A 120,875-nucleotide genomic window follows, 5' to 3' on the forward strand; every position below is an offset into this window, starting at 1 on the left:
TTTTTGTCAATTGTTTCCAATTCAAACTATATCATAATATCTAGAAATAAAAATTCTATCCAGGCTTTGTAGAACACACATTTAATACCAGTGCTCAAGAAATGGTTCCAGGCCAGCCTGGTCTACAGAGAAACCTTGTCTAAGTTTATCTTTGAAAACAACCCTTACAATAGTTTATCAGAGGACATGCATGGCCTTATTTATAAAGATCTGGGACGAAGGGGAAAAGATTCTGTTACTATTTAGTGTCCGGATGTGTCCCCAAATAAAGCCTTCCTCAGACAGGAACAGGCTGACATTTCTCTGAAACATCAGTGACACTGAAAAGTTGAAGTAAAATCCGATGTAGTAATTATATGAGTGCTCGTGTGGTCCTTGAGTTGCAACTCTGGCTACTTATGGTATTGTTCCAAGAACGACAGGTGAGAGATGCTACATTCTGATGTCCACCATTCCAAACAATTATTTCTGTTTTTAAAACTGTCTAGTTTGCAGGGCATGGCAGGGTGTGGTGGCGCACACCTGTAATCCCAGCACTCTGGCAGGCAGATTTCTGTAGGCCAGCCTGGTCTACAGAGTGAGTTCCGGGACAGCCAGGGCTACAGAGAAACCCTGTTTCCAAAAAACAAAAAACAAAACAAAAAAACATGTTCGACATGGTGGTACATGCCTATAATCCCAAAACTCAGAAGTCAGAGGCAAGAGACGGGGACCACAAGCTTATGCACACCTTTAACCCCATTAGGCAGTGTGAGGCCAGTGTGGGCTCCAAGGGAGTCTATCTCAACTCCAACACCAAAAAAATGCATCTGCTGTATAAACACACAGAGAGCATTTGATACATAGGCAATTTCCTCACACAAAAAGCCCATGCAATTACTTTTACCATCTATTTATAAATACTTAAGACTTACACAACAAATAAGTAACAAAGTGCTTGCAACGTGTGGGCATATGGCTCATTGTAACCCTAGAACTGGAGAGGGGGTTGGGTATGTATATTAAATTGGATTGCTAATGATTTCAAGGCCAGCCTGAGCTACATAGAGACTTTGTAAATAAAACCTCACTGGGCTTGGTGACACACACCTTTACCCTTAACACATCCCCAGATAAGGCAAACAATTTCTAAATTCAAGGCCAGCCTGGTTGGTCTACATAGCAAGTTCTAGGGTGACCAGGGTTTCTGAAACCCTGTCTCAGTAACAACAAACCCAAAGACCAAAGCCTATCAGTTTGGGTCTGGTATCAGTTCTAAGAGTAGGCTTCTATGTGTAACAGCAGGGGATTTGTAGCCATCTGCCTGCCTCTGTCTCTAATGCCACTATTCCCAGCTAATAGTTTTGGGTTTTGCTCCTGACCACCCCTTCTCTATGACCTACAGCATAGAACATATCTTTGAAATTAAGACATTTCCTCTTCTGTTTCCATCACAAAAGGTTTTGGAGGCTCTGATAAACTCTTATAGTAGTAAAGTAGAATAATGTTAGGGTATTGTACTTGAGATATATCACAGGGACCAGAGCATTCTAGCCAAGGATTCCTCACAGGGCTGTCTTCAACCCAAGCATGCCATCATTAATAAAGACAAGGCACTAACTTTTATACAACTATGGTCAAGGTTTACACATAGAATTTTTTCAAATGTGTGATGGGATTTAAAAGTCACCATAACAGATTTAGGTAAAAAAGATCCAGAAATAAGTGAAGACCAAATAAATCTGTATGAATGAAACTGTTCAGGAACAGCAGTAACCTTGGAACTAGTTCATGTTTGTTGTGCCTAAAGCTCATTTAGTAGCCCAAGATGACCTTCAGTTTCCCATCTTTCATATTCACTACTCAAATGAAATATAACACACATGCACTTCCACATAAGGTGAGCCAAGGTCCTAAGTCCATGAATCAATTAACATAATTAAGGGAGGAAAAGGCTTCTTTGGTTGTCTTAAACAGTGAGTGATTGGGAACTGGTTTAGTCCAGAGAGGCAAGCTCAGCACTGATTTCCAGACCAGCCAGATCTGCAGAGTGAATAAGGCTACGCCGAGAAACTCCCATCTTGAAAACAAACAGAACACAAAAGTACAAGTGGCGGGCCAGCACGGTGGCCACCCAGCCTCGGAGTCCTGACTCATCTCCATCCTTGACTCCCTCAAGTTGTCTTCTAACTTCCTCAGCACACATGAAGTAATATTAGTTTATAAAATATTCGACCTTAAATAATGATAGGACCACTGACTCTAAAAGAAATAGAAATGAAGTACGCATACACCTTAAATTTAGACACAAGCCAAAACCAAACACACAACAAAATCCCACTTCAAGTATGTCCAAGGTGATACTCACAGAAAGCAGAACGTTTACAGTCCCAGAGGAAACAGCTACAATAGGAAAGGGAAGCTATTTTGTCTCTGGAATGAATCTTCTTTCTTCGAATCCCATTCCTTCTTCCAACACCTAAGGCAGAAATGCAGGTGCAGTGAACAAAGTTTAGGTAGTGTGGGAGTGTTTGCAAAAGTTACAAGTTTTTGTTTGCTTGTCTTTCCAGATAGTTTCCCAGAGCTCACTGTATAGATAGCCCAGTCTGGTGTCTTGAAAGCTGTGTGCCTCTGCCTCCCAAGTGGTGAGATTAAAGGTGTATAGCACCACACCCAGCTTCACATCAGACTTATTTATTTCAAGACAAACAAGTAAGTGCCAAGAGACATTACCACTGAAAAGATTTATAGATTGCTGTGATAAACAGCTGGGATTAAAGATGTGCACCAGAATCAAAAGTTACAATTTAACAGAGCAATCTCTGAAGCAAGTAAGCAAAACCATCTGGAAATAAACTCAATTTACTTCAAGACAACAGCAGTCCCGGAGGATCAAAGGCTGTATTCCACTTGAATGAGACATACTTACTAACACACACACACACACACACACACACACACACACACACACACACACACACACACACACACACAATTGGATCACTTGCTCTCTAGCCAAGATCTATCACTTTGAGCTCCCCACAGGTTTCTGTATACAAGCATACTCTCAAGTCTTAAAAATTACCGGACAACATGCTAGGCCCCTGAGGACAAGGCACCTTGTGCCAGGAGGCGATGGGAAGTGTTGGTGGAGCCATTCATCCTTACTCAGCTTCGCATGAATCTCTTCAGTCTCTTCACCTTTCCTACTTCTCCAGTACTACAGAATTTATGCAAAGCAGAAACTCCAGGTCCCACCCACTCAATCCTAAGAGAGGGCACTGAAAGCAGATAGGCCCAGAGGGGTAAGTGAGCAAAGAGAGGGGTCAGATCAGGTCAAGGAATGAAGGGCAACTCCGAGGGCAGGCTTAAGACCCAAAGTTTAAGATGGAGGAGTGGTAGCAGGCAAGGGGGGCTGCGAGTAGAGGGCGGGAGGAAAAAAAGAAAAAGTGCGAGAACAGAGTTAAGCAAGAAAACGATGAGACGAGAGGGAAAGGAGAGGCCGGGACCGGGAGGGGTTTAACAGGGGTTTAATAGGCAGAAGGAAAAGGTGAAAAGGAGGATGTGGGACAGGAGAGTACAGGGCGCAGTGGGAGTTGGGGAAACGACAGGGCGACGGGTAGAGCAACTGGGTCTGGGCCGCGGGGGTGGAATCCAGACGCCGGGCGGGGGAGGGGACTCTGGGTGGGGGGCCACCAGGCGGCGCAGGAGACCACCAAAGTTTCCTCCGACTGTTTCCTGGAGGGACTTCAGGCACTGAGGCTACAACTGCTGCCTCGCCTCCTTGGCCAGGGGCGACCGCTGCCACCCAGAACTCGGGCACCCGGACTCACGATCCCGCTGGTCCTCTGCGGGGACAGGCAGCCCCGAGGAGGCCTTGCCCACCCGCGGTGGCCGCCTCCATGAGCCCCTCCCCCATGGCGCTCCGGGACCCCTCGCCGGGCACCTCGAGACCCCACTGTCCAGGGTACTGTCCGCCTCGGAACTGAGCAGGCCTCGAGAAGGCCTGGCAAGAGAAAGCTCGGCACAGCCCCCTAGAATTCCCCACCTTCTCTCCTGACCCAGACACGGCCGGGGCGGACGGGACCTCTCGCGCTCTGCCTTCTCTTCCTCCTGCTTCATGGAGCCATGCGCCTAGGTGGAGGTTCCCGAGAAAAGCAGAGTCCCAAGACGGGTGAGGAAGCCCGAAGGAGGCCGGCGGGAGGGCAGAGGAGGAAGCAACCGGGCGGCGGCGGCCGGGGAGAACTAGAGGTATTCCCGGGGCGGGTGGAGGACCGAGTCGAGTCGGGACCCGGGTCCTCCTCTATCCCAGCAGCCACCGGAGGCAGTGAGGTAATGGAGGAAGAATGTAGGGAGTCCTCCAGTGGACCAAACGTCCTCTAGCGAGTCGGTGAGAACCATAGAGATACCGAAGCTCTGGGAGTACCGCCCACTAGTCACGTGACCTTAGTCCGCACATTTTTGTGATTGGCGCTGGTTGGCGAGTAGGCAACTGCTTTCATTTGTAGAGGCCGAGTCTCACGCAGATGGCAGTGAGAGTCTCTCCGGGAAGACCTGAAACCTACTGGACTTCCCTTGAGTGAAGAGCCCACCCAGTTCGGCTCACCGATGTCAGGCCGGCCGCGGCACTTTCTGGCCGCCGGGCCAGGCCACGGCGCAGAGCACGCCGGGAGTTGTAGTTCGAGTCGCGCGAAGGCATTGTCCGGGAGTCTGCAGGTGGCACTTAAAGCTGCTGCCTAGGGAGCTGCGGCCTTGCCCAAGCCGTCGCCCACGTCAGCGATGCAATTCGAAGCTGCCAACGGCTTTTCTCCCCGTGTGCCCATGCTCACATCACTCTGCCTGACCGAGATCCGCCTTCGAAAGCGGCGTGGAAGTAGGCAGCTTAGATCAAGCCAAAGATTGCCAGAGCTGGGCCTGTGTGGAGTGTGTCAGGCTGCCTGTCAGACACTAGCACCTGGCCTCCTTAGCTTCCCATTGCACTGGGGAAAGGCAGGCTGACTCAGCTTTAGGGATGGCCCAGGCAACACCTGCACCCGTCTGTGTAGTTCAGCATCACCAGAAGCCCCAGATGATATCAGCAGAATCTCCACTATACAGAATTAGGCTTTAAAAACTAAGCAACTCCGCAGACTGAGTAGGACAGGTTCCCAGTACCCACAAGGTTGCTCACAGCTGCCTGTAACTCCAGTGCCAATAGCTTGCAAACCTTCCTCTGGCAGTGCCTGCCAGGCACTGCACACATGAGCTGCACATAAACACACATACATATTTTTTTTTAAAGTCTTTTTTTTTAAGTGGCTCAAGCAGGTTTTGCTTTTCTGTTAAAGTATGAAGGCATCCTTAATGTGTTTGTCTTCAAAAGACCAAATAAAGTTTTTTTTAATGTAAGTCATATTTAATAGTGAAGCTTTCCAGCAGACCCCATCTACTTGAGAATTCATGATGTTTGAAATAAACTTTATGCCAGGCGGTGGTGGCACACACCTTTAATCCCAGCACTTGGGAGGAAGAAAAAATTTTTTTACTAGTGCATTAATTACCTGTAGGAAACAACAAAATCCAAGGAAACAGAATGTTCAGCGCCTTTTAGACCCAAGCTTTTAGAGAATCCAAAGATTTCATTCCCCCACCCCGTGCTTTAAAGAAAGGGAGGTAACTTGTTAAAAAATGTAATCCCCACAGTAAGTGGTCTTCACAATTCTGTCACAGGCTTGCAGTGCTTACTTAGTGTGACTTTCCCTGTCTTCCTGAAGAACTGAAAATTGTATAATCATGACTTACGAGCCAGAAATGCAGGAGGCAGAAAACCAGAGATCAGGTTTTTGTGTTTTCTTTTTCTGTATCTCCTGAATAAGGAGGCCAATTCCAACTTTAATCAAAATAAATCTCACAGAGTGAAGTTCTTTTCTAGCTGAATGTTTTAAAACATTTGGGAAACAGCCTCAGTCTATTGCTCCCAGGGTAGTACGCAACAGTCCACAGCCCTGCGCTGAGGGACTGACTGCTCCTGGTTATCAAACTGCCAGGAGGTGAATATTAGGACTAAGCTGGGCATAAAATGCCCTCAAACTAAAAACACAGCTGTTGCTTTGAGCTGGGTCAAAGGAACCAGATACTGTCTTTGTCTTTAACTGATGCTGAAAAAAAGGCAGGGAACAGTCTCTGTGTGGTACGGCATTGCCCTGCACGGTGTAGCCCTGCATGCGTGCAACACAGGTCTCAGTGCCACTGCTGCCATAGGAAAACACAAAACGGGATGGACAAGGCCTTGTTTCTTGTTTCCTGCATTAAAATCAGAAAACCCCCACCCCAGAAAGAGTTTCTCTGTGTAGCCCTGGCTGCCCTGGAACTCTGTAGACCAGGCTGGCCTTGAACTCAGAAATCTGCCTGCTTCTGCCCCCCAAGTGCTGGGATTAAAGATGTTTGCCACCACTGCCCAGCTATATAATACTCTATATTACTAATATATATTTTATATATTATATATATATAATTATAACACTATAATATATAACTGAATATAATGTAAATCTAATGCAATGGAAGAGGGGAGAAGCCCAAAAGCTAGGTGGTAGCAGCCTTCTACCTGATCCTGCAACGCAGTCCTAATCTGCCATGTGGTCTCACTAGTTACCAGAAAACCTGTCTCCAGTTACTCCCCACATGCTTGCCTTTTCATAATTTCTTACCTGAAAGTTAAATAAAAGCACACTGTGATGATTCCATGAGTTCACTCTGGAATCACTGTATATAATTCCAGCTTCAGGGGCTGGAGAGATGGCTCAGCAGTTAAGAGCACTGACTGCTCTTCTGAAGGTCCTGAGTTCAAATCCCAGCAACCATATGGTGGCTCACAACCATCTGCAATGAGATCTGATACCCTCTTCTGGAGTGTCTGAAGACAGGTACAGTGTACTTACATATAATAAATAAATAAACGAATAAATAAATAAATAAATAAATAAATAATTCCAGCTTCAGCCTTGACAATGAATTTCTGAGAACATGCTTGTACGCTGTTTTAAAACAGACTGAAAGCCGGGTGGTGGTGGTGGCGCACGCCTGTAATCCCAGCACTCTGGGAGGCAGAGGCAGGCGGATTTCTGAGTTCCAGGCCAGCCTAGTCTACAGAGTGAGTTCCAGGATAGCCAGATCTACACAGAGAAACCCGATCTGGAAAAAACCAAATCCAAAAAACAAAAACAAACAAACCAGACTGAAGCAGTACCCACCTCAAAAGATTATCATCTGCTTTGTTTTGTCATTGTTTTACAACCTGTCATCTAGCTCAGACTCCATATACCACCTCTGACATGCTGGGATTACAGGGATGCATCACATGCCCAGTTTTTAATGTGGTACTGAGGACTGTTCTCCCAGCTTTCCTGCATATCTAGCTAGCACTCTACCAACTGAACCAAATCCCCATTCCTAGTGTTTTCTCATTTGTTTGCTTGGGGCTTTATTATTTATTTGGCTTTTAGAAACAATTCTACATTTTTATTTTTATTTTTCATGTATGAGTGTTCTGTGTGCATGTATGTATGTGTGTGTACCATGTGCGCTCACTGCCCAGAGGCAAGAGGTAGCCACCATGTAGATGCTGGGAACTGAACCCGGTACCTCTGGAAGGGGCAGTCAGTACTATTAACTTTTGAAGCACCTCTCTAGCCACCTGAATTTGTTTTTTTAGGTTGTTGTTATTCTTGTTTTATTGTTGTTTATTATTGTTAGTTGATTGTTTTATCTGTGTGGCCCTGGCTGTCCTGCAACTCAATTTGTAGACCAGGCTGGCCTCCAACTCAAGAGATCCACCTGCCTCTGCCTCGATTAAAATGTTGTGATTAAAGGCGTGAGCCACCATACCAGGCTCCTGTATTTGTTTCTTTGAGACAGGGTTTTCCTAAGTAGCCTTAACAGGCTTGGAATTTACTGTGCAGATCGGACTGGCCCCAGGATCTTGCTTGCTTCTTCAAAGAGTGCTGGGATCAGAGACACAGACCACCGGCCTAGGTTGTTTGTTTCTATAGACAGGACGAGTATCTCACGCTATAGGCCAGGCTAACCTGCAGGTCTCCTACCTAAGCTTTCTGAGTGCTGGGATTATATAGGTAAGTACCTTATGCCCCCTTGTGAAAACTTAAAAAACTTAATGTAACAAGCTATAGAGGATTGATATGTGTGGTAGTTTGAATAAAAATGGCCCCTGTAGACTCATATATTTGGATAAACTGGGGGGTGGCGGATAAATGGGGGGTGGGGGGGTGGCGGATAAACGGGGGGTGGGGTGGCGGATAAACGGGGGAGGGGTGGCGGATAAACAGGGGGTCGGGTGGCGGATAAACGGGGGGGGGGGCGGATAAACGGGGGTGGTGGTGGCGAATAGTCCATGCTTGTTACGAACACTGAGTCAGCAGGATTAGGAATTCAAGGTCATCCTTGACTACATAAAAGGTTCAAGGCCAGGCTAGACTATTGAACCAGTCTAAAATAAAATCAACAAACTCGTGTTGCTTTGTTGAGGGCTGATACTAGATGATTGGAGTTTAAGATCAACCCATACAACAGAGCACTAAGGCTGAGAGAGAACTCCCTGGCAGAGGGCCTGTGTGGAATGTGGGCTCTGGATTTGATTGCCTGTACTTCAAAACAAAACAGAAGGAAAACAAAACACCAAATCCCCAAGCTCTGTTCCTGGCCTCTGTCTTTTTTATCCCTAATACAAGAAGTAGTTAGGCTATCCCTAAATGGCTCTGGTTAGAATTCACGGTATCTTTTTTATTGGCTAATTTAAAAAGATGCATGAAGAAGGGTCTCTCGCTCTCTCTCCCTCTCTCCTTCTCTCCCTCTCTCCTTCCCTGTCTCTCTCTGCTTTGTTTTGTTGCTGAGACTGGGTTTCTCTACATAGCATGACTGCCCTGGAACTCTGTAGATCAGGCTGTCCTTGAACTCACAGACCCCTGTACCTCTGCCTCTGGAGCACTGGTACTAAAGGCGTGCAGCACCATTTCTGGCATCAGGATCTTTTCTTAAGGAAAGTTTTGGTGGCTGTGAGCATTTACAATATTTGCAAGGCCAGGTAACTCAATGAGTCTGAAGATAGCCTGGTCTACACAGCGAGTTCTAGGACATCCAGGGCTACACAGAAAAACTCTGTCTTCAAAGCTGGAAATAAAAATAAATTCATACGTTTTACAAAATGAGAAGTATTATGGGCTAGCAATCTTGACAGAAAAAGCTTCTTACAAGATATAGCCACCATGATGATAGAAAAAAAAATCTCACAATGTATAGGCAAAATTAACTATTTTCAAGTAAAAAGGAATTTAATTCTAGGACTTGGTCACAAAAATGTGAATAATCTAAAAGGGGGAGCTGGAGAAATGGCTCGGCAGTTAGGAACCTTGCTGCTCTTGCAGGGAACCCAAGTTCAGTTTCTAGCACCCACTCGGTAGCTCAGGGACCCTGGTGGTTCCTTCTGATTGCCTCTGGCCACAGGCACATACATGTATGCAGGCAAACCTCATGCACATAAGAAATAATCTTACCCTGTCTCAAAACACCAAAATAACGATGATATTATTATTATTAATATTATTATTAATATAATATAACAATAATCTTTTTTAAAAAAGAGCTCAAAAGGAAGTAGGGGATCTGGGGATGTAGGTCGCTGGTCGATGCCTGCGCTGCAGGGACAAGCCCTGGATTTTATCTCCACTACTGAGTAAACCAGAAGGACTAGCACATGTCTATAGCCTAAGCAGTCAGGAGCTGAAAGTAGGAAGATCCGTAGTTCAAGGTCATTCCTGGCAGCATATTGAGATTAGCCTGGGCTACATGAGACCCTGCCACACAGACCCTCCAACTGCCTCTTTCCACTTCCATGAACAGGAAAATCTCTTGGGCCCAGAAAACCAACTTGGGAAACAGTAAGATGGAATATCATGGGGAAAGCAAAAATAGCTAGAAGCAAAAACTCTGTAGAAGTTTTTCATTCTAACTTGATAGATCACAGACCCTCCAACTGCCTCTTTCCACCCCCCTACCGACATCCTATATTTAAAAAAAAAAAAAAAAAAACCAAGGCACGGCGGGCGGTGATGGCACATGCCTTTAATCCCAGCTCTTGGGAGGCAGAGGCAGGTGAATTTCTGAGTTCGAGGCCAGCCTGGTCTACAGAGTGAGTTCCAGGACAGCCAGGGCTATACAGAGAAATCCTGTCTGGAAAAAAAACAAAAAACAAAAAAACAAAAAGCAAAAAAAAAAAAGAAACCAAGGCACAGAAAGTATATTCAACAAAAACCTAGAAAATGTCCAACCTAAGAAAGGGTGTGCCTACCAAGATACAGGAAATACACAAAACACCAAATAAGTTAGGCCAGAAAAGAAATACCCCATACCACACAATAATCCAAACACTAGGGGGACATAATAAAGAACAAATATTAAAAAAGGGCCTAGACAGCTGTTCTAAAGGACCCTAAGGGGTTTCCCAGTCCCACAACCTCCTTACGGCTTCCTCCTCCCACATGGGTCAAGGCTAGACTAGGTTCTATTCTCTACCCACAGAAACAATCTTGACTAAAAGATTCTCAGAATGTACTGACCAATAGTCACCTGACCCTCTGGAAAGTCCCAGGTAGAGTTCAAATGCCTGTCATGCTTGCTAGTCGATAGATTTAAAGGTCAATATGCTTAGCCAATAAGTTTGAACTGCAACCTTGCTGATGTAACCTGTGCCCCTAAAAAGCATAAAAACTCCTTTTAGTAGCCATTGGGGTCACCTTATTGTTACTCATCTTGAGGGACTAATTGAAGGTCGAAAATAAACCTTTCGCTTCTGCTGCATCTCAGAATCTCACTGTGGAGCATCTTGAAGAAAGTACCACTGACCAAGGGCCGGGGGCTTACAGGTTTTTTCTTTCTTTTCTTTTTCTTTACTTTTTGTTTTGGTTTGTTTGTTTTTAAACAGAATTTCTTTGTATCGCTCTAGATGTCCTAGAACTCACTCTGTAGACCAGGCTGGCATTGAACTCAGAAATCCGCCTGCCTTTGCCTCCCAAATGCTGGGATTAAAGGCGTGCGCCATCACTGCCAGGCCTCTGTTTTTCAAGGCAGGGTTTTATGGTGTAGCTCTGGCTATCTTGGAACTTACTCGGTAGACTAGGCTGGCCTTGAACTCAGATTTGCCTGCCTCTGTCTCCTGAGTACTGGGATTAAAGGATCTATCCTCTGCTGCATCCAAGAAATACACCATAACATCTAGGATAGGCATCACCTCAGGGTTAAACAAAACAAAACAAACAAACAAAAAACCAAGGAATTGATGGAAGAATTGATTCTGATTCTTTGAGAAAAAAAGTAAAATTGACAAACCCTTGGCCAAATAAGCTAAAAGGTGGAAGATTCAACTTAGAAAAACTAGAGATGAAAACATAACAGACAGTGAGGAAATCCAGAGAATCAAAGGACATGAAAAGTGAATTCCACCAAATTGGACAATTTTAAAGAAATGGATAATTTTCTCAATATATACCACCTATCCTAATACTAGTAGTTAATCCTAATACTTCTGAAATTATTCCACAAAATAGACACAGAAAGAATATTTTCTTTCTTTTTTTTTTAAAAATGGAGGTCAGTTACTCTAATAACTAAACCATGTAAAGACCCAATAAACAATTACAGACTAATTTCCATTATGAACTTAGATTCAAAACTCATCAATAAAACATTGCAAACTAATTGAGATCACATCTAAAAGGTTATCCAACAGGCAGGTGGTAATGGCACATGTCTTTAATCCCCGCACTTGGGAGGCAGAGTTGGGCAGATCTCTTGAGTTTTAAAAAATTCAAGGCCAACCTGCTCTAGAGAGTGAAGTCTAAGAAAGCTGAGGGTACACAAAGAAGCCATCAAAAACCAAAACAATAAAAACAGAAACAGAAACAACAAAGATGCCGGGATGGCTCAACATACTTAAACAGATTGAAAGACTTGTATGATTAAAATGTTAAAACACTGGCAAAGAAATCGAAGATGTGAGAAGATGAAAAGATCTTTCATTGGCCTCAACAGATCTCACTGGCTGCTCTTCTAGAAGTCCTGAGTTCAATTCCCAACAACCACATGGTGGCTCACAACCATCTGCCACGGGGCTGATGCCCTCTTCTGGTGTGTCTGAAGAGAGCAATGGTGAGTACATTAAAAAAAAAAGATCTCAAAAAGATTAGTAGAATATGGTAAAATGATAAAAATGATAAATCCTACCAAAGCAATCTACAGATTCCTTTTTTTTTTTTTTCGTGATAGGGTTTCTTTGTATAGCCCTGGCTGTCCTGGAACTCACTCTGTAGACCAGGCTGGGCTGGAACTCAGAAATCTGCCTCTGCCTCCCAGAGTGCTGGGATTACAGGCGTGCGCCACCACTGCCTGGCACAATCTACAGATTCAATGCAATTCCTATCAAGATTCCAGCACAATTCTTTACAGAACTTAAAAGGACATATGAAAACACAAAAACTGCCAGGAGATGGTGGCACACGGCCTTAATCCCAGTTCTTGGGAGGCAGAGGCAGGTGGATTTCTGAGTTTGAGGCCAGCCTGGTCTACAGAGTGAGTTCCAGGACAGCCAGGGCTACACAGAGAAACCCTGTCTCGAAAAAACAAAACAAAAAAAGAGAACACAAACACCAAACAAACCAACCAGGATAGCTAAAAACAATCACGAATGGTAAAAAGAACTATGTAGAGAGAATAGTATCTTCATGTACAATGTGGAACATGAACATATTTATTTACCGGTCAATAAAAACCTTATGGCCCATGAACTGAGGCAGGATTAGAAGGCAGGAATCCAGGAGAGAGGATTCTGGGAAATAGGTACAGGAGATTTGCCCCTAATGCTGAAGGAATCAGATATATGAGCCTAAAGAGATGTAACTAATCATATGGCAGGACTTAGAATAGAATAGACAGGATAATTGAATTATGAGCTATCAGGAACAAGCCAAAGCTTATGACCTAGGCATTTATTCATATATAAGAAGTCTCAGGGTCATTATTTTGAGGAACAAAGACGCCAGGAGGAAAAGCCAACTATTACAGAACTCCAGGAGGTTATCACCGTCTCTGATTTCAGATTGTACCTCAGAACTCTAGCAATAAAAACAGCATTGTATTGGCACACAGACCTATGAAATCAATTCGAAGATCCCACATTCCCATGGACGCCTGATTTTTTTTATATAAAGGCAGAAATACACACAAGAAAAAAATAGCATCTTCAACAAATGGTCAAATTGAATGGCTGTATGTAAAGAATGCAATTAGATGCTCACAACCATCTGTAATGGGCATCCATTGCCATCTTCTGGTATGTCTAAAGACAGTGTGCCCACATACATGTAATAAATAAATAAATAAATAAAATTTAAAAGATGGGGTACAGACCTAAACAGAATTCCCCAAAAGAGGAAATTCAAAATGCTGAAAAACTCTTGAAAAAGTTGTATTAGTCAGGGTTCTATAGAATCACAGAACGTATGGAAGGTCTCCCTATAGAGATAGAATTTATAGTGATGACTTACAGTCTGTGGTCCAACTAACTCAACAATGGTCAGCGGTGAATGGGAAGGAGTTGCTCAGTCCCACGAGGCTGGTTGTTTCAGCTGGTCTTCTAGGCTCCAGGAGATGTGTTGGCAAGTAAATGCAAGCAGGCGAAAGAACGCTGAATCTTCCAGATTCCAATGTCCTTATATAGGCCTCCAGAAGAAGGTGTGGCCCAGATCAAAGGTGTGTATCACCAGGCCAGAATCCGGGACTTGCTTTGTCCCAGGCTGACCTAGAACTCAGAGACCTCCCTGCCTTAGTCTCCTGGGATTAAAGGTGTGCACTACCTTGCCTGGGGCTAAGCTTTTTATGACCACTATGCCTCAAGATCTCCATGCCAAGATCCAGGTCAGGTCAGAAACTATGTTTTCTAACCTCAAGATCTGGATCATTGCTGGGCGGTGGTGGTGCACGCCTGTAATCCCAGCACTCTGGGAGACAGAGGCAGGTGGATTTCTGAGTTCAAGGCCAGCCTGGTCTACAGAGTGAGTTCCAGGACAGCCAGGACTATACAGAGAAACCCTGTCTCGAAAAAAAACCAACCCCACCCCACCCCCTCAAAAAAGATCTGGATCATGGGTGAGCCCTGCAATTCTAGATTGTAGTTCATTCCAGATATAGTCAAGTTGACAACCAGGAACAGCCATTACAGAAGTGCTCGACGTGCTTAATCAGGAGGAAAATGCAAATCAAAATGCGATTTCCTTCTCTACCAGGTAGAATGGTCCAGATCAGTTAAACAAATGACAGCTCCTGCTGGCAAGGCTGTGGGGGAACCGTATACTCATCCATTGCTGGCGGGAGTGCAATCTTGTACAGTCACTATGGAAATCCATGTGGGAAGATATCTATCTTAAATCGAGGTATATTGCTCTTGGACATATACTCAAAGAGCTCTACATCTTACCATAGAGATGTTCGCTCATTCATGCTCATTTCTGCTCTATAGTAGCCAGAAATTGGAAATAGCATAGATGTCTCAATATAGGAATGGTTTTTAAAAATTGTGGTATACTTATACAATGAAATGTTAACTAACCATTAAAAATGAAATTATGAAATGTATAGGTAAATGGATGGAACTTCCAGGCAGTAGTGGGACACGCCTTTAATCCCAGTACTTGGGAGACACAGGCAGGCAAATCTCTGAGTTCGAGGCCAGCCTGGTCTACAGAGTGAGTATCAGGACAGCCAGGGCTACACAGAGAAACCCTGTCTTAGAAAAAAAGGATGAAACTAGAAGAAAATCTGAGTGAGATAACTCACTCAGAAAGACAAATATTGTATGTACTCACTTTTATGTATATGCTTGTATGATAACATATATATGTTATATGTAACTTAACTTGTATAATATCACACACACATACATATATATGTATATATATAATGTATGTTATATATATATATATATATATATATATATATATATATATATATATATATATATATAATTGCACAGAAGTTAGGGAGATGGCGGAGAAATGGTTATCACTAAAAATGGGAAATAGAATAGATAGTTATGGATGGACATGGTCAGGTAGTGACTTGAGTGGAAATATCAAATAGGGAGTGAGAGAGAGAGGGCAAAGAGAGACTAGCGGGAAGGACAGCAAAACTAAGAACCACTTGAAGGATCATCTGGAAACCTAGTACAGTAGAAGCTTCCTATAATATATACATATTTCAAACTGAGCCAGCTTGTCAGAAAGATATAGAATCAGGCAGATTTCTGAGTTCAAGGTCAGCATAGGGCAGAGAAAATTTAGGTGGTGGGAATGGTGATCTCAGAGCTGGATCCCACCTAGCTAGCTTGTTGTCTATGGTTACAAAGGCAGGCAGATCCCTGAGTTCAAGGTCAGTCTGGGACAGAGCCAGTTTAGGTCCAGGCATGGTGTGAATGGTAATCTCAAGCTGTGATTTGACCCAGCAAACTTATTGTTTGTTCTTACAAGGCAGGAGATCTCTGAGTTTATTTGCTATGTTTTTTTTTTAAATGTAATTGGCTCTAACACACCCAGGATTATAGGATCAGAGGCGAGGAGGACACAGTATCTGTCCCAACACTGGGAGTAATTGGGAACAGCAGGACCCGCGCACGCAGAAACTCTGCTATACCATTGGCTCAGGTTCCTGGTCTGGGCCAGTGCCCTGAGCAGACCTTGGATGCGAATTTCACAGCCAGTCCCACAACACCCAGAGGAAGCTCCACTTCCAGGCATTCTCACACATCCAGGATCATAGGATCACAGGATAACAGGAGCTTGGTCACACCTGGATCTCAGGGTCCCAGAGGTAGCTTGACTCCCAGGAGTTCAGACACACCCAGGATCTCAGGATCATAGGATCCCAGGATCCCAGTATTACAGAGACAGCTTGACTCTGAGGAGTTCTGACACAACCAGGATAACAGGAAGGACAGGTTCCAGTCAACTATAGGGAGGGCAGGTAGTATTGGAGAAAACCAGATGGCAGGAGGCAAGAGTAAAAAGCAAAAGCAACAGGAACCAAGGTTACCTGGCATCATCAGAACCCAATTCTTCCACCATAGCAAGTCCTGGATACACCATCACATGGAAAAGCAAGATTCGGATCTAAAGTCACTTCTCATGATGATGATGGAGGACAAAAATAACTCCCTTAAAGAAATACAGAAGAGCCGGATGGTGCTGGTGCACACCTGTAATCCCAGCACTTTGGGAGGCAGGGGCAGGTGGATTTCTGAGTTAGAGGCCAGCCTAGTCTACAGAGTGAGTTCCAGGACAGCCAGGGCTACACAGAGAAACCCTGCCTCAAAAAACAAAACAACAAAACAAAACAAAGCAAAAAAAAAAAAAAAAAAAGAAGAAGAAAGAAAGAAAGAAAAAAGAAATACAGGAGAACACAGGTAAACAGCTAAAACCCCTTAAAGAGGAAACACAAAAATCCCTTAAAGAATTACAGGAAAACACAATTAAACAGGCGAAGGAAATGAACCAAATCATCCAGGGTCTAACAATGGAACTAGAAACAATAAAGAAATCACAAAATGAGACAACCCTGGAGCTAGAAAACCTAGGAAAGAGACCAGGAGTCATAGATGCAAGCATCAGCAACAGAATAAAAGAGATAGAAGAGAATCTCAGGTGCAGAAGATACTATAGAAAACATTTGGTGAAGACAGCAACTAGGAAGAACGAGGTTTGGACCCCTTGCCGGAACCCAGGGTAACTCTGAGAGTGGAGGGGAAGCCCACTCAATTCTTGGTGGAGGCCGGGCGGAGGTGGCGCACGCCTTTAATCCCAGCACTTGGGAGGCAGAGGCAGGCAGATTTCTGAGTTCAAGGCCAGCCTGGTCTACAGAGTGAGTTCCAGGACAGCCAGGACTACACAGAGAAACCCTGTCTCAAAAAAACCAAAAAAAAAAAAAAAAAAAAAATTCTTGGTGGAGACAGGGGCTCAACGCTCAGTCCTCCTCCAAGCTGATGGACTCGTTTCCAAGAAAAAAAATCTTGGGTCCAAGGAACCACTGGCATTAAAATGTACTCAGGTACTACCCAAAGAACAGTGGACGTAGGGATGGACCGGGTATCCCATTCATTTATGGTCATTCAAGGCTGTCCCTATCCTCTGTTGGGGCAAGACTTACTCTCCAAGATGAGGGCCCAGATACACTTCATGCCCGATGGACCATGACTAACTGGCCCAAAAGGAGAGCCCATGAGTGGAGGAAAGGCCTCTCACTGACCCCTCCAAGAGCCAAGGCTGCTGCCTGTTTTACAGACTGGAGCAGGTTTCTCCATGAAGGTCAGAGGTGACTGGGTGTTGGTGGACGGCACAAATGTCATCTGGGCTGAACTTCTACTCCTGGCATGTCAGAGCAGAAAGCAGAGCTAATCACCCTCACCAAAGCCTTGGAACTTGGGACTGGCAAGAAAATTAACATCTACACGGATAGCAGGTATGCCTTTGCCACAGGCCACGTCCATGGGGCTATATACTAAGAGAGGGGACTGCTCACATCAGAGGGAAAAGAAATAAAAAACAAGCAGGACATCTTGGATCTCTAAGATGCCCTGATGAAGCTGTGTGTGGTTATTCACTGCCCAGGACATCAGAAGGGAAGAGACTCAGTGGCCTGGGACAATAACCAGGCAGATCAAGTGGCCCGAGAAGTGGCTACGCAGGAACCTATCCTGGTTATGAGCCTGCAAGAGACACCCTCCGGGGAATGGGACTAAGGGGTGGCCTCACTTAGAATATACAGAAGAAAGGACTCGGATTGCTGCCACCTACCAACTATTACCTCGAGAAAGAAGGGCAATGATGAACACAAGAAGGAAAAACTATACTCCGCAGAAAGCAAGCCAAAGATTTACTAGGCCAAATGCATAGATGGACTTATTTAGGGGACAAAAGCTTGTCCAAGCAGTTAAGGGACCTATTATACATAAGTATATATAATAGACCTCAGGGTTTAGGCCAGAGAAATAGCAGAACTGTGTAAAGTATGCCAGCAAGTGAACGCGTATGTGGCCAAGAGTGAACAGGGCAAAAGGCCTAGGGGAGAGCAGCCTGGAGTATATTGGTAAGTTGATTTTTACAAAAGTTAAGTCAGGAAAATATGGTTACAAATACCTTCTTCTGCTGGGTGGTAGTGGCGCAAGCCTGTAATCCCAGCACTCTGGGAGGCAGAAGCAGGTGGATTTCTGAGTTTGAGGCCAGCCTGATCTACAGAGTGAGTTCCAGGACAGCCAGGGTTATACAGAGAAACCCCGTCTTGAAAAAAGAAAGAAAGAAAGAAAGGAAGAAAGAAAGAAAGAAAGAAAGAAAGAAAGAAAGAAAGAAAGAAAGAAAGAAAGAAAGAAAGAAAGAAAGAAAGAAAGAAAGAAAAGAAAAGAAAAAACCCCAAATACCTTCTTCTTGTTTTTTTGGGTGGGGGGGAATTTTTTGATTTGTTTTTGTTTGTGGATACTTTCTCTGGATGGGCTGAGGATTTCTCCACCAAACAGGAAACAGCTACCATGGTAGCCAAGAAGATATTAGAGAGAATTTTTCCTGAGGCTCAGAGTACCTGAGGTAATTGAATTGGACAATGTCTTGCTTTTGTTCCTAAGGTTAAGTCAGGGATTGGCAGAGATATTGGGAACTAATTGGAAGCTCCATTGTGCATAACGTCCCCAGAGCTCAGGGCAGGTAGAGAGAATGAACAGAACCCTAAAACAGACTTAACTAAATTGTCCTTGGAGATTGGTGCTAACTGGGTGGTACTCCTTCCCCTGGCCCTGTTCTGAGCCTGGAATAACCCCTAACATTTTAACCTGACCCCTTTTGAGATCCTGTTTGGTACCCCAACTTCCTTAGTGTCCACTGGGCCCTCCCTTGAGGTGTCCCAACTCACTGATAGGAACCTCTTTTTGAGGGTCCAAGCCCTTCAGTCAATACAACATGAGATTTGGCCCAAACTGCTTTAAATGCTCCAGGGATGCCAGAGACCTTTCATCACTCCCAGACTAGTGACTGGGTCTATGTAAGGAGGCATCGGGCACAGTTGCTGGAACCCAGGTGGAAGGGACCCTTCCTGGTGCTGCTAACCACTCCCACAGCCCTCAAGGTAGATGGTATTGTGGCCTGGGTGCATGATTGTCACGTGAAACCTGCAGATGCCCCTCTCCCTGGGGACTCCCACTGGACGGTACAGAAGACAGACAATCTGCTCAAGCTCGAGATCACTCGACTTTGATCATGCCTGCCTGGTGGTACCTTTGGATTCTGGTTACTTCCCCCATTCTATGTGCCTTGTCTGCCAAACCTGTTACCGCACTCACTGTCTCCCTTCTGTTGGGGTTGGGGGTGTCTGGGGCAGCTACCAGGACCTCTGCTTTGGTCTTACAAGGGAAAAATTATGACAGTCTGAGGGCTGCCGTTGATTTAGATAGAGACTAGAAACCTCCATCAGGCTCCTTCAAGAATCTCTGACCTCATTATCAGAAGTAGTACTACAGAGTAGGAAGGGATTAGACTTAACTTTTCTTCCCACAAGGAGGGTTATGGGGTTGTTAAAAATTCAGTGGCCAAGGTAAGAGGGGGGCTAGCCAAGTGGAAGAGAGACACAGAACAAAGTCAGGGCTGGTCTGAATCTTGGTTTAACTCCTCCCCTTGTTAGAACCTGTAACTGTTCTCCTGCGATTGTTGACCTTTGGACTCTGCATATTGAACAAGCTTTTAGCCTTCATAAAAGAGAGGATAGGAGCAGTGCAGCTGATGGTCTGGTGTTAATGAGACCCTGAGGACAGGACCTGAAGAATATGAGTTAGTTACACAAGACCCCTGAGTGGAGCTCTGAGATTGTAGCTTGTACGAGGGGCCTGGCGGCTTTTGACAGCCTTACAGACTCCCATCTCAGGTCAAAGCTAGACCAAGTTCCATTCTCCACCTACAGCAACATTCTTGAGTAAAAAAATTCTCAGAATGTACTGACTGATAGTCACCCGATCCTCTGGCAAGTCCCAGGTAGAGTTCAAATATATGTCATGCTTGCTAGCTAATAGATTTAAAGGTCAGTATGCTTAGCCAATACGTTTGAACTGTAATCTTGCTGATGTAACCTGTGCCCCTAAAAAGTATAGCTCCTTTTAGTAGCCATTTGGGGTCACCTTCTTAGTAACTTGTCTTGAGGGGCTAATTGAAGATCAACTCTTGTCGCTTCCTCGTAAAATAAATCTCTTGCTTTTGCATCGATCTGTGTCCCTGCGTCTTACTAGGGAACATCTCGAAGTCCGTACCACTGACTGTGGGTCGGGGTCTTACAAGACAGGAAGGGTGTGGGTCCTGATGGTAGGGGAGGTGGGGATGACCTATAAGTAGGGGCAGGAATGTCATAATCAGAATATATTGGATGAAAAAAATCTATTCTTTTTTTCCTTTGTTTTTTTTGTTTTGTTTTGTTTTGTTTTTTTCGAGACAGGGTTTCTCTTTGTAGCCCTGTCTGTCCTGGAACTCACTCTGTAGACCAGGGTGGCCTTGAACTCAGAAATCCACCTGCCTCTGCCTCCCAAATGCTGGGATTAAAGGTGTGCACCACCACCGCCTGGCTTTATTTTCTATAAAAGCAAAACAAAATAAATTCCAGGCCAGGAACCTGGAGGCAGGAGCTGAGGTAGAGGCCATGAAGGATGCTGTTTTCTGTCGTACTTCCCATGGCTTGTTCAGCCAGTCTTCTAATAGAATCCAGGACTACCAGCCCAGGGATGGCACCACGCACAATGGACTGAGCTCTCCAACATCAATCTCTAATTAAGAAATTGCCCATGGGGAGAGGGGTTGGGGGCATTGCAAGCCTTTAATCCCAGGACTAGGGAGGCTGAGTTTGATATCTGAGTTCACCCTGATGTAAGAAAGAGTTCCAGAAACCTTTCTGCCCCCGTCCCCAAAACTACACAGAGAAACACCATCTTGAAAAACAAAAACAAGCCGGGTGGTGGCGGCACATGCCTTTAATCCCAGCACTTGGGAGGCAGAAGTAGGCGGATTTCTGAGTTTGAGGCCAGCCTGGTCTACAGAGTGAGTTCCAGGACAGCCAGAGCCAGGGCTATACAGAGAAACCCTGTCTCAAAAAACCAACCAACCAACCAACCAAACAAGCAAACAAACAAAATTTCCCAGCAGGCTTCCCTGAAGGCATTACCCTGGGATGACTGATGCTTGTGTCAAGTTGGTACAAAAACTAAGCAGCACATGGTGGCTGTCTTAAATGTGTGGTTTTTTTGTTTGTTTGTTTTTAAAGACAGGGTCTCTTTTCTCTATGTAGCCCTGGCTGTCCCAGAACTCTCTTTGTTGTTTGGCTGAACTCACCTCTTCCTCTCAATTATCAAGTTAAAAGTGTGCATCACTAAGTCTAATCAAGGAATTACTTTCTTAAGGGCTAGGGCTCAAAGAGATCTCAGTGGGTCAGGACACACTCTAGCAGAGCTTTTGCTGATGTCTACCCAACTGTAAAACAAGAGGAAATATACTGATATCTTCCCTCCTCTCCAGCACACCTTCTGGACACTTGATGTTGGGGAGGGCATGTCATCTGCTGGACAGTCCAGCCAACAGAGACCCTGCTTGTTCCTACTATCTTAGGCCCTCCCTCAGAGCTCACAGAATGTTCTACTTCTAGTCTTAAGAGCTCTATGAAAGAGCAAAGACATGCTTCAAGTAGCCATTAGGTTTTGTTAAAAACAGCTAAATTCCCTCAGGGGTACTAGCAGCCCAGGAAGCTTTCCTACAGAGATAGAACTCCCCCAGCCCCAGCTCAGGCATAGTGGCCTCCACTTGAACCCTAGGCCTTTCCCACCGTTAACTCAAAGCAAGGGTGGTGTTGCTTTCTTTTTTGTACTTTGGAAGACATAGGACTGCTCCCAGTGTTGTCTGTGATCTAGAAAAGCTCAAGAAGTAGAAAGCTGATCAAGTCTTTCCTTCATTGAACCAATCTACATTGAGGTGTCTACACTTTAGCTGTTCATAGGTCAAGAGCCCAAGCCCACAGTGTGGGAATTGGCTGTGCTGATGAGTGACTAACCCCCACACCTTTGCCAGATGTATAGAGTGTCAGTCTGTCCTCTCTCACCCTTCTTCCCCAGAAGACTATTGTTCTTGAGGTCCAGTTTGCTGTGCTTCTTGACCTAGGAGTGGCAGGCTTTGTTGTCACAGGTGAAATCTCTGTCCAGCTGTCTAGCTGTCTGAGATAGAGTGTGATGCTCTGCAGAAACCCAGGGACCTACTCTGCTTATTTTCTCAGGGGTTGGGGTTGACTGGGAATCCCGACTGTGCTAGACATTGTTGAGGTATTTCTTCACTTGAAAGTAGCCCTTGGAATGCAGGACTGACAAGGATACTTTAGTGTCCTCAGAGATTTTACAGTAAGGTATATGACCTTGAGTAGAGGCCTCAAACCAAGATGAGAACCTCCTCCCAAGAAATATACCAGGGTAGTACTGGAGATCTAACTAGTTGGTTCCTTGGCTAGACAAAGAATTGAATGTGTCTTAGAGTTTTACTGCTGTGAGCAGATACCATGACCAAGGCAGCTCTTATAAGGAGAACATTTACTTGGGGCTGGCTTATAGGTTCAAAGCTTCAGTTCATCATCATCAAGGCAGAAGAAGCATGGTAGTGTCCAGGCAGATGTGGGGCTGGAGGAGCTGAGCGTTCTACATCTTCATCCAAAGTCAGCTAGGAGAAGACTGGCTTCTAGGCAACTAGGACAAGGGTCCTGACAAGGGTCTTTTTTTTTTTTTTTAGATTTATTTATTTATTTATTTAAATATTTATCTATTATTATATCTAAGTACACTGTAGGTGTTTTCAGATGTACCAGAAGAGGCTACAGATCTCTTTACAGATGGTTGTAAGGGTACTGGATCCCATTATAGATGGTTGGGAACCACCATGTGGTTGCTGGGAATTGAACTCTTCCAATGACTGGAAGGGCAGTTATTGCTCTTAACCTGTGAGCCATCTCTCCAGCCCCAGGACAAGGGTCTTAAAGCCCATCTCCACAGTGACACATTTCCTTCAACAAGGCTGTCCCTCCAAATAGTGCCACTCCCTGGCCCAAGCATGTAGAAATCATCACAGTCAGTAGGATTAGGCTGGGCCAGTCAGCAGGTTTTCTTAGAGATTTTCCAGACCCCAGAGTATTAATTGGCTGCTACTTCCAGAGTTGTTTTAGAAAATCAACCCTCCAAGAAAAGCCTTCTCATTGACTTCAAGGAAATGACTCTCAGTTACAACAACCATGAACTTGCATTAAGGTTATTGTCGTGACTGTGCCAAGACACTTGTGCCAAATACAGTCTTCTAGAATGACCTTAAAAAATTAAACTAATGGCAATTTTATGTCTCATGGAATCCATTCCTATTTCTGACCTGCCAGTAGGAGTTGATCCTGGCTGCCTGTGCTGCTGTCTCATCCAGGAACCTTGGCAGGGAATTATATCTGTGCATAGCCTTCTGCTTGTGCTATTCATTCAGCAGGTACACTTGTACGTCTAGGTTCCCATGGAAGCAGGTTTCTAGTGCATATCCACATGGATCATGATGACAGACAGTGGCCCTATGAAGATTATTAGTTGTTAAGGGGCTTGCTATGCAAGCGTAAAGACCAGAGTTCAGATCTCCAGGGTCCACTTTAAAAAGTCAGATGTAAGCTGGGTGGTGGTGGCGCACGCCTGTAATCCCAGCACTCTGGGAGGCAGAGGCAGGCGGATCTCTGAGTTCCAGGCCAGCTTGGTCTACAGAGTGAGTTCCAGGACAGCCAGGGCTACAGAGAAACCCTGTCTCACAAAAACCAAAAAACCAAAAAAAAAAAAAAAAAAAAAAGTCAGAAGTAGTGGTATGTCTCAGTAAACCACATTGTTTGAGAGAGAAGAAACAGGAGAAGAAACAGAAGGATCTTGGGAGTTTGTTCCACAGGTGGACTAGCCAATGCCTAATCTCTAGGCTCTCAGAAGTGAGAATGACTTTTTTCCCCTCCATGTGTACATTCATATGTGTGTACAAGCACATGAGTGCACACATATGAACATATACACTAACAGTCTACAAAACATGCCTTGTTATACAACAGACATAACAGCAGGGGCTTCCCATGGGCTATTTCAACTGTTTCAGAATCTGGGATTAGTGGCACACACCTTTAATCCCAGCCTTTAGGAAACAGAGGCTGGTGGATTTGTGTTCAAGGCCAGCCAAGGCCACATAGTAAGAGTCTCTCAAAACCACAAAAACAAAAAGTCAATAGTTTCTAATACTTAACTGGCAGAAGGGAGTCACCCAACACATGGCTTGCTTAACCTGCTTCCTTATAGAACCCAGGACCACTTGCCCAGGGATGGCCCCACCCACCATAGGCTGGGTTCTTCCCTATTGATCACTGATTGGGAAAATGCTTTAGAGTCGGATCTCATAGAGGCATTTCCTCAACCGAGGCTCCTTCCTCTTTGATGACTGTAGCTTGTGTCAGGTTGACATCCAAAACCAGCTGTCCATCCTGATACAGGGGATATCCTCAAGCTTTTCAGCAAAAGACAAACTGAAGATACAATGTGCATTACAGGGGACAGTGACTGCTCTCTATCCAGAAGACTGCTGCATTTTTGTATTTGCAGATAATGTGGTGGTGCTCATCTTTGCTGGGTCCAAGAGATTTTTGTACCCCATGGTTGGAGTACTCTTAATCCCAGCACCTGGGAGGGAGAGGTCAGTCTGGTCTTTAACATAGAGAAAACCTGTTTTGAAAAACTAAAGCCCGCCCCAGGGGCCTTTATCTCCATTTCTAAATGCTGGACCTAAGCTGTGACCCATACTTGCCTTTTACATGGGTACTGAAAACCTAAACTCAGGTCCTCATGAGAATGCAACGCTGAGCTGTCTCTTTACCTTCCTTTTTGTTTTGTTGAGAAAGTTTTTACTCTGTAGCCCAGGCTGGCCTTGACCTCATTGCAATCCTCTTCTTGCCTGAGCCTCCTGAATGCTAAGATTACAGAGGTGACTCACTATGCTTGAACTGTAAATATAACATTTTATTTTCCCCCCTCTTCCCTCCCTTCCTCCCTCTCTTCCTCTCCTTCCCTCCCTTCCTTTCTTATTAGGCAGAATCTCACATAGTCCAGGCTGGTCTCAAACTTACTATGTAGTCAAGGATGACCTTGAACTTCTGAGCCTTTTAATACCTCATTAATGGCATTACAGATGTGCACCAACACAACTGACTTTCCTCAGAGCTGGGGATCACAGGCAGACCTTCCTGTGCACTAGGAAAGAAGTCTACCAATAGAGTTATATCCCATCTCTATCTCTGGTTCTGGTCCACTTTGGATCATGTAATCCAGGTTGGCTTTTTTTTTTTTTTTTTTTTTTTTTTTTTTTTTAAGATCGCTGTCTTCAGACACACCAGAAGAGGGCGTGAGATCTCATTACGGATGGTTGTGAGTCACCATGTGGTTGTTGGGATTTGAACTCAGGACCTCTGGAAGAGCTCAGTGCTCTTAACCACTGAGCCATCTCACCACCCCACCCCCCCCCTTGCCTTTAAACTCATTATTCTCCTGCCTCTAGGCCAGGATGACAATGATTTTATCTCATGATTTGAAAAAGACAAAGCAAAGAGGCTCTACAAAATATCGTTTAAGTGACTTGAAACAAAAATAAGTTTTATTTTCTCTTAATGTTTTGCCTCCTATGTACGTGTGTGCCTGGTGCTCAGGGAGGCCAGAGAGTGCCAGCTGCCCTGGAACTGGAGTTATAGATCGTCTGAACCCCATGTGGGTGCTAAAAGTTGAACCTGGGTCCTCTGAAAGAGCAGCGAGTGCTCTTAACTCCTGAGGCTGGTCTCGTGACTATTCTAGTTCTGAGATGACCAACTTCAACCTTGTATCAGTTATGTAAGACAACATATAAGTGGACTGTAGCATCATCAGGGGCTCACACATCCAGTACTAGTAACCTGCCGTTTACAAAAACACTGCCTATATCTATGGACATACAACATGGTGCTGATGATGACTGGTGACACAGTCACAGAGACAGTGTGAGCTCACCAAGCCTGTGGAAAGTTTAATATGGTGGCTCCCCTGTGCCTGTTTTCTCAGCACTCTGTAGGCTGAGGCAGAGGACTGGTTATGAGTTCAAGGCCAACGTGGAGTAGAGAGTGAGTGTCAGGCTAGCCTAGTGAGACCCTGGCTCAGAAAACCAGTGAACACACACACACACACACACACAGAGAGAGAGAGAGAGAGAGAGAGAGATTCTGAAGCTCTTGAAAAATAATGATCTAGCCAGTTGTAGTATGTCGCAACGCTACTACTCATGCCTGAGGGTTTCTGAGGCAAGAGGGTAAGGAGTTCACCACCTTAGATGCATAATGAGTCTGAGGTCTGCCTGGGCGACATGAGACCCTGTCCTCCAATAAAATAAAACAAATACCCCTACACAGAAATAAGGGTCTACAACTAACACGAGAGTCAATGGTGAAGACTGAAAGGTTTTCCATTGTGAACAGGCTCAAGCAATGCCCACTTCTGTGGCTTCTGTTCAAACTTTTTAGCAAAACTTTAAAACAAAAGTTTTAACAAAAACAAACATATGGGAGAAGAAAGTTTGTATGCAGATGACATGAACTTGTACAAAGATAATCTTAATTCCATACAACTATTAGAGAATAAACACACTAATCAAATCTTCTGATGAAAATATGTAAAGATAAGCCACATAATACATTTTTTTAGTTATAATCTAAATAGACAACTAGGTAGGCTGGCCTTGAACTCACAGAAATCTACTTGACTGCCTGTCTTCTGAGTGCTGGGATTAAAGGGGTGTGCCACTGTGCCCAGCAAAGTTGTATACTCTTTTGTTTTTGTTTTTTTTTTTTTTTTGGATTTGGTTTTCTCGAGACAGGGTTTCTCTTTATAGCCGTGGCTGGCCTCGAACTCAGAAATCCCCCTGCCTCTGCCTCCCAAAGTGCTGGGATTACAGGCATGTGCCACCACTGCCTGGCTAATTTAATATTTTTTATTTTTGAGAGTGTAACTTAATTACAACCCATATACCCCTATCTGCTCTCCTTTAAATTCAGTTTTTTTTCATTGTTATTGCATGTATATATGTATTTAGTTTTTGTTTTTCAAGACCTGGTTTCTCTGTGGGGTGAAATGAACGTAACATTTTCCCTTTTCACTATTTGTGCTGGCTAGTTTTATGTCAACTTGTGACAAGCTAAAGTTCTTTTAGAAGAGGGAACCTCAATTGAGAAACTGCTCCCAGCAATTGGACTGTTGGGTATTTGTGGACTGATGATGTGGGAGGTCCCATCGTGCTGAGGGCAGCACCATGTCTGGGTAGGTGGTCCTGGGGGCTCTCCGGAGGCAGAATGAGCAAGCCAGTAAGCAGTACCTCTCCATGGCCTTTGCACCAGCTCCCACCTCCAGGTTCTGCCTTGAGTTTTTGCCCCTTAGTGATGGGACTTTTATGTGGAAGTGTAAGTACAATAAATACTGTCCTTCCCAACAGTGTGCCACTGGTCATGGTGTTTATCACAATAACAAAAACCCTGAGACACTAGTTTACTTTTCCAGTTGAATTATCATCCCAGTGTTGTACAACTCTTACCTATCTCTGCACTTCCTACTTTCTCTTTATGTCCCTATATCCTTCATACTAGCCCCTAGTGCACTTTCTGTCTCTATGGGTCTATCTTTTTAATGTACTCACATTACAGCATGTGTGAGAACTTCATTCCTTTTTAAAAGTTGTACTATAGAATATGTGCATGTAGATGAAAGTTCCCATGGAGGTCAGAAGCATTTATATTCCCTGAACCTAGAGGTACAGGCAGTTAGTTGTGAGTCAACTGACATGGGCTCTAGGAATTGAACTTGGGTACTCTGCAAGACTACCATGCACACCAATATAATATTTTTATTATTTGGAAATTTTGTCAATGCATCCTGATCATACCTGGTTCACATTCTCCCAGGTCCACCCTCCCACACCAAGTGCAATACATTGCTCATATATTCACTGGAGCACAATTAAACTACCAGCAGCCAGCCCCTTAAAGAAAACTGAGTCCACCCCCTTACCCCAACTCTGCCAGAAGCCATCAGTAGTGAAGAGCTACACTTCAGCATCTTTTGCTTTCTTTTTAAAAAATATATATTCTCCTCTCCTATACTACATCCTCTCCTCTGCCCTCCCAAGATCTATTCTCACAGTTTTGTCTTTAAGGACTCAATAGCTGTGTGGACCCTTTCTTTTTCCATTTGTGTGTGTGTGTGTGTGTGTGTGTAGGGGATGGGGGCATTAGTCACAGAAATTTTCAATGTCAGTTGTTCTCAGTTACGAGCCTGGAGTCATCACTGCCACTGGAAAAGCTTTCTCACCTCTGGCGGCTGGCAGCAGCGCAGGACACCGGCTTCCACACTGAAAGGCTCTAACAGGCCTGAGCACTGCAAAGGCTTGTTGATGCCATCTTTGCCCTCCCCGCCCCCTTGCCCGCTCCCTTACTGAAAACGGAGAGATTCCATTCCTAAAGCTCGCCCTCAAGGTCCATTCCCATACCTGGCCACTGATTCATTCCTGAGACAGAACACCCAAGGTTCAACAATCAAACCCACTTGTACAAACTCCAGAGGCAGCCCTCCCTGCTCGCCGCTCCAGGGTAATAAATCCTCGGCGGCAGTGGGGCTGGTGCAGCCGCCCTTGTACACACGGTTCTGGTGGCAGCTCAGATCCTTGGTGGCAGCATGGACCTCGGCCATCAGATGGCATCTGGCTGCAGCACAGAACGTGGACGTAGCAGACCATCAAGGCGGCCTCTGGTGGCAGCACGGATCTTGGAAGTCTTTGGAGGAGATGTAATCCAGAAACATTCATCTCAGAGATCTTGTTCAGAGTCAGGTTGGGTGGCTTGTCTGGGGGCCTCGGGAGCTCCAGGCTGCTATACACAGCAGTGCCGGCAGCAGCAGGGCTGTGTCTGCCTTTGTCCACCTCAGCTGCTCGCCGCCATGCCTGTTATCACATCTCTGGTTCTGCTTCCCTCCATTGTGGGCCTCCTTTTCTGTAATCTTCTCTCTCAATTCCACACAAATCTACCTTTTAAAGCCTCTTCCCAAGGTCTGTTCCACCCTCCCAGCCCCCTTTCTGTTGCTCTGAAAAAATTCATTATTTAACTAACATGGAAATACCAAGCGTTCGCTCTCTGCCACATCACATCTTTCCCAGAAGCCTCTGCGGCCCCCTCAGACACTGTCAGCTGCTGGCATCTTGAATTCTCCCAAGAACACCACTGTTAACTACCGGACCATCTCTCCAGCCCAAGAACTTCTTTTTATATCTGAATGATATAGTATAGGCTTCATAAGGAAATTTTCTTATACCTAAGATAGAATTGCTAGAGTATGTGGTAACTATGTATATTTAGTTTAGGAAATACCTAAACCTAAGTTTAACTAAGTAAACCTAAGTTGACTTATATAAAGACTACATTATTGTAAAAATATACTTTTTTGAGACAGGGTTTCTTTGTATAGCCCTGTATAACTATCCTGGAACTTACTCTGCAGAACAGGCTGGCTTTGAACTCAGAGATCTGCCTGCCTGTGCCTCCTGAGTGCTGAGATTAAAGGCATGCACCACCATGTTTTGCACAAGTATGCATTATTTGTTGGTCACTTTAGAAAATACGCTTTTGGTATGTAGTACAGGATAGCTTTAAATTCTACCTCTTGATTCTTGGGGGCTGGCACTGCAGACATGTACTGACATACCCAGCAGAATACTTTTTATTATTTAGTCACTTTGAGTGTTTTATTCACATGTATGTCAGGCAGCCTATGCTGGTCTCAAGCTTACTGTATGTGGGAGGGTGACCTACAACTCCTAACCTTTCATTTCCCGTTTGTTGGAATTACAGGTACAAGCCATGGCAGCTGGCATTATGCTGGTTTCTGACTGACAGCAGCAGAGCCTCAACAGTCCTTGTGTTGACCAAGTTATATAAGGCTCTCCACCATCATCAGGCTCAACCAGATCTGCCAGCCCCCCCCCCCCCTTTACCGATGAAAACATCATCAGATTCCTGGGGTAAGTGGAACTCAGTGGATCAACACTCCTGCCAGGCCCAAACACTCTAAGTGCAGCGAGTGAACATCTCAGAGGTGCTCCTTAGAAAGAGGCAAACTGCTCATCTACAAAAACCTCTTCTAGTCCTTTATTAACACTTGGAGATGCGTGGTACATATGATTAACAGCATCACACCAGGAGGAAGTACAGATAACTGAAAACGTTCTCTACGACAGGATTCCAGAGCAGTTTAGTGTTGTCTGCTCTCAACCTCCACAAGAATCCAGCTCTCACACAGGCAGGACAGACAATGTAGCAGTATATCACTTGGAAATGGTTCTTTTGAAAATAAATGACAAGAACTGATCGCTGGAATCCTTCATGAGATGTGGCGGCTCTCTGGGTGCTGTGGCACCACCGCAGAAGGCCAATTTGGGCACTGGACAGTTAAACAGGAGAACTGACTGGGTAAGAAGAGGTTTTAGGTTTAGTCTAGAGAGAACAGATTGTCCAAGTGGATACTTTCAGTTCAGGCTCAGCTCAGGCCCTGCAGGAATCCACCAGATAAATACAGTCTATGGACTGAAAGGCTGAAAACTCAGCTGGCCATCTGTGTCACCGAGTGTCTGGAGTCCCTGAAAACTGAGGTGTAATAGGTGTGTCCCTGGAGGAAGGAGGACTCGACAGGTCAGTTCAGTTCTGATCCTTCTGTGCCACCAGATCTGCTTCCTCAAGTGAATGAAGGAAAAGTGTCCTGCATTTCAATGCTCCATTGTCAAAGTAGCAAAGCCCTCCCCCCTCCCTGTCCCCTCCCCCCATAGCATCGTTCTTCATAAATTCTGTTTCCAAGTCCTGATTCTTCCGGGTCTACGCCTTCTCCTTTCGCTTCAACTTTGACACTTTCTTGACAGTCCCGTTCTTGTTGAGGAGCTTCAGGACCCGATCTTTGTGATCCAAAACCTTAAGCATAGAGTCTCTGGCTTCACTGATTTGGTCCATCACCAGTTTACACCTCTGCATGTTTCCCTGGGACAGAAAAGGACACACTGTTACCTGATGTCGTGGAGGACTGCTTGTTCAGGGCAGAGGCATTCTCGGGAGACCAAGGCACACTAGACTATCGCTCTGAGTTCTTGGGGAGCTCTAGGGAGGCCTCAGAGTCCAACTAGGACTAATGTATAAGACTCTATTGATAGGGATGCTGAATGACTTGGTCAAAGGACCAAGGGAAGTCAAGTGGGAAGTATATGTTGTTCTTCCTGGCTAGGCCTTACAGTGTTGGGAGAACTGCCATCAACATTCAATCAAGTCTTCCTCTTTTTGTGGACTCTGTACAACAATACCAAGTGCCCAGACAGACTGAGCTCATTGATAACACAGTGGCAAGTCTGTTAGAGGAAAAGAACTGCTTCTGATTGGATCTGTTCTGGCTTCACAGGAGGGAAGCCATGTCTGATACTGTCAACCTGACTAGAAGCCTGTGGCTGGGAAGGTCATAGGCTCAAAGACAGACGCACAGATTTTTGCAAACATCCACCCAAGCCCCTTATGAACAACTCTGATGAAACTCAAGGGGTTACTGGGGAAAAAAAAGATATTAATATAGAAGATAGTAATTGGGAAGAAAGGAGTGAGACAAAAAGAGTTAACATAAAAAAAAAAGTAGCTGGAGAGACTGCTCAGCAGCTGTGAGCACTTGCTGTTCTTATGAGGACCTAAGTTTGGTTCCTATCCTGTCAGGTGGCTCACAACTGCTTATAACTCCAGTCCAAGGGATCCAACACCCTCTTGTGGTCTCTGATGCACATCTACACACACACACACACACACACACACACACACACACGCACGCACGCACGCACGCACGCACACACACTCGCACGCACACATGCATGCACCAAACAAAAAAACCATAAAAAAATAAAGTAAATAAAAAAAATGGCTAAGTATCTCTAATGCACACTGAAGCAAACGAGTTTGTGCAAAAGACACTCTTGTAGTGGGGAATGGTATGATAAAGTTAGAGGAAAAGGAAGACAGAAATGTAATTAAAACACAATCTCAGCAATGAATAGTTATTAATAAACAAAATAAACAACCAACCAACCAACCAACCAACCAGACTGCAGCTAGGGAGGCTGCAGGAATACAAAAGGAAAGGATGCTGCCCCGTGGCCGAGCCCTCTGAGGGTGGGCCCTCAGCACACCTGTATCAGCTCATTTATCCGATGCAAATCATCATCAGCTGCTGCCTTTTTCTTTGGGATAATCCCTTCCTGTAGGTTGGTGAGTCTTTCATAAACGTCGTGTTCTAGATTTGTCTGCAACACACAAGAGAGAAACTTGACTTTGGACACTTTTCTGAGTTACTCTGAAGCAAAGCAAGCCACCGGAGCCCTCTGAGAGCTGCTGTGGAGTGCTTTGGTGATAAAGACCTTGCTTGCAAGGACTAAGGCACAAATATTAACAAACAATAAAGGAATGAACCAATAAATACTTTATATTATCCTAAAATTTGCCACAGATCATAGTCCATTTTCAAAGATAATTTCAAAATACTATACTGAATCCATAATTCATTTGAATAGCTATCATTTTTACAGAACTATAATTTTATATTAATTTAACCCTAGCCAAAATATAATGGCTTTTTTCCCCCCAAAAGACTTCCATGTATCTCAGGCTGACCTCACAGTGCTAGGCGTGACTCTGAGCTGACCCCACTGAAGTGTAGACTGCCCACAGAACTATAATTTTATATTAATTTAACCCTAGCCAAAATATAATGGCTTTTTTCCCCCCAAAAGACTTCCATGTATCTCAGGCTGACCTCACAGTGCTAGGCGTGACTCTGAGCTGACCCCACTGAAGTGTAGACTGCCCTTTCATCCAGCTCGTACAGTGCTGAGGACCAAACTCAAACACCCCTGTAAGCACCCAACAGTGGCTACACGGTGCTTGTCACCCTTTTCCTTACGGTGCTAGGTAGCTGAGGCTGGCCTCTGACACAAAAGACTTTCTATCTGAGCTTCACAAATATATACTATGATTCTAGTGTGTGCCACATGTGTTTTGAGACTCGGTAGAAAATGCTCTTGAGATCACTGTCACCCTAAAGATGGGGACACTTTGTGAGGCTACTGTGGCTGCTTTCCCTTCACTCAGATGATGAGGCTCCTGTCCCAGGGCTATGGCAATGGGGAGAGGGGAGTCAAGTAAACTCTACCCCAAGACAGATGACAGGGGGTGCGGCTAACATTCCTCAGCCAGGAGACGAGGGCACAGTGCACCTGGGGGAAACAGGGATGCTCTCAAGGACAGAATGAGTGAGCGGGGGCTGCGGGAGGCGGGCTTTGTAGAAAGGACTCCTGCCTGGTCTCTAAAGCAAGATGGCTCCGGTCTGTGTGTCCTAGTAGGAGCTGGTAGGTCACCGAAGTCTATTACTTGGTAAGAAGCAAAATGTAGCCAGCCTAGTCTACAGAGTGAGTTCCAGGACAGTCAGGACTATACAGAGAAACCCTGTCCCAAAGAACAAAAAACAAACAAAAACAAAAGAGTGAAAAGAAGCCAACTGTGTGGTGGCTCATGGTGAGGGGCTGGTTGATCATCGAGCCTCCTTTGAGGAAGAGGAGTGGTAGGGAAAAGAGGCTCATGGGAAAGCCACTTAAGGCTCTCCTCATTTAATTATGTCCTGATAGGACATAACAATCAACTTTAACTTCAAGTCTTAGAGCACAGTACTTTTATATATTTTGGGTCTGGGAATCAGAGTTTAGAGTTAGGCCTGGACAGACGGCTCAGGGAGTAAAGACACTTGCTCCCAAGCAGCGTGATTTGATCCCCTGGGACCACATGGTAGGAGAGAATCTACTCTGAGCTGTCCTCTGACTCACCTCTACTAAATAAACAAATAAATAAAGTAAAGCAACAGATAAAGCTTGCTTTAACTGTGGGATCACAGGCCCGTGTGCCTTTACGACCACTTCAGGAAGCACTGAGGATCAAACCCAGGGCCTGCAGTAATGCAGGCAGGCTACCTACTGGGTCACCTCTTTGGCCTGACCCAACAACCGCCAGAATTGCACCTACCAGCTGTAGTAACTGGGCAGCACAGAGGTGGACTTTCCAGCCTTGGGCACGGCAGGACACTCCTTTCTGATTAGCTATTTCCTGCAGCATAGCTTTCTTCTCCTCTGTAATCACATACAGATCAAAGTAAGTATATTTCATTTGTTATAAAAGCAAAATCATTTGGGTTCAAGCAGCTTAAGTGTCAGATTTTCTTTCCTCAAACATCTTCTGTATTTAAATCAGGTAGAGTAGGAGTTGTTAAGAACATGAATAAAACTGTGTTTTCTTTGAGACGGGGTTTCACTGTGTAGCCTTGTATTGGCCTGCTGTTGTAGAGCTGGGCTGGCCTCACACCCAGAGCCACAAGCTTTTCCCTTCTGAGTGCTGGGCTTTCAGAGGGCACCACTATACCAGCTTCTTTTCTGTATTTTCACCTGTTCTACAATAAAGCTTTGAAGTAGCAAGCAATGGTGTAATCTCTTAGAGAATGGTCTTCAGGGAACTGAGCCTTGTTCAATGTGTGGGCATGTTTATGTGCAGCTGGAGGGATGGACCACAAGCTCTGGCAGCTTTTTTGGAGTTAGCTATAACTTAAGGGGAATTGTATTTCTAATTCAAGAGGAGACAGAAATGACTTAGATATAGTAACTGGGCAGCACAGAAGTAGGTTTTTTTTTTGTTTTTGTTTTTTGGATTTGGTTTTTTTGAGACAGGGTTTCTCTGTGTAGCCCTGGCTGTCCTGGAACTCACTCTGTAGATCAGGCTGGTCTTGAACTCAGAAATCTGCCTGCTTCTGCCTCCTGAGTGCTGGAATTAAAGTTGTGTACCACCACTGCCCAGCTCTAGTGGAGTTTTACAGGGGGAAGATGTTGGAAAGAGGTATCAATCAGGGTGTGGTAGAGCTTTGTTCCAAAATTTCAGTTTTGAGGTAAACCTTTTCCTCTGTTCTAAACACTGTATTAAGAAATTGTTTAGGGAGGGGAGTAAAAAAAAAAAAAGGAATTGTTTAATTGGCAAATACCAAAATACCAATAACCCTCAGCAGGCTTTGAAATGCTGTAGCTAAGGCTGCGCTGAACCCTTGACCCTCCTGCCTCTACTTCCTGAGTCCTGGATTGCAGAGGTGTGCTACTCTGCCTGCCTCCCAGTGGTGCTCAGGACTGAACTCGGGCATTTTTCGAAGGCTAGGCAAGCAGTCTACCAGCTGAGCTACAGGCTCAACCCAGGCTGGCTTTCAGCTGATGATCCTTCTCTGCTTCGTGTGCACCGGGATGCCAGGCTTGCACCATCATGTCTCGTCCTTTCACAGGCACTGGTGCAGGCCTGAAATCCCAGTACCTGAAAGGCTGAAGCAGAAGGTCACAGGTTCAAGGCTTGTCTGGGATACACGCCAGGCGGTGCTTCAAACAATAAAAAAGCTTAGTTAGTTATTCTCCAGGCAGGGCCTCACACACAGGGCTGAGACAAACCAGCAGTCCACCACCACAGCTGACACGGGGGCGCTTCTCAGTCTTCAAGGTAAAGCCACTTCCTCCCTTCCTAGATCACGTGGTTTGAAGGGCTGTGCTCTGAATGGCTACATGACTCGTACCAGTTCATCTCTGCCTTGTGTTATCTATTTATTCTTTTCAGTTTTTGTGTTTCATTGGTCTTCTGAGCTTTTATTTATAATCATGGTCTTGACTCTGTAATCCAGCTAGACCTGGAGTGAGTTGGTGTGGTGTCTGTAGTGTGTGCCCAGAGAGACATCAGGGAGCATACTGGGGCGGGCCGGCTGTCAGGTGCTCCCACTGGACAGCTTTGGAAAGTGAGGCTCCGGCAGCTACGTGTTACTCAGTGTGGGCTGGACTGTTCCCACGCGGACTCTCAGGATTCACAGCCACAGACTTCCTGAGGGATAAGGAGGTGTTTCCTTCCACTGATGATCAATACTCTGATCTCAGAGAATTCCACAGTATGTCTGGCCCTCTGAATGTGGGCCAGTTGATATTTGCATATCAACAATTAAAAAGAAGACCTTGGAGTCTGTGCTAAGCATGTACAGACTTACTTTTTCTTGTCACCAGGCCCTAAGCAGTTTATCAACTATTTATATATTTTTCTTGTGATCTGATTGTGAAATATTCCATTTAGATTCCTATTTGTTTTCTAAAACAGTCCCATGTATTCCAGGCTAGCCTCCAACATACAAATCCATGTGTTCCAGCCTCTTAAGTACTGGCAGTGGCGGTGTGAGCACCTATCACACAGGCTTTCTCAGTGCTGGAGACGGCATGCCATAGGCACTCTGCCAGTCCCCAGGTGGTGGCACTGTTTCCGAAGGTTGTGGACCTTGCACGTGTACCCAGACCATGACATGTGAGCTACACTAGCTATGAGTGTGGCCTAACAAAAACCACAGGCTTACTTAAAATACTAGATTACTTGTTTTTTTTTTTTTTTTTTTGAGGTACTCTGATCTTTGACATAAGACAGTAAACTGTTCAAATCAGACTCATTATGAGACCAAGAAAATTACCATATCAGTTTCCAAGTTGAATTTATGAAAACAGAACAGTGTGATCAATTTCTGGAAATGCACAGCTCTCCATGTATTTATTATGTTGGAGATGAGTGATACTTAAAAGACCACTAAGTAGAAATATTTTTAAAGTTATCAACCATTTTCACTAAATGTAGGCTTATTAAAATGTTATCCTAGGGTTGGAAAGACGGCTCAGCAGTTGGGAGCATTGGCTTATCTCCTCCAGGACCCAGGTCCAGTTCCCAGCACCCATGTACCAGGCTCACAACTGCCTAGAACTCTGGAATTCCAGCTTCAAGGATCTGACACCCTCACACAGACACACATGCAGGCAAAACACCAATGTATATTTAAACAAAATTCTAAAGTTCAACAAAACAAAATAACAAGCATTTGCCCTGGTACAGTCTTTGTTTTTCTTACTTTATGTTTATGCACCACATTTGTTCCAGAAGAGGGCACTGGCCTCTATGGACACCAGGATAACTGCTGAGAACTGAACTAGGTCTGCTATAAAAGCAATCAGTGCTATTTTTTTTTTTTTTGAGTTTTTGGTTTTTTTGAGACACACAAAAATTTAAGCATTGTAGCATTCTCTGTGTAACAACCCTGGCTGTTCTGGGACCCACTTTGTAGGCGATGCTGGCCTCAAACCCACAGAGATCCGCCTGCCTCTGCTTCCCTAGTACTGGGATTAAATGTGTGTGCCACCACAGCTGACTGCAACCAGTGCTCTTAACCATTGTGTCATCTCTCCAGCCTATCCCCTAGGTCATTCTAAGTGTTCCACATTGTGCTGATAAAGATCTTTTGGAAAAAACTGTAAGTGTATGGAATTGCTGTAGCATTGTAGAAAGCACATTGCACCTCTGACTGTTAAATTGCAATACAATTACAGGTTCCTCTCTGGGGGGAATTAAAGAGGTTAATGTATCAGTACTTTGGGGAGCTGTCAGCACATAGAATTTATTAAAACTAAGGCTGCACCAGGATTTCAATAAACACGCAGCTTTCTGGGGGCAAAGAATAATGTTCTATTGTTATACTGAGTTTTACATATTTTTGCTGGAAATCAGAGAACTGTGATTCTGATACTTTTTTACTGTGATTACAACATAGCTTACATGTTAGAGCATTACACGATCAGTACTAGATGTTTCTGAGGAAACTAACCTTTGACCCGGACGTCACTGTACCTCTGAAAGTGGTGATAAGCAGCTTTCCAGGGGTTCCGATAGTGACGAAGCAAAGTAATGGGAGGTCTTGGTCGCACTGGGACGTACCTCACACCTTCCTCATCTGGGCAAAAGAGAAAAGGAGATCTTAGGTAAGTTCAACTGCAGGAAGAGAGATGCAGGTGAGCAAGCTGAGACTGGCTTCTGACTTAGGGGCGGCATGTGGTCTTACTGCTCTCACCAATATACTCTTTGGGAGGAGACTTGCGTTTCTCAGCCTTCACCAGGAGGCTTTTGGCAGTGGACTTCTCGTCGTCAGTGCTGTTTGTCTCCATCATGTCCCCCTCCTCTGTGGAGATCACATGTTGCTGCTTCCGAGGCTTTTTCCTTGGGGAGGCACCAGGTGGGAGGTCACTTGGAGGCATGGACAGGTTGCTTGCCAGCAAAGCAAGAGATGGAGACACAGTGTTGGTAGCCAGAGGAGGGACTGCTGTTGGGGAGGGAGCACACACACCAATGAGCACTTTGGAAGAACAATTACTAAGACGGGCGGAGGGCTAACGGAGGTTTCTTATGGGCCTGACAGTAAGTCACATATTCTAACTGGGGCAGGAGCTGTGAACTGCTTCCTATCATTCACCGGACACTGTGCAGATAAAATGCCTTTGGAGTGAGAAAGTTAACACTAACTGAACTAGAATGGATCATATAGCTTAGGCATACAAATCACAATGTGTTATTTTTTTAAAAAGATTTATTAATTTACTTTATATATGAATGCTCTCTGTCTTTATGCACTCCAGCAGAGGGCATCAGATCCCATTACAGAGAGTTGAGTCACCACACAGTTGCTGGGAATTGAACTTAGGACCTCTGGAAGAGCAGCCAGTGCTCTTAACCATTGAGTCATCTCTGTAGCCTGTATCTCACTTCTAACAGTCATATCCTATCCCACCATCCCTAATAACTGCAAACCGTCTCTTATCTCCTTATCTTCTCGCTTCATGTCACTCAGCAAAACCGGAAGACGTCAAGTCTGGTTTCCCAGTTCTTCTGTATATATACACAGATGAATGCAGACAAAGACAAATACCAGTGCTACCTATCAGGCACTGGCCTCCTTACACCGCTATCCCCTCTGCTGTCAGAAGAAAAAGACTACAAGATTCCAACTTTCTATCTCCTGTTTGCATAGTGACCAAATAGTCTCTCCTTTTCAATTCTTCCAACAAAGGCTGACAACAATCTCTGACACACTGCTGGATGGGCAGTGTACTCTGTCCAGACTGAAGGAACTTAAGACGTGATTTACTAGAATAAAATCCTTTGATTCTCCACAGGTTTGTTTGTTTATTTATTTATTTATTTATTTATTTTGAGAGAGACAGGGTTTCTCTGTGTAGCCCTGGCTGACCTGGAACTCACTCTGCACCAGGTTGGCCTCGAACTCAGAAATCCACTTGCCTCTGCCTTCCAAATGCAGGGATGGCGTGCTCCACCACCACCCAGATTCTCCATAGTTTCAAGAATATCATCAGGACAAAGCTATTTATACCTCCAACTATTAAAAGACTAATTTAGTTATTTATTTATTTCTCCTTTTTAAAAGAGTAGCTGGAATTATAGGCAGTGAGCCACCCAACTGGATCTCTTTGGAAGAATAATTTCTCCCATACATACATCTAACAGCAGTTGTAATCTTTTTTTTTTAAAAAAAGATTTATTTATTTTATGTATATGAATACACTCCTAGTGTAAAATGGTGTGTCTTCAGACACACCAGAAGAGGGCATGAGATCTCATTACTGATGGCCACTATGAGCCACTTGTGAGCCACTATGTGGTTGCTGGGAATTGAACTCAGAACCTCTGAAGAACAGTCAGTACTCTTAACTGCTGAGCCATCTCTTCAGCCCAGCAGTTGTAATCTTAATTTCCTTTTAGGCACTGTTGCGATGGTGTATAGTCAATGAGAATCACCTTCAAATTGTTTTCCTTTTCATTTACTTCCTCATTAGATTCTTCTTAAAACCGTTCTTTGGTGTTTTCCTACACTTATTCATTCATTCTGTCTGTTCTGTACACACACACACACACACACACACACACACACACACACACACACGCACTATGTATATAAAAAAAAAAAACAAAAAAAACACAAAACAAAACAGGTCTCACTGTTTAGCCTGTCTGGAGCCGGCTAGCTCAAATGTAAGAGATCTTCCTGTCCTTGCATCTTGACTGGGGGATTAAGGGCATGCTGTACTTATACATGGCTCCCTGCCTTAGGTCTAGAAATCACTAACACACTGTTCAGGAATCTCACGGCTGAGGGGCTTCGCTGTATTAACCTGGGTTACAGTTCGGATCAGTCACATCAATCGTGTCTATGTGGTCAGATGCTCAGCCCAGCACTGAATGAGCCTCCAGCCTCCAAACTGAGGCTTCTTCTCTCTCAGGTTAGGTGGGTTGAGATTTTCCTTTGGATAGGCAGGGCCTGTGTCGGCCACATCAGCAGCAAAGGTGATAGTGAAAATGGATTTTTGAAGGGTGGTGGTATGCGCCTTTAATCCCAGCACTTGGTAGGCAGAGGCAGGTAGATTTCAGTGAGTTCTAGGATAAGAGCCACATAGTGAGATCCTATCTCCAACCAACCAACCAACCAACCAACCAATCAACCAACCAACTAATCAACAGACCAACCAACAAACCAGCCAGCTAAAAAACAAACCAAACCTAGTTTAAGTCCCGGATGAAGGGTTTTACCTCAGCTGTTACCCTATCTAAGGCACAGCAGCACACCAGAAACCAACGTACTATCTATCATTTAGGTACTTAGCAGCCTCCTGACATACCTCCAGCTCCTAATACTTTAAAATTAAAGTACGTCACTTAAGCCTGGCACTCTCTTTAGAACCCCACTCCCATACCTGGGTAGAGTAAACGATTTTTTTCTAAGCTACTTTCTCAATTAATCTGATATTTAGGACTATGTCAAAATCTTTTAATAAACTCCAGGCAAAAACATTGCATAAGGCCAACATCAAAATGCTGTGACAGCATCTCAGGAATTGCCCAAGTCCGACCCACAGCAGGTTCCAAAGGACAAACTCCTTGGGAAGGTCTTTTTTTTAGAATGAAGCCTCTTGGTACCTCCCTGCTGCCAGGCAGCTTTCTACACCCCCAGGAACGCATGCGTGTTGAGGCCGCTACAACTATGGTCTGACTAGTCAGTGTGGAGGATATGCTACTAAAAACTGTATTTTGTCTCCCAACCCTGTCCTGTTTCTCTGCTTCATGACCAACCAATTCAACCATTTCCTCCACTAAACCGTCCTGTCATGATCATATCATGATTTGCTGCCTCATTGTAAGCACACAGAAATGAGGTCAAGCAGCTCCTACCACTTTCTTCATTAAAACCAAAACAACTCAGAATGAAGGTGTGGCTTGGAGTAGACTGTTTGCAGAGCATAAACATGCTAGGCCCTGAAGTTAATTCTTAAATCAGCAAACCCCCGAACCTTCCTGTTGATACCATTTTACCACCTACTAAAGTCCCTCCATTTTGTCCTAGTTTTAGCTAACTCCATCTCATGCTTCATCCATCAGTCCCCAGCCGCTGCTAAGCACACCCTGCTGGGCAACACAATCTTATCCAGCCGAACCTGCAGTGTCTGCAAGTTTACTGTCTTACAACATAAAACAAACTGTTTCAATCAACTGAACTGACACTTTTGAAAGTGGCCTGCTTCTGCTGGTGGGATGAAAATGTTGTTTCTGTCTTTATAAACTCTACCTACCCCTTGAGTTGAAAGCCCTTCCTGGCATGAGCCTGCCCTCCACCCCCAGCAAATAAGAGACTCCCAATCTGACCTTCGTTGGGTGGGATTCTGTTTTGAGTAGAAACAAGATTTGGAGGTCTCAGAGACATTTCCGTCCACAAGGGGCTGGCTCTGGGACTTCCCTGCTCAGTGGATTGTAACATTCAAGACCCCTGAGTTATCCCAGGGTCCTATGATTCTCACACCGGACCCAGACTTCTGGAAAGACTGCTGTGTTCCCTAACACAAAACTAAGTTCTTCTGGTCCTCTGAGGACAGTGGTTCTCAACTTTCCTAATGCTGTGACCTTTGGTACAGTTCCTCATGTTGTAGTAAACCCCCCAAACCACAAGATTACTTTGTTTTTACATTGTAACTTAATTTTGCTTTTATGAATTATAAAGTAAACATCTCATATGAAGGATATTGAAATGCCATCCTGGAAGGGCTCCTGACCCATAGGTTGAGAACCACGTCTAGGAGGCAGTTTTAATACTTCTGTCTGGCAGCAGAGGAGTCGCAGTGTGTGCAGGCAGAGGGGACCCGCACACTCTCTTTCACCTGTGCAGAGACCCCAGTCATCCCTGGAGCCTTGCCAGCTGCTGAGCTGAGGTACCGCCTCAGAGTGGCCAAATGGCCAAATGGTATGTTGGAATGTCTGTTACCTGCATGGCTTGGGTGGGGACTAGACACAGAAGCCATGCTGGTTCTTACTGAATTCCAAGCCTGCCTCTTTTGACTGAGATAAGACATTCTCTGCATTCTTGGGATTACTGCCTCTGGTGCCTGTCATCTGCCTTTGCTTCTGTCCCCAAAAGTATGGATACTCTTGCCTTTGTTTACAAAGTAAAAACCAAACCAAAACCCACCTCAGACCCAAGCATGAGGGTCTCAAAGTTTCCTCCAAAGCCTGTGCTGGGTCAGGTAGGCCCCCTGACTGTGACAGGGAGAGGAACAGAACAACCCAGAAAGAAGGCACTGTGCACTTGAGAACAGTTAAGAGGTAAACTATTTCCAAAAGAGGCTGCTATTATTTATCTTATGGTATAAAGATGGTATAATAATAAAAACAACTAGGAAGCTCACAGACCAAAAGGATAAAAGGGACCCTCTGCCTGAAATCTCAATAATAACGCCAATATTAAAGTCAGCTAAATTCTGTTAAGATGCTATAAACATAAATTTAATGCTTCTTATAATAAATAACTATACATGCTACATACATCATTAACACTTTATGTTTTCTCTAAGTTTTACCCAGAACATTACAAGGCCTGACGGATTATTAGTGTGCCCACAGGTAATATTATTTGTTACATTACCCTACGTGTGGAATTGGACCATCCTTTTGAGGCAGAACCAACAGGAGAACGCCACTTAACAGAGATCAGATAAAGTCCTCTACTGCCAGCCAAGTAATGCCATATAGTAGGGTGTTTATAGATTGTACTTAAAACAATCACAGCTGGGCTTGTTAAATGTTAATATTCCTTCAGGAAAGCAGGAAGAGAGATGAGGTCTGGCCCCTAACTTGAGTAGCCAGTCCCTTGATGCCCAGCCAATCGTATGCAAATAGGCTTTAACTGTATGAGGTCTCAGGATGTTCTGTAGGAACTAGGGTATACAGGCTAGAATAAGGCTGGACTTAAAGGGTGTGTGTCCACCTATGCAGCTATGGGAAAGCTATTATTCATTCCAGGTAAAGGCAACATAGCAATAAATACTTCCTAATGGTATTCTGCTACTTTGTAGATCAACTATCATCAGAATAGCTTCTTCCTGCAGCAAAAGGGAACGAATACTGAGACTCACAGACACGCAGGGTCTGAGAGACCATAGAACACTCAGTCCTAAATGGGATGTCTCCATCAAATCTCTCCTCCAGGGCTCAAGGAACTCTGGGGAAGGAAGACATTCTGTAAACAATGCCTTCTCAACACATCAGGACAGATGCCCAGAGGGCCTCACGGAGATGGAGGGGGCAAGTCCAAGTGTAAGCACAGCCCCCACCCCTAACCCAGAAGCTACTGCCATTTGCAAAGAAAAAGATTAGTTTTCTCCAACATACTCTCACTGGGTATAAAAACCAGATTTTAGAACAAGGCCCAGCAGTGGATGGCCAATACAAAACTAAGTCAGTGGTAATTTTCTTCCAGGTGTTTTGTTCATACATGTGGTTTCCGGTCCCGTCTTTATGGGACTATTGTGTTTGTATCTATGTGTCTCTCTCATGCTTTTCCTTTGAGTTTTCTCGTTTCTTTGTTTTGCCCTTCTCAGCTTTGCTTGCTTTTTTTAAAAAAAATCTTATTTTATTATTATTTTCTTTCTTCTTTTCTTAGTTGCCCGTTTGTTTTTGAAACAAGAAAGGGATGTAGATTTGGGTGAGGGGAAAGGTGGGGAGACCTGGAGGGAGTAACCATAAACAGAATATATTGTACAAATCTATTTTCTATTAAAAATATGGGTTAAATTATTTTAGGTAGGATGAATTATATAAGTAAAAATAAAAACAAAACCATAAAAGCTTGCAGCCAAGTCCCAGAAAGTCTGAATCTATACTCCAGGGGGCTCTGGAGGATGAGATTTAAGATAATATACTCATTACTGTTTGCTACTGTTCCTACTAAGGCTGTAAGGGCTGTAACTCATGCTAGCTGACTGAAAGTTGCATATCTAGTCACTTTTGTCTTTTCTCGCCGTGTGACAGGTGAGCCTGGAGATGCTGAGTCCTAACAAGGCCGCGGTCAGAATCAAATGCACACAGCTTTGCTCTACATGTTTTCTTATAAATGGATTTTACAAAATTAGATTTTGTAAAAGTATATTACACAAGATTCAGGAAAGTGAGTTTCCTGAATCTATTGAATCTATTGAATTTTCCAATAGATTGTTTTTATATTTTAAAGTTTAGTTTGAGGGGTGGGTAGAGAGATGGCTCAGTGGTTAAGAACATCTTCTAGAGGATCCAGGTTCAATTCCCAGCAACCACATGGTGACTCACAACCATCTGTAATAGGATCTGATGCCCTCTTTCAGTATGTCTGAAGAGAACTAGAGTGTGCACACATAGAATAAATAAATCTTTTTAAAAAATACTTTGAACCTTAAAAATTATAATTATTGAATTGAAAACTCTTTTAGTAGCAAAGTAAAAGTTATTTTTTAATGATTAATTTATTTTAATTTTATGTGTATTGGTGTTTTGCCTGCTTGTATTGTCTATGTGTAGGTGTGGGTCCCTGCGTAAGGTTAACTCCCTGGAGCTAGAGATATACAAACAGTTGTGAGCTGCCATGTGGTTGCTGGGATTTGAACTCAGGACTCATGAAGAGTAGTCAGTGCTCTTAACTGCTGAGCCATCTCTCCAGTTCCAAGGTTCAAAATCTTAATAGGGATAAATTATCCTATCTTATAAAATCCTAATCTTGTGAGATTTATGAATTACTTGTAAACTGTTGAGAAATAAAGGTAATTAAGGCATGTCTTACATATACTGTTGAAGTTAGGCCTAAAGCAGGCAACTCAAAACAACCTTAAAAGCAAATCTGAAGTTTGTTTAATGTAATATTCAAAATCAGGTCTATTAGACAGCAGTTCTGGAGAATCCAACAGTTGAGTAAGCTGGGTTAAACTTACAATGTTCCTTCAGGCTAGCCATCCCCAGGCTCAAGTAGTGCTGTTTCCCTTGGACAGGACACTGACTCCCTCAGAATAAATTGCACGCTAGCCCTTACAGGATAAAGAGCCTGCTGTTCCTATCTCTGCCCATGTAGGCCTGGCTGAGAACACCTCCTTATCTGTCAGGAGGATGAATTACTCCCCACGTCTCACACAGCAGTGATGGAGTCTCTCGCCCAGTGGAGGATCTCAGTGGCCTGCACCCACACCCACAATGTCTCAGCAACAGAGGCACACAGCATTTTCTCTGCACTGTGTACCGAACGACATATGAGGAAGCCGTGAGCAGAGAGCCTTGTAATACGTCTGCTGCCTGGATGGCATGGTGTTTCTATGCTAGTTCAACTGGCCATGACCTTTACCCTGGCTCTCAATTCTCCTTTTCTCCTAGCAAAACTAATTCCAGGGTCAGGAAGCCAATACCTAATTGTGTAAGGCGTCCCCAAGACAGTTTAAGTAACCTAAGGCCAAGGCTCGGCCACAGGGTGAGTCAGCACTGTGACACTTAAACACTAAGCTGCAGGTGTAATCCTGTGGTCCCATCACAGCCAAGTATAGAAAGCCACACTGCCTGAAGAGTAGGAGACCTGGCCTATAAGGGTCCGCCCAGATCAGCCTCTCTGGGTCACTTCCCAGAAGATGGGTGACCAGCTCTTCAGCCTCGTTCCCTGTTGCAAACCTGGAAGGCAACAGGCCTAAGCCTGAAGAATTCAATAGCGGACATTAGGAGACAGGGATCAGGATGGCCGTCCTCCCTGTGGACTCATGGTAAATCAGCCATAAGGCTTCTTAGAGGGCTAGCTACAGCATTCCCCCAGGACTCTACTGTGACACAAAGGATTCTAGTAGCTCTTCTGTATTTAGGAATAATAGGATTGAAAAAAAGCGATCTGATTTCTTTAATGAGTTATGTTCATCTATGCATCCAACTCTTGAAGATAATGTAAATATTTTCCAAAATTAGAAGAGCCTTACAACTGTGTAAAAGGCCCACATCATTTAGCTGCTGAGAGAGGCCAACAACCCCTGGTCTACTGCTGACCACCTTACTCAGAGGCTACACAGGTGCTCACGTCCTTCTCCTCCATCTAACGACTGGGCCTCATTAACTGATTATTAATGTGAAACACAACCTGTTAAATGTATGTACCGCCAGGCCCAGTACAACCTTGTGTGATGAGTTGGGGCTTTGGCTCTTCCCCCTTTGTGTGGTAAATGCCACACAATCCATTTTGTCCTGGTCCTAGCTGAGCCCACCCTGTGCTCTGCCCACCTACTCCCCAGGCTGCACTAAGTAGATGGAGTAGAGCATCCTTGTTCAGCGGCACCTGCAGCTTTTGAGGTCCAATGTTTTACAACACAAAGTTTTAATAAATTAAACTGAAACTTTGGAATGCCCCACCCTACACATGTAATTTTGTTTTGGGGTCTGTAAACACCCTACTATTCGGCTGGCAAATAGAGGACTGTTATCTGACCTCTGTTGAGTGGCGTTCTCGTGTGTCTCCTGTGGGGCAACACTAGTACCCTTCTTTATGACAAAGCTCCCAGAAGCACTGCTTGGGCTGGGTGTGCATGCCTGTAACACCAGTACTCAGAAGGCCAAGGCTGGCGAATGGATTTAAGGCCAGCTGGAGTTATACAGTGAGACTTGCTTAAAAACAGTCTAAGGGCTGAAGACATTACTCACTCCACAGGGTTCTTGTCTATCATGTAAGAAGCCCAAGGCTGAATTCCCCAAAATGGCATAAACAAAACAAAACGAGAAAAAAGAACAGGTGCGGTGTGATGATATGCTGGCAATCCCCGAATTTGGGAGATGAAGAGGTAAGAGGATCAGGAAATTCAAGGTCACCCTTAAACGGTGAGTTTAAGGCCAGCTTGAGTCACAGTGAGACCACCTCAAAAATAACAATAAATCACATAATGTTGGATATTGTGGAACATGACTCTAACCTCACACATGGGATTCTGAGGCTGGAGAATGAATAACTTGAGGCTAGCCTGGGCTACGCTGTAAGGAGAAGGGAACTTGCCCTAGATATGGTTATATACGTATGTGACTGCAACATCTGAGACGTGAGGCAGGACTATGGACTGCAGAGCCGGCTCGGAGCCGAGACTCATCAGTCACCCTCCCCCACTCGGTCGGCTGCCCTTCCCCATCTCTTCCCTAACTTTAAGCTCATCTGGTACACTCCTGTCACAGGCTTTTACCTTACTGCCCTCTCGGCCTGCAGTGCCCTTTTGCCAGGACTCATCAGGACCAGCACATTAGCTCCTTCCTGTGACTCAAGGGTCGCCTCCAGAATGGAGCTCCCCCTCCATTTATTTATTTCTGTGTGCTTGCATGTGCCAGGGCACGGGGCGGAGATAAGAAGCAAACTTTTGGGAGTTTGTTTTCTCTTACTACCTACCGGTGGGTCTGGGAGGTTGGATTTAGGTCATCAGGACAGGCAGAAAGCACTCTACCAGCAGAGCCATCTCACCAGCCCCACAATGAGGCTCTTAACATCCTTTTCAGAGTTCCTGTGTTTGGTGTTCACTGCCATGACAAAACACCCAAGGGTGTGTGCATTACTACTGTTATTATTATGTCTTGTGTGGGTTCAGAATCCAGAGCCTTGTGCACACCAGGTAAAATGCTTTACCCCTAAGCCACACTTTCACCCCACAAGTTTTATTTTGACTCACAACTTTATAGCTGGCTCCACTGTTTCTGGGCTACAGGCCAGAAGTATGGTGATAGGAACTTGCTTACTCATAGAAACCAGGAGGCAGGCAGAGGGGTTGACTAAGAGGGAAGAATTGCCTGGATAGGGACGGCACTATCCCAACAGCTGCTGGGCCAGGATGGGAAGGAAAGGAGGGAAAGGGAAAACGCCATCAAGGCAGGCATTTGTCTCCTGGTCCCGGGCCCGAGCTGTGCCGTACGCCCCTCCTATCCCCAACAGAGCGTCTGAAATCAGTGCCCACACACCCTCCTTCACACTGTTGCTCGGGAACTCGGTCCCAGTGAGGACCCACGTGCTGGCCTCTGGACAAAGTATAATATTTATCTTGTCTTCTCACATGCTGTCCTCTTCACTAGCACGGAAGCTAGAAGGTGCTTATCAGGTTGTGCTATTGGTTTGAAAATAATTCCCAGAGCCTTACAGGTGGATGCAGGACTATCGTCTTGTTACAGACTATGACAGGGACTATGCAAATGTGTCAACAAGCAGGTGACAGAACTGAGACCATTTTGTTTTTTTTAGGGTTAGCTATAACATCTGTAATTGGAGTACTGAGGGACAAACCCTCCAAAACCAAAAACCAAACCAACCAACCAAACAAAAAGTCCAATAAAACAAACCACAAACCAAGAGAAACCCAGGGGATACAGGCTAGTAATCAAAGAAGGCAAAGTCAATGAACAGCAGGTGCTCTTCCTATTTGTTTTTGAGATCGTGTTTTCCTCTGTAAGCCCGGGTAGCCCGGACCTCACTGATACTCTAGGCTAGCCTTAACCTCATGGCCACGCTGATTTTGATTCCGAGTCCCGAGTGTCAAGACGCTCGGCTAAGCAGCAAGTCTGAAAAGCGACGGCAGACAGCAAGACCACATGTGTTACCGCAGAGGATGTGCCAAACATGCATGTTTTTCCACACGAAGGCTGCCAGCACAGGGTGAGCAAAAAAAAAAAAAATCACTTGACTTCACACCAGAGCTTTTTTCTTTTTTGAATCAGGGTTTCTCTGTGTAGCCCTTGACTTATCTTATATAGACTAGGCTGGCCTTGAACTCAGAGATCTACCTGCCTCTGCCTCCCCAGTGTTGAGATTAAAGGAGTGCTGCACTGCGCCCAGCTAAAACAAAGATTTTCTGTTTCTTTGTTTTTTTTTCCCCCCCCAAGAGAGGGTTTCTCTGTGTAGCCCTGGCTGTCCTGGAACTCACTTTGTAGACCAGGCAGGCCTCGAATTCAGAAATCCACCTGCCTCTGCCTCCCAAGTGCTGAGATTAAAGGCGTGTGACACCACCGCCCAGCTAGATTGTGTTTCTTATACACACTTTCTAAAGTTATTTTAAGTAGCCAGAAAACACAGGATCCCAGAATAAATTATTTAAAAATAACCCCCACACATATATTCAGATACCACAAACAAGCAAAGCTTTAAAGTGACTGAACTCTTAGGTCTGCAGAGATGGCTCAGTGGTTAAGAGCACTGGCTGCTCTTCCAGAGGACCTGGGGCTCAATTCCCAGCTCACATGGCAGCACAGTGCAGACACACGAACTGAAATCCACACTTAAAATAAAAATGAAGGAAACAAGAAAGTACCGGACTCTCACAAACTGGAAACTCTAAGCTTCGAGGAAAGGGATAGGAAACAGTCTTAAGATTTTACTCATCATGTTCTGTATGAAGAGTGTATTTTTAAAACAGTAATTCTTATTTTATCACACAATAAAACAACCAAACCTGGTAGGAAACCTATTATAAATTAATAATACTTAGGTAGAATTACTTTAAAATCCTTTTAAATATTTGCTTAATCAGCACAAGGAAGCTATATGAAAGCTATGCATGGGGAAATTTATGATTATAGTTAGGAATTAAAATTACCAAAGAGGCAGCAAAATGCCTTTGATTTCAAGGGGTCTATGAGACGGGTCAATGGCCGCAGCCCCGCCTGATGACCTGAGTTTGATCCCTGGGTCCCCACATGAGTTGTTCTCTGATATTCCTAAGAGTGCTGTGGTATGTGTGTACCCACATACACAGGTGCAGAAATAAGTAATACTAAGAAGTATTCATGAAAAGTAGACTCCTTAGAAGTGAAGGAAAGGCAGTGTGGCAGCACATACCAGAAGCTCCGGAGCAGCCTTGGCTGCTGAGGTGGGTGACGGTCACACGAGTGGGAGGGACGGGATGGCTACCTCAGTTGGGGAGTGAACTTACTGGACACAGGCCTGGTGATGTCCACTGGCTCCACTTCTTCTTTCACTTTGATCTCAGGAACAGGAGGCCCCAGGATGGTGGAAGGAGTGCCGCCCACAGGGGCTGCCGGGGTTGGTGCAGCAGCAATGGCCGTGGTGGGTGGAGTGATGGGCACGGCTCCGGGAATGGTAGACAGAGCAATGGCTGGTTGGGATGGAGGGCTGGCTGCCGTGATCATGCTGGGAATGGTCGGAGGGGGCTGCTGGGCAGTCGGAGGGGCGGCGACGGAAGGCTGCTCAGCGTTTGGATTGGACATGGTCTCCAAGGACACTGTGACGGGAGTGGCTATAGACACGTGCACTTCGGATTTAGGTTTGGCACTGAAACACAGAAAGAGCATTATGTAGCAACTGAGAGAAAACTGTCTTACTGTGAAGCATCTCCAAGGAGTGCTGTCTCGTTCTTTTTAAAGAACACACACAACTGATACTCTATTCTTTAATCTTACATGTTCATCTTCAAGTTAACTTTGAAGGAAAATCAGCTCTTTATTTCCTCATAGCAGGGATTGAACACAGGGCCTTCAGTATCTAGGTGTAGACTGTAGCACTGCGCTCTGCTCTGCTCAGAATTCAGGTCTTAGAAACAGCCCGTGTTATACAGCTGGAGATACAGTTGAGAGCTAAAGTGCTTGTCTAGCAAGTTAAAGGCCCAGGTTCAATCCTAAACACAACAAAAGCAAACAAACAGTCGGGCAGTGGTGGCGCACGCCTGTAATCCCAGCACTCTGAGAGGCAGAGGCAGGCGGATTGGATTTCTGAGTTCGAGGCCAGCCTGGTCTACAGAGTGAGTTCCAGGACTGCCAGGGCTATACAGAGAAACTCTGTCTTGAAAAAACCAAATCCAAAAAAACCATTAAAAAAAAAAAAAGAGAGAGAGAGAGAGGCCATGATTTTGAATAGAGCAAGGGCGGTCCATGGGAGGGGTTGGGTGGAAAAAAGAGAAGGGGGAATGCTATAATTATACCATCATCTCAAAAAGAGGGCAAACACTATATAATTCTGATTATATGATTCCCTAAGTAATCAAAATTCATATTAATAACTTGTAGAAATGGCTGTCAAGGATTGCAACCAGAGGACAGAGGGAATTAGCATGCAGTGGATACAGTTTTAATTTGGGAAGATGTTTGTCAAAACTCAAATGTATTTAATATTAGGCACAGCACTGTAATACTGGTAACTACTGACCCACAGGCTCAATAACTGGCTCACATGAATTTTCAAAAACTGGAAGGATATCTGACAAATAAATCATTGTCAGAATATATAAAGAATTCTTTAAACTCAACACTTAGGAAAGCATGTAATACCACCACTGAATTGTCAAAACACAGTGGATACTGGTCTAGTATGAGGGCTCAGTAGGTCAGAGACTGCAATGGAGTCTGAAACTCTGAAATCGATTCCCCCGGTCCCACATGGTGGAAGCAGTAAACTGACTCCTCCAGTAAGCTGTCCTTTGAGCTCCACATAGATGCCGTAACACATGTGCACCACACACCTTTCCCCAAATAAAATAAGATGTAAAATAGGGAAAAAAACTGACCAGAGTAGGTGTCTGAATTTGCCTCCTGTAGCAATAAAACACTGACTGAACTCAACCTCGGGGAGTGTTATTTGGTTTATACTTATCACAATCCGTCAGTGGAAGAGCAATAACTCCAGACAGGAAGGAGCCCGAGGCTGGAATGATGGAGGGACCCTGGTGACTGGCTCGTCCACTGCCTGTGCTCAGCTTTCTTATCTAGTCAGGACCAGCCGCCCAGGAATGGTACCTGGGTCTTTCTATATCAACCAGCCATCAAGACAATGCCCACAGACATGTCCACAAGGCCAATCTGATCTAGACAATTACTGAATTGAGGTTCCCTCTTCCTGGGCAACTCTGGTAGTATCAGATTGTCAATGAAACCAAACTGTTAACAGTGGTATAAATAAATAATCCGAAAGCCTGGGAGGCTAAAGCAGCAGGATTGTTTATATATACATCAAGTCTTGGTCTGGAAACAAGTGGATTAAAAACAAAAAATTAAAAACTCAAGTAAATACAGAAACAGGTACAAGGCATGAATAAGCGATACTCTACTACTAAGGATATTCAAAATTGGGTATGGTAGTGAACACTTGTGATTCTAGGTACATGAGAGTCTTAGTGAAGTGGAGTAGAAAGAAAATTAACTTCATTAAGTTGCTTAAATTCATTCTGGAGAGCTCTCTGTGTCTCTCTCTTTCTCTCAAAGATTTATTTATTTATATGAGTACACTGTTGCTGTCTTCAGACACACCAGAAGAGAGCATTGGATGCCATTACTGATGGTTGTGAGCCACCATGTGGTTGTTGGGATTTGAACCCAGGACCTTTGGAAGAGCAGTCAGTGTTCTTAACCACTCTCCAGCCATCCCGCCCCATGCATATATAACTGTGTGTTGTGTACGTGTGTGTATAAGTCAGAGGACAATCTTGGGTGTTACTGTCCTTTGTGGCAGGTTCTCTCACTGGCCTGGAACCACCTATTAGGTAGGCTAGGCTGGCCAGCAAGCCCATCCTCCTGTCTGCACTTCCTCTGGGCTGGCATTAAAGCACCCAGCTTTTTGAAAACATGGATTCAGGACTTGAAATGAGGTCTTTATTCTTGTAAGTGCTTTACCAACTGAGCCAGCCTGCCAGGCCACCAGCCCCCTGAAGTGTTCTATTACAAATTTAATTGTTCTCTTGTGGATGTTAGTAGCGAGTAAATTAGAAAATATTTTGTTTATTGAGATATTTTAGTTATATTTTCAATTATATAAGTAAATGTATTTACTTATTTTGTGTGGGTGTGTGTGTGTGTTGCTTTTCTCTTTGTTCAACCATGTGGTCAGGTTGTCAGGCTTGTTGACAAGGTAAGCACCTTTACCCATGTGTTGCCTTGTCCTTAGAGTTTAGTAATCTTCACTGTTTTTTTCATGATCATTCATCTATCCCCAGCACCAGCCACTTACAGGAAGCGTCCTTACTTCAGTGTGAGTGTGGGCAGCCTGCTACTCCAGCTCATCTTTCATGATCTAAACTGCTCTCTTCTTGGCAGATGTCACACAACCAGACTGATCATTGCAAAACAAAACTGAACAACAACCAACCCCCCCCAAAACCCCAAACAACAAAAAACCAAAACCAACCAACCAAAACCCCATTTTCCTACGTGTGGGTCCCACTTCCACAACTTCCCATACCATGTGCAGTACAGGACAGATGTCACACACATCTCTTCTCTCAGCCCTCCGTACTGCTCTTAGTTTCAGGGTACATCTGGCCACCTCACAGCATGGTTACCATTTCTGAGGGCTAGATAGATTTTTAGGACTTTAAAACTACTGTCTAGGGCTACAGCTGAGTCTGAGCTTGGGATGTTGAGGTCATAAATTCAATCCCTAATCCTGTCACAAAACAAAGGGAAAGACCCAACCACACACACATACAAACAACTACCCACAAAACCCTAACAACAGGAAACACCTAACAGCCACAGTACTTTTTAGAAAATATGTACTTTATACAATGAAAAATGTGTTTAAAAAAAAGAAAAAGGGGCTGGAGCGATGGCTTGGTGGTGAAGAACACTTTGCTTTTAGAGAGGATCTGGGCTGTTCTCAGTACCCACAAGATAGCACACATCTGTAACTCCAGTTCTAGGGATGCAACCATCTCTTCTGGCCTCCAGGTATACCAGGCACACATATGGTGCACATTCATACACACAGACAAACACAGGCACATAAACAACAACAAAAAATGTATTTCATGTAAAACTAATACCTGGTTTGGTGTATAATTCACAGCAGAATAGCTGCCTATCATTCAAAAGGCCCTGGGTTTAATTTCTAATACTGGAAAAAACAAACATCCCACCAAAACCACCTTTTTGGTTTTGCTTTGTGACAAAGTCTTACCATTATAAATGTGGTTGGCTTAGAACTCACTATACACCAGGCTGGCCTCAAACTCACAACAGAGACCCACTTACCTCTATGGAAGCGCTGGGATTAAAGGCTTGTGGTACCATGCTTGGTTTTAAATAGTCCTTTTTTTTTGTTTTGTTTTTAAGATTTATTAATTTATTATATGTAAGTACACTATAGTTGCCTTCAGAAACACCAGTAGAGGGTCACAGATCCCCATTATGGATGGCTGTGAGCCACCATGTGGTTGTTGGGATTTGAACACAGGGCCTTTGGAAGAGCAGTTGGTGCTCTTAACCACTCAACTATCTTATCTCTCCAGGCCCCATGCTTGCTTTTAAAGCTTCGTCTTCATGATACGGTATGAAGTCTGCCATCTGTTCTTTGGTGGTCTTGCTTTCACCCTTGCTCTTTTACACTCTAATTAAGAACACAGCAGCCAGGGTAACTAATTTATTCCATGATTACGCTTTGTGTACAGTGTTGGAGATTAAGCACAGGTTCTCACTTGCTAGTCTAGTGCTCAACCACTAAACCACACGCCCTGGCAAGTGATCGTACCCCTTCTCAGACAGGACCCACTCTTCCCACCTTAGCTTTTGTATGTTTAATATTGGGAAACGTCTCTGAATTCATTGACTCTCTTGGATATGGATTAGTGGTAAACTATTGCAACATAAGCATAAATGACTTTCTGTTTGTAGTGAGAACATTTTTATTTATTTTTGTGTGTATAAATATTTGTCTGCATGATGTAAATGTACCACATTGATTGCCCAGTGAGTATCCAAAGAGGCAGGAGGAGGGCACTGGATGAAGACCAGTGCTGCAGATGGACACGAACCACCAGGTGGGTGTGGGACCTGAATCTAGGTCCTTTGCAAGAGCAAAAAGCAGCAAGTGCTCCTGCAGCACCACCCGACCCCAACTTTTAGGTTCTCCTTCCTTTTCTTTTTTTGAGACAGGGCCTCTCACTGTGTAGTCTTGGCCAGCCTGGGACCTCCTGCATCCACCTCCCACGTGCTGGGATTAACAGTGTGCACCAGGAAACTGAGCCACACTTTGTTTTTAATTTACTTCTGTGGGAGTGTGTGTATCTGGGTGGAGGTGCAGTGTGGAGCCTCCTGAAGGTTGTAAGCTATGTTATGTGGGTACTGAGACTCAATCTCAGGTCCTTTTGTGAGAGCAACACCAGTTTAGTCATGAGTAATTTCTCTAGCTCTACCCTACACACACAGACACACACAGACATGCACACACACATACACACACCCTTTTATTTTGGAGACAAGGTTTTTTTCGCTGAGCCTGAAGCTCACTGTCAACTCTGAAGCATCAGGGATGGATGCAGCTGTCTGTCACCCAGTGCCTGGTTTTACATGGTCGCTAAGGGAACTCAGGCAGCCACCTCTCACCTGCTCTATGGTGGCATTAAAAAAAGGAATAATTGGGTGTTTATTATGAGGCAGGCTCTGTGTTATATGCTTTAAAAATTTCACTTAAATATTCAGAATGCTCTAAGGCAGATGTTAACTATTCAGAGTGTCACTTTATAAATTCTACAATTGGTAACTGGCAAGGTTGAGGTGTCCAGGTGAGGGAACATGAGAAGCCATTATAACGAGGTACCAAAATCCCCAACCCCACGTGCAGTTGTTCCTATACACTCTTTGCTACATACTGATGTGTAATTTATAGTTAGAGTGATGACGAGAAGAGATGTGCTCACCCCGCAGGCCTAGGTGACCCGGAAGCACTCCGCAGAGAGCTCTCCACTCGAGGACTAGCCACGTCAGGAGGCTGAGGAGGGAGGAGGGTTTTCCGAACTGCCATTCTGAAAGAAATGAGACAAAAGTCAGAAAATAGCAGTCCAATGCACGACAAGGTTAGCCCAGCACACCCACTAAGCAGTACAACGACAAGGTCTCTGTACGCGACCCTGGCTAGCCTAGGAATCAGTATATAGACCAGGTTAGCCCCAGATTTGCTTTGATCCTCCTTACACACGCAGGTCTTCACACCCATCAATTACTTCCAATTGGCTTCCCCCCCCCCCCCCAGTTTTTGTTCCCCCTTTCTTGATAGGGTCTTGCTATGTAGTTTAGGTTGGCCCTGAATTCTGGATCCTCCTGCCTTAACCTTCTGAGAAAATGAGGTCATAGATGTATGTCACCACACTAAGCTTCAATGGCTTTTTTAGAAAATATAGCAAGTTCCTTCCCAATCGGTACTCACTTCTACTTTTAGCATGTGACATTCCTTTCTATCGCTTGTTATTATTAAAACACATTATAAGGTGTTCACAATCAATATTATGCTTTATATGCTGAGAAAGATGAGAACAACGTTTTGGAGGCCGCATAACGAAACTGACCATGGAAGGATGGGAGAGCTCCTGTGTTGTGCGATAGAGACCACACAAGGCTGTGTCTGAGAATACATCCGTAGTGTCAGTGGTATGGATGTCAGCAGTGACCTTAATACAGTACTGGAAACAGTAGTGGGGCCAAGTGCCAGATGAGAACGGGATGAGGGAAAAAGGCTAGAATTCAAGTCTATCGCTCCAGTGCTTACTCACTGAGCTCCCGCCATCTCACAGAGGGAGAGCGCCAGTCATCCTGGCTCCTGCAGAGACTAATCATCTGCTTATGAATTACGGATCCTGGAGAAGGCAATCACTATATAAAAAACTGGACCTAAGAAGCTTTTATTTTTTATACTATTGTGATTTTTAAAAAACCATATTGTGTATGTGCATACATGTATGTACTATCGTGTGTGTGTCCTTCTACTATATGTGTTTGTTCTAAGGTTCTGTCTTTAACTGATGAGGCTTCTCTCTGTGCTCTACCAAACTTTTAGATAAAGTAACAACTTCCATAATATGCACAGGACAGAACAAACAAAACACGATTATGTGCATTCAGTTAAACTAATAGAGATTAGATATAATACATAATTCTTAATCTTTCGATATGTAAATTTACTTTACTTGAGAATAGGTTCTTAGTGTTATTATTTTGTATGAGTGTTTTGCTTGCATGTATGCCTGTGTACCATATTTGTGTCTAGTGCCCTGGGAAGTCAGAAGAGGGCATCAGATCTCCTGGAACTGGATTTACAGATGGCTGGGTGCTAGGAATTGAACCTGGGTCCTTTGGAGGAGCAGACAGTGCTCTTAACCATTGAGCCAACTCTCCAGCCCAGTGTGAACAGGTCTTTTTTTTTTCTTCTTTTTTTTGAGACAGGGTGTCTCTGTGTAGCCCTGGCTGTCCTGGAACTCACTCTGTAGACCAGGCTGGCCTCGAACTCAGAAATCCACCTGCCTCTGCCTCTGCCTCCCAAAGTGCTGGGATTACAGGCGTGCGCCACCACCGCCTGGCTAAAAAGGAATCTTAATATGCTTGAAAAACTGCTTGTCCTTAGAAACAATTTAGATTTGATGAGAAAAAAATATACAAGGTTCACATTAAAGAAACCCCAAGATACACCCAATGAGTTATTTATAGGCAATATTAACAGTTCCAGGATTAAACTTTGTGCTCTTTTTTTGGGAGGGGGGGCGTGTTTTTGTGAACTTGGTTAAAGTTGGAATCATTTAAGAAGAGGGAACTTCAGTTGAGAAAACCTTGCCCTAACACTGACCTACGGCAAGTCTGCATTTTCTCGACTGATTGCTGATATGTGTGGGCCTGGCTTACCGAGCACCCCGGGCTGTACAGGAGCAGCTGGGCAAGCCAGGAAGCAGGGCTTCTCCATGACCCTGCTTCAGTTCCTGCCACCAGGCTCCAGCCTTGTGCTCCAGCCCTGACTTCCTTCAATGTGGGCTGTGATGTGTAAGCCAAGGGAATCTTTTCTGCCCAGGTTGCTTTGGTTATGGTCTTTACCACAGCAACAGAAGCAAACCGAAACCTCTAGACCTACAGAGAAGGCGTAAAGCACACACTCTACAGTGTATGCTGGGGATGGTTATCTCCTGACTTGCCTAGTCCGAGCAGGATGTAGTTTACTGAGCTTAACTGTTTTGGAGACCATTTTTATTTAAAATACAATTTATGTCTGTGTTTTGCTTGCATGTATGTATGTACACCACATGCATGCCTAGTGTCTAGAAGAGAGCAGCAGATCCCCTGAACTGTGGCTGTAACTGTGGCTATGTTTGTGAATGCTATATTGCTGCATTCTATAAGGTCTTCTGTAAGAGTAGGGCATGCTTGTGACTGCTGTGCTCTCTCGACACCTTGGAGAAACTTCCAAGTGTAACCAATGAAATCAAGCCGTTCCAAGCACTGGCTGTAAGAATCTACTATTTATGCCAAGTACACTTCTGAGGCTACTCACCCATCTGTGGCAGGCTTCTTCCGAAGTATGCTGGGCCGGGGAGATGAGCCTTGGGCTGGTGTGTTGGTGCTAGCACTCTGACTGTGAGTCTGGACCACTGTGGTTGCTGCTGGAGCAGCACTGAATGGATTGCTAATAGGGTTGGCTACAATTGTCGCTCCGTCTGCCAACACCACTGCTAAAAGACAAGCGAGGACAGGAGAGAAGCACAACATTTATCTAAATGCCACATAAGACACAAACACCACACAGACACTTGGTATTAGGTATTTGTGTTACAAATGCCCCAATTCAAGAAGTAAGGGTGCCTAGCATTGGAAGTCTTGCTATGATCCTTAGAAAAACCCCTATTCTCAAGAGGTAGGAAACAGAAGAAACAGCACTAGGCTCATCTGCCTACCACACTGGGAAAATCACCAAGTCTACCAATGCAGATGACAACATGTATCATGGTTCAGGTGTATGGGCCTTTGGCCTGTAGGTAGGACTGCCTTAGTCAACCACTGTTATGATTGGTATATAGTACTACACTCTTATCTTTTTGGAAATACATTAAAAAAATCCAACTAACCAGTACTTCAAAGCACAATGACTCATTTCATTTTATACGATTATTCTACTAGGATTTTGTCATGAACATTAATAATATTAAGAGAACATAGGCCGGCCATAGGGGCGCATGCCTGTAATCCCAGCACTTGGGAGGCAGAAACAGGCAGATTTCAGAGTTCAAGGCCAGCCTGGTCTACAGAGTGAGTTCCAGGACAGCCAGGGCTACACAGAGAAACCCTGTCTTGAACCCCGCCGCCCCCCCAAAAGAGAGCATTAGGGTTTTGCTGCTTATATACAACTTTCAAGAAAATGAAAAACTAAATGAGAACACTGTAAGGTAATTTTAATCTTTTAATTTGAGCTTTTTACGGAGCTCTTCTGACTGAGTGCAAATGCAGACTAGGAGGATCACACATGCTAATTCTAAGATGTGCTCCTGTTTTCACTTTACGCGTGGAGGTGTTGTGACTGTATATATGTCTATAAACAGTGTGTGCGCTGTCCACAACGGCCAAGAGGCGGGGTGGGATCCTCTGCCCTGAAGCTGCCGCACGGCTGGGTATAGAGCCTGGGTCCTCTGGGGAGCAAGCAGTACCCGAGGCGCTGAGCATCTGGGGGGCTCCCCCTTATGTTCCTTCTCTCTATTTAATGTTTACACTCCAGAGTTTACTTCCCTCCTGGCCTGCCTTCCTCATCCCATGCTTCCTCCCAGCCAGGATCTAACTCTAGCTCTGGCTGTCCTTGAATTCATATGCAGACCAGGCTGCCTTTGATCTCACAGAAATCGACCTGCCTCTGCCTCCTAACTGCTGGGTTTAAAGGTGTGCACACTTTTCGAGACTCGCACATACAATTTTTAATGTGAATCTGTGGGTAACTCATCTTAGAAAGGTGAAACTAAATACTAAAGAATTACCTGAGGTTGCAGAGCTGGACAGTGGCAGGGCCAAGACTAAGAACCAGGCACACTTCCTCCACGCACTTGCTTCAAACCCCACTTCTCCTCTTACATTTACACAAATGGCAGCTCTCTCTCTCTCTCTGCTAAGGAGTGATCCCAGGTTGTGTGGCTAGCTTTTGGTCAGCCCCTACCAGACCCCACTTCCTATCAGAGAGTTGGATTTACCTGAAGTTTTCCCTTCAGGCTGTGGCTGCTGATTCCCCAGCGGTGCTGGCTGAAGCCCCTGGGTGTTGATTGGGGCTGCTGAGTGGATCCCTTGGGTGCCAATCGGTGCTGGCTGGATCCCTGATGTCCCAATGGGGGCTGGCTGGATTCCCTGTGTACTGATGGGAGCTGGCTGGATCCCCTGGATATGTCGGGCATGTGAGGCATCCACCGTCATCAGCTGCATGGGGTTCAGATGGACTGTAGATGCTACACCAACGCCTGTCTGAGCTGTGATGGTGGAGTTTGGGGCCTGAGCTGAAACTGAAAATAACACAGGTCAGCTCCAGATACACAGAGATAAGAGAAAAGTGAACAGTTGCCTCACTGTGAAAGGGATACGGGGTGTATCTGAGTGGCAGAGCATTTTTACCTAGCACGTAACAAGGCTCAGTTCAACCCTCAGCTGTTATAATACTCCTTACAGAAAACTATATACTAAGAATTGTTTTCCTTTCATGACCTACCAATATCTTTTTGCAAAATTATCAGTAATACAATAAAATTAAAGTTGGTCTCATAATCTTAGTACTTAAAAGGATGAGGCTGGAGGATTGTAAGTTCTAGGTGAGCCTGAGTTACAAAGTGAATTCTAGGCCAGCCTGGGCTACATTTTAAGAGCCAGTCTTAAAAATAATCTACCAGATTATAAATATTAGCAAGACAACAGTGCTAAAATAATATAAAACTTCTAAAATAACCCATGGGCTGACCAGGTCACGAATCTTAGCTTTAACTGATAGAAATAAGGTCAAAGGCACTTCTAATTTTGTGTGTCTTTGTGTGGGTGATACCAATAATAAGAATTTTCTTGTGGGGTTGGGGACAAGGATAGAATCTATTTCCAAGTTTATCAAGTATTTTAGAGTCGTGAAAATACTGAAATTTGAAACCAGTACTGGTCAAATGGGATTTAAGGTCACATACAATTTTCAGTTTTCTAGTAGCCACACTGAAAACTCCAACTGAGAGTCTCAGAGATGGTGCAGTGGCGAACAGGACCCACTGTGGTTGATAGGACCTGAGTCTGCTTCCCAGCACCTATGTGGTTTGGTTCACAACTCTCTGCAACTAAACTCGGAAAGAGTCAGCTCAGCAGTCTGCCCCAGTACCAAGTTTGGTGACTCGAAACCATCTGTAACTGCAGCTTGTGAAGAGCTGAAGTCAGCTTCTGGCCTCCGTGGGCAGCTGTGCTCATATACAGGTACTGTCCACACACACACACAATCAAATGATATAAAACGTTTAAAATTACCACCTCTCAGTGAAACGATATAAAACGTTTAAAATTACCACCTCTCAGTGACAAAACAAACAAATTAATTAAATAAACAGATCAGAACCCCGGTGCAGTGGTTATGTCTGCCCTCCCAACACACTGAAGGGAGAGGGTCAAAAGGCCAAGGTCAAAACACGGGGATCTTGTTTCCAAGTCACAAAAATGGGGCAAGGAGATGCCTCAGCGGGTAAGGGTACGTATGGCCAGGCCTGATTATTAAGTTTTGTCCACCAAACCCACACAGTAGGAGAACCCGCTCCCAGTTAGTCTCTGTCCCCAAGACCTACTCTACGGCTCAGGCATACACAGATGGAGCTTCATGGGGATACGTGGTGGCCGGGTGATACTCCCATATGTGGGTCCTGGGGATTAAACACAGGTCAGGAACTTAGCACACGCACCTCTACCCACTGAGCCATGTCACCTGCTGAGGCTTTTGGTTTTTAAAGACAGGATCTTCCATATACCAGGCTGGACTCAAACTTGCCATGTAGCAGACAACCTTGATGTAGAAGACACCCTATATTCTTCAGTGTTTCTAATTTTGGCATAAACCACCAAGCTTGGTTTACCTGGCTTTGCATATGTGCGTGCTGGAAAAATGCCCTACCAACCGAGCCACATCTCATCCTGAAATTTGTTTGGATGGGTTTTTTCGGACTGGGTCTTGCAGAGTCACACAGGTAGATCAAGTTGCTATGTAACCCAGGCTAATATTGACTGTATGACCCTCCTCTCTCAGTTTCCTTCCTATGTGCTGAGATTCTATCATATATAATATAACTCTGTACCTGGCTCACTCTGGACAAGACTTTCTCAAAGCTAGGAATATTTTTCTAGGGACAGAGAGATGGTTAGCAGTTAGGCGTGCTTCCTGCTCTAGCAGACTCATGTTCACGCTGCTTATAAATGCTGCTAACTCCAGCTCAAAGGAATCAGACACACTTTTGACTTCTCTAGACACTCAAACATGTGTGTATATAAACTTACACATAAATAAACCTTACAAAGAAAGGAAGGAAGGAAGGAAGGAAGGAAGGAAGGAAGGAAGGAAGGAAGGAAGAAGGAAAGAAAGAAAGAAAGAGAAAGAAAGAAAGAAAGAAAGAAAGAAAGAAAGAAAGAAAGAAAGACAGACAGACAGATGGACAGACAGACTTTGCCAGGCATGGTGGGGCACACCTTTACTCCCAGTACTGGGGAGGCTCAGGCAGACAGATCTCGGTGAGTTCAAGGGTAGCCCCGTCTACTCAAGATGACTTTGAGTTCTAGACAGCCAGGATCCTTACAGAGGAACCTTGACTCAAAACCAAAGCAAACCAAAGACTACCCCGCCCCCCCACCAACCAAAACCAAAACCAAAATTCTACACTTACTTTTCTGGATTATTTGATAAATCAGTATTTATAAATCAGGTTGGTGAATTAAATATACCAAGACTGAAAACTAACAAACCCCCCTGTAGAATACAACTTTATTTATAGAAATTATGATATCATTTTAAGGCATAGCAAAATATATTAACATGATTATTCTCAGGGTAGGATAAAACTTCAAATATCACAAGTAAGAAACCACCCTTCATAGATCATGAAAATGTTGATTAAAGGTGCTTGCAGTCTTACATGATCTGAATCTGGCAAGAAGCTAGAGTCATAGTCTCTCTTACGGGAATACTCTGACTGATGTCTTTCTCACCGCTGACGAAAGTGACAATGTGCAAAAGCTTCTCTGGCGTGTGCTCATACCTGGGTACTGCCGGATTGTGGACACAGAACTGGTGATGGGGGTGTAGGTGTGTGCAGCCAGCGGGTAGGCAGAGGGTGGATAAGTTGGCAAGAAGTACTGGAACTGAACAGGAACGGAAGGTCTAGAAATACAGCACAGATTACACGAAACAAAGTTATTTTCTTCATTCAAAGGATCCTATCCCCCAGACTCCCTTGACATCTTGCATATCACCACACAGATTCTTCCAAACGGGTCCCAACCTTACATCGAAGGGCAAACCCAAGAAGCTGTAAACGAGTAAATGGTTACTATTAGTACCCATGTCAACTAATATCAACAGCTGTCTCTATAGATGACTTTTTAAAATTTTATGGATGTTTTCTGAGAAAGACAATTACCAAAACAAATGACAAAACTCCAGGAGATGCGATGTTCATTTGAGTCCAAGAGTTTGAGATGACCATGGGTACCACAGCAAGATCCCTTCTCTAGCCAATCAATGGACTACTCCACTTGAAACACAGATAGTTATATTTCTTTTGTTGGAAAATTTAATCAAACATGCATAAAAAAACCTAATTTATAGAAACGAATTCAGAGGCCAGAAAATAAAGACATTAACTTTGTATTTGTGAACTTAGTATTTTCTTGATATCAAAAATGGTCAGGGAAAGTATGAGAAAAGATGACAAATACATTTTACTCTATACTCAGAATAAAGGATTGTACAAAAAATTGAATTATGCAGAGAAACAAGTCCATCACAATCAAAGTTTGTCACAGGAAGAAAAGAGTAACACAATTTCTATTCATGCTTTACATATTTAAAAATCCAAAGAAAACAACTGTTTGAAGCAGTTTAAAATTTTTTCAAAAACATGGCACACCCTTCATGAAATAAAGCCTTAAAATAGGACCAGGACTTTATCGATCGCAGCGCAGACAGATGGAGGGAAATCTATCAGGGAAGCCATGCAGGCAGGACTAAGACAGGGATGCGCACCATCTCCACTCACACCGTGTTGTCATTTTATCATTTACTTCATGTGTTTGGGTGTTTGGTCTGCATGTGTGCATGTGTGCCATGTGCACACAGTGTCTGTGGAGGCCAGAGTGGGTCTTAGGTTCCTGGAAGTACAGTTAGAGATGGTTGCAGGGTGCATGTGGTTACTGGGAACTGAACTCAGATCCTCTGAAGAGCAGCCAGCCCTTAAGTGCTGAGTCATCCCACTAATACCATATTGAAAACTCTGGCCACTTCCTAAATAAATGAAAACAAAAAGATACTGTTTATATGCAACAAGCAAACAACAACTGTCCTGACTATTTGTAGATGAAATGTAGATGTAAATGTTTGCATTGGAAATCTAAGAGAATGTGAAGTTTTAGAGCTAATAAGAACATTTAGCTTGGTAGATGGACTTTAAAGCAATATATTAAGTAAAACTATAAGAAGTTCTAAAAGATTTACACTGTTGGAAAAGGAATACAGATATGGTATGGAGTTGAACTGGAAGTATCAGCATGTCTTCAAACGTCACTCACTTCTGACCTTTGCCTGCTGCAAAGGCATGGAGGACCAACAATCTATAGCAAAAGACAAGCCAAGACTGAAATCAGGTCTCCAAACGATCCAAAGAGCCCTGGAAAACAGCAGCCTCCTGGGTTCAATGGATATATATATGTGGGGTAGGAGATAAAAGATGGGCTAGAGCGGGAGGGAGATGGTGACTCCCACAAGTACGGTCTTAAGATACCCCCAAAGGAGACCATTTTAACTCTACACAAGTGGCAGCAATGAATAAAACGAATCCCTAGCCCTTAGCTAGTTAATAAAACTAAATTCATCAGTTCAGACTGATTAAAAAGTAACCAACTAAAACTTGGATAAATAAATATATACAGGAAAGTTTCTTCATCTCAGAAAACCAACCATGACATGTAAGAAGCAACAGAAAAGTCAGTCCTTTGCAAATATCATAATTCAGCCATAAATTATCAAAAAATAACAATGATTGAATAAAAAGACACAGTCTCAAAGTTGTTACTATTATTGACACAGGGTTTCACCATGTCATCCTAGCTGTCCTGGAATTCTTTATGTAGACCACACTGGTCTCAAACTCATAGAAATTTGATTGTCTTTGTTTCCCAAGTGCTGGTTTAAGGTGTGTGCTACCACACCTGGCATCTCAGTATTTTACACAGGCTCTAAAGCATCTTGCTGAGTCTACTGTTTCCTTGAAGTGTATCAACTCTGCATATCCAATTCTGAATAGTTCCTGATATTAAAATGACGACAACAACAACAACAACAACAACAACAACAGCCTAGTACTTCTTCAGCTTGTTCATGAAAAACCTAAAAAACAAAACAAAACAAAACAAAAGGGCTTGGAGAGATGTGGCTCAGTGGTTAAGAGCACTAAGCTGCTTTCCGAGGTCCTGAGTTCAATTCCCAGCAACCACATGGTGGCTCACAACCATCTGTAATGGGATCCGATGTCCTTTTCTGGGGTGCCTGAAGACAGCTACAGTGTACTCACATACATAAAATGAATAGAATCTTTAAAAAACAAAACAAAAACAAATAGCTACAAATCATTTCAATTATTTGTAATTGCTCACAAGAATACAAGTACTTATGAAAAAGGTTATGATCTTACAACCCATATTTTAAAAATGGTTAAAAAACAAAATACCAAACCCAGAAACAAAACAAAACTTAACACAGCCAAGAAATGGATACTAGAATACCCAACAAAAGAATAATGTTGTTCATAACACTAAAATAGAAATTTGATAGTGTATTATTTTCAGAAGGAAAAGCAAAACAATAGCACAAAAGATGAGGGCAACTGAGACATTGCCTCCTACCTGTTGTCATTTCGGGTTTCCATGGCCACAGGATTTGGGGAGGCCCGATGGCCCGAAATGGGAATCAGGCTACTCCTCTCCGAAGGATAGTCAGGCTGTATCCGAGGGGACGTGTGTGTGATCTGCTGGGGCACCACCTTAGCTAAAGACAATAAAGCATCACTTCCATTACTACTCACCAGCGAGCCAGTCATGTCGAGGAGTACCCTTATGAATGCCTGCAGTTTGCCTTTTCCAACCAGGCCTTTTACTTTCAGCCTGGCTTTGTGGGGATCCCACGGTTGAACTAATTAGAGGCTTAAGAAATACTCTGATGTGCAATCAAGAGGATCTCTAGAATTAGTATAAAAAATGAGCATGGAGATGTGAACCTGAGAGACAGAGACAGCCTCCCCTTGGAAGATAAGATGGGGGGGGGGGCGTGTGGGGGGGCTCATGGGTCAGCTAGCCTAGCTGGCTTGGAGAGCTCCAGGTGAGAAAGACAGCCTGCTCGAAACAGAAGGTGGCTGGCTCTTGTGAAACAACTCAAGTTGACTGCTAGTCTCTACAACCATCTGTGTGTACATGCACAGGAGAACACGTACACCCCCCCCAACCATTTACACGTCATACATGCACACACACCTCAGCAAAATATTTTGATATAAAATGGCAATAATTTTAGAAGAAATTAGAAGATAGTCATAAAGTACCTTAGGATAGCACTCATACGAAATTGGAGGGTGATTAACTGTTATATTTTCCCTATTGCTACATGTTTGATTTTACGTAACAGTCTACCAAATGTCTCCAAAGCTCAAGTTCTCCTCAGTTCAGACCTTGACTTATGTTTCTGTGTCAGCAACGTTAACTTCAACTTTTTACTGTACAGGATACATTCAAGTACAGATTGATGAGCAGTCAAATCTGGGTTGGTGAGATGGCCCAGTGGTAAGAGCGCTTCTCTGGAAGTCTGATATTTGGGGCCCACTCACGTAGTGAAAAAAGGGAACTTACTCCTCAAGGTATCTCCTCTTGCCACACAAACAATCAAAATAATTAGTCAAGTCCAAGGAAGTCTGCATACTCAAGAGATTGTCATCCATTTTTCCTCTATTTCTTAATGTCAAATATATATGACAAGTTAATATTAAATTCAAGAGGTGGAGGTGGTTCACCACTTAAGAGTACCCACACGGTGGCTCACAACCATCAGTATTTCAACTGCAGGAGATTCAACATTCTTTTCTGGTTATACTTAAGTAGTACACATACACACAAGTCAGCAAAATACTTATATACAGAAAAACAAATAATTCTTTAAACAATAATAATGGAGAAATCCTTCACCAGGGTCTAGCTGTGTGGGATGGCCTGATCCTCCCCTCCATGCATGCTCTCTAAGTATCCAGGGCAAGCCTGGGTCCCACATCTAGCGTTCTGGATTAGTCTTGCTACCTTTGCCTCTAGGCTTCTACGAGTCCCCCTGCCCCCCAACCCCATCCTCACCTGGCTACAACCCACAGGCCCTTCTCATGGCATAGACACCTTTCTTTCCAGTTGGATCCTGAACATCCTTCATCAGGGCCTAGTGTCTGTCTTGTGCATGCACCCACTCCAACTGCTTGATCTACCCCCAAATCCAGGGTTATACCAGGACGCATGTATGCCAGCGCAGGTTCCCATCTAGCTAACTTCATTCCCCTTAAGCCATAGCCAATCTCAAAGCCTAACCTGGCCTGTGCAGCCTAGGTTCTGCCTCAACCTACTCTGCTCACATTGGATTGAGAAGTAACAAAAAAGTCCACATACCTAGATCTCATCATGAAAATACAAAAAATATAAAAGATCAAGGTAGTATCTACCCCCAAACTCATCAGTCCTATAGTAATGGTCACAAATGAGAATTAAAGATGAGGCCCAGAATTTAAAAGAACAATAAAAATCTTTACCAAAGAAATTAAAAAGTTTAAAGAAGACAAAAGCAGCTCAATGACCTTAAAGAGAATCAAATGCCTGAATGGTGCCCAGCACAACACAAACACAAGGCTGGGGAAAGGAAAGGAAAGCCATGATTTGAAAACTGAATTCAATAAACAGAAACACTGGCAACTTCAGGTGAGATGAAGATAGAACTGAAAATTCTGAACGGCCCCACCAGAAAATACAAAAAAGTCTTATAAGTAGACTGAATCAAGCAGAGTATCAAGACTTGAAGACAAAGTGAGAGCACCTAGAAGAAATAAGCAAAAAATATGAAAACAAAACAAACCAGGAAAGGAACACACAGGACAGGTGGGACGCCATGAAAAGACTAAAGGTTTGAGCTAGAGAGTAGACAAGGGAGAGAATCCCAGGTTAATGACACAAACCCATGGTCAACAAGACCATTGAAGAAAACATCTCTAAACTAAAGGACACACCCAAACACATACAAACAAGCACATACAAGACAGATAAACAAGATGAGAAAAGAACATCCCCACAGAACGTCCTAGTTAAACCACTAAGGGAGAGAACAGAGAGTGCAGAAAAGTGCAAGAGAAAACAAAACAAATCGAAGCACAAGTCACAAGTAAAGGCAGATCCATCAGAATATCAGCTGATTTCTCAGTGGAAACTGAAAGCCAGAAGAGCCTGGAGTAATGCACTCAAGGTCCTAAAAGCCTGCCATCCTACACTAACTTACCCAGCAAACCTGTCTGCCATTAGGTGAAGGAGAATGAAAAATGCCCCGTGATAAAAAACAGCACCACCCAAAATCAAGACACACGTACAATCACACACCTTTCAAGAAGGACTTTATATATTAATGGACTAAGATTAATTTGTCTATTGTCTACAAGAAATATGGCTTTAAAGATAGGCATCGCCTTAAGAGTGAAAGGATGGACAACTGAACTCACATCAAATATAAGGGAGCATATCAGGAATCCAAGTATCTGACAAAATAGACATCAACCCAAAACTATCAGAAGAGAGAAAAAAGTGCACTTCATTCTAATCAAGGGGACAGTTAACCAAGAGGACATTACTATTCTAAGCCAGATGCACCCAACTCTGGTGATCTAATTTCATAGAAAGTCTACTACTGGAATTAAAGACACAGATCAACACCACCCACAGATACGAGGCGATTTCAATACCTACTTTCCTCAACAGGTCATCTAAACAAAAACTAAGAGGAGAAATATCAGAGAGACATGAAAACACACATCAGATAAACTTAACAGATGACTACAGAACACTGCACCCAAATGTCAAATAATATACATTCCACTCAGCAGCACCAGTAAGTTTGTCTAAAACAAGACCACATCCTAGGACATAAGATAAATTTTTAACAAAATCAGAAAGATGAAAATAATCCTGTATAGCCTCTTTGACCACAATACAATAAAACTTAAAATCAACATCAAATAAATCTCTAATAAGTATACAAACTCATGGAGATTAAACAAATCATTACTATGAATGATGAATGGGTCAAAAAGAAATCAATGGGGCACATTAAAAACAGTCCTAAGAGGGAAATAGCTCTGAATTCTTAAAGAAATCAAAAAGCGCAAATGACTTACTGCTACAATCAAAAATCTGAAACGATACGAACCAAACTAAAACCTACTAGATGACAAAAAATAGAAAAAAAATCAAAGCCAAAGATCAATGAAATAGAAACAAACAATACAAAGACTCAATGACTCCCAGAAGTTGGTTTGTTCAGTAGATAAACAAGACTCTTAGCCCAACTAACCCAAAAGAGAGAAAGGACCCGAATTAAAAGAATCATAAACGAACAAAGAGGCATTACAAAAGACACTCCTAAGTTAAAAATGTTATAAAGAAATACTTCCAAATTATGTTGTAACACATAAATGAATGGGTTTCTACGTCCAGCCTAATCACCAAAATAACTAAGAAGAGATCAACAACCTAAGTAAACCCATAAAAATTGAGATGAAATGATCATAAAAACACTTCTAACTAAAGGAAGTACAGCCCAGAGAGTCACTGCAGAAATCTACCAGACAGGCACAGAAACAGAAGACTTCATCTGCACTCAGCTTCACATCACCTTTAACAAGGCCACACCTCCAAATCCTTCCCAAACTGCTCTACCAACTGGGGATACTGAGTTCTCTGCTACAGTTCCAGTGACATGCTGGCCCGCCTGGGGCCATGCTCCTTGCTATGATGTAGGGTTGCTAACCTTCTCAAATTATAGGCCTCAATAAACTCTTTTCTAGACTGTCTTGGTCATAGTTTCTTATCACAGTAAAGAAAAGTAACTAAGAAAATTATGATCAAGTTGGCTTTATCACAGAGATGCAGGGATGGCTCAACATATGCAAATCAGTAAATTTAACAATCATATTAACAGACTTAAAGACAAAAATTACATGATAATCTCAACAGATACAGAAAAAGCCTTTGATACAATCTAATGTGCTTTCATGATAAAAGTCCTAGAGGTATTACTAAATGAGATACATCACAAAATAGTAAAGTTGATATAAGAGAAACCTACAGACAAAATCACCCTAAATAAAACCTTGAAGCAATCCCACTGAAATTGGGAATGAAGCATTCCTATTCAATGCTGTTATTGAAGCCCTAGTATGGCAAGAGAAGGAAAATAAAGGTATACATTTAGGAAAAGAAATGAAATGTTCTCTTTGCAGATGATATATACATAAAAGATCCAAAATTTTCTATCAGAAAACTTCAATAATATGATAATCAATTTACAAAATCATTAGCTTTTCTTTTCCTTTTTTAAAAAAGATTTATTTATTTATTTATTAATTATATGTGAGCCACCATGTGATTGCTGGGATTTGAACTCAGGACCTTCGGAAGAGTAGTCGGTGCTCTTAACTGCTGAGCCATCTCTCCAGCCCCATCATTAGCTTTTCTATACACCACTGTAATAGCTAACATTTTGTTGATGGCTAACTTCGTATTTAAAAGTTTAAATTTTCTGAGCTTAAGAGAACTATAAAGTAAAACTGGACTTTCAAACTTTAAGTGCCATCAGGGGTTGATTTTCATAATTGCCTTGTCTTATACTGTGTTTTATGCAAGGGGATAGGTCACAAGACTAACCTTGTTTCTGCTTCTGTAAACAAAAGCTTGCTTTTGCTCAAGATGAGCTTCTGCTTACAGAGAAAAGAATGTGACTTTGTGTTCTTTGCCTTTCTAGACCCCTAACTGAGGCAGTTGGTGCTACATTGAGGAACCCTGAATTCTCTTCTTTGAAGAAAGCCCCCTTTTCATAGAATTTATTCATGGTCAGACTGGAGATTCTGTGAACTACAGACCATAGCAACCACCTACAAGCAGACAGAGAAAGCTCATGAACACACTCACACTTACAACAGTTTCAAAGAGAATAAAATATCTAGGAATAAATCTAAACAGGAAGGAAAAAAGACCCAGACAATGAAAATGTTAGATATTGAGAAACTACAATATGTAAAGATGTCCTATGTTCATGGATTGGTATGATTAATATAGTGAAAAGGGTTATTTTACCAAAAGCCATTTATAGATTCAATACAACCACAATAAAAATCCATCTCATTCTTCACAGGAATAGGAAAAACCAAAACCAAACAACCAAACAAAAAACCAAAACCAAACAACCAACCAAACTCTAAGATTCATTTGGAGCCACAAAAGACCCCAGCTAAAACAATCCCGAGCAAAATAGAACAACCACCCCAGACTGGAGGGATTGTCATTCTAAAGCTTAAGACACATTACAGAGTCACAGCAATGAAAATAGGCTCAGCACAAAATAGACATGGAGACCAACAGAGAGAGTTGAAGAACAGAACACAGTTAAAAGCCAGGCAGTACTCTATAGGATATAGGTGTAGGAAAGGACTTTCTGAATAAAATTATATTTGTTCAGGAACTGAGACCCAAAACTGACACATGAGAAAGCTTCTGAACAAATAAAGAAATGACCAACCAGGTGAAGATGTCCCAAGAATGGGAGAGAATATTTGTCAAATATTCATCTGACAGGTGATTACTATTCAGAATATATAAAGCTTAAAGGAAAAGGGTAAAAAACAAAAAGAAAAACAGGCATTTAAGAAAATGAGCTCGGGATCTAAACAGAATTCTCTAAAGAGAATTAAAAACAACTAAGGAAGGTCTCCAAAGTAAGTTCATTGTCCTTAGCAACTTGGGAAATACAAAATCAAATATCTTTTGAGATTTCATTTTACCCCAGGCAAAATGGCAAATATTAACAATAACACATTGGGAGAATATTAGAGGAAAGAGAGCCCTTAGACTGTTGGTGGAACTACAAAACTGGCCCAGCTATTTTAGTAAGGCATGTGGAGAACCCTCAAAAAGCTAAAAGTAAATCCGCCTCCAATAGGTGACTCCACTACACCACGCCTTGACACATGCCCAAAGGACCTGACACCCGACTTTGGAGATGCTGGCTCAGCCATGCAGTTCACTGCTGCTCTGTTCACAACAGTGAAGAAACGTACATAACCTAATTGTCCCCCAGGCAGCTAGGACAAGAGTCTTAAATCCCACACCCACTCCACAGGGCCACACCTTCTAAAACTGCCACTCCCTGGCCCACTTGGGCTTGTTTAAACACCTGAGTCTATGGGGGCCATACCTATATACAACATAATGCAAAATACATTTAGTCCAACTTCAAAAGCCCCTATAGTCTATATCAGTCTCAAAAATGTTCAAAGTCCAAAGTTCAAGGTGTCTTCTGAGATTCATTCAATCACTTAATTCTAATTCCCAAAAGAAAACAGGAAACCAGCTGGACAAAATACAAACTCTGCATCTCCATGTCTGACATCAAATTGGTCTTCAGATCTTCAACTCCTTTTTCATCTTTGTTGACTGCAACAAACTTTTTTCTCCTGGGCTATTTCCACTCCTTGTTAGCAGCTCTCCTTAGCAGATAGGCCACAGCTCTCTCAGGTTTCTCTAGCACCTTGGGGTCTCCAAGGCAACTTCAGTGTTACAGTTTTTTATTTGAGTGTCTGGATCCACACATGATTTTCTGGGCTCCTTAAAAGGGTTGGCCTCGCTTCTCCAGCTCTGCCCGCTGTAGCACTCTTAAGCTCAGGTTGATCCACTCCACTGCTGCTGCTGTTCTTTGTGATCATCCCATGGCACTGGCATCTCCAATACACTGGGGTCTTCTGCTGCACCTTGGCTTCACCAATAGCCTCTCATAGGCTCTCTTCATGGTGCCAAGTCTCAGCTCCTTTGCATGACCCCTTCAGTCCTGAACCATCAACTGTAACTGAGGCTACACCTTCACCAAAAGCCTTCCATGGCCTCTCACAGTGCCGAGCCTCAGCTGCTTGATCCCTTTATGCCTTCAAAACCAGTACCACCTGGGTGACTCTTACACATTACCAAGTCCAGCTGCAGCAAGAGGTACAACCTTGGCTATCTCTGGAACACAGCTCCTTTGTGCTCTCAGAAAACATTGGCCAGATTTCACCTCAGTTATGCTGGTTTCTTCTTAATCACCACTAATTTCTTAGCTCCAGCTAACCAGCATCAGTTGTCCCAGTAGTCCCTTTTGTTCTTGACTCTAAAGCCAGAGTCACATGGCCAAAGCTGCAAAGTTCTGCTGCTTGTAGGAGTTGGAACATGGCCCCCTTGTTTTATGACATCACTAGCTTTCTGTTTTCCGACTCCTTCACTCCCTAAGCTTGGCTGTCTGGGAACTTGCTCTGTAGGCTGACTTTGAGCGCAGAGATCTGCATGCCTGTTGCCTGGATTTAAGTTTTTCTTCACCTAGAACTTGTTCTAGGATGGCTTTGACTAAAGGCTTGTATTACCAGGCCTGGACCTAAATTTAGGTGGGTGGATCTTGCCCCAAGGACACTACTCCCTTAATTCAACTTAATATCCTTGAACACAGGATTCAGCTCCATTTCACTTTCTGGTGTCCCTTTAATACTTGAAGCACATATTTTATATTTTTTTCTTTCTTAGCTTGCTACACTTGCTTAAAATGCTCTTAACAAGAGTTAAACAGAACAAAGACAACGACGACGATGGGCGTTGCTTAGACTTGTCAATGTGATTAATCTGTCTCTTCACTTTAGCCTCAGGCAGACTCTTTAGACAAGGGCAAAAAGTAGCCACCATTTTCTTTCCCAAAATACCACAAAAACAGTCTCTATGCCACATATTGAAACTCTCCACTGAAAGCCCCTGGAAGAGTTCTGCACAAGTCAAATCACTCCCAGTAACGACGTCTTCCATATTCCTATTAGGATACCCAATTAAGCCCCATTTAAAAGCATTCCTTTTCTTTCAAAATCCAACGTCCCCAACTCTACATTCTTTCCTGGTACCAACTTCTGTCTTAGGGTTTTACTGCTGTGAGGAGACACCATGACCAAAGCAACTCTTTTTTTTTGTTTTGTTTTTTAAAATGATTTATGATTATGAGTACACAGTCGCTGTATTCAGACACACCAGAAGAGGACATCAGATCCCATTACAGATGGTCGTGAGTCACCATGTGATTGCTGGGAATTGAACTCAAGACCTCTGGGAGAGTCGGCAGTGCTCTTAATCACTGAGCCATCACTCCAGCCCAAGGCAACTCTTCTAAGGACAACAATTAGGGCTGGCTTACAAATTCAGAGATTTAGTCCATTACCATCACAGTGGAAACATGGCAGTGTCCAGGCAGGCCTGGCACAGGAGGAGCTGAGAGTTCTATGTCTTCATCTAGCTAGCAGAACACTGGCTTACAGGCAGCTAGGATGAGGGTCCACACCCACAGTGACACACCTACTCCAACAGGGCCACACCTTCTAATAGTGCTATTCTCTGAGCCAAGCATATACAAACTGTCACAAGCAACAACCACCACTTTACTAAACCAGTGATAATCCCCAACTACATGTTTATCCTTATATCCAGATTAGTGTAGTTCTCAGTCCTCATCAAAAAAACGTCAACTGACTGTTAAAGAAAACCTAACTCACAACCAATTAAAATACGGGGAACAAGAGCTCATGTGGAACTCAGTGCCCACAGATAACCCACAGGGACAACACATTTCCTGTTCCTACAGCTCTGAGATTGTTGTGGAGAAGGGGCAGAAGGATTATATGAACCAGAGGAACTGATTTGCTCTGAGATTTTTATCTCCTAAACTAGGCTTATCAACAAGACCTAAAAAATGTACCAACAGACATGCTCACATGGAAGGGAGAAAACTGGGGTCACAGCGCTAGACAAAAAAATTACTGATAACTAGGGAAATCTGAGAGTAGGTAAAATGATCTTCCCTGGAAAGAGCTGCCCAGTCACCATTAGTTATACAGAACCAAGCGGCCAGCCCTGAGATCATGAACACACTGGCAACATATGAACAGGGCAGGCTGCATTTAGAAACATGTCTGTGTAGCAATATTTATATATGTATATGTAACAATAATTTAAAAAGAGGCCAAGAATTTCAAAGAGGGAGGGGAGGGTGCATGGGAGGGGCTGGAAAGAGGAAAGGGAAGGAGAAAATGAGATACTTTAATTTCAAAACAAAAAAAAATTATTAAAAACAACCGATGATGCAGAAACAAGCTAGACTAGTTATGATGCCGTGGAAAGACAAGACTAAGCTATAACCAGTGATTTCAATAAACTCAATTAGAATAAAAAACAATAAAATAAAAGTCTAATCCTGAAGGCTGAGAGATGGTTCAGCTGGTTTGCTGTGAAGGATGCAGACCTGAGTTTAAGGTGTAGAAACCATGGGAAAAAGGTGGGCATAGCACCGTGTGCCTGTCATTTCATCAGACAGGAACGAGCAAATTCCTTGGCCTCACTGGCCAATCAGCCTAGTCAAAATAGAAAGCTCTAGGTTCAGTGACTGACACTTTCAAAAAACTGAGGTGGTATGCATGCATATTGAACACAGACACACAGACGCACACATCCAAGTAAACAAAGTCAAATTCAGAGTTGCTTTGAAAATCAACAATAAGAAAACAATTCTACCACCTTTGACAGGAAGGCCTGGTCATATGGGCTGCAAATTCCTCAAAGGCTTTTGTGTGACATGTCACTTACCAACTGGGATATTTGAAGTGGTCACAGCAGTAGCATGGGATGAATGGGAGGGCATTGTCATGGTAACAATTGTACTTGTGGGAGCTTGTGTGTGCGACACAGATCCTGAAAAGAGGGCAAAAAAAAAATCCTCAACAGCAGTTTCCCTGTACACATTCCAGACTCCTAAAGACCCTGGGAAAGCTCTTGGGGAAAGATAAGGCGTTTTCCTCTGACGGTGGAAATGAAAAGCGAGCCCAGCACACTTGCCTTCTGTCTGACACTGACAGCAGGACCACTGACTCACCAGCTGTGGTTGTTGAAGGAAGCGTGTTGGTTGCCAGAATAGGTGCGACTGTAGCTGCAGCCACTGGTGTGCCAGTACTGAAGATGGTTTTCTGTGAGGGGACCCCATAACACAGTTATATACAAGAACATTTCCTACTCTACGCAGTCTAAAAGTGCTGACTAATTTCAGACCCTTTAACAAGTCAACACAGTTCCAGTTTACCTCACAGGCGTTTTGCCCAGTCTTACCTGAGCCATTGTATGGAGCTGCTGCTTTGGGGTCCCTAAAGCAGGATGAGAAGGTAGTGTGATTCTGGTTGTCACATCCCGAGACTGTGCAGGACGCTGGATACTAATGGCTGCAGATGGCGGATGCTGGATAGACAGCGTGGGGCGACTGTAGGGAAGAAGGTTCCACATAACTCACAAGCTCTCCACAAACACCACACAGGTAGTTAAGGACGGCATCTTGTCCTTATGATCATACAAATTTTACTTTCATTTGTAGTTAAGACAATAATGAAAGAAACGGTGCTTGGGTTTCTTTCTTGTGGCTGGCTGCAAATTTGCTTCAAAAGGTAGCAATATATACCAAAAAATGTATACATTAGCTTGTAGTCATGATGCAGTTAATACTTAAGAATTTCTTATGCATTTATTCATCTGTGTATGTAGGCACACACATGAACAGAGTATGAGTGAAGATTAGAGGATAATCTGTAGGAGTTGTTCTTCTTCTACGAGGTAGGCTCTGGGATTATGCTCAGGGTATTAGGTTTAGAGGGAACTTCATATTTTGAACCACTTTTCTGTTCCACCATTTCCCCCTAATGCTGAAGAAGGAACCCAAGGGAGTCTAGCGTATGCTAACAAGGACTTTACCACTACTTAAATTTGAGGCTCTGGTCTTTCAAGACAGTGTCTACTTTGTTACCCAGACTGGCCCTGAACTTGAGATCTTTGCCTTCTAAGTTTGAGAATTTTGAATGTACTCTATCATACTTGGTGACATTTGAAAAAACATACTTATAATAATCACAGTTTGCTGTGGAGAATTCCAAAGACAGACAATGAAGTTCTCATGTTACGAATTTTTGACAAGTTTCCTAAGGAAGGATTACAAATAACTATGACTGGTCTGCACAGACACTTAAAGTCCTGACCTTTCTCCTGGCTGGAACCTCTAGAAGAGCAGCTAGTGCTCTTAACCACAGAGCCCTCTCTCCAGCACCCTTAAACCAGTCTTAAAGGAGGAAAAAAAGGACTTCTAAGACAACAGAGGAAACAGCAGTGTTTGGTGCAGCAGCATTTCCGGAGAGAGCACATGCCACACCAAAGCTGTCCACACTGCGTGAATAGACCACACTGTATGAACTGTGCTGTTCCAGCCATGTGGTTGGGAACCAATTTTATGAAGCTCAAAGTGTGACCAGTCACATCCCAATTTATATCTGCTACCACCCCATGTCTGAAGCACCGAAAAACTGCCTCCAAGGGAAAAATAAAACAAACTAGAACTCACACCAAAAGTAAAACTAAAATAAAAGGTAAAGAGAAGGGAGCAAGCAAGCTGGTAACTGAGAACTGGGGCGGCAAATGCTTCTTACATGTGCTCTTATGTGCTGGAAGCACATGAATTCCAAGTACACAGACAGGCGGGGGAGGGGAGGGAGAGGGTTAGGCAGACGGTGGTGTGGAGGAAACAGGGATATTTACTAGGCCATGTTTACAATGCTTTGTCTTTGAACAATTTCAGACAAGCAAATCTAGCTTTATGCTAAATTATAATAAACTACAAGGATGTCCTAAAAAAGTAGGCGGCCTTGCAATGGCAAAGAGGAGAAGCACGAGGAACCTGCAAGCGTGTGTTAGATAAGGACAGTGATACTGTTCCGGGGATCTCAGTTAGAGACACAGGATTCACACGGTAGAATAAGAAAACTATAAGTTGTCCTCTGACTTCCATGTGTGCCATGACGTGTATCTCACATACATGTGAGCACATATGTATGAACATACAAATAAAATGTAGTAATAATTTTAAAAAGAGGTGGTACTGTACCTCACAGAGGAAAGAATCACTTTTAAGTGACTTCTGAACACTTTCACCTCTGGTTAGTGGGATGTAGACTGAGAACAGAGAGAGCTTTTCCCTGAGCTAATTCAGTCATCTATTGGCAGCAATCATCTATAAAGGACTAAGTGACAAGAAGATTCACAGCTTTGATCTAATATATCACAGATTATCATATGATGAAGAGCAAGGACTTATATATTTTAAGGAAGCAACATTTTTAGTTTAAGGAAAAGATACGTATCCCTGAAATCTAAGAAAGCAAGCCAGGACACGCTCGGGAGGGGAGGGGGAGGGGAGGGAGAGGGTTAGGCAGACGGTGGTGTGGAGGAAACAGGGATATTTACTAGGCCATGTTTACAATGCTTTGTCTTTGAACAATTTCAGACAAGCAAATCTAGCTTTATGCTAAATTATAATAAACTACAAGGATGTCCTAAAAAAGTAGGCGGCCTTGCAATGGCAAAGAGGAGAAGCACGAGGAACCTGCAAGCGTGTGTTAGATAAGGACAGTGATACTGTTCCGGGGATCTCAGTTAGAGACACAGGATTCACACGGTAGAATAAGAAAACTATAAGTTGTCCTCTGACTTCCATGTGTGCCATGACGTGTATCTCACATACATGTGAGCACATATGTATGAACATACAAATAAAATGTAGTAATAATTTTAAAAAGAGGTGGTACTGTACCTCACAGAGGAAAGAATCACTTTTAAGTGACTTCTGAACACTTTCACCTCTGGTTAGTGGGATGTAGACTGAGAACAGAGAGAGCTTTTCCCTGAGCTAATTCAGTCATCTATTGGCAGCAATCATCTATAAAGGACTAAGTGACAAGAAGATTCACAGCTTTGATCTAATATATCACAGATTATCATATGATGAAGAGCAAGGACTTATATATTTTAAGGAAGCAACATTTTTAGTTTAAGGAAAAGATACGTATCCCTGAAATCTATGAAAGCAAGCCAGGACACGCTCGGCTGGCATACACGAGAGAGTGAGTTCATGTCCCAGCGACCCAAGGCAGACAGGGAGATCCCAGAAACATAAAGGGCCAGCCAGCCTGCCCTATGTGATGGAGCTGTAGGCTAACGAGAGACTGTTAGTACCTGAAGACAGACTGACTGACTGTCAAGGTGTCCATACTCTGTATGTGGGCACCTATGCCCATAGACACACACGCCTTTTTTTTTAAATATAAGAAAGGAAAAACATATATTTCACTTGAAATTCTTAGTTCACGGAAGAGGACTCAAGGAAATGCCACCCTAGAACACCTTAGAACCCAGTCCTTAGATTCGAATGTTACTTTTCACTAGAACACAGCATGTCTGAAAAACTGTTATTTTCAAAACCAGAGAAGCAGAGGAAGTGAGAGTGAGCTTGTGGTATTACATATTAAAAAGAAGCACTCAAAGATGAGTAGTTACCAAAGGGACAGATGGGGAGAAACAGGAGGACAGAGAGGCAACTTCTGGGACAAATGTGGGTGGGCGGGGAGGGTATGTGTGTGGGTTTTCAAACCCAGTGAATAAATGGAACACACACGAAATCATTGCTGAAAACCTTCTCTGCTAAATGCATTGAGTTGTCAAGTGAGATCATCCAGGTAGGAATTGCTCTATAACTTGTTAAGTTCTCTGATACTTTATTATTGAATCATAAAGTGGTCAACATTTTCCCTCCTCCCAAGTTACATAGAGGAAATCAAAATCTCTTTTGTTTTTGAGGCAGGGTCTAACTATGCCGCTTAGCTGGCTTTCCAACCTGTCACAGAGCCTACGCAGATTCTGGAATCGCTAGTGTCCTGCCTCAGCCTCCTGACTTCTTTGGGCTGGTGAAATTAGAGGCAGACTAGCTCGGAGGGCTAGAAGCCAAGGCAATAGGGCTAAACAAGGAACTGAAATATGGGTCAGTGAGTCCCACATATAGTATACTGCGACCCACGGAAGAGACACTCTGTTATTTGGAGCAGCCCATCTTCAACCGCAGGATAGAAGCAGTGGCCAAGAAAACTAACATAAGATACTGGGTCTTAAAACTCAGTGTATTGCCTTGGCTAGAAAAAGAACAAATTAGAGATGGTTCATTTAGAATAAACAAAATTAAATTAAAAAACTCAAAGCCAGACATGGTGGCTCACACCAAAAATCCTTGTAGCTGGAAGGCACAGGGATTGCTAAGAGTTCCAGGCTAGCATAGCAGCATAATAAAGTTCAGGTCAGTCTGGAGCCTATGGAATGAGGAAAGAGGGAGGGAGGGTTGGGGGAAGATCAGAAGTGTGTATGTGCGTGTGCGTGTGTGTGAAACCGCAATCTTCTGATACTCAAGGAAGTAACTGAATCTATGAAACAAAAACAAGACAAACACATACTCACAGGAAGGCAACAAAAACCAATGCTCAGAGGTCAAGACAGAAGCAGGAGATACCTGCTTTTCAGGAATGATGACACAATAAGGAGGTCAACATGCTGTAGGGAACACAGGAAGGAATTGTGCATGCTTGTGGTCCAAGCTGCCTTGGGCTGAATGGGTGTGGCTAAACGCTTGAACAGAGAAGTCTGAGATCAGTTTGAGAAGTTTGAGGCAGGCAGGCCTCTGTGAGTTTCAGGCTAGCCAAAATCTACACAATAAAACTCTGTCTTAAAGAACCAAACCAAACCACATCAAACCACACCAAACCAAACACATCAAACCACACCAAACCAAACCAAACCAAACCAAACCAAACCAAACCAAAGAGGACCATAAGCATACCTTAAAGAGAAAAAGCTATTTAAAAAGAGCCAACATAGAGATAATTGGGCACCACTTCCTAAATAAAGTGGAGTAGAAATAATATAGAAAGAATTCAAGAAAACTTATTTTTTTCTTCCCAAGAGAGGGTTTCTCTGTGCAGACCTGGAGGTCTTGGATCTCCATCTGTAGACCAGGATGGGCTCAAATTTATAGAGCGCCTCCTTCCTCTGCATCTAGAGTGCTGTGATTAAAGGTGTGAGCCACCATGCCTAACTAAGAAAACTTTTTATAAATACCACTGTATGCTACAGATTGAAAAGGTATATTATATTTAAAAATGAACTACATGTAACAGTCACAACAAATCATATCTTAGGGATGGTGTTATTGCTAAGCAGGGGTAGCATGCTTCCCGTGTATGCCTGAAGCCCTTGGTTCAAAGCTCAATACTGGGGAAAAAAGTTGCTGAACTCCATAAAGTAACATGTGTAATAAGTCACACAAGTAATTAAAGTCTTTCGAGGTTAGCTTCAGACTTCTCTAGAGCTGCCACTCAGCTTTAGAAGACAGAAGTACCTGTGAAGTACTCAGAGAAAGAATACAGAAACAGTAACACAAATACAGAAAACCAGCCAGAATACAGAAGAGTATAGCAACTAACCCACGGTTGAAGTAACAAGGAATGAATCTGAGGACATGAGAAGTCACACTATTGCTCCTCCACAATAAGAACTATTTTAGAGCTGGAGAGTTGATCTCACATAGGAGTATGTGAGGTGTGCGTACACACACACACACACACACACACACGATCCTTTTTTTCGAAGAAACACAAATTTTATCAATCAAGTGACAAAATAGAGAAAGAAACTGGTCAAAGGATGGAGATAAAGTACTGAATGTACTTATCCAGAGGAGGAAGCCTCCCACCTCTTGTTTTACATCTTAACTCTGAACCAAGTTCATCATATTGGTTTCTCTTCTTTGAGAGTTTGGGAGAATTCTATGGCACCACACAGGCTGGATTGGTCTGTTTATACTTGCTATCTCTAGATTACAAAGAAACTGGGTATTAGGGATTTATTATAATTATAGATGCAAGTAGGAAAAAAAACCTGATAATTAAGTTTTTTTTTTTTCTGTGTAATTTACCAGTGTATCTCTCATGCCAAGAGCAGTGCCTAATTAGGAGGCAATACTCAAAAGCTTGTGTGACTGAATACTCAACATTCATTTGGCAAAACCAAAGACCATTTTACTGAAATACTCAGAAATATACAGAAGATACTTTAATAACTTGACTTAAAAACAAGGCCATAAACCTATTTTTCATTGCACATCCAAGTCAAATTTCATTATACCACTTGAATGTAATAAAATTATAGCTAATATAAAATTAAAACAATAAAACAGTATGCTGGGTAGTTGTTTCTGTATCCCTTAGGCAATATATTTTATCACCACAAAATATCTATCTTAGTACAGTGAACTAAGACTCAGGGAGGTTTCAAAAGCCCATGGCCAGCTCAGAGTCTGTCTCCTGGCCCCACCCTCACCGGCTCCCCACCAGCACTAGCTCTGCTACCATGCTTCCTGCTGTGAGGGCAATGACCCTGTCAGCAAGCCACCAATTAGTGCGTTCTTTTGTAAAGTCACCTTGGTTATGGTGTCCCAGACAGTAGGAACAGAAGTCCTAAGTGCTGCATCTCAACTAGCAATTCCTGGAAGTTCTATTCTAGGCCTCTTCATTTCGCCCATCCTGGATACACTCAAGACATAGCCCACATGTTAATAAACCGAAAGCTCATGACTTCTAGTGCAGGGACCTTGTACTGGCTAGTTTCATGTTGACACAGGCTGGAGTTATCACAGAGAAAGGAGTTTCAGTTGGGGAAGTGCCTCCATGAAATCCAGTTGTGGGGCATTTTCTCAATTAGTGATCAAGTGGAGAGGGCCCCTTGTGGGTGGTACCACCTTTGGGCTGGTGCTCTTGGGTTCTATAAGAGAGCAGGCTGAGCAAGCCAGGGGAAACAAGCCAGTAAGAAACATCCCTCCATGGCCTCTGCATCAGCTCCTGCTTCCTGACCTGCTTGAGTTCCAGTCCTGACTTCCTTTAGTGATGAATTACAACGTGGAAGTGTAAGCTCAATAAACCCTTTCCTCCCCACTTGCTTCTTGGTCATCATGTTTGTGCAGGAATAGAAACCCTGACTAAGACAGGCCTCTTCAGCCACCCACTGACAACCACCTTAGTTGCTTCACAGATAAAAGCCAAATTCGTAACCCTGGCTGGGGTTACGCGCACTCAGGTTCTAGTCCTAGCATCGTATCTTGTGGGTCTCACCAGCTGGAACGCCAGCCACCTCTAGGGTTCCTGACACCACTGGCCTCTGCAGGTTCCTACACACTCATGTGTACATACCTATACACAGACACACATATTGAGACATATTAAAAATAAATTTAAAATTATCCAAGTTCACTAACAAAAAGGCTATACACTCACCCCTCATCAACCAGAATTAATCTCTACGGCTTGGTAGTTTTTCTTAAAAACAGGTCCCGATGTTAGGATGTCACCCAGATTAGTCAGTCGCAAATGCCTGGACTCAAGTGATCTCTCTCTTTACCTCCTGGCTATCTGAGACGATGGGCGCACAGCACAGCACAGCTCCCTCCCCCCCCCCCCCAGCTTTCCTACCCACTTCTTCATTCTGTTAGCATCCCCTTTCAAACAGCCAACCATGCCATGGTACCTACCCAACTTGTAACTTGTCTGCAGCAAAAGGTACGCATCATATCTTTAATCTGTTTTTGGAATTTATACTCCCCTCACGTAGGTGTATGCTCACTGCCCCCAAGAACACTCCCAATGCCGCTCTGAACCGCAGCACATGCACTTTGCACTACCATGTGGCACCTCTAGACAACAGTGATGAACAAGGCCTGAAATACCTTGGCTCATAATTCAAGGAAGTATGCTGAGAACAGCACTGCTTTACTGGACAACGTTTTCTACTCTCACAGAAACATACTCTAATTATGAAAAATGAAGACTTTAGCCGGGCAGTGGTGGCGCACACGTTTAATCCCAGCACTTGGGAGGCAGAGGCAGGCAGATTTCTGAGTTCGAAGCCAACCTGGTCTACAGAGTGAGCTCCAGGACAGCCAGGGCTATGCAGAGAAATCCTGTCTCAAAAACAAAAACAAAATAAAGAAAAATGAAGACTTTAAATACCTTCTTACCATTCTTTAGCATCTTAGTATCAAATTAGGATGTATACTGTGGGAAAGGGCCTGATCTGAAAACTGCAGCTTGATAACCTCAAGACTTGCCCAAAGTCATTATATAATGTTAAAGTTTCTATATCGCACAGGAACATTTGTCAGACAGAGGGTGGCAGAAGTTTTTGTCAAGTATATATTTATATATTACATGTCAATAGCAACACTAGGCAATGCTAGGGAGACCCGTCAGGGTAAAAGCACTTGCTGTGCAAGCAGGAGAAGCCAGGTTTGAATCCTCAGAACCCTCATCAAAGGAGAAGAAGAAGCCTGACTGACTGGAACCCAGTGCTCCTACAGAGAAGGGAGGCAGAGGCAGGAGGACGCCTGGAAGATCACTGTTAGTCTATGTGCTGAGAAGAAAATAAGAGCCCTTGTTCCCGACGAGGTGGAAGGTGAGGCTAGACACCGAGGTTGTCCTCTGATCTCCACGCTCTGTGGCGCCCGCTCACCCGTTCAGATACACATGCACAGCATGTGGAAAAAGCCATACGGAATCCTACTGCCTTGTATGCTAATGAAAAACAAAGGGGCTGGAGAAATGACTCAGTGGTTATGAACACTGCCTACTCTTGCAAAGGTTCAGTTCCCAGGACCCACGTGGTAGCTCACAACCACCCACAATGGTGTGGACCCCAGGGAATCCAATGCTCTCCTCTGCCTACCACAAGCATTAGGCATGTTACATGTGGTGCACATACATACATGTGGGCAAAACATTCATATCCACGAAACAAACAAAAATCTACAAAACCAAAACAAACATAAAAATCTGTTTGAGTTCCTAATTTGAATTTCATGATAAAAGCAATTAAATGAATTATAGTTAAAAAATTATGGGATTAGAATAGAATTTCCAACAATTTTGCAAATAAACCTAATTTTTTAAGCCATTCCTTAGTACATATTACATAAATACAGTGAAATACTGAAGAGGCTCTGTGTCAGGTGAAGGTATACTGAGCCAAGAGTTAATTAGGTAAAAATATATAGTATATCCACCTCATTACTGTGAAAACTTGCATTCATCTTTAATAAATGGTAAAATTATTATGTACATACTAAAGAGTTAAAATACATTTCACTTTTTTAAAAAGATTTTTACTCTGTGTGTGCCCTTGAGGGTCAGAAGAAGAAATTAGGTCCCCAACAGTTGGGAGTTACAGGTGGGTGTGAATTGTTCAACGTGGGTGCTGGGAACTAGATTGAGGGTCTCTGAAAGAGTACCAAGTATTGATTGATTCATTCATTCATTCACAACAAGTACTCTTAACTGATGAACTATCTTGCCAGTACCATAAAATACATTTCTTTATGATTTATTATCAGTAAATGTTTGGTGTGTGCACTTATTTTATATACCTATATATCCAAGGTTATGTGAAATTTCTAGAAATGAAAAGTTTAAGAAGCCCTGATGTAGAGTTCAACTTAGAAAAGAGCATTTATTTACAGAGTCCAATAAAGCAGAAGGAGAGGGAGATGACACACGACCCATACCTGAGGGCTGAGTCGGCAGCGTGTGCAGCTGTCGTAGTGATGACGGGAGACTGGGCTCTGGTGGCTGAGACTGTCGCTACTACAGCAGGAGGGATCGGGCTGGAGGTGGTCACAGGTGGACGAGACTGCAGCGGAGAGAAAAATACTTCACTTAAGGCAGAAGGCAAAATAAAACACAGCAAGCCAAATATGAAAACTCAGTTTTGAAACATGAGCCTGGTTCTAAGTCTCCTTAATTTTTTATATATTCCACATACATAATCCTGAGGCTTAAATGTCATTAAAGGTGTGTACCACCATACCAGGCTATATTTGCTTTTAAAGACCAGCTAACTCACAAATATTACCTTTTTGATCCCTGAAAGTACTAGACTTTCTACCTTGTCTATATAAGTAAGTTAGATGCATCTTTCAAAGATTACATCATCTATAAAGTCCAGTTCATGCTCCATGTCTTCGAAGTCCTTAATTTTAGAAGCACTAACTCTTACCCTTTTTTTTTTCCCTTTGAGATTTAAAAACAGTTCTTTTCTTATGTGTATGGGTATCTTGTCTGCATGAACATTTGTGTAGTACATGCACACAAGGCATGTGGCAGTCAGAAGAGGGCACTGGATCCCCTGGAACTGAAGTTACAGACAGCTGTCAGCCACCATGAGGGTACTGAGAATGGACCTAGAGCCTCTGCAAGAACAGCTAGTGCTCTTAACTACGGAGCCATCTGTTCTCAACATGCATCTCCTGGTGACACAGCACAATTCTATATGCACAGACTGCTGAATTCCTTGAATAAACATAAGCAGGGTTCAAGTGTAGCTCAGCTACTAGAGCGCTTGCCTGGTATGCAAGAGGCCTTGGGCTTGATTCTCAATATGGAAGAAGGTGATTGTGTGTGTTTGTGTATGTGTGTGTGTGAGTGTGTGCGCGTGCGTTAGGGGGACTGCCAGAGATGCATTTAGTAGTTGAAAGCTACCTGAAAAGGGAGACATTTATTTCCATGCATAAAATGTACATAAACCTTTTCAGTGCTCACAGAGCTCTCTCCAGTGACCATCCTTCTCTATCTCAGCTAGCCTTTCCTCAGCACTGTAGCCACCACGGTTTTTCCTGCTCCTTTCAATCTCTAGCACCAGTGGTCTTACTTGTCACTTTCCCATCAAATTCTTTTTTTTTTTTTTTAAAGATTTATTTATTTATTATATGTAAGTACACTGTAGCTGTCTTCAGACACACCAGAAGAGGGCATCAGATTTCATTTTACAGATGGTTGTGAGCCACCATGTGGTTGCTGGGATTTGAACTCAGGACCTTAGGAAGAACAGTCAGTGTTCTTAACCGCTGAGCCATCTCACCAGCCCTCCCATCAAATTCTTATTGTCCCTGCTCTACACTTGCACTGCTCAAAGGGCATCCTCCAAACTCTGCAAAGCTTTGAAAACTCAACAGAGAGAAGTAACTGAGGCTATGGAGCGCTCCAGTGTCTGGCCGAGCACAGCTGTGGTAAGGTACAGAAGCCATGCTGGCTGAGCACCCGAACCCACGTGCCTGGATTGGCTGGTGGATGAGGTGCTGCACTGCTGGCTGGGCCGTAGCGGCATTTGGCAGCTGTGACGTTGGCCTCAGGACTGTGGTCACTTTAGAGCTGGACATCACAGCAGCAGCTGCTGCACCTGAAAAGACAAAAGTTATCAGTAGGGTCTGCAGAAGCATTACTGAATAAAGCCAATTCTATTCCCTAGGAAAGGCATAATGGCCAAGGACTGGACAGCATGTGGGTTTTCAGCACCAGTATACTACTACATACACTTCCTTTATCACCAAAAAAATTAAGAAAATGTGTATTCAAGGAATATGTGTTTTGTTTTTAAATTTGTTTATATGCATTTTAGGAGGTACACAATTGATTTGCTTTGCTGCTACAAGAGCAGCACAGTATGGTGCCACTATCTAGATTGTGTCTAACACATTTGTCACTAGTAATGTCAGCTTCTCATGCTGCCTTTGTGACCTTAGTGCAGACATGTACAGTGTAAAAAGGCAAACAGTGTCTTAGCATTTCCATTAAGGCAGCCTCAAAAGCACAGGCTCCTAGCAGTCAGGGAGCAACTGCTGGGAACTGGCTTGGGGCAGCTCTGAGGAAACCTGCTTCCATTTGTCTGATGTTTTTTCAACAATTTCTAACTCTTGTAAATTCTAATGGAAGGCTAAAACTCCTTAAATTTACTACAACTTATTTTAACTTATACGAATAAATCAATCTTATTGCAATGGACATTAAAATTTTAACAAACATTGTCAGTAAACACTATCACAAGAAGCCAGGTGTGGGTCCAACCTTGTAATCACAGTAATGGGAAGGGAGAGGTAGGTCAGTTATTTGAGTTGGAGGCCCACATGCTATGGAGCTCCAGGCACATCAGGGCCATACTGCAAGACCCTGTCACAAACACAACACAATACCACCAGCCATGGGTAGTGTACCTGCAATCAGCATTTAGGAGGAAGCTGCAGGAGGAACAGAGTCTGAGACCAGCCAGGGTTACCTAGGAAGATGGCCTCAAACGACACCAAGAAACTCTCTTCCTTCAGATTTGCACAGACTTTTGTACATCTAATGTAACTGCAGGAGGCACACAACACACCACGTTGGAGATCGGTTCTGTTGTAGGTTGATCTCCACTGCCTGTAACTTCAGGTTGACTGTGCACACATTCTGCCATCCTGTCCTCCAGCAATGTCTGTTTGCTATTCTATTTCCAAACTGGAGCACAAGTGCAGTGGTTACCTCGAGGTAAGTGGGAAGCTCCAATGTGAAGAGGGGGCCCAGGAGCATTGCTGCGGATTATGGACATCTGAACATTTGTAGTCATAATGTGATGCAGGTTACTGGGATGCCCCTGGAAGAAACAGGAGAGAATCCAATCTTCACAAGGATGGTCTTAGCTACTGCCTACAGAAAGTCAGTTTCCCTCAAACTGGGTCAGGTTGTTCTTGAAAATAAAAAAAAAATTAAAAAAACTCCCCCCTTCCTTTCTGCGGTTTTTCCAGGGCAAAAGCATGTATGGTTCAAGGGCTGCACACTGATGTACAGCCTTGCGTCAGGTCACTCCTTTTGGATACTGAGTATCGTCTGCAGCTATACTACCCTGCACACGCCCAATTTCAACTGAGAGTATCCCAGGGAGGGGCTCTGGAGCCTTTTCATCTACTGTGCGTTAATAACAACCCCTATATATGAGCAGGTCAGAAGTGAGTATACTTAATGAGTTATTAGACCCCAGCTCCAGACGAGACCCCTGACTGCCTATTTTTAGTAACTCATATCTGCACCAGTCTTTTATTGTGTTCTTCCATTCCTATTCACAGGCTTATTTTACCCCACCACTCTATGTTTCTTTTTAAAATAGATCTTTATATCCATTATTTTTTTTATGCTAGTTAATATTTCTAAATTCATGTCAGTTAATCCAACAGATAATGACTTTAAGGTCTTCAGTTCATTCCTAAAGTATTCCAGCACACTGACATAAGTTCATCTCAGATGACATTTCCAGACTTCTGGAAAGTACATGATGTTAAATTGAGAACAAGATGGCATCTTTTTTAAATATTAATGTCTCTTGAAAAAACAAAGGAAAAATTTTGAGATTTAGCTTTTTCACAAGTAATCGCTACAATTCAAAGCATTTAATAAATCAACTATACATAATGGAATACAATTAAAATTTCAAGTTAAAACAGCAGCATTTAATGTAAATATTCACAATTAGAGGGCAAAGAGAGCCTGCTACACATCTACAGTCCTCCAGGAAAACCTGGGATGCTTCCAACCATAGCGCTGGGAGGTAGTCTGGCCTCCTCAGTACCGGCTCCTTCTAGTCAAGCACATGTAGACTGTAACCCTTCGAGGACAAAGACTGCTCATGACTATGTGTGATTTTACACGTAAGGGAGTACAGTAGCTGGCACAGGATATGCTCAGCAGATAGACCTAACCACTAAGCAGCCTGGGTGTTACTCCTTTTGATTTCAGCGCTATTATCTCTCTATGGCTATCTGTAACCATTTAATGATTCAGGACACGGCCTAATGCATCCCTGGAGTTAACTACATAAGGATCAACAGCTAGCAGTGTACTTAGAAAACTAACAAGTCAGGAGGAGACAAGAACCTGTTGTCCACTGATTGTTGCCACAGGAATGGCTGACGCTTGAGGGATGCTGCTCTCCATGGTAACAGTAACCTGTCCTGGAACTTTCGGGGGAAGTGACATGGTAGAAGGGGGAGCAGGAGCAATGGGACGGCTAGGCATGGTGGGCTTCGGGGGTGGCTGCAAATAGAAAACCACAGGACACATGTCAATAGCTTCGCTCTAGAGGTGCATTTTACTTTAACAGCACACAAGTGCAGTCTGCAGAGTGGCATACAAACGAGACAGGTCATATGGCTCACCTGTCAGCATTGCTTTTCTGCAGAACTACTGGTGCTTTATAGTATAGAGGACAAAACGTACAAACACGCTAAACATTTTACTCAGAGTCACACAGAAAGTACAAAGCAGAACTGGCACTAAAGCCTGGAATTGTACTGCTCACACTATATGCCTTGTCTTCTACACAATCCTGCCTCTCACATCTGCACAGAAGGCAACAGAACTCTCAGTAACTAAACTTTAACCCAAGTAATACGGAGAGCAACATGCTCAGATACGACCCGGTCTGCTACTGAAGCAAACCATGGAGGGCCAAGATAAATCTCACTTAGCATATATGTAGTTGAACAATTATCAACAGATTATACCACACAATCAGATATGGTGGTAAACACCTATAATCCCTGCAAGTGGGAGGCGGACACAAGAAGATTGTCCCAAGTTTCAGGCTAGCCTGGTCTACATGGGGAGTGCCAGGCCAGCCTACAGTGTACACTTCATTTTAAAACAAATGAGAAAATTGATAAAAATACACCAACAAAAAAGGGTAACAGAAAACTCCTGGGATACCAAGTGCCCAGGACAGTCTCATCACTGCAGAAGAGTAAACCTCTACAGTGAACACTGAACTGACAGCCCGAGGGGAGGAGCTGACGCAGCACTCTAGGGTACAACCTAAAATTCCGTTAGCTTTGCTCAAGGGCAAGCTGTCTTCAGCTGTGGTTCACTGTGAACTTTAAACTGTTACCTTCATAAGTCCTTCCGAAAAAGAGAGTGGTACTGCTGGTGTCAGGTGTGCTGGCGGGGCTGTCACTGCGACAGGAGTGGCTGAGGCGACAGCATGGTGTGCGGGCAGCATCTGTACCTGTGGATAGGGCCTTACCACAACTGGCTCCTGCTTCTCTTCCCGGGGCGGCAGGGAGCTGCTAGGACCCACGTGCTCCCTTGTACCAACATCAGCATCTCGGCCAGCCTCATCGTTAACTAGTAAAGATATTAAGATGGAAAAGCAATATTACAGTTCTTTCTAAGGTTAATCAGTATAAAACAGAATAGTCCTTGCTGTTAAGCTCAGGATTGAAATAGTGAACAATTCTTTGTGACACTGTTTTCTTTATGGAGAAAGGATCTCACTATTGAAGTCCAGACAAGCCTCTAATCTGCGATCCTCCAGTCTTAGCCTCTAGGGTGCTGGGTTACACATGTACGCCATGACCAGTTCTCACATACAGTTTTCTGTAGTCTTGTTATATGACCTGGCTGACTTGGAACTCATTATGTAGACCTTGTTAACCCCAAACTTGCAGTAATCCTCTGCCTCGCCTTCCAACTGCAGAGTTATGAGCGTGCCTGTGTCTGACAAGTGTTAAGGCTTTCTCTCTCTATTAACCGCTTTTGCTTTCATGTACAACATGCATGTGTGCCTGGAGCCTGTGGAAGTCAAAGGGGGCTTCAGACCCCCTCTGGGGTCTGGAACTGGGGTTAAAGATGGCTGTGAACTGGGAAGCGAACCCAGGTACTTGCAGAAGCAGCGAGTACTCACTCTGTAGTGCTGAACTGTCCCTCCAGCCCTCTAAGACCGTCCTACTGTACAGAGCAGCCAAGAGTCAGAATTGTGGGGTGTGAGACTTCCTGAGTATAGACACAGGGTCCTGACAATCACTGAAAATCAGTTCAAACAGGACCTGTAGGGATGTTTCTGTGGGAAAAGGCATCTCCTGCCAAGCCTGGCCATCTGAGTTTGATCTCTACAGAGCAGGAGAGAGGCAGCACCTGCAAGTTTTCCTCTGACTTGCACACATGCACAGTGATAGACAAAACATAAACGCTTAGTTTAAAGTACATTAAGGATATAGTACAACTTCATTTAAAATGGCTGGCTTGTTTTCTGAGAGAATGTTTATCTCTGCAGCCAGAGTGGCCTCTAATTTGTGATCCTCCTGTCTCAGCCTTGAGCGTTGAGATTATGAGTATATACTACTACGCTTGTCAAAAGTTATAAAAATTTGGCATTAAAAAGTTTAATCTTCAATCTACTAGAGTTCCCTGTCTGAAAAATCTGCCTGTCCAATAATGGCAAAGCTTGTGGGGGGACCAGTAATGAGCTGGTGTAAGCTAAAGCCCGCTCCACTGGACGGAACTGCTGGCATGGCCAAGAACCTGAGTCTAGACAGTTAGTTCAGGGGCTGGGAGAAAATCAAATACTACTGTTCTGCTAAAGGAACACAGCAACAAAATGACTCATAACGACATCCTGCTATACTCAGAGATCAGGCCTTGCTCAGCCAGCATCAGTGTAGCTTCCTCTTGCAGCAGAGGGGAGCGACCTTGCAATACTGAGTTCTAAACGAGATGAAGCCATCAAATTCTTTCCCTAAGGCCAAGAAGCAGGAAAAAAACAGGAAAAAAACAAAACAAAACAAAAAACCCCAAACCTTTAAAATGCATTTAATTAAAATCTTGGATGTTTTATATCTACATTCAACAGACATCTAACATGTCATAATCCTTACATTGGAGTAACATGTACCTGACAAATAAGGGAACCCATGGAAGTAGAGGCAAGAGTGTAAAAAGCCAGAGGCATGGAGGACACCAAGGAATCAAGGCCTGGTACACATATGGACTCACAAAGACTGGCACACATATGCATGGACATGCACAGGGCCTGCCGGGGGTCTGCACCAGACGGGACCCTATAGCTGAAAGAAGTGGAGCTAGACAGACAGACACGCGCGCACACACACACACATACATACACACCCCTAACTCAGAAGCTGTCTTCCAAGACATTTGCAAATTTTCTTCAAGCCACCCTAAGCGTAGGCTCTATGCCCAACAGTAGATGGCACAGACTCAATGGCCTCTTTAGAGGTTGTCTCATAATATTAAGTCAAGGCTTGCCCTGTCCCGCACACCTTACAGGGTCTTTGGGAATATATATATTATATAGGTTTTGGGTTTTTATGATTCATGTATGTATGAATTTGTATCTCTGCATCTATATGCACTTCTTGTACGTATTCTTTGGCTCATTTTCCTGCTTGGTTGTTTTATATTTATTTTATTATTATTATTCCTCAGATTTCTGTTTTCTAAAAAGTGACAGAAAGGGCATGGATGTGGGAGGGAGAGCAGGGCAGGTGGGGAGGCACTGATATGAGTGGGAGGGCTGTAATCAGAATCCGTCAAAGAAAAATTTTTTTCAATAAAAGGAAAAACAAACCTGTGAACTTTGAAGAACACTGTTTTTGACAAATATCAGTATTTTTCTATAAAAGACTGTTTTGTTTCTTTTTTTTTTTAAATGTATCTGAGTGCTCTATCTGCATGCCAGAAGAGAACATAGATCACATTCTAGATGGTTGTGAGCTCCTATGTGGTTGCTGGGAATTGAACTCAGAGCCGTCCTTCCAGCCTTTTACATCTGTTTTTTCGATGGAACATTTTTAATGTAAATTTATTGTTGACAAGATTGATAAACTTAATATTATACATTAAAGATGAACTTCATTTGTTTAGTAAAAGAAAAGTTTAATTCAGTGTTGTGTGGTAACTTCCTCTAGACAAACCTTTTCATCTTTAAGATGTTCTATGGGGAGGTGAAACATTCCGTCCTGCATCTTATTAAGCGCAGGAATTCCCTAGGACTGACCAGACCTACAGGCCCCTGTCCTCTCCTCAAGTACAAAGGGGCCTAAGGACTGCTGAGAGGTATGCTCAGGAGCTACAGCCCCAGGAACAGGCAGAAAAGCCAGGCCGCCCTAACGGATACGCGCCAACCTGCTCAACTGCTGGTGGGTTGTGCAGTGTGCTCTAGTGTCCAGCGCTTGTATGCTGTCACACGTGCTGCGGTGGGCTTTGGTGAAGTAGCTGTCTTTGAGTCATTTCTGCCCCTGTAAGTAACTCTTCACCCATATCAGCAACCCCAATAAGCTCAAGGGCTCAATGTGGCCTTCGGCAGTCCTCTCTGGTTTTCTATGGGTTTCCTGTGTGTTTCCTGGATATTTAGTCATGCCTTCCCAGGAAGTGTCATATAACACTCGGGTAAATCAAGGCCAGCCAGGGCAACTTAATGAAACCTGGACTCAAATGTAAAAAGTTAAACAACAGTTGGGGGCCTGGCTCAATGGTAGGTCCGCACCTGCCTGGTATGCATGGAGTCCTTGGTTCAGTCCCTAGAACCACAAAAAACAGGGGTGGGAAGAAAAGGAAGAAAGAGATAAAGAAAAGAGGAAAAGGAGGAGTTTAACGCATTTCCTAACTTGAAGAACATACAAGTCTCAGGTGTGCAGATAAGGATGAAAGGCACTTTCGACTGTAGATATCCTCTTTTTCTTTTGAGTTTTGGACTACCAGAACACAACCTATGGAAAGGTTAAAACGATGCCAGAACAGCTAAGCATCGTAGTACAAGCCTGGAACTTGGAGGCTGAGATAGGACTACTGTCAGTTTGAGGCTAGCCTTGCCTAACACTGCTTTAATCCACTGTCCTCTGGAGGCAGATCTCCAGGGGTTTGAGGCCACCTGGTCTACATAGCAAATTCTAGGCAAGAGTTGTATGGTGATACCCTGGCTCTTAGTACATAAAAAATGAGTATCAAATACTAACGTAATAAAGGATGATCATTTGAAAAATACACATATGAAATTTGTATTTCATATTTGGCTGGTTTTCTTTGTTTAGGTTTTTTGACAAGGTCTCATCAGCAGTCTGGCCTGGAACTTATTTTATAGCTTAGGCTGACCTTGAACTTGCAATGTCATGTTTGAACTTACTCGTTCTCTAAGTGTCAACTTTAGAGGTGTACACTCCCATATCCAACTTCACAAAGTAACACCATGCTTAATTTTCATAACATAAAACATTTACTTAAGCAGACAATTTAAGTTATTTGGAAAACTGTATAGAAAATAAAGATCCTTCCATGAAAATCTATTTCACATACCAAAGATACTATCAGCTAATGTTTCAATACCATCTTTGGACACTTGTCACCTCTTTTTAAAATTTGGTGTGTATTTTTATTTAACTAATTTTCAGTTATGTGTAACCTACATAACTGAAGTGAGTAACAGTTAATGATATAGCTCAATGGACTTTCACAAACCTCAATCACTCAATGTACCAACACCCAGTTAATAACCAATACACAACTGGCTGCTACTTTGTGCTTCATGTAACCAAACTTATGACAAACATATCTTATTTTACCTATTTACTTACAGACATGACCGATGTACATTATTGCACGAGCCAGAAAATGTTCATTCTCAATGAAGTTACGAGTTATCTGTCTTACTGCTAGGAGACATTTAGGATTGCTTCAAGCTTTCTTATTATAATGGCCAGACTATTAATAGTCTACTGGATATGAAGCTACTCCTGCTAAGTAATATAAATCCCTGTAATATCTACGGCATCTTTGGGGATGTGCAGTATATGCACACGTGTGCAGGTCTAGAGGCAGGTCTAGTGTCCCCTCTAGAGGCCAGAGGCTGACAATAACTTTTGGCCTTTTTCTACTTCCCTCCACCTTATGTTCTGGGACAGGTACAGTCCACAGCTCACCACTCTGGCTAAAGCCCCTGGGATATGCCTGTCTTTGTCCTCCAAAACTAGAGTTACAGGCATGTGCCCACATGCCCAGCTTTTAAAATGGGTATGGGGAATCTAAACTCAGGTCATGCTTACACACCAAACACTTTACACACAAAGTCATCTCCTTAGCGTCAACTTACTACATCATTTCTAAAATGCTATGTAGTTCTACTGTAGTCTTTAAAACTACTGTATTCCTGATGACTATTTTTCATTATCCCAAAGCCCTGTCTAATAAATTCTTCAGGAAAATGCTTCTCAAAGTACAAGAACTAGATTACATGATTATTTTCTTTTTCGAAGGTTTTTTTAAAAATTATTATTTTAAAATTATGTATATATGATTGTCTGTACATGTCGAGTACAGGTGCCCTTGGAGTTCCTACAAGGGTGTCAGATTCTCTGGAGCTGGAATTAGTTACAAGCAATTGTGAGTCACCTGATGTGGGTGCTGTCAACTTAACTCAGGTCCTCTACAAAAGCAGCAACTCTTAACAGCTGAGTCTTCTCTCCAGCCACAAGTCTATTTCCTATTTTACACATAAGTGATCTGATTCTCCCAAAGCACTCAGAAATTTTGCAATTAGGATTTATATAATCATGTGACTGAGGTACAACTTAGTGTAGTGGTTTTTAACCTGTGTGCAGTGGCCCCTTTGGGGGATGAATGACCCTTTCACAGAGGTCACCTAAGACCATCAGAAAACACAGATATTAACATTAAAATTCATAACAGTAACAAAATTAGTTATGAAGTAGCAACAAAGTTATTTTATGGTTGGGGTTACCACAACATGAGAAGCCATATTAAAGGTCACAGCATTCGCAAAGTTAAGAACCACTGTAATAGTGTCTACTTGAAGAGAATTCAATGACTTCTATAGAAACTTTCTCAGCACTTGTGAACAGAATGGCGATGTAAAATGTTAATGCTTAACTTTTCTAGGAGACTGTAAGCTTCTTTCCAAATCAACTGTACCATTCTATGTTTCTGCCAGCAGTGTTTGTGTGTTCCAGGTACTCATCCCCACAAATCCTGATACGCGCACAGCCATTCTATGGGTGGAGAGTAATGTCTCATTAGGGCTTTAATTAGGAGTGCCACAATGACTAGCGATGCTAAATAGTTTTTATATGACCAAAGTCATTTGGTCTTCTTTAGTGACACGTATGGTCATCTCTTATCCATTTATAATCAATCACCTTTACTAATTCATATATAAAAATACACTAATTCAATAAGATATGTTAATAAAAAAATCCAATTCCATATAAAATAAAAACTTTTAAAGTCTGTAATGTAACCACAACTCAGTTACTATACAGAACACTGTCCATTACTGTTGTGTTTATATATACTCTGCCCAGGGAGTGGTATGTTAAGAGTAGGTAGGGTCCTGTGAGAGTAGGTGTGACCTTGTTAGAGTAGGTGTATCATTGTGAGTGTGGGCTTTTAGACCCATATCCTAGCTGCCTGGAAGCCAGTGTTTTGCTAGCAGCCTTCAGATGAAGATGTAGAACTCACAGTTCCTCCTGCACCATGCCTGCCTGGATGCTGCCATGTTCCCTGACCCTGGATGACAATGGACTAAACCTCTGAGCCTGTAAGCCAGCCCCAATTAAATGTTGTCCTTATAAGACTTGCCTTGGTCATGGGGTCTGTTCAGTAAAACCCTCACTGAGATAACTGTTAACTAGTTCACTTATGTTCCTCTGGTACCAATTCTCTCTCCTGCTCCCTAGACATCAAGGACTTGCTGTCATTGCAGGTGTTACGTCCAGAATTCCACACACAGAGCAGCACACCGTGTGTGGTGAGTCTGGCTTCTTTTCCTTAGTGTTCTGCAAGGATCCCATCCGTGCTCTCTGTAAGTGTACTGACGCTCCACTAGAGCTCTGCTATTGCATAGGGGCAGTCCATTGCACAGTGTTCGCTTATTATGTCACCATCTGATTTCCCCTGGTTTTGGATATTAGGAACAAAAATTCGATAAACATCTTTGGATAAGCATATACTTTCACTAACTTGGTTAAATACTGAAGGAATAAGACTGGCCACTCTGAATTACTGAGTTTAATTTTTTAAGGTTCTGCCAAACTGTTTTCCACACTGGCTAGACTGCTCAGAGCCCCACCACTGCAGCACCCCACGGCGCGGCACTGCCATTCTAACTCAGTTGCTCCAGTGCACAGGCATGGTCGGTCTGAGGTCCTACTGTCCTGAGGATGGAAACTGTTAAGTGTCTTTCCATGGACTTCTTTCAACAGTTAGTTTGCAATAGTTGGGTATCTATTAAGTAGACAACATTTTTTTCCTAACAAAAAATTAGGCTGTTTTTCTTTTTATTATTTAGTTATAGGAGCTCTTTCTACATCTAGGATATGAGTTGCTACTGATACAGTTATTTAAAAATACTCTTATATCTTTTTAAATTTATATCAACTGTTATTTTGGTTTTTAAAACAGGGTTTGTCTGTGTAACCTTTGTTGTCCTGGAATTTGCTATGTAAACCAGGCTAACCTCGAACTCGGAGATCCACCTCTGGGTTTCCCAAGTGCTGGGATTAAAGGCGTGCGCACCACTGCCTAGCTCAACTGTTTCTTTTATAATTAGTATTTTTTGTTTTGACCTGAAAATATTTTACTTACCGAAGTTGCTAACAATCTTTTATGTGTTCTTTTAGAAATTAAAAATTTTATATTTAGTTCCATGGTACTTCTTGAATTTTTTTACTTAAGAGGAAAGGAATGGTCAAGGTCTCTTTTCCCCCCACATTCTGGCATTTGGGGCTAACAAGACAGCAATGTGGGTAAAAGCACTTGCTGGGCAAGTCTGATGGCCTGAGCTTCATCTCCAAGTCCCAGGGTAGGAACAGTAACAACAAGCCCCCTCCCCACAAATAACAACCAGCAAAGGAATTCTCTCCTACCAAGTTGTTCTCCTAACCCCACACTAGTATGTTCACTGAAGCTCATTTCCATACTTAATCATACGCTTCTGTCAAAAACAAACAAAAAGTCTGGCCATCCATCTATGTATAAAAGCTGTTTTAGTACACTTTATTCTATTCATATATACTATGCCAATGACTACACCATCTTTCTTACAAAGTTTTGTGATAAGTTGTGAAGTAAGGCACTAATGATTTTCCTTTCTCTAGGATCATAACTGCTTTAGAAATCCTTAAAGTCTACGGATTTTGAAATAAATTTTAGAATTGAGCTGTCGAAACTCACAAATATGATTTCTTTGCATATATTTATCACTTAGGGAAGAAACTACGGTGCTGAAAATAGCAAGTCTTTCAGGCTGTGACCATCACGATCTTTCATTTACCGAGTTATATGACCTCTCTCGGCATCGTCTCAGGTCTTTAGTCTCTGCTTCGACTTCACATCTTACCCATACTTTCTCTCTGTTTTTGTTGAGACAGGGTCTTACTATGCAGTCTTGGCTAGCCTGGGACTTGCTATGTAGACTAGGCTGGCCTTGAACTCATGGAGATCTGAACATTCAAGATAAGCACTACGCCACCAAGCTACATCCCTAACCATGCCTCCAGTTGTTTTCAACAAAAGAGAATCTCAAAGCACTAGCTATTTCTACTTCTTAACTTTGAACATATACTTCAATTCCTGGAATGCTTAGGACCCCAAATTATCTCTTGTGAAACAAAGACGTATGTGACTACTTAGGTGAAACACTTCTCTCTCCCTCCAGCCTCCTCTCTCTTTGTGCTAAAGGTCTTACGTACTCCAGGATAGCCGAGAAGATGCTGGGTACCCAGGGAAGATCTTGGATGCCAGATCTTGCCCCTGCTCTCTAAGAGTTGTGGTTAGAAGCACGCACCACCATATCCCATTTATGTGGTGCCAGGGATGGAACCAGAGCGTCTGTCTGCTCAGTGACCTCTCTGAGAAGTGTGTTGCACTGACAGCTTCCACAGAAAGAAGGGGGCTGCGTTTCTGATGACCACGCAGCTCTCACTCATGTCGGACTGCTTAGCCCTAGACATTTTTTTGGAGAATAAATTTGATTCACTTAAGAAAAATAAAAGAAAAAAATAAGACAAAAAAATACTGATGTGAAAAGTGAAGAGGTAGACTGTTCATAAAAATATTTCAAAAAAACTATTAAGATTTGAGCCGGGTCTCGAACTTTCTTCAACAATCCAAGTGCTAGGGTTATAGGTGGGGTTCACTCTGTGTAACAAGAAATAAAGAATTTTAGATTGCTGTACAAGAAGTTGACTACAATGTGTGCTACCCATTATGGTCAGTGTATGCTCACAAGGCTTCATGAGACACTAGATCTGGAAAGTCACAGAAGATAAAGTCAGCGAGGATATCCAGAAAATGACAGGATGACTCCTCAAGGAAGAAAAATCTGGACAGGAAGAAAGGCTATGCTATAGGGAAAATGGGAGAAATCCCGAGACTATGGAAACTAGAAACATTATAGGCAGAGAAGCCGTATACACTGTCCAGCAGCAGGCGTAGAGTAGCTTAATGTAACAAACAAATCTGTAATTAAAAATTAAATTAGCACGAAACAGTCAAAGCAGCAGGAATAAGCCCAAAATGGTATCTAAGGACCACAGCTCACTGGTGTATAAAACCATCTGCGCATGATGGAACAAAGGTGATCCCAGAACTGTCTTGAAGTAGGAGGATCTTGAAGCCAGCCTGAGCTACATTATGGGCCAAAGTGGGGGTGGGGTGAGAGACAATACAATGACAACTAGAGAGGCCTCGGCCTTTGGCTTGAGCGGGGAGTGAAGAGCAGCACGTGCCATCAGTAAAGGAACAGAAGGGGAAAAGGACTTCACTTCAGCTTGCAATATATACTTAATATGGAGTGAAAACGAAGTCTCAAGAGTACTCCCTGGCTTTGATAAGTCTTTGAGGGTGGAAGGGGTTTATTTAGTCCATTTTAGAGTGTCTAGTACTTCCCTTGTGGCAATCACAAAGGTCTCTAGACACTGCCAATTATTACAGAATATCACCCACCACTGAGAACCACAGTCTACAGCACTCAAAGGCTATGTCACAAATACAAACCAAGTGTATATATTTTTCAACCCTCTTCTCCAGGGCTGTTGGCAGTAGCTCGTTCAATAACAGGCCAGTTGGCCTAGCTCCTCAGAGTTCCAGTCCTGGTGAGCCACCCAGTATCAAAAACAAGGAGGACAGCTCCTGGGGAAGCACATTTGAGCTGACCTCTCACCTTCAAAAGTACACACACACACACACACACACACACCACGACCTAATGATCTCTCTCTCTCTCTCTCTCTCTCTCTCTCTCTCTCTCTCTTTCTCTCTCTCTCAAGGTCCTAAAAAGCAGAGCTTCTTCACACTGCTGGGTTCTTTTCCGGGCACCACCCTTATACCTATTTCCCAAGAGAGAACTAAATGTAACATACACATACATTTAAAAATGGTTCTTATTAACATGGTTTACTAAAGTTCCACAGTTATCCTAGCATATGTAAGTGATTTTAAAAAACAAGAGGGAAAATGCCTTATTTTAAGAGTGTATTGATACATTCTTTCCTCAAAGTCGATAAAATAGTAGTTATGAGAAGGAATTAGCTAATTTGAAGATAGTGACATTCTTCAAATAGTAAGCAATACAAATGCACTATGACATAGCTTACCTGTGGCAACCTGGTTTATCAATCCCGCGGAACCACTGCTTGCAATCTGTGAAGGTGTCTGGCTAAGCCCAGGGGAAGGGGTTCCTAACCGAGGGAACTGCTGAGAACTCATTTCCACCTGCAAAACAAGTCAGGCGATGATTACCAGATTCTGAAATTAGAACCAACATCGAGAGATCAAAGCATCTTTAGTACCCATGACCTCTCAGAAAAACAAACAGCTTTAGTTATCTAAAAGTTAGTTATGATCAATGGTGCAGACATCTATTGAGGACTTATGTTCTAAGGCTAAATTAATAATGACAGACTTGCTGGAGGCTACTATAGCCTTCCAAAATACGTAAGGATTGCTACATTAAAATAAGAAAAAAAAAGACACTGAATGTTATATAGCTGCCAATGGTAGTACCATAACACCATAGGCTATGTAAAATTTTTATGGAAAATAGTATGGCTCCTTTAAATACTCAAGCCTCGAACCAAGGTAAATAGAACCATAATTAGTATGTCATAATGCCCAGCCCCAAGAAAGGATTGGAAATCTCACATTAAGACCCGATGCTTGCGGAATCCTCAAACGCTTTTCCGTAAAGGCCTCCATTTAAGGATTTCCTTTCTTCCTCATCACGGATAATCCCCCCACCCCCAATCCGAGACACGGATAGGATTCGAGAACCACGGTCTCTAAAATTGCTTTCCACTTTTTCCTTCGGAATCAGGCTTCGCCTATCTCCCGTCTATCCCAGTTATCCCCATTTCCCCTCCGAGATCCCAGGACACACGTTTCCAGACACCCCTGGTGTCGAGGCTCTGTCTCCCGGAGAAAACGTCCTACGGAGCCCTCTCGGCAAGATTAGCAGTGTGCCCTTTTATATGTGGCCGCCACGAAGGGCTCGAGGGACTGCAGGCACAGAGGGAACGCAATTCGGAACGCGTCCCCGGCCCGCCTTAGTTCAGCCCGCCCGCCAGCCACACTCACCCTACGGCCAGCCACCGCTCTGCTCTTAGTCCTCTTACCACCCTACCCCTTCCTCCCCTGCCCGCTCATTGGCCAGACGCGAGGTGCATCACTGTATCCAGCGCCAATCCGCAGTTGCCTGCGCGTTCTGGGTCCGCCCCGCCCACCCACCGGCCGCCAGCCAATAAGACGCCAGTCTCGCTGGGGGCGGGGAGCAGCCTAAACTCCTGGGCTGGGCCAATAGAAGGGAGAGATTGGCGATCCCTGGCAAGAAGGGCGGGGATCCGGGAGGCCCCGCCCCGGCAAGGGTCTGAAAGCGGCGGGCGCAGGGCCCGGATGTGGAGAGTCACTTTAAACTGCTCCAGAAGCCAAACTCCCTAGGCCGTCCTCCTTCCCGCTGACTTCCCTGCGGAGGCCCGCGTCCGCCACGCCCCCATGCCCGGAGTTGCCCACTCCTCGGTGTTTCTCGTCCTTCTTCGCACCGATCATCCCGACCCTGCCGCAGACTCAACTGCACTGCCTAGCTTGCTAAAGAGCTGGAATAAGGACCGCTGTGGCGGTTCTGTCCTTCCCCAGGGACGAGCACCGGGACTGACCATGCAGTCCCGCCCCCTCGACTCCTCCTTTCCCTCCTGGCTCTCGTTTCGCCATTACCTGGGCGCGGCCACGCCGTCAATAGCTTGCTCTTGTCTGCTCTCCGTCTTCAGGGCTAATGTCCTCGGGCTGGGGACTCGCAGCCGCAGCCCGGCCGATAGCACTCTCTCCCCCACCCCTCACTCCAGCGCCGCTGCTTCCGCCGCCGTAACGAGACTTTCCCTTACTGGCTGCAACAAACCCCGCCCCTCGCTCAGGTAGCCACTCCTCGCCTGCAGAGAACAGGACGGCAATCGGTTCCGCCTCTAGGAGCCGCAGAGGCCTCTAGGAAATGTAGTCCCCAGCCCAAAGAGGGCGGGGCCTAGGCGACGACGCGGGCTTCACTGTCGTTCGTTCGCAGTCAAGTCTGAAGACTGTTCTGCCATTTCCTTTGCGGACTGAGACAATAAAGGATTCCACGGTTTCGCCTCAGCTGGAAAGCACTCGGTTGAATTTTACCTCGGTGGTGGAGGCAGTGGGACTCATAAAGAATAAAGGAGGATGATTGTGGCTGCCCCGGGAGCCCGCCGTATCCTCATTGAGCCCTTCTCCCCTTCCTGTATGTAGAATTGGGTTTTGGCATCCAGGGATCTCCGGGGAGGCTGGACCAGGCTAGAGCCGAACACCCGCCTGGATCTTCCTCAGTGCACACAATTGGATAAGGCAGCTCTACTCTTGCTTAAGTCTTCCGGATTACAAAGAGAGGGGTGGGGTGTTGTTTTGCTTGTAGTGGAAGTTTCAGAGTTTCTGTCTTTGCCAGAGATGGTGCTATAAAAGTTTTGTCTGCTAAGAGATTGCAGACCCCTCTTCCTAGAAGGTCATTGAGAACTAGAGTTTTGTGATTTGTTAAAAAATTAATGGAGATCATAATCGAGTCTTTGTGACAGGCCATACTGCTTGGGAAGAAGAGTAGCTCCTGGCTACTGGTTTCAAGTGCCCCTCCTCCTTCATGCTATTTTCTCTTCTCACGTCATCCTTTAACTCTCTGGTTTCTAAGTAACTGAGATACTTCAGTCTGCTTTCTATTTAGGTGGTTTCTGACCTTTTTGTTAATTTTTCAATTTTTTATTTTTTTGGCATTGGTGTTCACTCAATTGGCCAAATAAATATGTAATGAAAATAAAAAAAAATTCAAAAGCTGGATTGACAATTAAGAGTGTGTATTGCTCTTGCAGAGGACCCAAGCCAGTTCCCACATCCAAACTGGGCTCTGAGTGTCAGCTGTATAGGAATGCTCACACCACCAAGGGATGGCGCTGGGATACAACATGCATATGAACAAGGCATTCCTGTGCCACACCTGATAATACTGGCACATGGCATACATATGAATAGGCATGTCCACACCACGATGTGATGGTGCTGGGACTAGGGAAGCTGCACATCTGAAGATACTTTCAGCATCGCATATGGGTGTCTCTTGAAACATGAATATACTAGTGCAGTAGAGCCCTGCACACCGATGTCCTAGTATAGCCTCGTACATGGGCGTGTGTGAACAGCAGAGCACAAAGATGCCCCACAGCCCATAGAAACACTAACTGCAGTGCACAGAGGTGGACCTGTAGTGTGCTGTGCTTGGAAACACAGCAGAGCACATGGATGCTAAAGCAGAGCACACGGAAGCTCTGGGACCAGAGTACACAGCAATGTACAAGTGACGCAGACTTACATACAATTACATGTCAGACTTACATACAATTACATGCCAACATGGAGGTATTCGTATAGCAGCACACGTGAAAGTTCTAGGACAGTGGTACAGAATCTTGTAATACAGAAGCAGCAAAGGATGAACTGTATGAACAGTGTACTTGGATGCAACAGTTTGTGTACATTTATCACTTATTACAGCACTACACACATTGGTGTCTTAGCAAAAACTGATATACTACTACCGCAGCATTAACAGATGTGCACATATTAATGCAACAGAGCACACAGCTGTACCTGTACAGCACTGCACAGGCTTGTGCTGGAACACCAGCACACACTTTTGTAGAGTAGTTGGTGCACCACAATGTACTTACTAGTACCACAGCCAACTCAGATGTGTGAGTTCTGTACCACACATGGGCCTACTGGAGCAGTAGTGTACAATGGTTCTCTACAAAAAGGAGATATTATTATTGCACTGCACATGGACACTGTCTTAGTTAGGGTCTGCATGGCTGTGAACAGACACCATGACCAAGGTAACTCTTATAAAGACAACATTTAATTGGGGCTGGCTTACAGGTTCAAAGGTTCAGTCCATTATCATCAAGGAAGGAACATGGCAGCACCCAGGCAGGCATGGTGCAGGAGGAGCTGAGAGTTCTACATCATCATCTGAAGGCTGCTAGGAGAGACTGGCTCCTACATGGTTAGGAGGAAGGTCTTAAAGCCCAGGCCCACAGTGATAGACTTCCTCCAACAAGGCCACACCTCCAAATAATGCCACTGCCTAGGCCAAGCATATTCAAACCACCACAGACACAGATGCACTCATGCAGAAATAGAGCAACATAAATTGATGTTTTAGTATTGGCGTGTACATATATTTATTAGAAAACACGGGTGTCCACAAACAGCAGCCCACATGGTCGAACTAATACAGCAGCACACATGGAAATACAAGTAAAGGATTGCATGTGGATTCATAATTCAGGAGTGATCACGTATATGTTTAAGAATATTTTTCCATGAATTGATTCATTTATTCATTGTACATCCCAATGTGCATATTCTTATACAGGAGCACACATGAACATGGGTGCATGGGCACAGCCATACACAGATGTACTATTACAGGAAGGCACTGGAGTGTGTACTACAGCAGGACTCGTGGACTCGTGACGTCAGTGCTCATGGATGTACTAGACAGGAGTGCATACGGATAGACTAGTACACTGCTACACATGAACGTACTAGTAGAGCGGCACAGATGCTCCTACTACTAAAGCACTACACAATGCCATCCTTGAAAACATGGATACACTTTTACTGCAGCATAAACTGATGGGCATTTGCAATAGAGCAGATGGATGGGCATGGACATGTGTGACAGATAACAGCAGGGAGACTCTTTAGGAATAGCGCCGTGCCATGGGAGAGACAAGTAAACAGGGAAATTGGAAGTAACGATACAAAGCAGGAATGGTTGTACTCCTAATACAGCACCCACTGGTGTACTGTAATAGAAGTGGCCACGGATTTACTGGGAAAAAAGTTCACATGAGAGTATTATAATAGCAGCACCAGAACATTGGAGCACCAATGCAGAAGCAGAGTGCTACACACTGATGCCCTAGCACTGGTGTGTCTATGTCTTTACTAGTTCATCAGAACACATGGATATTCATTGGCAGCAGTCTACACAGGTTAACTAGCAGAGCACTATACATGGAAATGCAAGCGAAGCACAGCTGTTACTACTTTGTTTCCAACCCAATTCCCCAGTAAAAGAAATCTCAGTTAACAAAACAAGCTACAAGCCTAGATTGGGCAGAGACTACACTACTCTATTTCCATCTATATTATCCCATATAACTTGCGGTTTCTTCAGGCCACCAGCAGTCTCTTCCTGCTGTCTCTCTGTTGATCCTCTGTAGTTCCTCTCCTTCCAGTTGACCCCCCGAGGCTCCTCCCCTAGACTCTCTGCTCCTCTCACTTTCTCCTGCCCAATCATTGGCTCAAGCCTTTATTTGAAAAGCTAAGGTGGGGGAGAAGGTTCACCAGGCAACTCCTCATCTGCAGGCCCTCTGAGGAGTGGAATTAGCATCAAAATACAAGCCCAGGGCTATCCACAACACACACCCAGATTCAGTATTCAGGAGTCATGCAGGTCATGGTAAAGCCGCGAATGTGCATATATGAGTATAGCTTTACACATGTGTACTAGTACAGAAATGTAACACTACAGCAGGACTCATGGGTATATGTTACTAGTATACCAAGAGTATTGGAAAGGAGCACACAAAATGTACGAGTCCATGATCACATTTGAATGCGCTATTAAGGAGCTCATAGGTATCCATTTCAAAAGCACCACACGACGGTGCCTTTGCAAATTTTGATGTATTTTTACTGCAGCAGAAAATGATGTGCATCGATACTAAAGCATGTGGATATACCTGGACCACTTTCCACATGCCTGAGCCAGAGCAGCGAAGCACTCCTTCTGAGGTGGACAAGAACACAGTGCAATGGAAGTAAATCTCCAGCAGCAAGAACACCTGTACTATTAGTGCACCACACGAAGATGTGCTGGAACAGCAGTGATCACAGACTCACGAGAAATCAGTACACATTACAGTATTATTATAGCAGCATACCTAGATATTGATACTAGTGCAAAAGTGCTGTAGTGTACGCTGATGTCTTAGTCGGTGTATCCATGTATTTACTGGTATGTCACAACACACAGATGATTGGGAATAGCAGTATCCATGTATGTACTAGTGCTGGAGCACACCTGGACTCGGGGTGGGGTGGAGGGAGAGAGAGAGAGAGAGAGAGAGAGAGAGAGAGAGAGAGAGAGAGAGAAGGGAGAGAGAATGTGACAAAAGAGGAGGGAGGGTAAAGAGGTATACTGAGAGAAGAAAGGAGAAAACAGAGAGAGTAGAGGGCAAGAGAGAGGTGAGAAGTGAGAAAGGAGAGAAAGGAGAGTTGAGGAGAGAGAAGAGGGCAGAAAGAGAGACTGAAAGGAAAAAGCGAGACAGAGATATAGGAAAGAATGTAGAGAGAATATGTGAGAAAGGAGAGACTAGAAACAAAGAGGAGACAGACGGGATGGGGAGAGTTAGGGAGAGAACATAGAAAAGCAAAGGAAAGAAAGAGGGAGGATAAAAGAGACGGAAGAGAGAGAGCATGAGAGCAGAATATAAAAAGAAAGAAGAGAGGGAATGAGCAGCGATAGAGAAGAGAAAATAGAAAAAACAAGAACATGGAAAGAAACAGAAGAGAAGAGAGAGACAAGAGATAGAGAAGAAAGGGATAGATGAGGGAATGAAATGCAGAGAAGCACTCACACTGTTTTGTACACTAGGCAAACACACAGAAGCTGGGTCCCAGTAGGAAAGGCAGGATTGTTCTCTCATAAGATGCGTTCTGAGCTTACAAATGGGCAACGGAAAAAAACGAGGGAGACAGAGAAGACAGAGTACAGTGAGGAGGAGAGTGAGCTGAGAGAGAGAGAGAAGGTGAGAGGGAGGGAAGACAGAAGAGACGATCAAGGAGAAAGAGTAGAGAGAGCAGGAGAGGGTAGACATTGATAGGAGAGAATGAGAAAGAGGGGGAGAATGCTGAGAGAGCAGGAGGGGGTAGAGCAGAGAGAATAACTGACAGGGGAGAGAGAGAGAAAGACAAGAGACAGAGAGCAGAGAGAAGGGAGAGAGAAGAGCAGAGACAATGGAGGGCACAGAGAAGTGAGATAAGAGAGGAGAGATTGAGACAGGAGAGAGAGAGAGTCAGTCAAGGAGGAAAATTGAGGGGGGGAGACACAAGAGAGAGTATGAGTCAGACGTGTCTACCATTTTAAATACTACTGAAAAAAAATCGCAGAAAATAGGTCCCAATTGGAGAAGTAAAGAAGGCAGGAAACTCTCAGGTGAAATGCATTTTCAAATGATAGCCAGGCAGAAGGATGAAAATCAAGAGAGAAAGAGAGAGGAAGGGAAGGGAATGGAGAGCAGGGGAGAGGGGAAGATAGGAGAGCAGGGGAGAGGAAACAGGAGAGAGAAAGCAGGGTGGGGGTGGAAATTTCTGGTTTCTTTGGAGACTCCGTTGTGTCAAGTGATGCTTTTCTGGAAGCAGTCTTATGAGAGAATGTTTTGCTGATGCAGACACTTGAGAGGACGTGTAATATTTGGAGAGTTTAAGTAGAACCTAACAGACAGTAAATGACACACTTGCATTGCTTAGCTACACTTGCCTGGTCTTCGCTGCAGATGCCTGGCATTGGTTCACCTTGCAAGGTTTTGCTGGCCTTCATTGATCTTCACTTGTGACTTCGTAGAGAAACACACTAAAGAACTAGTGATATTCTGGCACTTCTTGCTGCTTCCGCAGACACATGCCAATTGTCCCCTTGCTCCCCTCTCTCAGTCCCTCTCTACTTTCTCTCTCTTCTCTCCCTTCCTCCCCCCCTCCTCTCTGATGCCTTCTCTTTTCTATATTTTTCACTGTTCTCTCTTTGTCTTCTTTCTCTCACCTCTTCTCTCATTCTCCCCTCTCCTCTCTCGCCTCTCAGTTCTGCTCACTGTCTCTCACTCCTTCCTCCCTCTTCTTCTGTCCAGTTGAGATTTGATAATGCATATTACCTAAGATATTCCTGTCTTTCATGCTCCTCCAAGGAGATCTAGTTTCTGTGTTCTTAGAGTAGCACACCAAACCTTTGCTCTACAATAGTGACTTGCTTTCAAGATACAGTAGTGCAACAGTGGCACAAAGCTTGGGAGTGACCAGACTTGTCTTAAGGCTCACTCCAAGAGGTGGAACTCGTACCTGACACTGCTTGGATGGCCATGCACCAGGGGAAACCCAAATATTACTGCTCTGCCAAAGGAACGTGGCAATGAGATGACTGCCAATGACATCATGTTTTACTCGCCAGTGCCTTGCTCAGCCATCATCAAAGAAATTTCTTCTTGCAGTATTTAGGAACAAATACAGAGACCCACAGACACACAGTATGCAGAGAGTGAGATACCTAAATAGGATAGATTTATCAATCCCTCCTCTCATAACTCTGCAGAAGAAGAAGAGGAGGAGGGTAAAAGCCAGAGGGGATGGAGGACACCAAGAACTCAAGGCCTCCTAGATACAGTAGGGCTGGTGCACATATGGACTCAGAGACTGTGACAGCAGGCATAGGCTCCCTGAGCTGAGAGAAGTGGAAGCCTCTTCCTCTTCCCCTGGTCTCTAAGTTCTCTCTCTTCTGTCTTTTTCCCCCTTTTCTCTCTTAGTCCTCTGTCTCTCTATTTCCCTTCCTCAGTCCTCTTCACTCCCCTCTCTCCTCCTCCCCACTCTCCCCTCCATTTCTCACACTCACTTATCTTCTCTCTCCCCTCCCTACCCCCTTCTCTCTCCTAGCTTCTGCTCTTTCCCCATTTACCTCTTTTCTATGACTGACAACTCCCTCTCACTGTGCCGCATTGTGTGACTTGACTTTTTGTCCTGTCTCTCACCTCTCCACCCACCCTCTCCTAGGTCCCTGCTCTCTCCCATGTCTCCCTCCCCTCTCTTCTATCTTCCCCCTCTGCCTCCTCCTCCTTTCACTCTCTCTGCATTCGCTCTCACTCTCTCCTCACCCTTCAGTCACTCTTGCCTTTCTTCAATGTCTCACTTTCTGTCTTCTCTCTTCTATCTCCACTCTCCTGCTCCCTCATTCCCCTTCTTTCTTGTCTCCCTTTCTCCCTCCTTGTCATTCTATCTCCTCTTTGGCCCCTCTCTTCTTCTTCCTTTCCTGTCTCCCTTGTGGATCCCACTGAAAGGACTTTCAGCACCAAGATGAAAGGGCTTAAAAGGGGGGGGGAGTATAGGGGGTTAGGTGAGTGTGGCTAGGCGGCGTGGGGGAAGGTGTCCAGGCGGGCCCTTGCCTGGGCACCTCTGCCCCTGAGGGACCACCACACACACACAGACATGGTATAGAATAGAGTTTATTCAGAGTAGGGGATGAGAGTTAGTGGTAGAGGGAGGTAGAGAGAGAGGTAGAGGAAGAGAGGTAGAGAGAGAGGTAGAGATGTGTGAGGAAGGAGAGAGAGGGAGAGAGAGAGAAGAGAGAGAGAGAGAGAGAGAGAGAGAGAGAGAGAGAGAAGAGAGAGAGAGAGAGAGAGTGGAGGCTGGCCATGACCACGTGGAGGGGGGAAGAGCCCCAGGGGCAGAGAGATGAGAGTATGTGGGAGAGCGGGAGAGCAAAGAGGGAGAGGAGGAGGAAGTAGCCCCTCTTATAGTGGGCCAGATCTCTGGGGCGGGGCATACCTGGCTATTGCCAGGTAGGTGTGGGGTGGAGCTTAGACAGAACCCCAACGCACACTCCCAGCTCTCTCTACATCTCTTTGTTCCTCACTCTTTCCCACATTCCCTTACCCTCTCCATTCTCTCTCACTCTCTCCTCCAGTTTGTCTATCTGTCTCTTTCTCTCATCTCTTTCCCTCTCTCCTTCCTCACACATCTCTCTTCTCTCTTAGAACCCTCTCTTCTTTCTCCCCTGTTTGCCCCTTCTTTTCTCTTCTCCTTTTTTACTCTGTCCTGTCTCTCTAAGTCTCTTTCTCTGCCACCTCTCCTCTGTCAGTCATCTTCCTCTTCCTTCCCCTCAGTCATTTCTCTCTTTTCTCTCTCCCTTTTACCACAAAACCCTCCTGTTCTTTCTCCTCTCTCATTCCCTCATCTCTTCACACCTCCTCCTCTCTCATTGTCTCCACACTTCTCCTGGCTCTCAAGTCTCACTTTGCCTTTTCCCTTCTTTCTCTTGCACGCTGCTCTCCAATTTTCTCTCCTCTCTTTTCCCTTCTCCTTTATCTCTCCACTTACCCCTCTCCCTGTTCTCTATCCCCCCTCTTTGACTTCTGTTTCATCTCCCTCTCTCCTGTGTCTCTTTTCCATCTCTTTTTCAGGCTATCTCTCTCCCCCTCTAGTGTTTTTCTTTTCTCCTTTCCTCTCTTTCTCTCTGTCCTCTCTCCTTCTCTCTCCTCTGTCTTCCCTCGTCTCTGCTCTCCTCTCTCACCTCTCTTCTTCATCACTCTGTCTTTAATATCTCCTTTCTCTTCTTTCTCTCCCAGCTCCCTCTGTCTTGTCTCAACTCCCTCTCTGCTCTGACGCCCTCCTCCTCACACCTCTCTCCTCCCCTCCCCCACTCTGCTCTCACTCCTCTCGGCCCTCTCCTCCTCTGCTCTTTCCACTCTCTGATCTACCTCTCTCCAACTCCATCCTCTCCCCTCCTATTTCTCCATTCTCTCTCTTCCTCCACTCTCCCTGTCCTCTCTCCCCTCTGTTCTAGCTCCCCTTGCTCATCCCTCTCCTACCTCTCTCTCCCTCCTCCTTTCTTATCCCCTCTCCTTTCTCCAGTTCTCTTTGTTCTTACTCTTGCCCCTGTGTTGTTTCCTCCCTTACCTCTCTCATTTCTACCCTGTTCTCTACAATCTGTTTCTCAGCTCGCTTGCTCGCTCTTTTCCCATCTACTGTTTCTAGCCTCACTCTCTGTTCCTCTCTGCTCTCTCTGTTCTCTTTCCCGCCCAGTGCTCTCTGCTTTCTCTCCTCTTCCTCTCCTTCCTTTATCTCTTTCAGTCTTGCCTGGCTGTCCTCTCTCCTCTCCTTTTCTCTGTGAAAATCTTCACTCTGCTCTTGTTTAAATTCTCTTTCCTCTCTCTTTTAGCTCCTCTCCCATACTTTGCTCTAGCTATCTCTTTTCTTTCTTTCCTCTCTCCACTCTCACCAGCCTCTTTCTCCTCTTCTTCCCTCTCTGTGGTCTCACAGAGCCTCCTCTGCCTCTGCCTTACCTTTCTCTTTTGTCTTACTCACCTCTCTCTCTCCCCATCTCTCCTGCTTTCTTCTTCTTTTCCTACTTCTCTATCATCACCTGCTTTTCTCTGCTTTCTTACCTCTCCTGCCCCCTCTCCCACCTGGCTCTCCTCTTTCTCCTGCCCCCTCTCTCACCTCGCTCTCCTCTTTCTCTCTCCCCTCCCACTCCTTACTCTCCCTTTCTCTCCAATCTCCTTCTCTTCCAGTTTCTCTTGTCTGCCCGTTTCTCCCCTCACTTCTATCTGTTCTCTTACTCTGTTTTCCTTCTCTTTCTCTTTTCTCTTCCCCACCCTCTCTGTGTTCATTCTCTCTCCCTCCCCCTTGTTCCACTTTCCTTTCTCACTGCCCAGTCTCTCCTCAAACTCTCTCCCTTTCTTCCTCATGTCTCCTCTCTCTCTTCCTTCCCCTCCTGCTCTTCTTATGCTATCTCTGTCTCCCTCTCTCTAGACTCTTTAGCATCAGTCTTGCCCCCTCTCTTATGTTTTTCTTCTGTTGTTTCTCTCTTCATCTTCCACCCATGTCTCCTCCGTCCTCCCCTCCCTCCCCCTCCTCTTTCTTCTCTTACACCCCTCCTCTCTCTATGCTGTCCTCTGTTTTCCCTCTCCTTGCTCTTCTTACTCTCCTAGCTCCCATTCCACTCCTTCTGTGTTTCTCTCTGTGTCTACCTCCTGTCCACCTTCTCCCTCTGTCTACCTCCTGTCCACCTTCTCTCTCTAATTCTCCACCTCCTGTTCACCTTCTCTCTCCGTGTCTACCTCCTGTCCACCTTCTCCCTCTGTCCACCTCCTGTCCACCTTCTCCCTCTGTCCACCTCCTGTCCACCTTCTCCCTCTGTCCACCTCCTGTCCACCTTCTCCCTCTGTCTACCTCCTGTCCACCTTCTCCCTCTGTCCACCTCCTGTCCACCTTCTCCCTCTGTCCACCTCCTGTCCACCTTCTTCCTCACCCCCTCACTGCTGTGTCCTGCTCACTTCTCTCTGCCCTCTCTTCTCACACCAACCCCTCACATTTCTCTGTTTCTGTGCTCCCTCTTGTCCTGCCCACCCTCTCCCACCCGTTGCTCTTCCTCCCTGTGGCTCTCTCCCTGTGCCTTCTCTCACTACCCTTGTTCTCCATCTCTTTCTACCCCCCCCCCCCCCCCCCCCCCGTGGTCACTACTCTCCAATCAACTGGCTCTCCTCTCTGTTCTGTGTCTATCTCTTCTGTCTTCTCCCCTCTCTCTGCCCTCTTTTCATTCTTCTGGCATCTCTCTTTCTCATATATCACCCTTCTTTTCTCGCTCCTTTTTTCAAAATTAAATTTTATTTTTTTACTTATTTATTTTACATCTCACTCACTGCTCCCCCTCCCACTCCTGGTAACCCACTGCCGCAATGCACCCCCTATTCCCCCTCTTCTCTGAGTGGGTTGGGAGCTCCCCTGGGTATCCCCCCAACCCTGGTACTTCAAATTTCTTTGACGGTAGGCATTTCTTCTCCCACTGAGGCCAGATAAAGCAGCCCAGCCAGTAGAACATATCCCCCATTTGGTCAACAGCTTTGAGGAACCCCCTCCCCATGCCCCTGTTCCAGTTGTTTAGGACCCAAATGAAGGTCGAGCTGCACATCTGCTACATGTCCAGCTCATGTATGTTCTTAGGTTGGCGATTCAGACTCTGCGAGCCCCAAGGGCCCAGGTTAGTTGACTCTGTTGGTCTTCCTGTGGGGTACCTATCTCCTTCGGGGCCCACAATCCTTCCTCATATTCTTCCATGTGTCCCCAAACTCCATCCATTGTTTGGCTGTAGGTGTCTGAATCTGTCTGAGTCAACTGCTAGGTTGAGCCTCTCAGAGGACAACAATGTTCCTCTCTGCAAGTGTAACAGAGGATCATCAATAGCATTAGGGATTGTTGCTTGCCCATGGGATGGGTCTCAAGTTGGGCTAGTTGTTGCTTGGCCATTCCCACAGTCTCTGCTCTGCCTTCATTTCTTGTAGACAGGATACATTTTTAGTTGAAAGCTTTGTGGATGTGTTAGTGTCTCTATTGCTCCTTTGGGGTTCCTGCCTGGCTTCAATAGGGGCCTCTTCAGGTTCTATATCCCCAATGTAATGAGTCACAGCTAAGGTCACGCCCATTGATTCTTGAGCACCTCCCTAATCCAAGGTCTCTGTCTCATCCTGGAGATGTCCCCCACCTCCTGACTCCCTTCAGTTGTAGATTTTTACTCATTTTCATGGTCATCTAGCCATCTCTCCTGTCCTTCCTCACACCTGATTCTGAACTCCCATTCCCCTCCCCACCCCCACACTTCCTCGTTCCCTTCCTCCATCTGTCTCTTATGACAATTTTATTCCCCCTACTAAGTGAGATTCAAGTTTCCTTCTTGGGCCTTCCTTCTTGTTTAGTTTCTTTGGTTCTGTGGAGTGTAACATGGTATCTATTTTATGGCTAATATTCACTTATAAGTGAGTTCATAGCATGCATGTTCTTTTGGGACTGGGTTTCTTCACTCAGGATAATATTCTCAAGTTCCATGCATTTGCCTTCATATTTCATGATGTCTGTTTTTAACAGCTGAATAGTATTCCATTGTGTAGGTATACCACATTTTCTTTATCTATTCTTCAGTTGAGGGACATCTAGGTTGTTTCTAGTTTCTGGCTATTATGAATAAAGCAGCTATGAATATCGTCTTTGTGGGATGTTGGAGCATCTTTTGGGTATACGCCCAGGAGAGGTGTAGCTGGGTCTTGAGGTAGAACTATTCTCAGTCTTCTGAGAAACTGCCAAATTGATTTCTAGAGTGGTTGTACAAATTTGCACTACCTCTCTTTCCTTCTTTACATCAACTTGTTTTCTCTCCTGACCATAAACATAAACCTAACACTCCATCTAAGGCTAACCCTCTAACCCTAACCTCAATCCCCTAACCTTTTACCCCAATCCAAACCTTAATCCCCTAACCAAGACCCTAATTCCTAACTCCTATTCTCAACCCTAACATATTATCACTAACCCTCTAACTTTAACCTTAACCTAATAACTCTAACCTCCACACTCCAGCTATCTAACTCAAACTCTAACCATCTACCCAAACTCTATTTAGCCTAACACTATAACTCTAATCCCAACAAGTAACCATCTAACCCAAACTCTAGTCCTTAGTCAAACCCTAACCTGTCTAATTCTAATCCTAACCCTAAACTTCTAACCCAAACCCTAATGCTGAATCTAATATTACCTCTCAAAACCTAACACTCCAACTCCAATCCTAACCCTAAACTTAACCCTCTAAACCTAACACTTTAACCCTACACTAAACCTCTAGCACTAACTCTAAGTCCAACTCAGTCTAACCTCTAACTCTAACCCTCTAACCCCAAGGTCTAATGCTAATCCTAACCCTAATATAAGCCCAGTCTTAACCCTTCTAATAGGGCCACTAGATGGGGACAAAGCCTTAAACACAGGCTAGGGGATGGCACTGTGAGGAAAGTACTTGCCACAGAAACCAGATGTAGAGTTCAGACCAACAGAAAAACCCAGCATCAAAGTGCTAGACTTAGAAAATATGAGTCAGGGGCAGAGAGGCAGGGAGCAGTCTGAAACCACCCGAGATACAGCACCCTTCCAGGATCAACAAGTCTCTGGAACAGAGAAGAAAACTGGGACACAGAACTGACAGCAAAGACAGGTGCAGGAGCATAAGTATTTGTAATCCCAGCATCCTCACGGACCCATAGTGGTTAAGAAAGGTTAATTCCTTTCTGAGCCAGCTAGTGGAAAAATCACCAGGATACCAGCCTCAAATAAGGTTGGTTTAAAGACTAACGTCTGCTGCTGTCCTCTGACCCCAGCTCTGCATGCAATTGCAATCACACAAAGGATAAGACACACACACACACACACACACACACACACACACTCACACAACATACAAAAAAGAATTTTAAAAAATTATGTCTTTATGCAACTCTTTAGAAGATATGGTAGTCATAGTTTACCAAGTGACCTCTCTATGTATGCCTGCTAGGACTAGCTATGCTTCAGAAGGGCTTTGACATAAAGGGACTTAGCATCAAAGTACTAGACTTAGAAAATGTCAGCTAGGAGTCATTATGAAGTAAGCTGAGGGTGACTCTGAGATACAACGCCCTTCTAGGATCAGTTTCTCTAAAATACAGAAAATAAAGAAACTTGGAATCCAGATCAGGGAAGCACAAGATGAGTGGAGCTACCCAGAGCTAAAGGTCTCTGAGACAGCAGAGATGAAAACATTCCTTTTAAGCATGACCAATGAAAACATTACTTCCCCAACACAAAGCCAATCCTGTTCTCAGGATAAGGGACCCTCAGAGGTTGAATCTAGCTTCTGAAGCTTCAGGTTCCTTGGAGACATGCTGGTTCCAAACTAAAGGCACAGATGGCTTTCAGATACCCTGCAGTACTCACCCAACATGAAAAAAGTAGATACCAGGGGGAATACAGGTCTAAAGGCTTTCAGTGGCTACATTCTAGGAAAGATGTCTCTGCCAGAGGAGTAAGAAGGACTTTGGCTACTCATATGATTCTCAAGGAGGACTGACATAGAAGAGGACTTAGTTTATTCAAATCCCTGTGGAAGAATACAGTTTTGTGTCTGTTTCCCATCATACAGACGACACATCATGAACGCTATAAATTTCACAAGCCTATCACATGAGCATTTGACTCTCACATCCCACAACCACACAAAGTTTGAAGGTTTGAAGGAGCCCCTAAGATATAGACATTTCTCAATCTATCTGCATAAAGAGCCCAAAGTCCACACCTAAGAGAACTCGTTGACCTTAAAGAGTTCATAATGACCAGGATCAATATCCTGATAGACCAATAATGATTCACATAGACCTCCAATACATCTCAACTTATTACTGCCCGAATGTTCTCCACAACATATACAGGCACATATATTTCACACATAAATTCATGTACACATATGCATGACAGATATCCTATAGGGAAGAGAGGTGAGCCTCAATTTTTACATCATATAATACCATCAGGACTAATGTCAACCTACCAACCTGATGCTACTGAACACAGAACCGGGAGGAGATGAGAATCCTCTGCTACCAACAGCCAGCCCCTGCACACCCACATCCTTCCACATGACTGTGGGACACAACCCCCTCTTCTCCCCATGTGAAAGTCTCCATTCCAAACCCCAAAGCACAGCACATATTTTCAGCATACACACCTATTACAGTTTGTGAACATACACGTGTAAATGATACACGTTCCTGAAAACACATTCATAACACCCACTACTAGATTACTTTCAGAGAAGAAAATGAAACAAAACCCCCTCAGTCTGGGCAGTCATTCACCTGCCGTGGTTACAAGTGTGCACACACAAATCACATGCGCCTGTTTCAAACATTTATAATGTGTTGTCTATATGCACATAATAGAAACATGATACACGCCGATTACAAAGTCACATGGTACCTGAAAACTCTCGCAAGTGCCACCCTGAACATAACTCAGCCATAAACTACCCCATGGCAGCAACAACGATGGCAGTTGCTGCCACTGCAGCAAAGCCAAGCCTGGTGCTATTCTCAGTGAGACTTCCTGGGACATTAACCATTGTCCCTATTTTATAGATGACAAAAAGCAGATGCAAAGAAGTTAAATAACTCGCCAGTCAGACAATAAATGTTTGAGGTGGCATTGCACCAAGGTGGCCACGCGCCTCCAGCGTATGGTTCGTGCAACTCGATGATGGCACCAGCTTTTCTCACGGGGTGTGATTCCCTGCAGACAGCAGCACACATGGGTGGCAGGAGGCCTGCTCTCTCCACACTTGAGCAAGCAGGGACCTCATCAAACAGTCGTCAGCTTCTCACTGAAGCAGAATGCAGACCTTGGCTTGCCCAGCTACCCTGTTCCTACCCAAAGGAGTCTAGCTCTCTCCTGTCCACTGGGCAAAGGGGCAGTCCTATCACACTTCCACCACGTTCTCTGCCTGGCCCGAGAAGCTCAGATGGCCAAGGTTCCTGCTTGTTCTCAATGGATCACCCTCTCACTGTAGGAAGAATGTAAGGCAGAAAGCTGCTCCCATTCTCCACACACAGGATCCCTAATCAAACATCAAAGTCCGTGGTAAACACCAGCTCTCTGCCAGCGTGGGAGCCAAAGGACAGAGACTCTGTCACTTCACTGAGAGTGGGAGCCAAAGGACAGAGACTCTGTCACTTCACTGAGAGTGGGAGTCAAAGGACAGAGACTCTGTCACTTCACTGAGCAGTCGTTCCAATCTAACTGCCGAGCACGATGTTCCAACAGCACCATTTTTTTTTAAAATATAAATGTTTTCTTTTCTATGACATCCTGGTTTCCTGAAGATTTCCTTATTCTATTTTTGTTTAAGTTTCCATGGCTCAGTGTCTGTCTGCGTACCACATGCACATGCCCTGAGGGGCCAGGGGCATCACAGCCTCTTAGCGAGAGGTGTTCGTTATGAGCTACTAGGAACCAAATCTGGGTTCTCGACAAAAGCAACAAATGCTTTTAACAATGAGCTCATCTCTCCCACCCCTGTAAAAGTCTCTCAGCAACCTCAGGAAAGAATGTGTCCCCTACAGCTATATCCAAATCCTGTTTGATTTTTATTGCTGATTGGTGTCCCTCTGGACTATTGAGAATTAATGAGCAGCTGTTGAACTTTGATTTATGCTATGTATTATAATGGTAAAGTCTATACCCAAAGGTCTAGGCCTACAAGTGACGTCTGGTATTTACAAACTCTTGCTGTCCACACCTTGTTCTTTGATTTAAAACTATTGGTTAAGTAAAATTGGCTACAGTCAATTACTGGAGGGCTTAGAGGTAGTTGGGTTTGGAGTGATCTGGTTGGGAGAGGAAAGACCAGAGGAGAAGGAAGAAGAAAGGAGGAGAGAGAGGAAGCCGCCAAGAGTGGAGAGGAACCACGAGCACATGGCAGGAGAAAGAACAAGTATGTGGGGTACACCGCTGGGGGGGGGTACCCGCCAGCAGCTAGAAGAGTAGATTAGGAGTGACCCCCCCCCAAGTAATTGTCAAAGCCAAAAAAAAAATAGCCATAGTCTGAGTCTCATTTATAAGCTAGTCAGGGATAAGCTTAAATTGCTTGTCCTACAGGCAGTTCTAGAGAGATGGCTCAGCATTTAAGATCAAACACTGTTCTTCCAGAGAAACTGAGGTTGATTCCCAGCAACTACATTAGGCAGACCATAACCCCTGTAACTCCAACTCCATGGGGATCCAACTCCAACTCTGTCCTTCGCAGTCACCTGCTCTCACATGAATATATCTACACGCGGACACACGGTGAAAGCATTTTTGTGAAATAGTTTTTACAAAACTTTTTATAAATTATTTATTACAGAATACTAATTAATAGTGAAACATCAGGGTACTAGCAAGCAATATAAAATATGTACAGTAGAAATCAAGAGAAGGGGAGAGGAAGGGACGGAGAGGATATGTGAGGAAATTATATCTGAAAACTTTGAATTTTTAATAATATCTTTTATTATTAATATAGCTAAGCAAGAACCTCAAGGGATTCCAGCAAAAAACTCAGAGCTGCCCTGATACTCTTTAGATCAAAGCTTGAATGGGGGGAATAACAAGGAATCCTTCGTTTTTGTTGTTCTGAGATGGGGACTTGCTGTTTAGCTCAGCCTAGACACCCATCTTGCAACAGTTTTGGTTTAAGCTCCCCAGAGCTTGGAGCACAAGCTTGTATCATCATAAGAGTGAATTTTGAGAGCCTGACATGTCTGTCTTCCAAGAGGCGGAACCCTGCCA

The 120,875-nt window shown here is 44.0% G+C and overlaps 2 protein-coding genes across 6 annotated transcripts in view; both read right to left on the minus strand.

Annotated features, from left to right (window-relative positions):
* Ammecr1l (AMMECR1 like) overlaps window positions 1-4,592 on the minus strand; it is a 25,270-nt gene extending 20,678 nt beyond the window's left edge. Inside the window, exons 1-2 of one of the 2 annotated variants that reach the window (XM_052155401.1) lie at window positions 4,028-4,592; window positions 2,348-2,458 (exon numbers count right to left, since the gene is read on the minus strand). Coding sequence is in view for 1 of the 2 variants with exons in the window: in XM_052155402.1 (XP_052011362.1) it covers window positions 2,348-2,458; window positions 3,065-3,137 (184 nt within the window). In the remaining variant the exon portion in view is untranslated. Of the gene's footprint in view, window positions 1-2,347; window positions 2,459-3,064; window positions 3,988-4,027 lie in introns of those variants that run through there. The other variant, XM_052155402.1, reaches the window with a different exon arrangement.
* Window positions 4,593-30,308: 25,716 nt separating this feature from the next.
* Sap130 (Sin3A associated protein 130) lies at window positions 30,309-103,732 on the minus strand. 4 transcript variants are annotated; one of them, XM_052155198.1, is made up of 21 exons: window positions 103,578-103,732; window positions 101,966-102,083; window positions 91,585-91,685; window positions 90,441-90,599; window positions 89,055-89,166; window positions 87,815-87,939; window positions 86,270-86,394; window positions 76,915-77,062; window positions 76,685-76,775; window positions 76,399-76,503; window positions 66,322-66,463; window positions 63,462-63,583; window positions 60,399-60,701; window positions 58,721-58,898; window positions 56,109-56,213; window positions 50,400-50,758; window positions 38,195-38,443; window positions 37,952-38,077; window positions 34,273-34,376; window positions 32,391-32,504; window positions 30,309-31,209 (listed from the first exon to the last, which is right to left on the minus strand). In XM_052155198.1, the coding sequence occupies exons 2-21, from the start codon at window positions 102,075-102,077 to the stop codon at window positions 31,051-31,053; spliced, it is 3,039 nt and encodes a 1,012-aa protein (XP_052011158.1). In that variant the 5' UTR covers window positions 102,078-102,083; window positions 103,578-103,732; the 3' UTR covers window positions 30,309-31,050. The 4 variants fall into 4 exon arrangements, with proteins under 4 accessions (XP_052011158.1, XP_052011157.1, XP_052011155.1 ...); XM_052155197.1 differs by having other exon boundaries at window positions 58,721-58,895; window positions 91,450-91,685; XM_052155195.1 differs by having other exon boundaries at window positions 91,450-91,685.
* Window positions 103,733-120,875: the final 17,143 nt, after the last annotated feature.

This window comes from Apodemus sylvaticus, chromosome 13 (genome assembly GCF_947179515.1).
Source record: "Apodemus sylvaticus chromosome 13, mApoSyl1.1, whole genome shotgun sequence".
Lineage (NCBI taxonomy): Eukaryota > Metazoa > Chordata > Mammalia > Rodentia > Muridae > Apodemus > Apodemus sylvaticus.

Coding starts and splice junctions, on each gene's coding strand:
- Sap130 (XM_052155195.1), bottom strand. CDS start 102,077: ATGAGTTCTCAGCAGTTCCCTCGGTTAGGAACCCCTTCCCCTGGGCTT. Junction 86,395..87,814: donor TCATCCACCAGCCAATCCAG/GCACGTGGGTTC, acceptor TCTCCGCTGCAG/TCTCGTCCACCTGTGACCAC. Junction 76,504..76,684: donor TCCTTCAACAACCACAGCTG/GTGAGTCAGTGG, acceptor CCCTCTTTTCAG/GATCTGTGTCGCACACACAA.